Genomic DNA, 144,179 nt, shown 5'->3' with positions numbered 1-144,179 from the left:
TGTGCGTGTAGAGGCATGCAGCCACTAGTGAACCTCACATGATAGGGAAATCAGCGATGATACTTGCGGGCATACTAGCTTTCATGCTGTGGTTTTACTTACTAGGAATAATCTTTAAAGCTGAACACGGTCTTAGAAGCGGTTTCCTGTTGAATTGAGCGTGACGATGACGGAATGACGACAGTGGTATGACGGTGATGGCATGAGGAGAGCAAGATGTCGAAGTTACAGTGACGACGACGGACCGCGATGCCTTCCTGACGACGGTGAGACCATGAACGCTTGACTACCATTACATGACAACGACATGACACACACATATGTTGCATCGAGCGAATAAACCATCAGACGCACTGTGCTTCATCGTATTAATTAAGTATAGCTTGCAGAATAACATGAACCATGAACTATTGTCGCAGGTCACGAAAGTTAATTTTTTTTCTTGTTTGTTTGTTTTTCTGTTTCTTTCTGCTCTGTGCTATAGTGTCGCACATGCCGTTTGCACGCCACTGTTGGGTCCTTCTCTAATTCTTCCATTTAGCGCTGCTAGTTTTCAAAACATGAATTAGCACCAGCTCACCCAAGTTCAACTACTAGCTCAACTAGTTCAACTACTTCAACTTCAACCACTACATACCAACTCGCCCAAACTGCCACGCTTTTATCCTTCTAATACTTCAGATGCAAGTCAGCGTTACGTTTGTCTATCTTGTCCCATTCTATTCGCTTTTTTTGATTTAGAAATATGTACCAAGTAGCCCAACAGCAAATTCTCCTTTCGCAAGGCCGCTTTTCTTTCTTCCGCGCTTCTTTCCGCGGGAAGGAATTTGCACCTACTATGAAATTTCGTATAAGAAAATTAGTAAACATGCGAAAAAATAAAGCGGAAACAGACTTTGGGAAGCACCTAAGATTTTAATAAATCGTGCCGCATAGCCACTCTTACGCATCGCGATACGCTCCTTATGCCGAAAGTAATAAATGGCACCACCGCTCCGAATGACGTGTATTGTACAAGCGATACCGTTTAACAGCCGCCACATAAGATCATCCAGCAACTACCTTGCTGGTAAGTGGGCACGCATGGCTGCACGATGACGCGTTGCGGTATTTTTGCGATTCAATGGCAGCCAAATTATTTTAAACGATGGATTTGTCGGCGTGCATCAATGCACTTATAACGCGGTTCATTTGCGCCACTTGTAGACAGTCTCCAATTGGATGACTCCACAAATATAAAGAATGATCTTAGTTGTTAACAGCCTTCGCAATAGAACTAAAGAAATGTCCATATAATACATCTTGAAAAATATCAAAATAATAGGCGACTTGATTTCGTAGAAGATGCTATGACTGGTCAAATATTCTAATTATTCGAGCATGCCGTAGACGAAAGTAAATGTTCAGTTACGACCAATGCACTGTACGTGAGAAGGAATGCTAATCTGCCATTGCGTTTGACAGGCCCATATCGAGGGTTGAATTAGAGCTGATAGACAATGTGCCAATGCCTGTAGAATTTGGCGGACGTTGTTAACCAATACATAAAGGCGCACAACCAATGGCTTAATGCATTACATAATGACATAGACATACAGACATAATGCATTACAGTGTTCGCGTGATAGTGCTGGGGACCTCGCCAAAGAATGCTTATGCATTAAAAGGGAAAGTTTATTTAACTTCCTAAGGCCATGCCAACACTGTCGTTACGGTGGCCATAGCGGGCATTCATTAGCAGGCCAAGCCAGCGTCAGCTCAAAGTCCGAGCTGACCACTTATGATGCACTGCCTGCATTTTGTTCAGGGTTTACTACATATTTCATATTGTCTCCCCTGAAGAAAACAATTATACAGAAAGCAAGAAAACAATTACACAGAAACCATCCATGATGATTGCGTGTATAAGCGAATGGCGCGAAAGAATAGACGAATGAATTAGCCTGAAAGGTAGCTGCTGTACAACTTGCCCCTCTCCCCCATACATCAGTTTTAGGATATAACAGCTCTCCAAAGGCAAACGAAGAGTACTGTCAGCAGGTTAGAACACAAGTAGTGGCACAGGAAAGTTCTAACATTTTTGTGTTCAATACCAGTAAAAGTGTTTCTCAACAAATATTTTGGTTATTAGAGGTGCTCTCCATCGGATAATTGGAAGGTCATGATGAATTCAAAAATATTGCGCTAGAATATCTGCGTTGATTTTGCTCCAGAAGATACTGTAAATGGTGAGGGAATTTACCAGTGCTTTTTGGCGGCCTTGACGTGAAAAGTTGACGGCGAACTATTAACGCATGCCCTTTAAATTCAATAAAGTTAGCCATGAGCCAACGTCACTTCGAAGAGGTAAGCAGTAGTTTTTGGAGCATGGGTAGACTTGAAGTCCGCTTATCAGCACGTGGACGAAATTTTGCACCTTTTGTCTGTATTTCTCGCGGTTATCAACGTAATTACTAAGCGCGATGTCAAAAACGGCTGTCGTCTCGTGAAATACAATAAATATATAAAGCTAATAATTTCTCAGGCAAACTAGGAATTTTTTTAGGCGGGATCCCAGGGATATAAAGACACAGGAGGTTTGGCATAACAGGCGATAAGGCCACATACAAAACTCGGGTGCTATAACGTAAAGCTATTCCAAACTTTTCTATTTCAATTCTGCAATCAGTCCTCCATGCTTGGTCAAAAAATTTTCAGGCCGCCCCCACTTCGCCTGTCCCTCACGTGACGTCACTAAAACCGTCAAAACGCCCCGTCCACTATGATGAGTGCACACTCATTATGCAGGACCAGACCGAACGATAAAAAATAATTAATAGTGATTCGACGCCTTTCTCGCCATATTACTCTGCCATTGATCAAACGTTTTCGGGCTGCGCCCACTTCACCTGTTTGCTGCGCGGCATCAAAAAACCGCAAAAATTCACCGCGTCAAAGTGACATTTAGGCGTTAAAGACGCATTAATATGGCGAACAAAACTGCATTTTTTTAATAACCAGAGACTGCCCTATTCCGAAAGGAACCGAAGATGCCTGCCACCGATTGCTCTGGCACTAGCTACTCGGAGCGGCCGTGGAGCATGGATTTATTTGCGTACAGTAAGCATTTTTCCGTGGCAGTATGATCTTAGCAAGCCCTTTCCTATACAACATCCATCTGCCAACTCTTCTTTGCTGAGGATCCGTTTCGGCGGCATTCTCACCCTTCCGTTGCACGCCGCCGCGATTTTTGGCCAGCCACCGCAAGCTGAGCAAGGCGAAGCGGACCAATCGCAGACGCCAGTACCACCCTCCTCATCTGCTAATCTATTTTCACGGCGCTGGCTCGGCCCCATCGAAACCCTCTACACTTGAGGGTGCCCCTCACCTCATTTCAGAAAATTATATGAGAAAATCTGCTCAATGCAGGCAATGCTATTCGCCTTGAAAGAAAAAAAGAGTGACCTCCTATAAACGAGGAGCGTGTTTGACTGGGCTTTTCGAACAACGCTGTGGGTTACCGCCCGATGCTTGCTCCGGTGACTACGAATTCATGACAGGAGATTTTGAATAAGAACAGATTGGAATAGTTTTGCGTTATAGGGCCCCTGGTGGCGCGAATTCGAACCGACTACAACGGCTGCGTATTCTCGCGCTGGATGTTTATGTATTTCGATATGAACTCTATGTACACTCAAGGTGAAGTTACACCGTCAGCGTCGCCGCCAGCGTAGACGTCGCTTTCAGGCTTCGTATAAAGCGTAAGAGCGGTGGGATCGCGCTTATCACGCGTGTTCTCTTGTAGTCCAGCCGTAGCTGCACGTAGTTTCTTGCGCCGTGCCTTTGAGGTAAGCTGCGGTGGGTGAAAAATTAGGCGGCACAAGACCACTGATGACTTCATGTGTGCTCTGCTCTCCCGCCCCAATAGTTCACCTCGAAGCGAGAAGCAGCACGAAGGGCTATCGTCTCGCTGCTACTTCTTGAGCATGCTGTCACTTCCGCTTAGTCACGCCAGAGGTGACAGCGAGCGTTCGCGGTCATTGAGTAAAATTTGCTCATGCTTGTTCATGCGCGGGACACTATGCTCGTTAATTTATTGGTGGGCGAATGTTCACTGCGATTTATGAAGCCAATCAGACTGTAACTTTTGCTTTGTGTAGTTGTCTAATACTTTGCTATCATTATCAATGCTCCACCTATCAGGCAGAACTGCGATATTATATTTAAGAGCTCGTGTGTCATATGCAAAAATTACACGCGGAATCTTCTGTAGCAGTTATCTAAATGTTACGTAAGCATTTGTTGCTAATCACGTGCTTCTTCGTCTTCGTATGCTGATGTGTTTGGTATAATTGTGAGAAACACCGCGAAAGACTTCTGGTGGTTGCGATACCGAACTCTTATCTTACACCAGCATGAAACGACGAAGAAGAGGCGAGTAGCATCAACCTTCACTCATTCTAGATAACTAAGGATCTGCGATGAAATGACGAGAGAGGTTTTGTAAATGAAGCAAATCTATGCAACATCTATTATGTACTGTCTCTTGCTTGCTTCTTCTTGTTGCGTTTCTTCATGTTTTAATTGGATGATGGTGCGTTTGGATCATGTTGCTGCTACGAGGAAGATAAGCAACGGCCGATGGGGGCTGCAGTAATTGTCGTAATTGAATGGTGTCAAGTTTAACAGACCTCGCACTAGACGTAGTCGATGATGCTCCCTCTTCTCTGTGCGAACCGTCATCAACCATGATCAACTGTACCCCGGTGGCGGCTGCGTATAGCACGGCCACGCGAGCCCCATCCTAAAAGCAATCTGCGATGGGTACAGAGTTCCCCGAGTGTTGATAGCTTCGTGTGCGCTGTGTTCTCGTCACTTTGTTGGCGTTGAAGCGAGAGGCAGCACGAAGGTCAATAATCTTACCTAACGGACAGATAGGCGGACGGACGAGGTTTCTCGTTGGGTAGGCATAGAAATGCTCACCCATTTCGTACAGCGCGGCATTTACAATCACGTGTAGACGAGTGAAATAACACAGCATGGAGGTGGTTTGTAAGGGGAGTTTTTGTGAAAGAAAGCGAGCAAACATATTGAACTGGAATATTGAGTTTTACATACCAAACCCACGATTTGATTATGAGGCGCGCCAGTGTGGGGGACTCGGGATTAGTTTTGACCACCGGGGAATACTTAACGTGCCCCCAATGCACGCGCATGGCACACGGGCGTTTTTGCACGAGCAAAGGTATCGAACAAAGGGTGCGAAAGTAAATAAAGGGCACTCTCGTTTTTCTTATAGGTCAGAGGGGTATAAGCGTTAGCAGTTTATGTTTTAAGGGCTATGACTAAGGCTGCTGCTATCCATAATGCAGACTCATGCTTTCATTGCGGCGTGCTGCTCTAGCAACGTGTCTCAAAAGGGCATTGTTACCCTCGCAGATGTTCTCAACTTCTGGAGATGCTGCTACTTTAACATCTCACAGTTACTTCTTCTTGAAATAAAACTCATTGTTTAAAGTGTGATAAAAAATTATTTAGCTACAAGCCTGCCCGTAGCAGCTTACGTAACAGAGACAAGAACAGCAACCCAATCCTAAAGAACGTTATTTTTATGGGTCCATTGTCAGAAATTGAGCATAAATATCTGCGAAGCCAAGTTGTAGCAGTGAAGCTTCTCTTGCTGGAGACGGTGAAGATGGTTTGCAACCGGTTTTTTTTCGTCGCTTTAGCCATATTTTGTCTTTTGTCCCCTTTACAGCTGGGGGGTCCCACATGTGCTCATGCAGGTTTTGACTGGCGAGGTTACTATCCTTCAAACCAGTGGCAGAAACAAGTAACGCCTTACACTACTCGTCCGACTACTCCTCGGACTACTCGTCCGACTACATACCGGACATATACACGTAAGTATTTTAAACCAATTAGCATTCTTACGATACCTTACACAATTTCGTTGGGCTAGCCATCTTTGTTTCTTGCCGTTTTCTGGACTACTTGGGGTTTCTGCTTAGTCCATAGTGTAGTATGTAGCACATCGAGCTTCTGTTCTGAGGAAACAGGCTTGAAACCAAACCGTCAGGCAAACTTGAGAAACAGGATGTGAGGCACTGCCTATGTGCCACCACTTCAACAAAATTATTTCCCGCAAATTTGAGTCACTGCGTATCTGCCGCTCGTCAGTGAATCTCTTCGATACCAACTTGTATCGGTGGCCATGTGGCACTGATTACTGAACCGCTTTCACGACAACTTGGGTCATTGCGTGTGTGCAACTGGGTATGTGGCGGTATTCAATGAAAACTACCAAACATTAAAATTTATCCGATGCTGGGCAGAATCGAACCCGCGTCCTATGTATTCCGACATTCTTGGCTACATATGCAGTCACACTCGCGCCACGTGCGCACTTTGTAGTGACACCTGTGCATGGCAAAACGTGTCCGGTAAAACAGGACGACGGAGCTCCGTGGCTGCTTGCACTCTTCATGCACGATGCAATACGACGCTGTCAGTACCGTAGGTTCCTGCATGACATGCCAGTTGCGCGCAATATTGCCGTGCAACAGGCTCCTCGAGGCACTTTGAATCTAATCGCGTGCTTCGTTTACGCTCGTAAAAAAGCGTTCTTATGTAGCACGTATCGAGCAGCAGAAAGCTGCACCGGGCGTTTTCCACGTTGTTATACAATTTCCTCATTGACACTTTTCATATAGTTAGAATATTTTAGAATTCTTCAAATAATAAGACTAATTGTGTGATCAGACGGAACGAGAAAAATGTGTATCTCCAAGCGACGGCAAGTAATATTATCCTGGTTTTGTGCAGCTACGTGGCAAGTGTATATCTTTAAATCTTTGTGCACACTAGTTTGCACAGCCTCTGTAGCTTATGCATGTACCTTTTTATTTATGTAATCAATACCATCAAAATGAAAAAAACTGTTTCGTTATGGTAGAGTTCTGGGTTGACTGGCAGTCCTTGTTTTTGGTCTCGCAATTTTGTTTCCTTGGTATTAATATATTTTTGGTGCAATAAAATTCTCCCCGTCAATTTTGTCTAAAGAGACAATGACGATAGGTCAAAAACGCTTTTTTTTTGCTTTGGAGCTGCTTAGGGCACCGTACCTGACGCGTTGCAGTGCGTGACACCAGTCCAGTGCTGCAGTGTGACACTGGCCCAATATGCAGGTATGGCACTATATGCCGGGTCGCAGAAGCACTATATATTGAAATAGATAACGGACATCTTTCACACGCCGCACATCCGGACACGGGCGATGGTCGCGTGGACAGTCTGATTTGTTTCAACAGTGCATCAGTAGAGATCAGCCATGTTTCCCCCCATAGCCTTCTTTAAAGAGAATACTTGTTTGCGTCTTCCATCAAACTTCCTGTTGTTGTTGCTGCTGGCTTGTCCCGACTGCTGCGATGGTTCATACATATTATGCTACTTTCATTTGTCTACCCCTACATTTTGTCCTTACTGCGTTGCCATCTTGTCATGGTCGTTCTATCTACGTCGTTCTGTCTTAGTAATTCCACTGTCACCATTGCATTGTCATCATGCCTTTGACATGACTTTCTCGTCGTCATTCAATCGTCAGAGCGTCATCTTCCCTCTAGCTTCGTCATTCTACTGCCGTAGTGCAGTCATTATCAAGACGTCGTGGACCTTCAGGCGTCTTCATTCTAGTGTTGTCCTACCTTTATCGTCATGCCGCTGTCCCCTCCCACCTTCGTCGTACAGTTATCACTTCTGCTGGCTGCTGTCCAAAGTGTTGCGCAACTACCTGGTACCGGTATATTATAAACGCCGGGTGTACGACTCTAATCGACGCAGACCACGATGGCAGGTAATAAAGGTAAGAGAGGACGTGAGCTAATACTCTGTACACTTTCGCTTTCATTCGAGCGTAGTCTTCTCACCATCGTCATTTCATCACACTTATGGCACTTATGCCATTCTAATAATGCCTCCGTTGCAGCGTCATCCTCGTCCTCCTGCTGTGTTCACTATCTCACGATCGCTGTGTTCTGAAATCAGTCATCAATCGCATCGCCATATAAGAGCCGTTGTCTCCACACCGTCATCGCTATTTCGTCATCATCAGTCCATTGTGGTCATCGCGCCGTTGTCACGGATTAACCGTTGAACCCTCCGCGATCCCTTTAGAGTAAGTTTTTTAATTGAACATTCCACTATCGCCATCCTATTGGCGTCATGCCTTCCTCGTAAAGCCGTTTTGCGTCGCCGTCATTCCAACTTCGTAGATTCGTAATCTTACGTCATCGTCTACACGTCATCGTCTGGAAGCCATCTTCACCGCAAGGCCCTATTTATTCCAACTCATCCCACTATTGCCGTCGTACCGTCGACGTCACAGAAGTGAAAGTTTCACCCAATCTCATCCCCATTGCCGTCATCATCATTCCATTTCCGCCATCCCATCAACACACAACAATCGTCGCACCGTCGACGCCATTTCACGGTCCACAGCACGTTTTCTTCATCACATCGTCGGCATATCCTCCTCTTCATGACACTGTAGTTAGTGCAGTGTTATCATGCAGTCGTCGTCTATTGATTGTGCTTATTCCATTGTCGCCAAGTGGTCGTACGAACTCCTGTATCTTCATGCTTTTCGGATGAGGTCGTCATCTTCATTCCACCGTCCTCATCGCGCTGGCCTCCTACAGACATCGTCATGCCGTCCAGGCTGTTTCGTCGTCATATTTATTTATTTATTTATTTATTTATTTATTTATTTATTTATTTATTTATACATACATTCAAGACCTAGTTCGCATAATAGAACGGGGTGATGAAAATATACAATATTTTAAGTACAGGACGACAATAAAAAAACAAACTAGCGTTTACTTTGAACGACCATCTTCAAGTTAGTGGTGTCACAAATTGAGACTGTGGAGGTGGGAAGGCGGTTCCATTCATTGGCGGTTCTTGGCGAAACGGAAGAATGGCACCAATTATTTCGACAAGATGGCACTTAAATTTTGTGCTGATCGGTGCGAGACGAGATGCAACTTGGTGTGGCGAAAAGGTTTCCTCTTAGAGAACGCTTAATTAAATATTATGTTCAATGAAAAAGACAGAGACAGACAGAAGTTCTCGTCCGTCCATTGTAGTCATTCCATTCTCGTCGTTTAGAAGCGGGAACCTCATCGCACACGTCGCACAGATTATACAGTCATCATAGCTTCACGCGCATCTATTGTAAAACAGAAGCATTTAACTCGTCTGCAATCCCACGTGCCATTCGGCTCTGGAACAACCTCCCCGACAACATCGTTGCCGAAACTGACCATGAAGAATTCAAGCACTCACTGAACTCGCTTAACCCTTGTTATCCATTAATATCACACTCACTGTTCTGTGTTATTTTATTCTGCCTTTTTCTTGCACTGTTATGCGTTTCTTACAAACTTATATATTTCCTTTTTATTGTACTCACATGCAGCTTTATGTAGCTAATATGTTTTTCTGACTTTTGGGCGGTGCACTTGGCTGCTGTTTTCTTTTATTATTGCTGTTACTAGATTGTATGTACTTGATTGTATGCCCCCCTTACTCAATCCCCATGTAAGGGCCTTGTAAGGTATTTTACAAATAAATAAATAAATAAACTCTAGTACCGATTTGCGTCATGTCAACATAGTCATTCCGCCGTCTTCGTCACACTCGCGCCACACACTCATCTTCATGCCATACTGGTTGTTCCACCGTCCTTTACTTTAAACAATCTGGCTTCCAGTGAAAACGTGCCCACTTGCGTCGAGGGGTGCCTTCATGAACAAGATTTCGAAGCAGAAACAGTGTTCCTCCCCCCTCCCGCACCCAAGAAAAAAACTTTAGGGGCACATCAGCGCTTCTTGTGCTCTCCAAATGCAAGACTATTGCATGTTTTCGAGTGTGTAGATGATTTATATTGCTGAGTTTAGTGCTGCTACGTTACCCTTCCAAGTGTAATACTGCAGTGCACTTCCGAGATCGCAACAACCCAACACAACATACCGGCCATATTGCGATCTCCCAACTTAGTATTATTTGCTGAGTGCTCATAAAAGCAGTGCTTCACGCACATTCCGTGGAGGGTTCCTTTTCGGTGACATCTTTACAGCACGGTGACACCACTTTGCCTAGTAGCACAACGGTTTCGAAACTACATTTCCTCATGGAAATCCACTTCATAATATGGGGGACGTCGTAATCGTCGTCCGGCGGAAACCTCAAGCGGGTGGCATCTTATTTATTGTCGTCATTGTCGTCCATGGTACTCGGCGACGGCTACGGCAATGGTGGCTGCGCGTCCCCGAACACGCAAAAGATGTAGCGAGCGGCTACATTTCGCTGGGTTCGCCGGGTTGGTCCCGCAGTTACTGCACAGCCGCTCGCTCTTCTATCAAGTCCACCAGAAAGAGCCCAACCAGGTGCACAGGCTCGAAAATATTCATCATGGCAGCCTGATGCAACGGTGGTGCAAGTTAGGGGTAGCGCAGTGGTTAGCGGGCTCAGCTACGGAAGGGCAGCAGTGGCGGTAGCGCAGAGAATCCAAACCTCGCTGTGGCCGCTTTTCTTTAGCTTGAGGAATGGCGTTATTTGTGTTCTTTTTTTTTCATCCCCGGCTTTCTGAAGAAGGTGGGGTTGCACAATGAGCCAATAATTTTCTGCCATTATTAACCGAAAATAATCTGCTTTAGTTCGACTCCTACAGCGTGTAGGAGCCACAGATGTTAACCATGACAGCGTAACCGCCTATCAGCACGGAGCAACGGAGAGTGCAGCTCACCAAAGCCACTTTCAGATACTAGGATGTTATGACAATGACGGTGTCGTGCGCAATAGGCGAAAACACCAAAAATCATTGTGGGAAATACGTGCACGTGCACATTGCGACATAATTTCCGAGTGTGAATAAGAAACACGCTGAAAAGAGAAAGCGATCGAAGGTTACAAATTTAAAGAAAAAACCGGGGGAGTTCAGACGGACGCCCTTTCGACCTCTCATCTTTACACCATTCACGCATACCGCCTACTTGAAACCTCCTTCCCAAACGAGGCGTGCCTCTTTATTGGATGTAATTAGTGTTCTGCGTCATCGAATTTGCTTTGTCTTATTTTTTCGTAATGGCCAACTTGAGAAAGCTTGCTCAATATTCTTAATTTTGTTCTTTAAAATTTTTCATCACACGTCGCTAACTTAGGGAAAAAATTGCTACATAACTTGCCCCAGAAAGAAATGAGCTTTGGTTTGCTCATTCTTTTGGAGGTTTATTTTTCTCAGTGCGAAAATATTTAACGAAATGTGGGCACACACTTTTTTCAGCCTCAAGATCCGGAAGCGGTATGTGGGGATGAGATGACTCAAGTTCTTCAAGAGATTTACTACGGAATGCTGCGCAACGAGGTCAATATGCAAAAGAAGGACAATATCAAACATTGTCGTGGCGTTCATACCTTTATAAGTTGCATAATTTTTGCATTTAATATGCCACTGGTTAAGTGTTTGTACCCGATTTCTCAAAGTGTGGACAACGAATACACAGAATAATCATTCGATTGTTGTCTTAATGTACAGGCGTGTAAGTATTTTGTGGAGGCGATGGCGTCGCACGATCGTTCACTATTCTTTTCCGGAAGAATTTAATTCCTCCAGCCTGGGTTGCGTGTCGATTCAATACAACAATCTATTAGGCCAGAGAGGAATATTCTGGCAGGCAGGGAACAGCCGTGGGGAGATATTGCTGGCTAAAGTTACTAAGCTGGGAAGAACAGTTGCCAAGAGGATGCGCTCAGGGTGCTAATAATGGGCTAACGAACTTGAAGAAATCAAAATAGAACAGAACTTTGACTTGCGTATATTGGCTTCTCTCGTGCGTTGTGCCATACATATCCTACAACTCAAAGACTCAGCGCGAGTAAAAAAATGGATTGACGGCACTTTGGCGCACGTTTAATTTAAAGACATACAAGGACACCCAACCAGAACAGCGTATATGAAGTGGAAGCATAACGTAGCTGTAATGAGAGGTATAAACGAAAAGAAATGAAAGTTGGGCTTGCTGGTAACTCATGCATTTGAGTACAACACGAAGTAGACAGGTTAGACAATAACTTTGTTGAAACTACGTCGGTCTCTTCCAACCAGCTATAGACCATTGATGTTAAAGGGGACCGACAAATATGGCAACCATTATAGGTGCGAAAGCTCACGTAAGGGGGCGCTGTTCTTAGCTTAAAATCAAGTAACGTCAACCGGGACGAAGGGTTACCAAAGGGTTTCAGGATTACTGATGTTAGGTGAACAGCGTGTAACCACCAATGAGGCACTGCAGAGCGACGTGGGTTGGGCCTCTATCGAAGCCAGAGTAGCAAAGCTCACATGAAGGAAGTCTTGTGAAAAAGGAAAGCAGAAAGTTTGCAGCTGGAGCGAATAGTTCGTATCATAAATGCGCCAACGCGGAGTGGAGAAAGACTTCAAGAAAACTGACAACCTTTTCTAAGGTAAGTGGAAGCAAAAGTAGCCAAACCGTTGTCTTAAAGAATACTGACTCAGCCGCCCTTAATCAGTGGCTCTGTAAGCAGCTCCACTGCAATACACCAATTTGCATTACCTGGCAAAGGTCGTCATAGAACCTAACAAAATCTACCCACTCTATGTTCTAGATTGGTCTTCACTTTAACGCAACTGCGCACTGGTTAGTAAACGTTTTTTTTCTTGTGCGCCTGGAAGTTGTCAACTTCATGGTGTGAGTTTGCAGGAAAAATGGTGACGTGTAAAATTTATAGTTCTCCTTCCTGTCAGGTGATACAGTAAGGAAAACCTTCCACAAATATGTGTCTGCTTATTTCCCCGCCATCGTGAGGAGGGCAGAGCCCTTCTGAAGATGACTATGGACGGTAGTGCGATTAGCATACAAGCAACGTAGCGACACACTGTATTGCTAAAGTTACTTGCATTTAAAATTTGCAATGCTCATTATAAGTCTTGCATTGCTTCGGCTACAGGCAACATACATTTACTTTGGCATGTCTCATGTTGATATACTGTTTTTGGTACACTGTCTCGTTTGCCAACGTCACCCTTAAGCCTGACGGCATGTGGATGATTCTTCGATGGAATGACGAAGAAGGAATAGCGTCTATGGAACGACAAAGGCGGTATGACGACGGTGGCTTGATAACATTGACATGAGGATTCTGAAATGACTATGGCAACACGATAACAAAGTAACAACTACGGCATGAGGGCGGGGGGATGGCGTCGAGTGCATTACGACAACCTCAGGGCGAACCTGGAATGACGGCGACAATCAATGCAAGATAGCACGTGTCTGGCGATGGCGTAATGATCGCGACAGTATGACAGCCAGAGCATATTCACAACTGAATGACGAAAAAATTAATGCAATAAAACGACGAAAAAGAAATCACGTATGCGGAGCGACGAAGTCAGCATTAGGACAACTAGCAAGGCGGCAATGGGATAATGCTTCTGACAAGACTACGATGGTAGAGCAACAGCGTGACGATGGCAGCATGTATAATATAGTAAGATGACTCGGTTATGATGAAGACATGACTGGAGTGGGATGACGAAGTTAGACTGGTGATGAAACAACGACCACTCTTGCATCAAAACGACGGCGTCACAACAAATTTAATGTGACGGAGGTATTACGACGAAGGCATGACAACAGTATGAGGAATGCTATGGGGACGTATGCATAACGTTGATTGCCTCACGACTACGATACGACAACAATGGCATGGCGATAGTTGGATGACGAAGCTGGAGTGATGGCAATAGAACGACCAATACGACTTCACGATTACATGGCAATGAATGCCATACAACTGTATGATGGCAATAGGATCATGGCGGCTTCAGGACAGTGGTATGACGAAGGATACATGACAGCGACTTGCTGAAGACGACGCGATGAGGACAATGGCCTAACGTCAATAACATCACTATTGAATGTGGACAGAATAATTTGGTAAAATGACGAAGGAACAAATTCGATCGAACAAAGGAGGCAGTCCGATGACGATGGCATAGCGATGATGGTATGACCTTTCTGAAGTAATGATGATGGTAAAGCAAAATGACAGTGACGGAATGACGACAATGCCTTCACGGCAACTGTCTGATGATAATGGCATGATATTCAGGTCATGGCGAAAGGGGAGGCCAAACTTAGAACGGCTGTACATGAACAACCCCAATGACATCGCGACGAAAGTATTGCAGTAACAAGGGCGTAGCCGGTGGGGCTTATGAGGCTTCAGCCGCTGCCCCCCGAAATTTTTTCGTGCTGTCCGTGGACCGCCGACCAAAACAACGTCGGCGCCGGAAGGCATTCTGGATTTTGTTTAGAATCTCTTTTTCATGATTTAAAGACATTTCAGCGCGCACATTGCCAACTCGGGCTGGATTTCCCGGCAACGCACAGCGCAAGGAGCCCCATCATAGCACAGTTTCAAGGCCATTTTTATGGCGAGCGGGCTCGACACGGCATCCCGCGGAGGCCGCGGTATCTATGGACCGCATGGATTTCAATTCCGAAACTTTCTGGATATAAACTTCCCATAAACTTCTGACACGAAAAGCGCATTGACATTTCCGAAGTCCTGCTTTAGATTTTCAATTCCGCAACATTGTGTGTTTAATGTTGTTAAAACATTTGACGCTAAAGGTGCGTTGACTTTTCTAAAATAGTACATCGGAAAATACATTGAGACAAGCCTAATCGACACAGTATCAGACAAGTTTAGAAAACACGCAGCGAGGTCCGATGAGACGAAGCTTTCTGGTGGTTCATTTAAGCCGTCATGTCACAGAAGAAAATATAAACAATTTTTCACCTACGCCAAAGCATCCATGTCAGGAGACTAAAGCCAGGAAAGGTAACTACGTTCGTATTTATTTTTCTGCGTTGACTTTTATTCGCGAGGGCACATTGTGCCTCTTCAATTTTCCTGTTCTCGCTGCCTGCAGGCTGCCAGAGCCAGCCAGAGTGCATGCGTTTTTCACGTGTTGTCCCGACCACCGCGCGGCACACTTCGATGAGCGTTCGTTTTTCTCTGGCTGGCTGGATTTTCGCCTGGCAGAGTCTTAGACTCTTTCTGGCTTCCAGACGAGGAGGACGAGGAATAAACATTATTTTTGAAACAGTATCCCGGGGTAACCCACGATTCTACTCCTGGCGGGAGCTCTCGTCATTCCATGAACCCTCTGGCCTTCGCTGCCTCCTTGACCCTGGCGACGAGGCGTCGTTGTTGTTCCAGGTCCTCGGAGACGAGCTTGGCCTCCCACGTTTCTATGAGGCCTTCGCTTTCTTGTCTGGTGTTACAACACTCATTCGGTGAAAGCAATGCGTTTTTGTCTAGATGCCACGGATATTCGAGGATCAGGTGCGCCTAGTTGTCTGGTACGCCGCACATTGAGCAGTGGTATCCTTGTTGCTTTGGGTATATTCTGTGCATGAAGATTCCATGGGGATAAGTGTTACCCTGTAGTCTTCTGAGTGTGGTACTTTCTTCTTTGTTGAGCTTCGAGTGAGGTGGTGGGTACACCCTGCGTTGCAGCCTGGGATCTTGAAGAATCCCTGAGTAGGTGATGGGTACGGTCCCTGCCACCGCTGGCGCAGAGCGGGCGTCTCGAGAATAGGAAGGGTTAGCCCGGCAAGTGTGGCCTCGGGCCGTGGTGTGTGCCGCTCGATTACCCTCCAGACCCTCGTGCCCAGGAACCCACGTCACGTAGGTGTAGGGGATCGGAGTGCTGCGATGCTTCAATATCTTCAGGGCTTCTGTCGACACGCAACCCTTAGCGTACTTCCTGAGAGCTGCTTCAGAACAGGAAAAAACAGCTGCGTCCATGCACGTGGTACGTAGTTGCTAGGGCAATCGCCACCTTTTCTGCAGTCTCATTCTGCAGCTAGCGACTGTGGAAGACGCTAGCTCTCTGCCCTGAGAATCTACGGCGCTTAGGGCGTAAGCGTTTCTTTGTGGGTTTTCGGCTGCGTTAGTGTATCTGGCGTCCGGATCTTGCCCGTGTCTTCGGCGTAGGGCATCCACTCGGGCTTGTCTTCTTTCCCTGTGGTACGTGGAGTGCATGTTGCGTAGAATTGGTGCTATGCACAGGGATTCGTGGATGTTTGGTTGTATTCTTTCTTGGTCCGTGGGGGCTGTAAAGGTTTCACCGTAGCTCAGCCGTTGCAGTACTGATCTTCCGGTGGGCGTGAGCTTCAGTCGTTCTCATTCACTGGCTTTATGGGCTTCAGCTAGTTCTTGCGAGGTGTTGTGGACGCCCATCTTGAGAAGTCTCATAGTCGAAGCCGTATATGGTACACTCAGGGCGATTTTGAGGGCTTTGCGTTTTTGAATGTTAATTTTTTTTTTACCTCGGCATGACGACGACATCACCCTGTAGGTGGTTAAAGGTAGCGATGGAGATATAGAAACCACGCTACAACAAGCTGTAGACACGGTTGAAAAGTACGTGACCTACAAAGGGCTCGCCTGCTTCCCGCAAAAATCCAAACTCTTCCTACTCAGAGCCTCTACAAACCGCAAATCCGACATTGCACCACCCCCACAAATCACTGCGCGAGCCGTAGGAGGCGCGATCCCGGTGGTGACCACCATCCGTGTACTAGGCCTCTTCATGCAAGCTCACGGGCGCAATGGCAACACAATTCATAAACTGGAAGCATGCGTTCAGCAGACGATGCAACTCATTTCAATAATTTCCAGCCGACACTCTGGCATAAAAGACGCCAACCTCATAAGGTTGGTACAAGCCTTCGTTCTCAGCCGCATCACCTACATCACCCCGTACCTCTGCCTCAAAGCGGCTGAGAGAGAGAAAATAGAGGGAATTATCCGGAGGGCCTATAAACAGGCTCTTGTGCTACCTATAAGAACGGCCAACGCTAAATGTGTGCACACATTTCGATGGCCCTAGGTGTGCACAACATCCTCGATGAACTTGTGGAAACGCACCTTATATCTCAATACGAAAGGCTAGCTCAGAGTGCCGCCGGGCGAAACATTCTCCAGAATCTCGGCATCAACTACGAGTCGATGCAAAACAATAAAGTGGACTTTCCTCATGATCAAATGCGCCATTTCAAAATTAATCCACTCCTTAAAAACATGCACCCCGATTTCCACAAGGAACGGAGGGCCGAGCGGTCCAAAGCCCTACATAAGAAATTCCACGCCTTCAAAGACGTGTTCTATGTCGACGCAGCAGAATACATAGAACGCAACTGTATGTCCCTTGCAGTGGTGGACTCCACAGGTCAAATACGTGCTGGTGGTTCAATCCGTACCAGAAGCTCTGAAACAGCGGAAGAGGCGGCGGCTATCGCTCTGGCAATAGCCTCCACACATTGTCATTACATTATTAGCGATTCCAAACAAGCAGTACGCAATCTTGCGGAATGTCGGGTCTCGGCCCCCGTAAAACACATAGTAGACACCAACCAACACCCACGACCAATCCAGATCATTTGAGCACCAGCACACTCCTCCCTGCCCGTCAACGATGCCGCCCTCACCGCCGCTCGAGGACTCGCCAACCGAGCACCCGGACGGCTCACGCTAGGATCAGAGAGGGATCGCATGGTCAGTTACCAGGAAATAACACTATGGGTTAGCCAGGGCAGTGCACCCACCAGCACACAAATCGGTTAACAAGCGACAAGAAGTAACTTGGAGACGACTTCAGACAAGCACCTACCCCAACCCCGTAGCCTATCACTACTACTACTCGGACCAATACCCTAATACATGTAAGCATTGTAAGAAAAAAACGGATCTGTTCCATATTATGTGGTCGTGTCCAGCCGAAAATCCCACAAATCATGAAATAAGTAATACTGAGCAGTGGGAGGTCGTGTTTCTCAGCTCCGACCCTGACCTGCAGGCCAAGGTCGTCAAGAGAGCTGAAGAAGCCGCCCGGGCCCAGGGGCTCGTGGCTGCCTAACAACAAGGTCATCAGTCAATACCTTGTTTTCAAATAAAGTCGTTACTCACTCACTCACTAACTACCTCGGCATCCTTCAATGCGATTTAAGGCGTGCCGTATGTTATTCGACTGGTGAGGAGTGCTTGCATCACGCGTAGCGTGTGTTATTCTTTAAGTCAACTTCTATGGCTTGCAACTTTCCTGACGAGATGCGTGAGCTGTGATAGCGTTCGCTGTAGTCGCGGGGGGGTGGCCGCCCGAGACCCGTCTTTCTGTATGCGTAGCCCTAGAATTAGCAGGGTTTCCACTTTTGGAATGAGCGTTCCATTGAGGGTGCCGCTGGGATCAGGTTCATCGCAGTCCGGTGGTCTGCCTCGTTCTTGACTTGAGGAAGAGGTGTTCCGACTTCTCAGCAGCACAGCGGAGGCCTTATTTGTGCAAGTAGATCTCGATGGTATCTACTGCATCCTGTAGGCGTGTTTCTTGTGTTCCAGTGTTTGAGGCCCTTGTCCATAGCGTGATATCATCTGCATAAAGAGCGCGTCTTAGGTCTGGTGTCGCGTCGAGGAGGCTGGTTAGTTTGATTATTTTGATGTTGAAGAGCAACGGCGATATGACCGAACCTTGCGCGGTGCCTTTGCTCGGTAGTCGGAAGCTGTCGCTGCGCAGGTTGTATATTCCAACTGTGGCCGTGCAGCCCATGAGGAAATTCCTGACATAGTAGTGTGTCCGAGACCCGCAGCCCAGGTCTTCGAGGTTGCAGAGGATGGCTTCGAGACAGACGTTGTCAAACGCTCTCTTTACGTCGATGGCTAAACTTGATTATTTGCTTCTGGTGCTCGGGTGGTCGATGAGGTCTTGCTTGAGTAGAAGGAAGACATCTTTTACTGCCAGGTTCTGCCTCAAACCGAACAGCGTGTTTGGGACATATCCATTGTCTTCGAGGTATGAGGTTAGCTGGTTATGTATCATATGCTCCGAAAGTTTCCCTACGCACCAGGTAAGGAAAATTGCGCACAAGTTCTCGATGCTGCGCTGTTAATTTAGTTTGGGGATCATGGTGATCTACGAGTGCTTCCAGGCAGCTGGTAGCTCTACTTTCTCCCAGCACGCATTGAAGTACTGGAGTAGGGCTGTGGTAGTCTGCTGCGGAAACATCCGGAGATGCTTGTTGATGATCCAATCTTTGCCCGGGCTGGTGTTTCTTGTGCGCGTCGATAGTGCTGCAGAGAACGTAGCATGAGTAAAGGGTTGGTTAAGTTCGGGGTGTGGTCATGTGCCATCATGTGTTTGGTCACTTTGTCATGTGCCGTCGTATTAACGGGTGGGTCGCCGCACAGCTTCTCCTGAATTCCTCGGAGGAGGTTCTCTGCCGATCCGGCGTGGTTGTGCACGAGCCTACAGAGGTGATGTCGCTGCTGCGTCTTCGTAGGGCCATTGTCGAGAAGGGCGCGCAGGAGATGCCACGTCGTATTTGTGCTCAGGGTTTCCTGGAGTGTGTTGCAAGATGCGTGCCAGTTCTGTTTTCCTGCCCTCTCCGCGTATGGCTGTGCTTGCTCGGGAAACAGGGCAATTTGCTTATTTAATTTCTTGTTTAGCTTCTGATTCTGCATCTCTTGAGGAGAGCTCTTCTTGCTTCCCAGAGGTGGAGGAGGTGCGAGTCGACGGCTTGCGCTACTTCATTCGGCTGTATTGTCGGGGTGCGGCGTTCTGCCATGTCGAGGACTTTCATCAGCCAGTCACCTATGTTCTCGATGGTGGTATCGACATTTAGCACGTCTCTGAATGACTTCCACTCCGTTACCCAGGCCATTCCAACCCTAGTGGGTTTGCGAGTGGTGATCACTGCCCAGGGTTTCTGGGAATCGGCGCCATTCTGCCGAGGGCACCTATCGCGTGAAGGTGAGATCCGGGTTGGTGTGCCTGGAGACACTATTGCCTATCCTCGTTGTTTGGAGTGGATCATGCCACATGGTGAGTCTGTGGTGTTGTTTCGCGTCGTGTACTCGGGCTCCTTTCTTCGTGGTGGTCTGGTAACCCCCGGACGTGTGTGAGGCGTTGAATTCGTCTACCATAACGACTTGATGACCATCAGTGCGTTTCTTCATTAATTTCTCGGACAAGGTGGTCGAAGTCTGAAAGGTGATCTCTAGGAGGGCAGTACACATTCACTAAGAATACGTTCTCGAGCGGTTTTCTCTCCGGTATGATATATATTAAGGCGTGTTCGATCGGTGTATTGACGCGTTCCAATTCCTGTACAGTGAGATTCTTCTTAGGGAGAATTGGCGTACGTTTTACTTGTACGTGGGCGTTGTACCCTTGTAGCCGGACGTTTTGTGTGTTTGTTTGTTGCAGCGCTATGAGGTCGGGTGGGTCTTGTTTGAAAAATTCTTGTAAGGTAGCATGCCGTGGTCGATAGGAACGACAGTTCCACTGCCATATGCGGAGTGTCGAGAGCATATTTGTAGTCCTGTGATCAGGCACCGCCATCTTCGGTTGACTCTGTTCCCTGCCGGCGCTCGCGGGTAGGTGAAACTGAATAAGAGGCACTTCGTCCATTTGCTCGCGGCCGCTTTCTCTCGGGCTGAATGTCACTTATTGACGTGTTGAGGTGCTGTTTTGTTACGTAGCTCTTCTTGACGTGGGCTATGAAATTGTAGTGTTGAGCTGCAAGTCCATCGACCTTGGCGTCTAGCATACCAATCTTATTGGCTATACTTGTGGCAAAATTTGGTATTGCTGCCTGGACGATTTTCTCAATTGTGGTATGGATATTTTTCATGAGAGTTTCTTGGAGGATTTCAAATCTTGATTCAACTACGGATTCAACATCTGTGTCGGGAAGTGAGGGTCGCGGCTGTGCAATGTTCTCTTGGACTTTCGTACATCTCTGTTGCAGTTCATGAATGAGATCTCTTTGCTGCTCGCACTTCTGTAGAAGCCTTTTTATGTTGCCTTGCTGTTTCTGTTGACATTGGATCAGCTTGTCGATGAGGGTCTGTTGGTATTGTAGTTGACTGTTTTGATGATGCAACGTGTTTTGTGTAATTAGCGCCCTATTTTCGAGAGCCTTAAGGGCCGCAGTTTCGGCGGAAAAGAATCTGGAGCTGTTCGTGGTTCTCAATTCACTCGATCCACTTACCGCATCCGAGTAGCTCACGCGTTTAGGCGAGTGCGAGCGTGAGCGTGATCGGAAGGGCAATTGGAGGATAGATCAAGATCAACTTCGTTTTCGGGGTGCTGCCATCACTGCTCCTCAAGTTGGCGGTTGCGCTTCCTAATTGTGGGAATTCTGGAAATTGTGAAAGTGTAGGGGGGGGGGGGGGGAGGTGGCTTGGGTGAGCTGCCGATGGTAGCTCCGTCTTGCATGCACAAGGAAGAAAAGCGGGGAGGAAGCGCTCCGCCTTCCGTCGCGCGCGTTACACCGGGAGGAGTGGAGGAAGGGGGTGGATGGGCCTTAGGATTCTGTGGTCTGTGAATATGTGATTGGGCAACATGTTTATTTGCCTTCTTTTACGCATTGCACGCTGTGACTTTTTCTTAGATACGTTGATTTACTGGACAATTATACATATATTTAAATATGTTATTGCGAGGTTACTGTGTATAGACAAAGCCTCGCAGTCAACTTTGTTTCCAGTGACACTTTTTTGCCCTTTATCAGGCTGTATCTGCGCATTTGTACATTCCATTCTATCTTCACATTTCTAGTGCACGAGCGCGAGTGAAATGAAAGTGAGCCAACCCACCCCACGCAATATTGGTTCGGTTGACTATCGGCGAGACATGCGCGCAGCACACACGCATGTCTCATTTTTAAATGTGACACGCAGGTGAGAAGATAAATGTTCTATAATGCTCTCATACACTTGGTTGAACATGGCTGCGTGATATAATCGACTGGACACTCCAAAAGTTAAACAGCGTGGTGTCGTAAGGTTTTTGACAGCTGAAGGTGTTTCCCAAAAAGAATTTAGTCGCCGTATGGCTGCCAGTTCAAAGAAGGACGTGAACGTTGATTAGACGATACAGGTCCGGGCCAAAGCCACCGTGCTATCCCCCCCCCCTAGTCAACCGCAAATGTTAATGAGCTGATTAGGCAAGAACGGAAGATAAGCATCGATGAAATGGCAGAGCGTGTGAACGTCAGTCAGGGTTCGGTTCGCATAATAATTCATGAACATCTCGGCTATCGGCTCTTGTGTGCGCAATGGAAACCCAAGATTTTGAACCACCACCACAAGACGGAGAAATTCGGTGCTGCTTGACCCTTCCCCCCCCCCCTCCACACCCCAAACGAAATATCTGGCCAGGCCACTGGACAGCAATCGCAAGACAATGGCACGATGGGGATAACTCAATAACGACGCAAGAATAACCACCTTATGAAGCCAATGTCATGACAACGATGGTAAAAATACGATAGCATGACGACTGCTGTGCAACAAAGACTGCATGACGACGGTGGCATGAGGGCGGGGGCATAAGGGAGTCTGGTTATGAAATTGGATTGACGGCTATACAACTACCGCGACGGCATCACGGCGACAGTATGACAATGCCTGACGACTGTATGCCGACAACAGCTTGACGACGACGGCGTAACGAGATTCGGATGACAAAGCTGGAATGACGACGATACGACGACACGAAAGGCACGACATTAGGCACGACACCTACGTGGGAGCACCTAATGGCCGAAGCTGCCGCACAGACAGACAGCTGTGGACGGACGGACGGACGGACGGACGGACGGGCGGGCGGGCGGGCGGGCGGGCGGGCGGGCGGGCGGGCGGGCGGGCGGGCGGGCGGGCGGACGGACGGACGGATGGATGGATGGATGATAACGCCTAGAAAACTTGGGAGTCTTTATACGAGTTTACCAGCGCATGCCCATTACGTGTGCTTGCCACGCTAAGAAGCGACATGCAAATGGTCTTTTTTCTTCGGCAAGCTACTGTGGCTAAACATCAATAATTATACCGGGGATTTTTTTTCTTCATATTAGTGCCTAAATATTAAGGATAATAAAGGCAATTGTATAAAAAAATCAAGAAAGACCAAGACAGGTGCCTTTTACTGCTTATTTAACAAGGGAGGTACAGTACATCGAGACAATAAGTGTAAAAGAAGTAGTCCGGCGCACAGCATAATTCGCTCTCATGCTCCGTTCATTTGTTGATTTTAGTTGAATAATAAACCACTGTCTTCAACAACGAATACAAAGAAAGAAGTGGGAACCATTTGCAGGGCATCTCGTGGCAAAAGTTAACGTGGTAGATAACATCACTTATTCACAAAAAGTGGTCCATAATTGGGCCCATAATTGCGCGCAATTATGCCAATAATGCCAATTCGGCACCAAATTGGGCCTCATTAAGGGCCCATAAACGCAGGCCCATAATTGCCAGTAAGGTCGCATCGCTTAACGAACGAAGGTAATTCATCGGCAATAGCAGGCCCGTACAAAATGCCTGACGCGGCGGCACCGCCAAAGCTGGCGCTGTGGAAGCAACTGCGGGCCTACGTTGGCTCAACCACCGCCAACACTGAATCCATATTGGTTGTAGCTAGCCCCATATGACGCCTGGAAAGTGCTCGAGCGGCCAGTCACGCGGCAATGCTTTTTTTTCTATTTGCGGGCTTCTCTCATGCTTGGAAAAAACACTTTTATGTAGCACGTTCTGGGCGACTGAAAACTGTATCGGGAGTTTTTCGTGGTGCTCTACAATTTCCTTATTATCACTTTTCAGCTAATTACAATATATGAGAAGTTGAATAATTATTTAAGACTAATTTTGTAATTGGGCGGAACGAAAAAAAAATCTATGTATCTCCGAGCGACGGCAAGCATCCAGCTATATGGCATTGGCATTATTTTATGGTTCGGATCGTGTTACTTGGGACACTTGATATATACATAATGAAGGAAATCGTTCACTTCTCTCTCAAATGCTAGCTAGAACTTGCTAATCAGTATCTGATGATGATGCGTAGACCTTTGCAGCAGATAACAAATGTCAAGACTCGACGTGCAGCTGTCGCGAAACGTTTGATGTGTATGAGCACGCACACCGCCAGTGGCTTCGCACATGATATTCTCCAGACATTTATAGTCCAATTACTTTGTTACGCTATCGCCATCGCGTCACTTGCCTCCCTACTTCAGCACAAGTTGACAGCCAATGCCTACCTCACGCCTATTGTGCGCATGATACCCCGCAAGCTCCAAAAATCACTTATTTCTTCAAACTCATATATATTAGGGGCGTCGGTGAGTGGCGGGGGGGGATGTTTGTAACGACGAGGGAGAGAGAGAAGGCTTGCAGCTTGCCCCCCTCCCCCCCTCGAGTACTAGAGGTCACGCTACTGTCCGCTTAAAAGCATTTAGAAAGAGGCGGACAATTTCACCGACGATTGCAATACTCCTTAATGCGAAATTTGAGCGAACATGTTATCGAACATGTTGAGCGAACATGTTGAGAACACATGTTGTCATTTCGACATATATTGGCTGGCACGGACAATCTGTCTGCCGCAATCTGTCGTCGGCACGTTGCAACCGGGGCAAAGTGTGACGTGACTGCCTCGCCCAACGGGAGATCACGACAGGCATCACGTGGGTGACGTGTGGGCGCGATTCATCGCATCCACCGCAAACAGAGCTCCGCCCATGCAGCACGTTGTTTCCATATATGGCATCGTGCGACGTACTCGCCCCATGCCACCGGCGATCAGACGGCTGCGCTGTAGACGGCGTGCTCCTCTGGCGCCATCTCGTAGAGGTCGTCGCAAGTCCTGCGCGGCAGTGCGCCTTTCTTCTCCCGCTGCGTTCCGCCTTCGCTTTCGTCTTTCGTTGTGCTCGTTCGCTCGGCTACGCCGAGGAACAACGCCAACGCTCGCCGCAGGAACGGCCGCCTAGAAGCTGTGCTCTAAATTGCGTCAATGACAGCCATAATCATAATTTACAAATCCTACAATTAGTCACAGAAGGCGAACATTTAGGAATCGGTAAGTTATAACGCTCTATCTGCAACGGCCCTGCGGTCAACCGTGAGTTATACGGGTTGATGATCTTTTTAATTTTCTGGAATTTATAGAAACCACTCCTTCTACATACCATAATTCCAGCCCTTCGGCTGGATTATTCAGAGAGGCCGATGTTACTTGCACGAGAAATCGAAGCACATAATCAAATAATAAAAAAAAATAATATAAGAAATTACTAAGTAACGTTGTGAGTACGAGTTATTACTTAATTTGTGAAAGAATATTTACTTTGTCACACATATTGCAGATTACAGATTGTAGCCGGTGATATTACAAGGCGTATCCAGTTGGAATTAATTTTTAGAATGACACCAGTTTGGAGATATGCGCGAATTAACTCACCGTAAGAATGAACTGTCGTTCCAGTTACTCTTTAACCAAGCGCTCTTTTATGCGCTGAAGCACAAAAGTAACTGAAACTACCATTTCTATTATACACATCTTGTAAGTTCGCCGGCTACAGTACGAAAATTGCAATATGAACCGTAACGTATCAAATTAGGAAGGTTTTAGTAATTTTTCTACATTTTATGAGTACGTGTTTCCATTTCACGTGCTAGTAGATTCCTTCTCATCGAATAATCCACTTCAGGGATAGGAAATATGGAATCTGCCACAGCGGAATTTCGAAACTTCAGGAAAACCTAAAAACGGTTGCCCCGTATTACCAACAATGCTGATGTGTTTCCGAAAAAGCTCAGACCTCCTCAAGGCAGCCGCACTTTCATCAAATTGACAAAGGTGTCATTTGCTTCTTTTTTACATAAAACGAAATTGAAGCGTTGAACCACACTGAAAACTGGCCCGCGTAAGCGTGTATTGCCGTCACGTTCCATCACAGCTTTGTAGAAGCAGGGCATACATGAAAAGATATTGATTCCATCACTGATAATCAGAAACGAAACTTGGCAGCAGCTGTTTTGTTGGATTTTCCATCGAACAGCAGATACAGCCCACTTTGAAGAGTCCGGGGCAAATGGAACACTGCCCCACCCCACCCCCAGTTTTGTCAGTGGGCAGGGTGGGCAGAAGGCAACACGCCCAGCGGTATGGGCGACCAAGGAGCTTGGCTGTATACATGGCCTCAAACATGCCACGTCTCGGCAGTAGCAATACGATACATTGCTTCAATGCTAATCGCCTAAGCGTCGGCATTAATCGTGAGATGAGCTTGGCCGGCATTCTTTGGTTAAAAATTACCTTCCCAATATCCAGCTTCCTCTATTATTCAATACGTTAAAGGAAAAGACCAGCTGTGAAGTGTGCATAATATTATGTTAGAAGAGCAAACACAAGGTGGAGCAAAAGTATATGGCCAATTTAGCCGTATTCCCTCAATCAAAATGTAGCCCGCCTTCACTGCCGAGTGATGGTGAAGAACAAAGACAATCCCAAAATGGCGAGTCGCGAATCTAACTTCATATTTCTCACTTGTGCCCCCCAAAAAAGTAACGCTCTAAGCATAACGACTGTGGCGCGCACTGTCACCCGTCTTTGGAATCTGATCTGCAGGTCAAGCCGTTGGTTAATCAGGCATAAATCCTCGTAAATTCCACTTCAATAGCTGGCACTCGCGATCGGGATTGTATGCCAGTACTCGCTTCATGCGCGCATTCTGAATCGATAACGCTTCTTCGCTATAATATTGCCACAACATTCTGGAAATCTCGTGTACGTGCAGGCACGTCTTGCGCCAAAGACCATCGTCTTAACAGTGGTTAGACGCTGAAGAAAGGTGACCGAAAAAAGTTAACGAGAAGTGTAGTACAGTCACCTTAAATATTACCTCGAACATGGTCAAGACTGCACTGGAGCACCAACAGACCAAAAATTGAAGAGCTGAGCACTGTTCCGATTTCTAGTAAAAAGAAAAGATGACACCAGCATGTTACACTCCTGCAACATATGAAGGCGAAAGCCTGCTGCACACTTGGTAATGCATTATGTTCTTCGATCAGAGGGGTCAGACTTCTTGCAAGACATATCCAGCCGCAGTGTGAAGTAAACGTATTTCGCTGTAGGTCGGCCTACCCAACGACAGATCGGAGCACCCAATGCACTACCTAAAGGTTATTTGTTCTTTCTTTCGCTCTCTTTCTTTCGCTCTCTTTCTTACCGTCTTTCTTTCTTAACGTCTTTCTTACCGTCTTTCTTACCGTCTTTCTTTCTTTCTTACCGTCTTTCTTACATTCCTTCTTTTCTTCTTTCTTTCTTTCTTTCTTTCTTTCTTTCTTTCTTTTGTTTCTTGATTCATATACAGTCATTGCATCTTCGCTTGCTTACGGTGGTATGAGCCATTCCTGGCTGTTATTTTTTTCGGGTGTGAGCCACTGGAGCTGATAGTTTAGTACCACTCGTCTAACATTTTTGTATCACACTTCTACTCTTTTGTATCACACTTCTACTTTTTTGTATCACTGGACTAAACGCCGCTTTTTAGCATATGAGTCATTGCAGCGAGCCAATAAAACTCGCCTAACCAATATAATAAACCAATATTTCGTGTACCAATGTAGCCGTACGATTTGGGGCTGCTTCAATCACGGGCACTTTGTCGGAGCTCATATTACACTCAACTGTATCCGAATCTCTGCATTAATTACAACAAAACGACGATATTTTCTTCTTTATGCGTCAACAATGGAAAGCCAAAATACATGGCGCAAGGCACGCATCCCATTACTTCAGCACTTTTTGTTTCACATGTCAACACTGCTCCATCTGATACAAAGTACTGAATAAATTATCTGATGTTCATCCGCAGGCACTCGCTTTTATTTCTGACAACGCGAGGAGAACAAGCCTGATGGCTCCGACGCTCAGATATCTAATCGGGAGCGCACACAATGTTCTGGCACACCTTGTGTGATGCACCGTAGCGCTGAGATGCTTCTTGTATAATAAAGGACAGTCTATTGTAAATGCTGAAGTGCACGATTGGGCACATGCGTTTAAGTTCATGGTCTTTATTTGCTCCAAGAAAACCTATCCAAGCATTTGTAACTGCTTTGTCTGAAGCGCAATGCACTATGAATATCCCAGCAGTACTTTTTAACGGCACCAAATCTTAAAAAATAGGCGAACTGAAATCTTGCTGACATTATTCTTAACATTCGAGTGTTCAAATCGGCAACCTCTAGGTACGAAGTTGAGCACTTAATTGCGTAATAAACGAAGCTATGGTAATAAGCTTTTCAATAACTGATGTAAATGAGTAGTTTGGAGACCGTCCTCTAGATTATCTAGCCAAGCGAAGAAATTTTTTATTAAATATGCTTCCGTAAGAGCTATGTGAACAAATATTATGCAATTAAACGGTCTCTTTAAGCGTAAATGACGCAGAAAAAGAACGTCAGTAAGGTCGATCCGACCACACGTAGCCATTTGTTATATTGTCATCAACAGTGTTGCTCACTAAGCATGTTCCTTGCGGCCAGTCCATGCATGGTTCTTGTTCATGTTGTGTGGTTTTTCGAAAGCAAGCAGTTTTCGACAGCTTGCTTGGGCGCACAAATGATGCACGACACAATGATGGGAGTGTGTTCAGTTTATCAACCAGCACCTTCGAAGGCTAAGAAATAAGAAGAAATTGTTATACACGAATGCAAAGCACAATGGCTCGCCCACAGCTTGGGACAGATATAACCTTTGTTTGAAAGCTTACTGCTCAGTTGTAATCGAAGCTAAAGATAAATACTATTCTCACTATCTGCCTTCCCTTCTTAAGAACAACCCCCAAGAGTTTTGGGAGACAATATCACTTGATCACGGTTCGCACCATATATCGTGAGATGGTGAAAATAAAGTTCCGCTTAATCATAGTGAATTCCTCACTGCCTCTAACCCGTTTTTTTATCCATATTCACAAATGAAGACATTTCAGTCATTCCTGAAGTCACTGATTTTGACTTCCAGTACGTGCAACCCATGAATATTGCTCAAGATGGTATCGCATGTCTCATCAGTAACGTTAAAATATCTTGTTCTTCAGGCGTCGGTAATATTAACTGTGAAGTTTTAAAAAATAGAGCTTTCATATCTAGCAACCATTTTGTACCGTATTTTCCTCCAGTCATTGTCAACAGGTCAGGTGCGCTCTGATTGCAGAATTGTGTACAAAAGTGGCAGCAAATATTCCCTTAAAAACTACCGTCCAATTTCATGCCGAGCATATTATAGTATCTCATATACATGAAAATCGGGAAGAAAATAATTTTGTACTAAGCAGCACGGCTTAAGGAAAGATTTATCAGGCGAGACACAGTTACTAGAGTTCACTACTGATGTACATTCTGACATGGACCATAACCTTCATATAGCTTGCATCTTTCTCGATTTTTCTAAGGCTTTCGACCATGTAGCTCCTGTTGTTTAATTTACAAATTAACTGCTCTCAAATTAAACTGTTCAAGGCTATCTTGAATCTGTAACTTCCTAACAAATCGTCAGCAATTTAGCGCTGTCAACAATTTTACATCTACCCTCACCTACGTAACTTTCGGTGTACCGCAGGGCAATGTATTACGAGCATTGCTTCTTCTAATTAACATCAACGACCTGCTCAATAACATCTCCACTTTCACGCGAATTTTCGCTGATGATTGTATAATATACCAACCAATTACCAGGTTTGAGAACCACTTTATTCTTCAAGGTGACCTTTAAAACACTGGCAATTTTCGCAACACCTGGCAAATGACACTTAATTCATCTAAATGCAAATTAATGACTTTCACAGGCAAACAGTTACGAATCCCGTATTGGAAGCTTCCCTGTACAAATATCTAAGCGTTAATATTGCACCATATGTTTCCTAAGCCTCTCATGTACCAACCATAAGCGCTAATGCTTTAAGAACACTGGGATACCATTCATTACAACCTACGTAAATCCCCGGAAAACATACGCAGATTAGCCTTTCCTCACTTTTGTCCCTCTGCAGCCTCAATATGATCTCCTCATCATGAATATTTAGACTGCATGTCTGAAGCCATCCAAAGCCGAGCTATTCGATTCATTTCCCACAATTATAGGAAGCAGCCTAGCATACCTCAAATCAAAGTTGGCATTTCGCTTCATTCAATACGTAATCTTGACGTCGCATTCCTGTCCTTCCTACATAAATATTATAATACCGAGACCGATCAAGTTGTCCAGCGCTGTTTATTCCACCAAAGGCAATGCCCCCCAGCTCACGCGCGAAGAAGTCGAAGAACAGTGAAGATGATGATGGCTATGTACAAATGAAAACGACGAAGTACGTTAATAGTGCTTACACTAACTTCCCCCCGTCATGGAAGCGGCCAGCCTGGCCGCAGATTAGAGATTATCTAAACGGGGAGTGAAGGGCTTCATCCGCGAGACGTGAACAATTTCAGCATTCCGGCGGCGCCGGTCAGTGACGGAGTGTACTGGGCGAACGAGATAGTTCACTGCAGATGTTTGCTGCACAACGGTGTATGGGCCAATGTAGCGTGGAAGGAACTTCTCACAGAGGCCTGGGGTGCGGACTGGAGTCCAAAGCAGGACTTGGTCTCCAGGGTGAAAACGTAGGTCACGGCGTTTGTTGTCGCAGTAACGCTTGCGCTCAGCTTGGGTAGCTTCTGTGCTTTGCCGGGCGATTTGACGGCAATGTGCAACTCGGGCAGCGAAATCTTCCGGAAGCGACGCGTTAGGCGAAGAAGGTGCGAAAAATAGTTCTCTGTCGAATATGGTGGAAGGAGATCGTCCATACACAAGGAAGAAAGGGCTGTAGCCGGTAGTTCGTTGAATAGCAGTGTTATATGCGAATGTCACAAAAGGAAGAATTTTATCCCAGTCAGTGTGGTCAGGACGGATGTACATGGAAATCATGTCAGACAGCGTACGGTGGAAGCGCTCAGTAAGGCCATTGGTTTGCGGATGATAAGTGGACGTAGATTTGTGGACGGTATTAGTGGCTCGAAGAACTTCCTCGAGGACTTGTGAAATGAACGCCTTGCCACGGTCACTGAGAAGAACGCGAGGAGCCCCATGGCGCAAGACGATGGCGCGCAAGAAAAAGTCGGCGACCTCAGAAGCGGTGCCGGATCGCACAGGGGCAGTCTCGGCATATCTTGTTAAATGGTCGACCGAAGTGACAATCCAACGGTGACCGGAGGGTGTCAACGGCAAGGGACCATATAAATCAATGCCAACAAATTCAAAAGGTGCGTCCGGGCAAGGGAGAGGTTGTAGTAAACCGGCAGGAGGGGATGTCGAGCGTTTGCGGTGCTGACATGACGCACAAGAGGCAATGTATTTGGCCACCGTTGAGGATAGGCCAGGCCAGAAGCAGCGGGTCTTTATGCGGTCGTAAGTCTTGTGGAAGCCTAAGTGGCCAGCCGATACATCGTCGTGAAGTGCCTCTAATACCCGCAAACGAAGGCAGCGAGGTAGAACTGGGACCCACCGGTGACCTGTTGGGTGGTAAATGTAGCGGTGTAGCACGCCACCTTGAAGGCGGAATTGTCGAAGTTGGCGTCGCAAGCGGCTGTTGGGCGGTTCGGCGAACCCACTAAGGCGATCCATGAGAGCTCGACAGTAGGAGTCGGCCCGCTGAAGCGAGACGAAATCAGAGCGTGATGAAAGCGTAACTTGGTCCAGGGATGTTATCGAGAGTTGGTGAGAGGCAGGCGTAGCATCGGAACGACGTGGTTGGGAAGACGACGGCGCGTTACCTGGAGAGAGTGAGAGTGGGCAGCGAGACAATGCGTCTGCATCATGATGGTGTTTTCCAGACTTGTACGTTATAGTGAAGTCATATTCCTGCAAGCGGAGTATCCAGCGTCCTAAGCGTCCTGACATGTTTTTCATTGATGACAGCCAACACAGAGCATGACGGTCGGTGACGATGGTGAAGTGGCGGCCGTAAAGGTATGGGCGAAATTTCTGAATCGACCAAACGATAGCGAGGCACTCTTGCTCTGTAATGGTGTAGTTCCGCTCAGCTGGAGAAAGTGTTCGGCTGGCATATGCTATTACTTGCTCTTTAGATGCTGTATTACGTTGCAGAAGTACTGCGCCAATACCTTGTGCGCTTGCGTCAGTATGGAGTATGGTGGGGGCACGATTATCGAAGTGGCGAAGCACTGGTCCGGAAGTAAGATGCCGCTTAAGAGCGTGAAAAGCCGACTCGCAGTCGCTAGTCCACGTGAAAGAGGCACCGGTAACCAGTAGCTTGTGTAGAGGAGCTGCTATTGCTGCGAAGTTGCGTATAAACCTACGAAAATATGACGCCAAGCCGAGGAAACTACGTAGATCTTTCTGTTGCTGGGGGCGAGGAAACTGAAGAACGGCACTAATCTTGTCGGGGTCAGGCTGGATGCCATCTTTTGAGACGACGTGACCCAATACTTTTATTGTTTTGGTTGCAAATTTGCATTTTTTTGTATTGATCTGGAGACCAGCATTCGCAAGGCACTTGAGAACTTCGTCTAATCGTTGAAGATGTTGGCTGAAGTCAGACGAAAAGATGACAATATCGTCCAGATAACAGAGGCATGTCTTCCATTTTAGACCACGAAGTACGTTGTCTATCATGCGCTCAAATGTGGCAGGAGCATTGCAAAGGCCAAAAGGCATCACGTTAAATTCATAAAGGCCATCCGGTGTAGCGAATGCGGTCTTTTCTTTGTCAGTCTCGTTCATCGGAATTTGCCAATATCCTGATCGAAGATCAATGCTGGAGAAATACTCCGCCCCTTGTAGTGTGTCCAAAGCGTCGTCAATTCGAGGTATTGGATATACGTCCTTGCGTGTGATCTTATTGAGCGCTCGATAATCCACGCAAAAGCGAACTGAGCCATCTTTCTTCTTTACCAGGACCACGGGAGACGCCCATGGGCTAGATGAAGGTCGTATTATCTTCCGCGCAAGCATGTCAGCGACCTGTTGTTCAATGACCTTTCGTTCGGACGGCGATACACGATAGGGGCGTCGTCGTATTATAGCGGAACCTTCGGTTTCGATACGGTGTGTAGCCGCAGGAGTTTGGCTCAACACACAGGAACAGCTATCGAAACAGGCTTTGTGTTTTGCCAAGACCACCATTAAGGCTTCGGACTGCGCGGCTGTTAGGTCAGAACCAAGAACGGCTGGAGGAGGGAAAGAATCATCCAAACCTGAGGTTGGTGCTGGCGATGAAGAAGGGCAAAGCGTGACTAGAGAGATTGGTTGAGTGTCGGCGAGGGTTGCCACAGTCATCCCTTTGGGCAGCATCACAGGATCTGGGGTCGTGTTGCAAGCAGACAGAAGGGCGCGGCCGCGTGAAAACCGGACGAGACAGGTGGCAATGAGAATTCCGCGAGAAGTACAGCGGGAAGAAGGGGCGACTAGGGCGTCTCCGTCGGCGATCTGACTGGACGTTACGGCTACAACGTCTTCGTGACCAGGACGCAGGACGTAGTCTGAAGCGAGGACCAAGTTCACGCATGAAAGTAAAGAGTCCGCAACAGGTTCAAGCTCTGTATCTGTGATGTGGACAACTTCTTCTCTACATGAAATGACGGCTGAAGCAGAATGTAGGAAGTCCCAACCAAGTATAAGTTCATGGATACACGTTGGAAGGATGATAAACTCGATGTGGTGGCGTATGCCGTCGATGAGAACACGAGCAGTACACTGTCCGTCAGGGTGAATGAATGCATTATTAGCGCCACGCAAAATAGGTCCAAGATAAGGCGTTTTTACTTTACGGAGCCGGGAACACAGATCACTCCGAAGAACAGAAACCGCGGCACCGGTATCGATGAGAGCTGATGCGGGAACACCTTCGACAGTCACAGAAAGCATGTTGGCCGGGCGAACAGGAGGAATTTTTGAAGACCGATAAGAAGCAGTTTCCCCTCCAAAAACTGCAACAGTTAGTTTTCCGAGTGCTGGTCGACAAAATGGGAAGTGGGACGAAGTGGTGATGTAGAGCGCCGGTAAGGGGATGGAGAACGACGTCTGGCCGAACGGGAACTATGAGGCAGATTGGGAGCAGCTGGTGGAGACGGAGAACGCTGTTGAGGGAATGAGTGCGGTCCGGGATAGTAGTCGTCTGATCGGCGAGTGCGGTCTCTTTCGTGCTCAGCATAGCCTCGCCTTTCATCCTGCTGGCGCCGGCGGCAGAAGCGAGATATATGGCCGCGTATGCCACAGTAAAAACAAACCGGACGAGGTGGACGCCACTGAGGGTACGATGGCGCAGCAAGTGCTCTGGTTCCCATCGAAGCCAAATGGTCATAGGAAACGCCAGTAGGCACGGAAGTCACGGTAGGGGTGGGTAGCGAAACAACATCCGCGTAGGTAGGGGTGGAGCGCGCTACCGGAGCAAGATGCGTCGTGGGTGTAGTCATCGCTGTCAACTCCTGCTTTACGACCTCGCGCAAGTCGAAGGTGGGGGTTGGTGCGCAGGCAGCAGGGGGACGCTTTAGGTCTTGTAGTTGAAGCTCCTCGCGGATGATGGTGCGGATAAGAGCACGTAGATCTGGAGAATGAGCAACCTGAGGATCGCTGCTGTCATGTGGAAGACGAATAGACTGCAGCTCGTCGAGGCGTTGACACGTTGAAGTGATGTCTTGGACAGAAGCCGGATTTTGCACGATTAAGGCGTTGAACGCGACAGGCCCAATGCCTTTTAAGATGTGGCGAACGCGTTCGGCTTCCGTCATGCTAGGATTCGCACGGCGGCACAGAGCCAAGACATCCTCTATGTATGAGGTGTAAGACTCTTGGGGAAGTTGGCGGCGCGTTCCCAGCTTCTGTTTGGCGACTTCTGCACGGCCAGACGAGGAAGCGAAGATTTGCCGCAGCTTCGAGGTAAACGTGGACCAATCCGCGATGTCGGATTCGTGGTTGAAATACCACGTCTTTGCAACACCGGTCAAGTAGAAGGCGACGTGCCTCAATTTCTGGGTGTCGTTCCACTTGTTACAAGAACTCACGCGGTCGTAGTGGTCGATCCAATCGTCTACGTCATCACCGCGGAGTCCCGCAAAGACAGGGGGATCGCGCTGAGGGCTCGTCACAGTCCAAGAGGGCGCCGCAGGTGGGGTCGTCTGTGTGGTAGGGTTTGAGGCGCCGGAAGGGCCGGGGTCGGAAGTGTCCATTGTTGTAGGGGTAGCTGGGTGCAGGCGGCGACCGGAACGGAGCTCCAGGGAGGACGGGAACGCGAGAGGACGTCGGGATCTTGACGTACCTCCACCACTTTATAATACCGAGACCGATCAAGTTGTCCAGCGCTGTTTATTCCACCAAAGGCAATGCCCCCCAGCTCACGCGCGAAGAAGTCGAAGAACAGTGAAGATGATGATGGCTATGTACAAATGAAAACGACGAAGTACGTTAATAGTGCTTACAATATGTTCAACAAATGAAGTCATGTGTTTTTGCTGCTGGAACGTGCAAGTTGAATATCATGATAACTGAATGATGAGTGAAGTTTCAATCGCATCTAAGGAAACAAGGATGCGTTTAATTTGTCGGCTATGCCACGAGCCGTCTATTTCTGGAATTCCCTTACTGAAGCACCGTTAGGCAAACGGATGGAGATAAATTCAGGGAGCTCCTGAACGTGAAGTTTCTGTCCTAAATGTGACATACTGTATTCCATGCTCTGTATACCTATGCAACGTCCCGTATATTGTTCTCCCTCTTTCGTCCTTTAACAACTCTTTTTTTATTCTTTGCAAGAGCACTGTGCGTGATAAAGTTTATGCGATGTTTTCCACGCTACCGCGAAGTGCAATTTCGGTTTATATGACCATTGTTAGTACTGTATTTTTCTCATTTTCATGCTTCAAACTACTTTGGTTTCTTTTTTTTTTTACACGATGTTTCATAATGACCGCGACCAATGTGCGAGATAAAACTTAGCCGATGTTTCTTGCTACTGCATCGCCGCATTTGTAACCCTGTTTTGCAGTAATTATTTCTACTCATATTTACGGTATCTACGTGTGCAACTTTCTTGCAGTGATGCCCCCCTTACTCAACGCTACTCATAGGGCCTGTAGCGTATATTGGAACAAAACGAAAATAAAAGCTATTGCGCTATTATGCTTACGATAGCCCATTCCAAGTGATGATGTTGAAGTCCGCATGGTCACCACAATATTTCAATGAGTACCTTCCTTTGGGAAGCTAGAAGACTCGTTCTGCGTAAGAATAGTTGAGTGCCGAGCTGTTGAAGGCAACCCCAGTGCACAGATTTCTTTATTATCGGGTTCTGCCACAGGATAAGTGGGCAAGAAGCGATTCTTTTCTGTTGTTCTTTTTTAAATAAGCGCGGTCTTCTCTGCCACGGAATAAGTGCGCAAGTGCCGATTTTTTTTGTTTTGTCTCGTATGTCTTAAAAAAAACGGGCGCGGTTTTCTACAAAAGTGTTTCCCGCGCTGACATGCTTGGTTGCTGGGCGAAATTTACATTACGGCTAGTAGCTGTTATGCGAAAACTGACAGAGCCGCAAGAACATGGCAGACAATGTCGCCTAGTATGCTTGCTCAAGGGAAAATGAGACATCCACCCAGTTGTAGCGTACCGATTCCTACTCATTTTCTCTTTATTAATTATTTCTCTCCATCTTGCGGGTTTCCGCAGATCTATTGCGTTATTACGCTTAATATTGTTACGCGAAAGACGAGTCAGTAAGACGAGCAACTATTTACAGGTTATATTTACAACAGCGGCTGCTGCGCTGACCGGCTAGATCCACAGCGCGAGCCCAGTTTGTTCGTCCTCCTCTTTTTTCGAGTGATGGCGTCTACGCGCCTCGTTCAAACAAGCAAATATCACACGCATGTAGCAATATAGCACACTGCGTAAGCAGGCTTGGTGCGTTGCGACACCACGTACCCGAGCACACGAGGGTTCGAACCTCCTGCGTGTAGCCGTGCACGGCTTAGCCGTGTCTGGGGAAAGGGGGACCCTGCGGGTTGAGCCGATGTCGGGTGTTCAGACCGTTAAGGCCCCCCGGCGGAGGTAACACACCTCTTTTGCCTCTGCTTCGTGCAGACGGCACCTCCAGACTGACCCACCTGGAGGAAATCGGCAGTCGTCTTTTCCTGTCCCCATGTTCAATCTTTTTCTTTCCTGTCTTCTTTCTTTTCCTGCCCTATCATCTCTTCTCCAATGCCACTTCCTAATTTTCCGTGGGGGCTTGGGTTAACCTCCTGTATGTGCCCTCGCTTAGGTATAATATATTAATTAGGTTATAACGGCAATGTACGGTTGGCGCCTGCAGGCTTACGCGTTAAGTGCTGCAGCGACCCCAAGTTGGTCTCCATTGTGGGTGGCTGCCATTGCTGCCGAAAAGAAACCCAAGTACTATGAAACACCAGCATTTCCCCGCCTGCTTGATCGTCACCCTCAAAACAGGGGACGCACCACTGAACTAAACACATGTTTCAACCGACCAAAAGAAACGTATCCGAAGTACCATGTTGTGCACAGTGGTACTTCGTGTCTGAAAGACAGGCCAGATTCATTTCTCTATTCATAGTTGCAAAATCTCTGACCGAAGTCACAGGGTCAAGTTACAAAGTGATGAAAATGGCTAGCAGAGACCTTCTTCTTGAGATCCCTCAGAAACATCAGTACGAGAAGCTAGGCAGTATTGTGACATTTGGTAACATACCATTTTCTGTTGCACCACACCGATCAATGGATAGCTCACGGGGAGTCGTGTCAGAGGCAGACGTCCTTTGAATTGTCAAAATTTGAACTCCTGGAGGGGTGGCAAGATCAAAATGTCACCAATGTGAAACGTATTATCCTTAGACGGGACAACACAGAAAGGCATGGCATGGCAAGAACTTTATTTTAGTCCAGAGAAACTATGGTTCGAGGGCACAAGCCCCCAGGCTAAGTCGGTGGCTCCGCCCACGTAGGCATCGGTAGGCCAAAGGCTTTCCCGATGTCGTGAGCTCTCCGGACGGCCAGGAGTTGATCTCCACCACCAAATCACCACCAAAGATCTTACTCTAACACTTGCATCTAGCGTTGTGCCAGAAACCACTGAAACAGGATACATTAGGTTGAATGTCCGACCATATATCCCAAACCCTAGACGCTGCTTCCAATGCCAAAGATTCGGCCATGGTTCGCGGAGCTGTCGTGGTCAAACAACCTGCGCAATGTGTGGAGCCCAGGGCCACCCCTTCGACAACTGCAGTGCCGCACCTCACTGTGTGAACTGCAGTGGTGACCACCCTGCATACTCATGTTCCTGTCCGAACTGGAAGGAAGAAAAAGAAACAATCACCCTAAATGTCAGAGAAAATATTTCTTTAAAGGAAGCCCGCCAGAGGTGCTCACCTTTCCCCAGCACACCTCATGCTGATGCGGCGCGTTGGTGGGCAGCGTCGCAGTGAACACCGCCAAGTGTCCAGCCCGCTAGCAGCGAGCTGTCACTTGTGGCTCCTGTCCCCGGGCTGGAAGCAGTTAAGCCTACTCCATCCAACCAGCAGACATGCCAGGCTACCCTAGAGTTGCCGGCACCGCGAAAGGTCTTGGCGGCAACCTGCGCTACGCGTAGTGATCCCACAGGAACGCTATTAGCACCCAAGTTCGGCGCAGTCAAGGCTGCCTCACCCTCCCCGGCCCCTGCTGACGCTGGCAACAGCCGGCGCAACGTCCTTGGTAGCTGGGCGAACTTTGCATAGCGGCCAGTAGCTATTATGCAAGGACTGACCTAGCCGCAAAAATATGGCAAACAATGTCGCGTATTATGCTTACTCCACGGATAATGAGGCATCCACCCAATCACGGTGTAGCAATTCCTACTCATATTGCCTTTATTATTTCTTTATCTCTACCATGCGGCTTCCCGAACAATTGTTGCGCCATTATGCTTACAATAGCGCATTTGAAATTGTGGTGTTGAAGTCGGCCTGGTCGCCGCGCTGTTTCAGTGCGCACAATTATTCGGAAAGCTACTAGAATCGTTCTGCGTAATAATTTTTGAGTGCCGAGTCATCGGAGGTGTCCCCAATGCACAGCTTCATTGATTATCATTCTCTGCCATGGAATAGGTGTGCAAGCGCCAATTTTTACTTTTTTTAGAACAGGCGCGGTTTTCTCCAACAATGCTTCCCGTGCTGACGTGCTTTGTTGCTGGGGTAAATTTGCATAGAGGCCAGTGGGAATAATGAAAGAGCTGACAGAGCCGCACAAACAAGGCAGACAATATCGCTTATTGGGCTCAGTATAGCGTGTTAGAAATACTGGGGCTCGAAGTTGTAGCCCCGAGGCGTCTCTTGTTGCAGACTGCAGAGATGGTTTGCAAACGGTTTCTTTTTTTCGCTCTAGCCATGTTTTGTCTTTTGTACCCGTTACGGCTAGGGGGTCCCACATGTGCTCAAGCAGGTTATCACTGGAAGTATAGAGCTCCTACAACAACGCGCCAGACTACTCGTGGTACGACTACTCATACGACTATTCGTACGACTACTAGACGGCCACGTAAGTACATAGAATTCGGTAAGCATTCGTATGATACTTAACATCCTTTGAGCAGGCTAGCCATTTTTATCTATCATTTCCCAAACACGGGTCACTGCAGTGTCCATGGTATAATATGGTAACGGGATGTTGGGAGTATAGACAGACTGCATTTACAATATATATATATATATATATATATATATATATAGGCTGCTGAGCACGAGGTCGCGGGATCGAATCCCGGCCACGGCGGCCGCATTTCGATGGGGGCGAAATGCGAAAACACCCGTGTATTTAGATTTAGGTGCACGTTAAAGAACCCCAGGTGGTCGAAATTTCCGGAGTCCTCCACTACGGCGTGCCTCATAATCAGAAAGTGGTTTTGGCACGTAAAACCCCATAATTTAATTTTTTTAATATATATATATATATATATATATATATATATATATATATATATATACAAGCAGATTCAATGTGGTTAAGATGGCTGACCAGCAACAACACGCAATAGCCAGCGTCAAGTGATCTTCGTCGTTTCTCTTTTTTTATCCTTCCATAACAGTATTCACCCGTGTACTTGTTTGTCGTCATCAGCGACACGTTTCACCGCCTGACAAATCTTATCGCGCCGCGCAGGACGCGCCTGCATGTATCGGAAGTTTCTGGAATGTTATCGATGATTCCATCAGCTGTCTGTGAACGAACCTTTGTAATCTGATTGCATGTGTGCACGATGCGAATAATGTAGAACTTTGTGGAAGGCACGTGGGTCCCAGAGATTACTCTGGAACATTCGACGACTGATGTATAAGAGCCCACGCGCTTGACCCACTGATGAGATTTCGACGATCGCCGACTGTGTTCGCCGCTGTCGCCGTTCTTTGAGTGTCGCATGTTTTTGAGGGCACAAGTTGGCCCGATAAAACGCTAGTTCCGTCTTTCCCCGTTTTGCTGCTTTCTTCACCGTCACTACCACGTGGCATCTGGTTAAGGTGCTTATGCGTTCATGTACCGAATGCCCCCACAGAATAAAGAACCAACTTTAGAGAAGGGAAACTGTACCTTCCCCAGTGGTTCGAAAATAAGCAGCGGCAGCGCATGAACTTACTTAGGTGGGCGCCAGATGACGCTGCTCAATCCGGAAGCGGAAGTGTACATTTCTTTTAGGGCAAAATTCAATATGGCTGTTTTTTGCCGGTCGCGTACGCTGGTACGCGCCGTGCTTGCCCTGCAGGCTATGCGGCATGCCTCAATGCCTTGGCTGCCGCGTAGCTGGTGCGTTCTAATTGCCAGGAGACCTAAGAGCCTCTACAGACGCCCATACAAAAAAGCCACAAGCGAGTTAACAGAACGTGCGACTTTATTGGCAGAAGACAAGCAGTGTACATTCTCATGCAATAGCAGAAATAAAATTTGCATGCCAAGATACGCTGAAATCATTAACGCGAACTCGTAAACGGCTCACCATCATCATCGCACATGGCGGTCTGGTAACGAGCGACAACCAGCGACGCAAGCAGATTGGACAGAGTGTCGCACCTGTTTGCAGAGGCAGTCGCCATTAAAGATGAGCAACTTCCATTGAGAAGCAATCGGGTGACGCAGGCATCTGTTGCCGCAGCCTACACAGCGACATGGACTAGCCCGCATTTAACCCGTTCACGCCTTTCCAACCTGTACGTTTCTTTCGGTGGCCGCTAATGTGTGGCTCACACTTGGTGTCCCACTTCGTCTCGATATGGACAAGTCGCTTTTGTGGGCATCACCTTCGTCAACTACTCTTGCGGCCCTTTCCAATCATGTGGCTATCAACTTTATACGCATCGGACTATGTAAGCACGTATGCTGGTCTCCGTTCATGCCTAATCGCGGCCAAAAAAGGCCAGAGGCACAATTTGCCCATGGCTGCAGCAGGAAAGGGCGAACGGGAAGCACGAATCACGGTGCGTGTAAATTGGGAGTCTACGTCGCTGTGCAGACTGCAGGAGCAAGTGCTTCATTCGAGAGACTGCTTCCCAATGCAATTGACCAGACCGCCACATCCGAGGAGCATAACACGGCAACCATAACCAAGTGAGATAACAGTGAAATGAAACAGCAGTCAATCACCACATAAGGTTCAGACAATACATTATACATTGCCTATGAACCATATGGCAACAGTGAGCATTCACATACACGGGTCTCGTAGGGGAATCTCAGCCGCCTAGCTACAGGCGTAATGCTTGCCTTCGTTGCACGTGGTGGTGTGGTAACGTGCGACAACCCGCAGTACAAACAGATCGGACAGAGCGTCGCACCTGTTTGAACGGACAGTTGCCGTTGAAGATGAGCAACTTGCATTGCGAAGCAATCAGGTGATGCAGGCATCTGCTGCCGCAACCAACACAGCGACATAGACACCCGGTATTTTAGCATTAACTCCTTTCCAACCTGCACGTTTCCTTTCTTTCGGGGGCCACTAACGTGTAGCTCGCACATGGTGCCCCACTTTGTCTCAATACGGACAAATCGGTTCCGTGTGCATCAGCTTCGACAGCCACTTTTGCGGGCCTTTTCATCCATGTGGCTATCAACTTCATATACCTCGAACCATGTAAGCACATATGCTGGTCTCCGTTTTGAGCAAATCATGGCCGAGGTAGGCCACAAGCACAATTAGCTCATGACTGCAGCACGAAAGAACGAACGGGGAGCACCAGTTACGGTGTGCGTATACTGGGAGTCTAGGTCTCTGTGTGGACTGCAGGAGCAAATGCTTTGCTCGAGAGAGTGCTTACCAGTTAACTGACCAGGCCCCCAGATTTCAGAAACTAACATGGCTACCACAACCAAGAGGGGCAGCAAAACCAGATTCTGCAATCAATTACTTCAGTGTAGCTTGCGCAAAGGCCTAAGCTATCGAGGAAGAAGAACAATGAACAAAACTAGGAATATGGAAAATGAGAAAGCTTGCATTCAAGAGAGAAGCCACTCTGCTCTGCAAGCACTGAAGGCTAAAAACATCAAGAAAAGTAAAATGGTGCACATCACATGACGCGTAGGTTAATGCAAGACACATGCCGATGCTGCAGCAGCTATTTCAGAAGAGGAATTGTGCATGACAACATACACTAGAAGATACTGCTACAGATATGTTAGGCTACTAGACAGTGACTGGTATTAGGTATCAGCGAAGAATCGGTTGACCTTTATGTTTGGATGAGGATGAATTATCTCTAACAAGAACGGGCAATGAAAAATCTTGCATTTATAGAAAAAAATACACTTGGCACAAATGGAATTGACATGGCCAGGAAGCTGAGTAAGGGCAAACTGCCGGAACTCTTTTGGCCAGCGTCGTCGGTGCTTGGTAAGAATTTGCAGGTGCGTCTGAACACGAAGAATTTCTAGAAAGTCCTTGAGTTACCTGGATGACTCGGCTAAATGTCTGTGCTGATGGAATGGTGGCTGAAGCTCTTTTCAGTCTTGACACAGTCCTCTGCAGACTTGATATTCAAATTCTTCGGTTTGCGCTTCTTTGTTCATATTGTACAAACCTTGCAAATTCGGCTCCAGCCTCTTCCTGTTGGTGTAGATGGGAGCTCCTGTGATGATGTGCTTGGCATAGACTCAGTTGGGGCAGAACAGTGACTCATAAGATACAGCACAGATTAGCCAAACTCATGCAGCGTTTTCTTTTATGTTCGAACCAATTACACTGAACCATAAATTTGAAAAAAAACATTCATATCTGCTGCAAACAATCCACATGTATCTCAAGACTAGCAAGCCAATAGAGCATATGTCAAACATTATTTATTTCTGAACAAGGTGTTGTTTACCTTGTAGTAGCAGCCGCCAAAGTCCACACAGTGGCCTTGTTGTAGCAGGCAGCAGCTTCTGTTTAGTGCGTGGAGTATGTTGCTTTGTACCGGTGCCGTCCTCATTACTGCACGTCTGGAACAATTTTGACTGCATCACAAATTGAAGAAGCACAATTTTGCTATACGAAATGCAATAAGGTGTGACATATACATTGTAATGGTTTGCGACTACAAAACACATGCAAATGTACACTGTCTGTTCTAGGGTGCTTAAGCAGCATGTTAAAGATATTGCTATTGTCCATAAAATTGATGTCTGCCTAACTACAATGCACTTCAACAGCTGAAGTATTATTAAAATCACAAATGACAACATTTGTGCGCCCATTTATGCACTAGAAGCGATCACACTGCTGGTTCCACAAGCAAATGCATAAAAGTCATGAAGCTATTGCAACTGATGCATTATTTTTCTGCACGAACGTGATGTAGCACTTCACTACTGCAAAAATAAAGGCCCTGCGGTAAACCAAACTGAACAGCAAGAACATTTGGAACCAACAAGTACGAAATATGGGTGAATTATCATGCTTACCAACTGTTTAATACATTAAATTCTGTACTTTCACTTCATTTTACCAAAGGATTATTCGGTTTTGTGGACGAAAGAAGTTGCCGGCGGCCTCGAAAAACAGTTTTATATGTATATTGATAAGGCTACTCAGTCACCTATGGCCACGGCTACAATGAGATGAAAAATGCGACGCGCGCCGCGATATCGCTCTCTCTCTTTCTTTCCTGATTGTTTGTGTATAAAGACAGCCTCGCAAGTAAAGGTTTACTTAAGAAACAGCAACGGAGGATCCTGACTTCCCATATGTAATGCAGGATCTAGTTCGTTAACCTGTCACCGCCTGTAAGTTAATGAGACGAATATTATATAACGATTCAAGCAGCGGTGTTAAACGACTCACCGTTATTGCCGTTGTCAGCCGCAGCAGAATCCAGCTCCGGTTTTGATGCAGCCGTGTTCCGAAAGGCTCACGACCGAAACCTAGCTTTCGGGCTTACATGTCCGCTTGCAAACACGTCACTTCACCGAAAGTTAAATAAAGCCAGTCATCGAAGCGCAATGAACTAATTTTAGCAACAAAGAAGCAACCAGTCTAAGTGTACGAACGAATGAATGCGTGCAGCCGTGCACTCGAAAATACAGGTAAAAACTATAAATCCAGGCCAAAGTTCACGCTGAACGCAATTTGCGTTTATAGTGACAAAGAAACAATAAACTTACAAACAAATAGTGCAATATCTACATAGCAATGATAATTTTGCCCTGTTTTCTATGTAATAAAAATGCTTCGGTAATTGTAAGAGAAAGTTTGTAAAATAAAATTGCGCTCATTACGGCGCCTCTAGTGGGAAATATTGGAACTAACGTAAGCATCCCGAAGTGATTCTACTATGTTGATTTTATTAGCTGCGCCGCGCGGCCAATATTTTCACCCTCTGTGGCCACTTCTTGAACTTGAGAATGTGCTACCCCTAGCGCCCCCGCAAAGCCGCGATCCAAGCCCGATGCCCGAGGAGAAAACCATGTTAGCGGAGGGACTAGCGGCACCTGTTGGCAAGCGGGAGAAGGACTAGCGAGCGAGGCGGAAGAAGACATCACGGGTCACGTGAGGACGAGCGTTCGGAGCAGGAGGACGTGCTCGCCTATATCTGATAGTGCAAGCTGCAACCATCGCAAATAAATCCAGTCCTTTTTTGATCATCGGTCGTGCCACCGTATACATCAATCACTGACAACCAACATCGCCCAAGACCAGCTTGCTAGCCGCAGACTGCAAGGACTGCCCCCAGAGCACGGACTTCTACCTGAGACGACAAAGAAGATCGTGGCCAAGACAACCCCAATGGCTGCCCCAGCGTCCCCCGTTATCCTTCAACAACCTCGGGACCCACCGACCTTCCATGGAGCAGCGACTGAAGACCCGGAATCCTAGCTTGAGGCCTACGAACGAATTCCGACTTTCAACGATTGGGGCTCCGACGACAAGATCCGTCATGTATACTTCGCCTTAAATGACACCGCCAGGACATGGTTCGAGAACCGGGTGTCGACCTTCACAACATGGGACCTGTTCCGTAGCTGCTTCCTGCGCACCTTTACGAGCGTCGTGCGCAAGGAAAGGGCCGAAGCTATGCTGGACGCCCGAGTGCAGCTACCTAAGGAGAACATTGCCATCTTTACGGAAGAAATGAGCCGTCTGTTGCGTCACGCCGACCCGGATATTCCCGAGGAGAAGAAAGTCCGCCTACTCCTGCATAGTATAACTTTTTGGTGCAATGATACGAAGCCCACTGAAGACCGCAGAAGAGTTCCTTCGCGAGGCCACCGGCATCGAGAAAACACTCGAAATGCGGAACCGGCAATTCAACCACCGCATGAACTCTACAAACTACGCAGGAATTCAATCACTGGCCACCGATGATCTGCGCGAGACTGTCAGAGCGGTCGTGCGGGAAGAGCTGCAGAAGTTGTACCCGAGGTCGCAGCTTCAAGTGGCCTCGATCACCGAAATCGTCAAAGATAAAGTTCAGTGTTCCCTTGGAGTTCCTGAGGCGCAACCAGAATCATCGCAGCCCCAGCCGGAAGCGATGACCTACGCCGCCATCGCCCGCCGTCAAGGCCCCCGCTGCATGACCGCGCCAGGGGCCTTTAACGTCACAAGTTCGTCGTCCACCACCGCCATCGTCAGCACGCCCACCCGCCGCCCAGCACAGCTACGCGAGGAAGAGGACATTTGGCGCGCTGCTGACTCCCGCCCGCTCTGTTACCACTGCGGAGAAGCGGGTCACGTCTACCGACGATGCCCATACCGGGAGATGGGACTGCGAGGGTTCGCCGTTAACGTGCCGCGGCCAAAGCTTGGCGAACGACCTCGCGATATCACCGACTACGGCGCCGCCACTCAGTGGAGCCCTCGAAGACCGTCCCGTTCGCCGTCACCAGGCCGCTACCTGTCGCCGTAACAACGACCATACACTGGCCCAGCCCGTGGCCGGTCTGCGAGCCCATATCCGGAAAACTAAAAGCAGCAAACGATGGAGGTGCGGTTGCTGTTAGTCGACCTGACGAAGATCCTCCGCCACCGACGAAGACGCCGAAGAAACTACCTCGACGACATAACAACACGCCACCGTCCCGAAGAAATCTGGAAGCAAAGAATACGCCGACGAAAGACGACCTGACGACGCCACGTACAAGCCACAGGTCACGTGACGCAGCCGCGATCCGACACCAAGACTTAACTGCAATGCAAGACAAAGAACCACAGACCCCGACGTGCTTCTCGACGGCCGCGCAGTGACCGCCTTAGACAGGAGCTGATTACTCCGTCATGAGTGGACACATCGCATTCTACAGGCGCTTTGTCAAAGACTTTTCACGAATCGCTGAGCCGCTGACACATCTAATTAAATTTGATGTTGAGTTCAAATGGGAAACGCCGCAGGCCGACGCATTTCAAGAACACAAATGACGCATGCAGTCGCCATCGATACTTGCGGACTTCAACGAAAACGCCGATACCGTGATCCACACTGACCCCAGTAGCCTAGGCCTCGGTGTGGTCCTAGTCCAGAGAAAAGACGCACTTGAACGCGTAATAGCTTATGCTATCCGGTCGTTGTCAAAAGCAGAAGGCAATTATTCTACAACCGAAAAGGAATGCCTCGCCATCGTTGGGGCTACAGCGAAATTGCCCTTACCAATGGGAGGGAGTGCTCTCCAGCGATCGCCAGGTCGACCAAGAAGGTCTGATTCGGCGGGCACAACTGGCAGCAGCATCCAGCGGAGCCCTGGACTAAGCGCCATTGTGCTAAAAGATGGACGAAGCCATCTCAAGACCGCAGAAGACCAGCGAATCTAGAGCTGATAAAGTTTTTCACTCACCCACACACACTCGCCCTTACCTATATGGCAGACCGTTAAAAATTGTCAGCGGCCATCACGCCTTGTGTTGGCTAGCGAATTCATACGATCGTTCAGAACGGCAGGTAAGGGGGAGCCTAAGACTACAAGAATCCGAGATCACTGTAACCTACAAGTCCGGACAAAAACACTCGGATGCCGATTTCCTATCACGCGCCCCCACTGACGCAACCATTGACGCATTGACCCGCCACCGCAAGATGACGAGGATGACGACGCCTTCCTTGTAATAATAAGCACGGAAGACTTAGCTGAACAGCGACGAGCAGATCGGGAGCTGAAAGGCCCCGTCGAGTATTTGGAAGGCCACACCGGCGTTGTCCCTAGGGCATTTAAGCGAGTATTGTCTTCGCTCACGCAAAAAAAAAAACAACCTGTTCGTGGAGAACTTCTCACCAGTCCGCGCCAACTACCTTCTTGTTGTTACGTCAGGGCTGTGTCCAGATGTATTGCACGCCCTACATGACGATTCGTCGGGGAATTCTCCCGGACACTATCGAGGATACAGGAAAGGTACTATTGGCCACGCCTGACCGCCGACGTCGCCCGTTATGTCAGAACATGCTGAGACTGTCAGCGACGCAAGGCACCACCGACAAGGCCAGCGGGATTACTATAGCCAATCCAGCCTCCTTGCCGACCATTTCAGCAGATCGGGATGGACTTGTTCGGACCCTTTCCGACGTCAACAACAGTAAATAAGTGGATCGTCGTGGCGACTGACTACCTCACCCGCTTCGCTGAAATGAAAAGCACTGCCGAAAGGTAGCGCAGCCGAAGTGGCGAAATTCTTTGTCGAGAACATCATGCGGCGACCTGGCGCCCCAGAAATCCCAATCACAGACAGACAGAAGAACAGCCTTTACAGCAGAGCTCACCCAAGCCATTCTGCAGTACAGTCAGACAAGGTACAGGAGGACAACTGCCTACCACCCACAGACGAATGGTTTTGCGGACCACCTGAATAAGACCCTGGCCGACATCCTAGCAATGTACGTCGACGTCGAAGACAAGACCTGGGATGCCGTCCTGCCATACGTAGCGTTCGCTTACAACACGGCGGTGCAAGAAACAAGAAAGATCGCGCCGTTTAAGCTGGTTTACGGCATGAATCCGACGACGACGCTCGACGACATGCTGCCACATGTCATTGACGAAGAGAATCTTGACGTCGCTACCTATCTTCAGCGCGCCGAAAAAGCCTGACAGCTCGCCCGCCTACGGATAACGAAAGAGCACAAGACCGAGAGCTGACACTACAACCTCCGACGACGTTTCGTTGGGTACGAGCCCGGCGACAGTGTTTGGGTTTGGACCGCGATACGCTGACGAGGACTGTGTGAGAAACTATTGCTACGCTATTTCGAAGTCATCCGACGTATTGGCGCACTGGACATTGAGGTCGTGCCCTACGGCATTTCGCATTCACAGCGTAGCCGCGCACGATCTGAAGTGGTCCACGTGGTGCGTCTTAAACCCTTTTACGGAGGAAAATAAGAAAGTTCGTCAGCGTCCGTAAAAGGGTTTAAGACGCACCACGTGGACCAATTTCAGATCGTGCGTCTTAAACCCTTTTACGGACGCTGACGAACTTCCTTATTTCGTTTTCTTTGCTACGGGTGTTTTCCTTCATTAATTTCGTTTGTTTGCAGCATCGGGTCGATGCTTTTTAAGAGGCGGGTATTGACACGTGTACCTGTTTGCCTTCACCGGGCGATACGTTTCACCGCCTAACAAATGTTATCGCACTGTGCAGGACGCGCCTGCATGTATCGGAAGTTTCTGGAAGGTTATCGACCCTTCCATCCGCTGTCTGTGACCGAACCTTGTGTATTCTGATTGCATGTGTGCGCGATGCGAATAATGTAGAACTTTGTGGAAGGCACGCAGGTCCCAGCGGTTACTCTGGAACATTTGACGACTGATGCATAAAAGCCGACGTGCTTGACCCACTGATCAGATTACGGCGATCACCGCTGTCGCTATTCTTTGAGTGTAGCCTGTTTTTGAGGGCACAAGTTCGCTCAATAAAACGCTAGTCTCGTCTTTCCCAGTTTGGCTGCTTTCTTCACCGTCACTAACACGTGACAATATGTAGCGGATCGAGTTTCTGTGCTGAGGAAAAAGGGTTCAAACCCAACCGTCAGGCAAGCTTGGGCAACAGGGTACGAGGCACTGGCTATGTGGCACACTTCAACGAAATTCTGTCGCACAAGCTTGTCACTGCGCATATGCCGCACGTCGGCGAATCTCTTTGATGTCTGCTCGTGTCGGTGGGTTCGTGGCACTAATTACTGGACCACTTTCGCACCAACTTCGGTCACTGCATATGTGCCGCTGGGTATGTGGTGCTCCCTACCGTCATCCAGCGCTGCGCGGAATTGAACCCGCGTCCTATATGCTCAGACATTCTTGACTAAACATACACTCGCGCCACGTGCGGACTTCATGGTGGCACCGCTAGATCGCAGAGCGTGTCCGGTAAAAAGCACGAGAGCTGTGTGGCTGCTTGCAAACCTCATGTATGACACAATACGACGCTGACAGTACAGTGCGTTCCTACATTGCTTCAATGCTAATTACGTTAATGTCTAGATTCGCCGCGAGATTGGAACTGCGGGAGTTTACTCACTGTTTGAATCATTTGCTGCTGCTGTGTATTTGTAAGTGATTTCACTCATCACCTTCACAACTTATCGTGTGGTAATGATACGATCACCATCTTTAGATACTTCACGCACTTTCCGGTGGTTGCCTGACTTTGTCTCTCTGTATGTCGAATGGTTCTCCCGCAACCTGAGTCACCGAGTAGCCCGTGGCTTATTAAGTCGTAGAACAACGAGTGACTGCGCCGTGGGACGGACGGTCAGGAGGGCGATGAACAGTGGCCACGGAGGGAAAACCTATATCCATTACCGTGTCGGCTAACTGGGTCAGAGATTCCAATATCAAGAATGAAGACGCGGCCAGGATAATGCACACCCGTGGTGGAAGGTGCTGCAGGAAAAGTTCCTGGAGAAGTGCGCTGCTAGTCGAAGGAGCCAGGTCTCCAGCCAAGGCCTGCATACGATGGAATAAGTCGGTTGGTTTGCGGTCGCCGAGTTTCTCCCATGAAAGAAGTTGCTGTAATCGATGCTGGTTTGTTTAAGTGATGCGCTGGATGAGCATCGCCTTAAGGTGGTCATAGGCGCGATTGGCAGGCGGGGAGCGTAGAACATCGCGAACAATCGCAGCAATAGTAGGCGGAGGCGCCCCAATGACGTGGTCGAACGTGGTCAACTACGTATTGAGGCGGTGGCGACGGAACAAGGATTTCATGGTAATCAACCAGAGTTGGGAGTCCGACGACCAGAACTCCGGGAGCTTGAGAGCGGAAACCTCGGGATCGTGGGGTAGTGGCGCTGACGGCAGTACTTCATCGGGAGAATCCGAGGTCGTGACAGAGTGGATAGAAGGCGGACTACGAAAACAGCGGAGCTCGAGCTCCTTGCCCTGGTAGGCCCAGCGATGACGATAAGTCCGAAGTCACCAGTTTGTGGATGAAGAAAAAACATACAGACGCTTTCACCTGCTCTCCACAAGTTCTATTTTTACCTAAGCCCACCCTATCAGGCGTAAGCCTGATTCCGCCGATTCCACTGTTCGCCCACCGTCAGTATGCTGGTCGGATCGTCGTCATCCTTTGTCACAAGACCATTGTTGCACGTAGTATTGTGCTAGAACACTAAATTTTGCAATAGAGTAGGATAACTTTCACACGCCGCACATCCGGACACCGCCGATGGTCGTGCGGACAGTGTGATTTGATTCAACGACGCATCAGTAGTGACCAAGCAGGAAGTTTTCCCCATAGCTTCCTATAAGGGGAATACTTCTTTGCTTCTTCCATCAAATTTCTTGGCGCTGCTGCTGCTGCCGTGTCCCTACATGGCTAATGGCTCATAGATATTACCGTACTTCTATTTGTCTACCCCGACTCTTTGTCCCTTCCGCCTTGCCATGTCGTCATGCTCGTTGCCTCTGTGTCGTTCTGTTGTAGTAATTCACCTGTCGTCCTTGCATTGTCATCATGCTTTTGCCCTGAGTTGTCGTCGCCATTAAATTATCCTTGCGTCACCTTCACTCTAGCTTCGCGATGTCACTCTAGCTTATGATGTCGTCGTAGACCTGCAGGCGTCCTTATTGTAGTGTGGTCCTACGTATGTCGATATGCCATCATCGTCCTGCAGCTATTACCTCCGTTAGCTGCTGTCTAAAATGTTGGACGACTACCTGGAAGACATGCAGTACAAAGACCGGATATAGGGCTATAACCGACGCAGCCCACGGTTGCAGGTATTAAACCTAAGCGAAGACTTGAGCTAAATCTCTACATGCTTTCGTTTTCATGCCAGCGTCATCGTTCTGTCATCGTCATTTGATCGTATTTATTCCATTGTAATCATGCCTTCCTAGTAGTGTCATGCTCATCCTCTGGCTGGTTTCACTCTCTCATGGTCACTGCGTTCCTTAATTAGTCACTGCGTTCTGAAAAAGAGCCGTTGTCGCCACAATATCATCGCTATTTCTTGATCATCAATCTGTTGTCTTCCTCGCGTCGTCAGAGTTAAACCATAATACCACCGCGATCCCTTCCAAAGTAATTTTGTCGTTGACCATTCCAATTTCGCCATCCTACTGCGGTCATGCCTTCCTTATAAAGCCTCTGTCACCATCCCGTCATAGGCATTGCGCCGTCGTCCTTCCAACTTCATGGATGCGTAATCTAATTGCAATCTTGTCGCCGTCTACATGTCATCGTCGACACGCCATGGTCATCGCAAGGCCCTATTTATTCCAGCTCGCCCCACCATTGCTATCGCGCCGTCGACGTCACAGCATTGAAACTTTTACCCATCTCATCCCGTTGTTTACTTGCTGTCATCGTCATTAAGCTCTGCTATCCCATCGTCACACCATAGTCGGCATACCACCGACGCCATTGCACCGTCCACATCACGTTGTCGTCACGCCATCCTCGCAATGTTGTCTTCCTGCCATTGTAGTTACTGCAGCATTATCATGCAGTCCTCCTCCGTCCATTGTCGTCATTCCATTGTCGTCAATTGGTCGTAATTGGTCGTATATTCATGCTATTTGCGTCATGTCATTCCACCGTCCTCATCGCGCTTGCGTCATAGAGACTTCTTCATGCCGTCCTGGTTGTTTCGTTGTTATTTACTTTGACCGAGGTGGTTTCCTGTGAAATAGTGCCTATGTACATGGTGGGGTGCCTACAGGCAAATGATTTCTAAGCACTTCTTGTGGTGTGCAAAGGCGAGACAATTACATGTAGCCGAGTGTGTCACTGAGTTATGCCACTGACTTTGGTGCTGCTACACTACGTTTTCGAGTATAATATTGCAGCTTCTGGGATCGCAACAACCCAAGACAACAAACCGGCCATTTTGCGATCTCTCAGCTGAGTTTTACTTCGAGAGTACTCATTATAGAAGTGTCTTCTATAATGAGTACTTCTTTCTCAGTGGCACCACTTTTCAGCATGATGACACAACTTTGCTGAGTAGCATCATAGAGTTGACACTACTTTTTTTCCATCGAACTCCACTTCATGCTATGGAGGACGTCGTAATCGTCGTCCGAAGGGTACCTCACGTCGTCGTCGGTGGGACTTCGGCGACGGCGTCTGTGCGTCCCCGACATCGCAAAAGCCGCAGTGAATGGCTGCATCTCGCCCCACAGTTACTCCGCAGCCTCTGGCTCTTCTATCAAGTCCGCCAGGCAGAGCCCAACCACGTGCACAGGCTCGGAGATAACCGTCACTTTCGCCTGTTGCAACTATGGTGCAAGTCAACAATTCTGCAAGTTAGTGGTGGCGCCGTGATTAGCGTGCTCAGATACGGGGTGGTAGCAGTGGCAATGGGGCAGAGAACGGAATCCTCGGCGCTACCACTTTTTCTAGCCTGACGAAGATGACCTTATTTGTGTGCCGTTCTTCTGCCCCGGTTTCCTGAACAAGGCGGGGTCGCACAATAAGCCAATTAATGCTTTCCAATTACTAAGCGACAAAATTTTGCTTCATCTCGACTCCTACAGGGTGTGGGAGCCACAGATGTTCTTTTCCGATCACGATGGCGTAACGTTTATGAGTAGCGAGCAAGAGAGAGTGCCCCTGACCAGAGCCACATTCAGTTACTAGGTTGTCATGGTTGTATTCTCAAGAATGAATACTATGTATGAGCAACGTAAATGGCAGAAGAGTGGTTGGGTATGTGGGGTTCGAAATTTGGTTCAACATACTTTTTGTCCAGGCGACTCCCGACGCCTCACGCCGAACGCGAGACTCCGACGCCGGATTTCCTGCGACATGGGGCCCTTAACGCTGTCGCGTTAAAGCAGACAGTCAAGGTGACAAATTTGAACACAAAGCCGGGAAAGCTCAGAAGGACAACCTTTTGACCTCTTTCATCTTTGCATTATTGACGCATGTTGTTGACTTCAAACCCCAATCCCAAACAAGGAGTGCGTCTTTATTGCATACTTTTCCGTTTTGTGTCATTGAATATGTTCTGTCTTATATTTTGGTATTGGCCAGCTCGGGAAAGGTTTTTGAATATTCTTGCTTTCTTCTTCTAAAATTAGTTTATCAGACTTCGCTAACTGATGAACGAAATCGCTACATAACTTGCCCCAAAATGAAATGTGCTTTGGATTGCTCATTGTGTTCAAACATTACTATTCTTCTAACTACAGAGACATTGAACGAAACCTTGACAAACAGCTCATTTTTTTTTGCAGCCTCAGGATCTGGAAGAAATCCGTGGGGATGAGACAACCGACATTCTTCAATATATTTACTGCGGAACGCTGTGCAACAACGTTGAAGTGCCAAGCAAGGAAGATATCAAACATTGTCGTAGCGTTTTGGCACTCTCCGTCAAAAATATATACTTTTTAGGTTGCATAATTTTTGCATTTACTGTGCCACAGGTTAAGCGTTTGCACCCAATTTTTCAAAGTATGGAGAACGAATATCTGGAATATTAATTCCACTGCTGCACTTTGCGGAGGTGATGATGTCGCACTATTGTACACTACATTTTCGGAGAAATTTGATTCCTAAAGCCTGCGTTCTGTCTCCGTGTAACACATCAGTTAGAAACCTGGCAGTAACAGTTTTCAGCAAGATGCGCTCAAGGCGTTAATAATGGGATAATGAACTTGAAAAAATGCAAATAGAACAGCACTTCGACTTGCGTATTTTCGCGTCTCTCGTACCTTGTGCTATATACCTCCTAGAACTCAAAGCTGCAGCGCGAGTAAAAAATATATTAAGGGTACTTTGGCGCACGCCTAAACGAAAGGCCCACTAAAACACTGAACAACAACAGCTTGTATGAAGTGCAAGCATAACGTGGCATTATTGAAAGTTATGGACCAAAAGAATATCTATTTAGGCTAGCTGGTAACACACGAATATGGGCACATCACCAAGCAGACAGGTTAGACAGTAACTTTGTTGAAAGTCAGCGCTGTGCGCATTCACTTATTTTCGCTCTTTATGCTTCGGCCTGCTCGAACAGCCTATACACCAATAAATATGATTTCTGCCGAGGAATGTGGCAAAGAGTAATGGTGCGAGTGCGTACCTATGGGAACGCTGCTGCGTGCTTAAAATCAGTTATCTCGACGGGGATGGAAAGCCAGCAAAGGAAGAGAGGAATTTTAACAAAAGGTGAAGCGGGTAAAACCACAAATGAGGCTCAGCAGCGGTAGCGAGACCGGGCTAGATCTTATACATTCATGTTGTATATTCATGTTATATATTCATGCTTCTTTGTAATAAACGCCTGTTGGAAGTCATCACCTGTTCTTGTCGCTTCCTTCTTTTTGTTCCAGGCGTACTCTCGCACTGATTATATCATACTGCAGGGGGAGCTAGTTTGACCCCCTATTGAAGCCAGAGAAGCGCAGATCACTTGATGGAACTCGTAAGAACATGGAAGGTAAAGAGTTTGCATCTAGGCAGAAATGCCTAGATGCAGAAAAAACAGCAGTCAGACATAAAAAAGGGAGTAAAAATTACATGGGAAACTACAGACCCGTATCAATATTACCCGTTTTTTCAAAGGGACTCGAAAAAGTAATTCTTTGTACAATGGAAAATCTTGCCATAAATATAACGTACTGAAATCGGCACACTTTCGCTTTCGAAAAAACTGCTCTACGGAATTAGCTCTCCTAGAACAAATGAAATTCATACTAAAATCATTTGAGCACGAACAGGTGGCTATAGGAATATATATACATACATATATATATATATATATATATATATATATATATATATATATATATATATATATAGACTACACAAAGGCATTCGACCACCTAAACCACACGTCATTATTGATGAAATTAAAATTGTACGGCTTCCGTCGTCCTGGATTAAAATTTCTGAAGTGTCATCTAGAAAGCCGACGTCAATATGTCAGCCTGAAAGGCCCTTCATCGAAAGTAAAACCTTTGTTATCTGGCGTCCCACAAGGCACTATTCTTGTTCCACTATCCTTCAACTTATACATTAACGACATATACAAAACTACCACGTTTACTATATGTGCTGACGAAACCACATTACTATTTTTCTGATAAATCAACTTTTCGTCTCACTACAAAATCAAATAACGCCCTTTACGAACTAAGCAAATGGACGAAGTACAATGCCCTTAAAGTTAACGCTAGTAAGACTAAAGCTATTCTTTTTTGCCCAAAAAACTAAAATATATTTACTTTCGATACCATTAAGTACAACAATAAAGCAATAGAGATAGTTAAGATAGTTAATGCGTATGGAACACTTGGGGTTATCTTCACAATAAAATGACCTGGGACGATCATATCAACCATATCAAATCAAATTATCGAGAATAGTTCGATTAACCTTGATTTATAAGACCATTCTACCCACTGAAGTTAAAATAATTCTTCATAACTTGTTCTTTTAGTCGCATATTACCTATTGTCATCATGTGTGGGGAAATACCACTCTTTCAACTCTACACACAGTCCATGCTTTATAAAAAAAAAGTTTTAAGAAATATAGCTAATGTATTTTTGGATCACCCCTCCCCCGACCTCTTTCTGAAGCATAGCATAATGAAAATACATCACGTGTATTCGTATCGCTTAGCCGTGAGTTATAAAAAACTTAAACAACAAAGAAATTTTCTCTCCCAATTGCCGGCGCACGCGGGCGACTCGTCGGAACGCAATGAGAACCACAAGGAGACAGCACACGCAGCGGCGCGAGCGCTAGCCAACCGCACCCCGGCGACAGACCGTCCGACGTGGTTCGGGACCAAGCACGGCATGACGGACTAGAACGAAATCACGAAGGCCTATCGCCTGGCTTGCAGGGCTCTCCAACCCCCGCACCCGAGGCTGTGTCGAGCGGAGGCGGTACTACTGAGACAGCTCCAGAACGGATCGCTACCGTGCCCGGGGCTCATGCATCGCATCTACCCAGAGACATACGCGACCGATAAGTGCAGAGTCTGCCGGAGGGAGACGGCAGATTACACGCGCATCTTGTGGGACTACGTTAAAACTCCAGTAGAAGCAAAATCAAGAACGATCCCACCGCGGCTCGAGGCAGCCGCGAGGAGCAACGACCAAGACCAACAGCTCTGGGCTGTCCAGCAGGTCCTCGGGGCGCTCGAAAGGCAGGGACCCTGTGAGCCGGCAACGGCGAGCGGAGACCCGCGCCGAGTAACGGCGACTTCGTAGATGACGTAGGCCCTCGTCGGGGCGCGCGAGCGCCCAACTGCAGGCACAAATTAAGTTGTCTCCAATCCAATCCAATCTCTCCCAATTGTCCTCGCTAACCACAAAAATTAATCCACACCCCACACGAACTCACGAAGTTTGGAAAATTAACGTTTGCAGAGGAAATTATGGGACCCAAATGCTGAAACAAAAACTTCCAGAATTGCAAAACTTCCGACGCTTACTCATACCAGGCCCACCCGACATCGATTTTGGTCTGCCAGCTGTCGACGGCAGCGTCTTTTACCTTCGTGTCGGTGCCTCTGTCACGCAGTTGCAAAGCCTAGCTCTCCGTTGACGCTTACTCACACTAGGCCTACCCGACATCGATTTCGGTCTCCCGAATGTCGACGGCGGCGTCTTTTACCTTCGTGTGGGCGCCTCTATGGCACAATGCCGAGGCCGAGCTCTCCGCCGACACTTACTCGCACTCGGCCTATCCGGCTCTGATTTCCGTCTGCCGACTGTCGATGGGAGCGCCTTTTACCTTCGTGTCGGCTCTTCTGTCACACTGTACCCGTCCCGGGGGCACTTGAAAACATGAAAATTTTTATACGAATTTACTCTACAAGCGTATGCACATAAGGTTTGTTGGCAATACTAAGAATCGAGACGCACATTGTATTTTTCTTGGAGAGCCTACTGTGGCTAAACTATCGGTAGTACTGGCCATGATTATTTTAAATATTAGACCCTAAATACTAAGTATAGAGTGGGTAATTGTAAAAAAAAACTCAAAATGAGAGAAAATGTTTTTTTTTTTTTTATTGAAACTGTACATCGAGACAATGAGTGTGCGAGAAGTAGTCCTGCGGGCAGCATAGTTTGCTGTCATGCTTTATTCATTTTTTGCTTCTACTTGAATATTGCATCACTTTCTTCAAAAATAGATAGAAACAAAAAGTAGCAGCCATTTCTGAAAAAACCTCGCTGCTCAATTTACCGTCATGCATAAGGCGATGAGCAAAACGAGAACAAGGTGAAAGCAGGAGCCAACGTTTCGACAACTGGACTTGCCTGACAAGTGGAAAGCTTATGTCGCCTAGAATCAAATATGTCCACTTGTCGAAATGTTGGCTCCTGCTTTCACCTTGTTCCCCTTTTGCTCATCGTCTTGAATTTCCATCTCCCGCCTACCCCATGTTTTCGTCATGCATAACATAACTTATTCACACAAAGCGGCCACAGTCATCTCGTTCAAGTATAGATCGTATTGAAAGGCATTCCAAATAACGTTCTGGGGTAGAAAACAAGCAATGGCCGTTTAGATTATGCCGACTCTACAAAACATGGATGGGAAGGTAGGCCTCCTCGGTCCATGCTGCTGGCAGTTCTCTGGTTGAAGTTGTGCCAGGCAAGCATGTTTAAAGCCGTTCAAATGAAGAACCCCACTTCCTGCCATCAGCATACCACCTAGTTCTTTTTCGCTTCCTTCTGTGGCGAAAAAGTGCGTTTACGGTTTCATTTGGCCCTAAGAGATCATTTATCACGCAAAAGTAAACAGCAACACGGTGAGACAGAGGTCTCACGAGAGGCACTAATAAATCGGGTGCCAGACGCTATGCGGCACGATACGCTCCTTAGAGAGAGAGAGAGAACATTTATTTGGACCATCGAGGTCGTTGCTTTTGAGGTCGAGCGGGTGATGTCCGCATTCCAGCACAAGGCTGCTCGACGTACTTGCTGGACGAGAGCTTTTTGTCCCGCCAGGGTATCGCCGGTCCAGCTGTACCTCCCACCGCTCAACTGACGTGCTAGGCGTCTTTAAGTGTTGAGGTTTGCCCCTGCACCCCCACGAGATGTGAAATAGTGTAGGGCGTGTGTCGCTGCACCAGGGGCAGCTGCCGCGATATGTATGTGGGAACATTTTATTGTATCTTTGTAGGTTCGGAAATGTGTTGGTCTCAGTAAGTCTGAGAGCTAATGCATCTTCGGTGCTTAGCTTTCTGTGAGGGGGAGGATAAATCCTGCGGTTGAGTCACCGGATCTGGATTCGGTCGCAGTAGTTGGATGGCAGGGGCACGAAGGTAAAGGGTGGGGATTGATGATACGATTGGTCTTGCCCCGCTCGGTTGATTAGCGCTCGAGCTAGGGCGTTCGCCCTTTCGTTCCCCTCCAGACCCGCGTGGCCCGGCGTCCACGTGATTTGATGGGATTCTTGCAGCCTCGGGCCTCCTTAGAACAACGATAAAGGTCACCGGAATCCATAAAGGCTTCCAATGAACTAACAACGTAACTTACCGCCACTATAGAAATTCCGCCATCAAGGGTATTGCTGGTAATTGGCCCAGAAGGATGCACTCTAAACTCTTGCAGAATTTTTAAATCACAGCCAGCCACTTCAGCTTATACGATGCACTTGTTAGAGCACATCACTCCTGATTGTATACCTCCATGACCTTTACAATACACCGCTTGAGTCTGCAAATGGGCGACCCTGCATCAATGCGCTTACAATGCAGCGCATCAGGGCGTTTGCGCCACATGTCCCCGTTCTCCGGTTGAACGATTCCACACGGGTAAAAAAAATTCACGCCGTTATTGCGTTACAGCTTTCGCTACAAAACCAAGAACTGTACATAACAAACATAACAAACGAGAAGTAATGTAACAGCCAGTGATGTCACTGCAGTGTGCGTTATTGGCAAAAATTTTAAAGAAGTCTAGATTGGTGTATTTTTTATATAAACTTTGTAATGACTATAGGGTACGTTGTGTGAAAACCAATATATGCATGCCATTGTGTTTGGCAGACCGATATTAACGGCTGTACTAGTATTACTAGTGTGGCAGTGCTGTTCAAACTGAACGGACATTGTTGACCAATATTCACAGAACCGTAGCCAGCCCTAACGGCAACAGAGGTCCACGATTGCCAGTACGGTCGCCCAGCTTACCCAACAAAGGCAATTAATTCACTGGAAATAACAGGCGTTGGCACGGCGAACACTTCAGCTGTGGATGCAACTGCGGGTCAACGTTGGCCCAGCCGCTGCCGGCACTAAACCCATATTTGTTCAAGCTAGCGCCGTATGATGCCTGGAAAATGTATCGAGCGGCCAGTCACACGGCGATGTTGCGTGTATTTGCGGGCTTCTCTTATACCTGAAAAATAAACTTTTGTGTGTCCCATTTTGGGCAACTGAAAACTGCATAGGGAGTTCTTGATGTTGCTCTACAAGTTTCTTATCGACACTTCTCCTCTATTTGTAATATATGAGAACTTTATAAATTATTTCAGAGTAATTATGTATTTAGGCGGTATGTAAAAATATAATAGTATCTCCGAGCGATGGCGAGTAACCTTAATTTGCTTCTGTCGAGCTACATGGCCCTTGCACATTTTTTCGGCTTGGCTCAAGTTACTTCGGACACCCGCTACATAGATGGCGAAGGAGGTCGTTCACTTCTCTCCGAAACGCCGTTAACATTGACGTACTAGTTGCAGTGCTAAAACTTGCTAACCAGGTGCCGACGATAATGCAAAGAGGATTTTTGCAGCAGATATCAAAATGTCATGACTCGACGTGCTGCTGACTCGAAACGTTTTGTGCCGCTGAACGCGTACACCGCAATCGCTTTCGTGCATGATAGTCTCTAGGCATTCATAGCCGAGTTACTGCGTTAAGGCATTCTCAACACGTCACTTGCCTCCCTACTTCAGCAATAGTTGACAGCCAATGCCTTCCTCACGCCGATTGTACGCACGATTCCCTACAAATACAAGCTCGCAGATCATAGATATCGTCCGATATATATGTCAGTTCCCGTGTTCATTACTTTCTACATTGCAATTTCAGTCACAGCTAATTGCCCTATGCTCTCCCTGTCTGCTTTGCCTGGTCGCTTTATGTTGACGTGACTAACCGAAATCAAGCCCTTCGTTCTCCCTCCTCTTTCTTTCTCTCTCTCTCTCTCTCTCTCTATATATATATATATATATATATATATATATATATTGCAAGCACATGCTTAGCCCTCATCACGTCATTTGTCGCATGGGTCACGGCAAACGAATGTGCTATGATCAACGGCAAAGCATGGCGAGCGCTAGCACAGCAACAGTGTTCTTTTTCTTCTTTAGCTTGTGTCCGTAAACAGGGTGTCCCAAGTAACTTTATCCAGAGTTTAAAAATATGCGAATGCAACGTAGCTGGAAAGAACCATCGTAATGTTGTTTTACCTCGCTTGGAGATACTCGGAATATATATTTTTCATTCAGCCTAATTGCACAATTAGTCCTAAATAATTATTGAACTTCCCAAATATTATAATTAGATGAAAAGTGTCAATGAGAAAATTGTAGAGCAACATGAAAAATTCCCGATACAGCTTTCTGTTGTTCAATACGTTCTACGTAAAAAAGCTTTTCCGACATGTTCTGGAGGACAATCCACACGAGCCAAATGCAGTGATCACACTGTGGCAAGCAAGAATTCTGTTCCCACAGCAGTTAAAGATTCTGCAATGGAAGCCTCCGAAAACGTGGAAAATTTGTGCTTGATTTTCGAGACAAAAACGGCTCCTGTGATAAAACTACGGCGTCAATGGTAAAAGTCACTGCAGCGTATGTAGTCCGGAGACTCAGCTTTCGACTGATGCCTATCTCGACACTCTACACATGGCGTAACATTGCTCCCAGAAGCAATTTCTCACACAGTCGTGGAAGTTCACGTGGTATATATAAAAACCCGCGCGTATCACTTGCGGAAACGTTGGAAACCTTGGCTGAGTCGTTTATTCGCTCGCGCCTATCTTTCCGCATCATGCTGGCAGTTGGTTCGATGCGGTGATGTTTTTTTATTTATCGCCACGTAGGACTGAGATTGACAGTCTTCCACCGGATGGCCGAAACATAAAACTCAAGATTTGGCTTCAGTTTTGCTTTTTTCGGGCGGGCTCTTCAAATATTATGTTGAATTTTTGCTTCCTAAAACGGTGGAATGGCTTGCTTATTTGTTAAGTCATCGCTTTTATTATCATATTTTATTCCTTGGACAGCACAGCAACAAGCGTGCGCAAATCTTTGTGTAGCCTTAAGAAAGTACTATCGTGCCTCGTAGCATGGTGTTGGATCTGGAGGACAATCACAATTGCTGTCCACCAGATTTTGGGCCTTGCCGTTGGGTGCGGGAGTTGGCCGAGGTTGAGGAGGACTTTGCGATGAAAGCTGGAGGTTTAGTTACATTATTAACAGTGAGAGTACAAAGAAATTAACAGTCATAAAGTCATTACGGGCCGGCAGCAACTAGCACGCTGCGGCCCGTGGCAAGAAGCTCGAAAGAGATGAATGAAGGAATGCTCTCTTGCTGCTCCCGGTCTCTGGCTTTTAATCCCTTTGGTGTCTCGAAGTCACGTACCGTTCGGCCAAACGGCGAGCCCGCTCAGGTGGCGTCATTTTCGGCCAATCGGCGAGCCCACTCAGGTGTCGTCATTTTCGGCCAATGGTAGGCGCCCGTGCGAGTGTAAGTCACATTCGGCTCAGAGGGTCACTCCTTGGGCTCCACTTGTCCGAGGGATTACTTGTCGGCGGTATTGCCTTCCTGGTCTGCAACTGCCGGACAAAGGGCACGGGGGGATTGCTTCCAGGGCTTCACGGTGCATTACAGCCGTCTTGCCCCGCGGCTTGCAAGTGCCGTCACAATAGGCGGATATGGGGAGATGGGTTGTCATCGGAAACTTTCAGAGAACGAAACTATCAAGCTTACAACTCTGTCTTTCGGCAATGAAAAATGATATATTTCTGTGCATTGCATCGAACAGCTCATCTAAAGCGTACAAAATTGGTATATTACACATGAATTTCAAAAATTTTAGTAATGTGGAAATACAGTTTTTGCAAGGCCCTTGTTCACAACGCAATGAATTCACGTAAGATATAAATCGACAAATCAAATTTGTCCGCATGGAATGATCTAATGGATGCCGTTTACAGAACCACGATATCTATTCTTGATGCGGAAATATTAATTTGTAACCTTCGCGCCTCTATGCCTTTCGCACTTTGAAATTTTTCAAAATATTTAGAAATAATTTAGGACCTAAATAAAAATTCCGCTTCCAACAGTCACTAGAATTTGCCTTTCTCTCTTGAATCCAGCAAATTTCATTAAAAACGGTCCGGGGGTTATCTCAGAAAAGCGTTTCGGCGTTTTACATCCATTTGAATAGGCCGCATCGGAGTTGAGCCGAGTTAAAGCTTCCTCTTAATGGCTTCGCTGTAAAGAAAATAAGAATAATCAAAGAAAAAAAATGGCTGTGGCTTAGCTAAGGTTAAGCCCAGGATGCGAAGCATACTAGCCTTTATTTTAGTTGTTGAACCACTGTTTAGCCTGGTGAACTGCTGTTGCTTGGCTATATTTGGTTCGGCTAGTAGAAGAAACAACTCATGCGTTACTCTGCTTCGCCTTCAAGAGTGGAACGCGACAGCGTTCCCGTCGACCCGCCAAGGGGTGTAAGACAATGGGCTACGGCGCAGCGACTACGCGCCCCGCATTGGACGCGGTGAGCGTCGAGCAACGCAGCGTTCGGCGAGGCAACGAAATGTGCGCCTGAGCAAGCGACGCACGCCTGAGCCTTAGAAACAGCTCGTTTCTAAGGCAACACCGCATTCACTAGAGGCGCTTTTGTACCGCTTCGAAGCATCGTACTCGTGGCTCAGTGGTAGCGTCTCCGTCTCACACTCCGGAGACCCTGGTTCGATTCCCACCCAGCCCATCTTGCAAGAGTTGAGCCAAAGCCACCTAGAAAAAGCGCAGCTGCTTATATACCGCCGCGACGCCGCGAGCGACGGCGCGAGTTGGAGCCCCGTTTCTCCTCTGTCGTGACGTCACGGTGTCACGTGGTATTGAAGGCGACACCGCCGCGCCTGAAGACCTGGGTTGAGCTCTAGTAATTCGCATAACAACATGTCTCAGCCGTCCATAACGCTGCCCCAGATTTCTTCAGCACGGCTCCGTGACCAGCAACCAAGCTGGTCAGTTTCGTTATCTTCCTTCCCTCGGCGGTAGCGCATTGTCTTGATGTCAGCGACGCGCTAAATCTGCACCATCATCGCGTGATGCGTCGCTTCTGCCACCAAGTAAGCTTTCGGTGACACACGTTCACTGATGTATTGACAGTAAAACTTTAAACTGCTGGCCTTCCAAACAAACAGCATGAATAAAAATCGAAAGCAGGCTGTGGCCACAAGGAACATGCTCACGGGGCCATAGTATTGATAACAGCATCACAAAAGGCTAGGTGCAGTCAGGCTGACTTTACAGCTTTGCAATGGGCGAATGACGGGCTAGTTGCTTCATTATCAAAGAACAGCGCTTCAAGTTGTTAGCGGCGTTTGCGTGTGGTTCCTCCTTCGTGTCCCGTCTTGAAGTGTTGTTCTTTCTCTGACTTTACAAAAGTTCTCTTTCTGCGTCAGTTACGCCTTCCAAGAGCCTTTACTTAGAAAATTTTTGTTCCCATGGCTTTTACAAAATTGGCTTATTGGTCGGCTTTCACCTCATGGTAAGGAATTTTAATAAAGATATCCTTATGATAATTCAAAGCCTATCCGCTTGATAACTCTCATCTGAGTTACCCTTTGCAAGCTGATGCCGACTTGCAGGTGGTTCGGATCGGGAGCGCTTGACATATGTCCAACCGTCAAAGAAAGAATTATTCCGAATGTTTCATTTCAGGAAGGCGTCTTACCCTCCTGCCTTTCATTCCCGTTCGCGAACACGCATAAGACGAAAGTGCTGCGTCAAGAGCGTCGTTAGCCCAAACGAACGAGCTTCTGAAACTCACCTCGCCTACATCGCTGTCAGTTAGGCCTAGATAAGAAATATATATTTTAAATCGACGCATCACAAATCCGAAACGAGCTGCCCGCGACCAGCACAGCTAGGTTTCTTTCATTTCATGCTTCGTCCCAGCGGCTAATAGTAGCTAACAGAGCAGAGCGCTAAGTGTGGAAGTGGCAGAGAAGATGCTCCATACTGTCTCGTGACCCACCAAAAATTGCACGCCGCGCTGCTGGCCATTCCTAGAAAACTGTATAAGTGACACCCAGCCATTTGCAACACAGCAACATTGTTTTGCGATGGGAGAGTCCAGGTGAGAGACAGGGTGGTTATGGAGATAAAGACACTCTATCTTCTGCAGCAACTTAAGAATGAATGAATGCCTTCATTTATTGAGAAAAGGAAGAGCAAGCATCAGTGGAAGTACGTCTCAGAAAATTGGGAAAGAAGCGGGGGCCAAAGAGAGGAAAAGCTGGAGCCCGGGTGGCACGCAAAGTCGCAGTTTAGGGTCGAGAAAATATAAGCAAGAGTTGGTCGAACCAGATGAATTCCAGTGTCGATGTGTGATGTGGCGAGTAAATGATTGGAGTCACCGCCCAACATTCGTCTTTTGCTGTAGTATAAGCACCCGCCGTTCTTGGTAACAAACTTTTACTGAAAACCAATCTTGGCAATTACTTATTCATCAGCCATACCTCACCGTGTATTCCTTAGTTGCAGGGTATGTGGATTACTACTGCGCTGTCGCGACAAGTTGCTATCATAACGTGACGCTTGCGGTTGCGGTTGGCATACTCGTGACTCTTATCATTGCGGGAATACTATAAATATAGGTTTACTGCACAAGTCAGAGTAAAGACATTTTAGAACAGCGTTTCTCGCTTTACATACGCTCAACGCAAGCACCATTGCAGCATGTTACGGTACGCGTCCCTTCAAGACAGAGGCGCGAACGTAAACACAAGAATGTATTAGAAGACAGGGTGCCGTCTAGGGTCTCGTGCCAAATATATCCAAGCCAACAATATGTTAACAATCATGGTGTTGTTTCTATGCAAAGAGATTAAATATTTAAACTTCTGGAATGATAGTCCAATCCGCCGCCTACGGGAGCGCGTGAAGCCGCCGGCGGCCATATTGTTACAGGAAAAGGAGCGGGGCTACATTACGTGGCCGTGGTATGGGCGTAAAAACACGAAAATAAGCTTGCGAATAGAGGGATCATAAGATCGAGCACCACGGTGCTTGTTGATCTTGTTCAGGATGACGTCAGAGTTTCATTCAGTGCTTATTTCTGAGAAAATGAGTTGAAGTTAGGTTTATTTGCATCCCAATGGCGGGCGTAATCAGTCAAACATTGACAGCATTTCATTAGAGGGTGCCTGACTACTCTGTGGAGATTACGTACGACAATGAAAACAGACGACACAGAAAACGTTGCTTACATCGATTCGCACATACGTGGGATCCGGATAATTCTTAAGACAATCAATTGATATGTTTAAGAATGACGCTGATTAATGCAATATTTGCATTCACAGTGAGCAAAAGCGGCTGTCGTGTCCACGGTAGAATTGATTCAAACGGCTTTAATCCCATGGACATCATGTCGTTGCCAACTTCCGTGAGATTCTAGTCGTCAAAATGGGGTACAAGTGACAGGAAAATCAGAAGGTTGATGAACGGCAACAAGGCTGAACCTTGCACAAGACCTAAGGGAAATGAGATGACTTTTTGAGCAGCGTGGTCAGGAGGCCATGCGATGGTTTGAACGTCTATTAAAAATCCTCCAAAATATGAACAGAGGCCGACACAAACGCGGGCATTATGGGAAAAGTGAAACCGCTCGAAATCTTGGGAAAGCATTACCCTAAATATAAAAAATGACCTAAAGATAAGAAACCATAACGTTGACAGGGTGGCCAAATTTTGGCACAAATAAATTGGCTGTTGAAGCAGTTCAGCTGAAACGCGATGGTGCGAAATAGGGCGAGAATGTCGGCAAGTGTTGAAGAGAGGTCAAGTACGTAGATCCTGTGGCCGACGCCAGCGCCCCGCAGCTGTCAGGCGACTGCACGTATAAGTGAGTTGCTTGGTCATAAGTGGTTGCAGTGTTATTCGGGTCTGAAGTATTGGGCGTAGACTCCATCACATTAAACACAGTTCATTTTACCGTGTCATTCTTTGACGGCTGGTACTTATTCTCGCGAAATGAGGATAGGAACAAACTGTCTCATGTGCCGGCTGTCACCTTCCTCAAACTGCCAACATTCCTTCCCCTTCGATGTTGCTTAGCTTTTATTGGGTTGGGCTACTAATTGCGACGTCTCGGGATCGATTCCGAGCCACGGTCACCGTATTTCGATGGGTGTGAAATGCGAAAACAGCCGTGTACTTAAGGTTAGGCGCACGTTAAGCAACCCCAGTTATCTATATTATTCCCGAATCCCCCACTACGGCGTGCCTCATAATGAGATCTTGGTTTTCGCACGTAAAACCCCATAATGTGTTATGTAACATTCGTTAAGGACGTCCTTGGCAGCATACAACTCTTGAATACGAGTGTCAGGAGTTATACGCGAGGTCTTTGAGTATGTGGGTAGACTTTATGGCGTCCGATAGCTGATAGTTTACATTGCGGCTGTATTATAAAGGCGGAACGGCAACATGGTAGACAATATGGAGAACATACAAATGCCACATATATTACTGCACAATAATTTTAAATAGCGGTCTCCCTTCACGCACGTGGATAACCGTCATAGGAGATTACTTTGGAAACTAACTGCAAGTACTGCATATGTCATACCCAAGGGTGTACCAGGCCTGGTGGCCAGTAAATGTGATGCAAGATTACGAGCAGCTTCGGCCATAGGCTGCTAACAGACGACGAGACAGACTGAAGTGACTAGCGCAAGAATGGACACGGGAAACTAAAAAGGCGGCAGGGACAAGCGCAAACTTCCAACTGGAAGTTGGAAGTTTGCGCTTATCCTTGTGGCCTTTTTAGTGTCCCGTGTCCACCGTTGCGCAAGTCACTTCAGCATGGAATACCAACTAGCCCGGTCTCAAAACGTGCGACGACACAGAGACAGTTCGCTCAATTCTGGGGTCGTGACTTTTGCGTCAAAGTGCAAAACCAACATAACCATGTATATGTATTTATACTTAAGCACATCTCGAGTTGCAGCTGCGGCGGTAGCGCATGAGTGCGGAAAGCAAAGATGCTAGCGAAATAATTGGGGGCAGCTTAACGAAATCGATAGGTCAAAATCAAAAGCCGTCCACGACGGCGTCTCTTGTAGGCGCAGTGCGATGTTCGGACCTGTACGTCCAGACCTGCAGACGACATGAATGTCATAGTCTTGTAGACGTAGTGCGCACCGAGCCAGACGCCCAGATGGACATTGAAAGCCGGCACGGTCGCCGCGCTGTGCAATTATTTGGAAAGCTAGAAGAATCGTTCTGCGTAATAATGTTTCAGTGCCGAGCCAATGGAGGTGCCCCCATTGTACAGCTTCGTTGACAACCGGTATGTGCCACGGAATGAGTGCGCAAGTGTCTATTCTTTTTGTTTTGTCTTATTATTTTTGAACAAGCGTGGTTTTCTACAGTAATGTTTCTCGCGCAAACGTGCTTGGTTGCTGGGCGAAATTTGCATAGCGGCCAGTAGCTATTATGTAAGAACTGACCGAGCCGCAAGAATATGGCAAATAAGGTCGCTAATTATGCTTACTCAAAGGAAAATGAGACATCCACTCAAGCATGTTGCAGCGATTCCTACTCATTTCCCCTTATTAATTATTTGTCTCCATCTTGCGGATTTCCGCAGACCTATTGCCTCATTATGCTTAATATTGCACATTCGAAATAGCGCTGTTGAAGTCGGCACTGTCGCCGCGCTCTATCCCTGAGTACCTTTCTTCGGCAAGCTGGAAGAATCGTTCTGCGTAATAATGTTTGAGTGCCGAGCCATTGGAGGGGCCCCCATTGTACAGCTTCGTTGATTATCGGGCTGCCACGGAATAAGTGCGCAAGTGCCGATTCTTTTTGTTTTGTCTTGTTTATTTTAACAGGTGCCGCTTTCTACAACAGTGTTTCTCGCGCTGACGTGCTCGGTTGCTGGGCGAAATTTGCATAGCGCCCAGTAGCTTTTATGCAAGAACTGACCGAGCCGCAAGACGAAGGTAGACAACGTCGCTTATTATACTTACCACAGCGCATTCGAAACAATGGTGCTGAAAACCGGACAGTTGACGCGCCATGTTGTTGACTATTCTTTTGGAAAACTAAAAGAATTACTCTGCGGAAGAATGTGGGAGTGCCGATCTATTAAACGCATAACCAAAGACATAAACAATGACATATGACGCTCTATTCCGGAACGCAGATTGCAAATGTAACAAAGATATTGATACGTGTACTTATCTTTATCGGGCGACCACGTTTCGCCGCTTAACAAATGCAATCGCACAGCGCGGGACGCGCCTGCATGTATCCGACGTTTCTGGAAAGTTATCGATGCTTCTACCCGGCTGTCTGTTGTCGCCGAACCTTGTGTTATCTGATTTCATCGCGTAGCGCGAATGGTGTAGAACTTTGTGGAAAGCACGCGGGTCCAAATGATTAGTCTGGAACATTCGACGACTGCTCTATAAAAGCCGACGCGCTTGACCCGCTGAGCAGATTTTCGACGATCGCCGAGCGTGTTCGCCGCTATCGTTACGCTATAAGTGTAGCCTGTTTTGTGGGCACAGGTTCGCCCAATAAAAGTTAGTTTTCTTGTTCACAGTATTGCTACTGTGTTCTTTCTTCAACGTCACCACCACGTGACATCTGGTGGAGGTGCTGGGTAACGGGTGGGCGTGCTGGCGGCGGCGGTGGTCGACGGAATTGCGGCGTTACGGGGCCCTGGCGCGGTAGTGGAAAGGGACCTTGACGGCGGGCGACGGCGGCGTAGCTCATCGCTTGCGGCTGAGGCTGCGGTGGTTCTGGTTGCACCTCAGGGACTCCAAGCGATCGGTGCACCTCTTCTTTTACGATGTCGGCGATCGAAGCCACTTGAGGCTGCGACGAAGGCAAGACCTTGCGCAGTTCTTCGCGCACAATGGCCCTGATGGTCTCGCGCAGATCGTCCGTGGCCAGTGATTGAATTCCTGCGTAGGGGGTAGAGCTTGTACGGCGGTTGAATTGCCGGTTCCGCATTTCGAGTGTCTTCTCGATGTTCGTCGCCTCACGAAGAAACTCTTCGACGGTCTTCGGTGGGCTTCTTACCATCCCGGCGAAAAGTTCCTCCTTCACACCACGCATGAGTAGGCGAACTTTCTTTTCCTCGGCCATATCCGGGTCGGCGTGGCGGAACAGACGGGTCATTTCTTCCGTAAAGATGGCAACGTTCTCGTTTGGTAGCTGCACTCGGGCGTCCAGCATAGCTTCGGCCCTTTCCTTGCGCACGACACTTGTAAAGGTGCACAGGAAGCCGCTACGGAACAGGTCCCACGTAGTCAAGGTCGACTCCCTGTTCTCAAACCACGTTCTGGCGGCGTCTTCTAAGGCGAAGTAGACATGCCGCAGCTTGTCGTCGGAGTCCCAGTTGTTGAATGTCGCGATTCGCTCGTAGGTCTCCAGCCAAGATTCCGGGTCTTCAGTCGCGGCTCCATGGAAGGTCGGTGGGTCCCGGGGTTGTTGTAGGATAACGGGGGACGCTGGGGCAGCCATTGAGGTTGTCTTGACCACGATCTTCTTTGTCGCCTCAGGTAGAAGTCCGTGCTCTGGGGGCAGGCCTTGCAGTCTGCGGCTAGCACGCTCACCTTCGACGATCACCTTAGGCGGCTTGCCACAGTACTAGAGGCCATCAAGTCATCAGGGCTCACTCTGAAGCCAGAAAAATGCCGCTTCGCTTACGACGAGCTTCTGTTCCTAGGCCACGTCATCAGTAAATCCGGAGTACGCCCCGACCCCCAGAAAACAGCTGCCATCGCAAAGTTCCCGCAGCCCACCGACAAGAAGGCAGTGCGTAGATTCCTTGGCATGTGTGCCTACTACAGGCGCTTTGTCAAGGACTTTTCACGCATCGCCGAGCCGTTGACACGTCTAACTAAATGTGATGTTGAGTTCAAGTGGGAAACGCCGCAGGCCGACGCATTTGAAGAACTCAAACGACGCATGCAGTCGCCGCCGGTACTTGCGCACTTCGACGAGTACGCCGATACAGAAATCCATACTGACGCCAGTAGCCTAGGCCTCGGTGCCGTTCTAGTCCAGAGGAGAAACGGAGTCGAACAGGTGATAGCTTACGCTAGCCGGTCGCTGTCAAAAGCGGAAGGCAACTATTCTACAACCGAAAAGGAATGCCTCGCCATCGTTTGGGCTACAGCTAAATTTCGCCCTTATCTTTATGGCAGGCCATTCAAAGTCGTCAGTGACCATCACGCGTTGTGTTGGCTAGCGAGTATAAAGGATCCTTCAGGACGACTGGCACGGTGGAGCCTCAGACTACAAGAATACGACATCACTGTAACCTACAAGTCAGGACGAAAACACTCCGATGCCGATTGCCTATCACGCGCCCCCATTGACCCGCCGCCGCAAGATGACGAAGATGACGCCTTCCTTGGCATGATAAGCGTGGAAGACTTCGCTGAACAGCAACGGGCAGACCCGGAGCTAAAAGGCCTGGTGGAATATTTGGAAGGGCACACCGACGTTGTCCCCAGGGCATTTAAGCGCGGGTTATCTTCCTTCACGCTTCAAAACAATCTCCTCGTGAAGAACTTTTCACCAGTCCGCGCCAACTACCTTCTTGTTGTCCCGTCAGGACTTCGTCCAGAAGTATTGCACGCCCTACATGACGATCCGACCGCTGGACACCTCGGTTTTTCCCGGACACTATCGAGGATACAAGAAAAGTATTATTGGCCGCGCCTGACCGCCGACGTCGCCCGTTATGTCAGAACATGCCGAGACTGTCAGCGACGCAAGACACCGCCGACAAGGCCAGCCGGATTACTACAGCCAATCGAGCCTCCTTGCCGACCATTCCAGCAGATCGGGATGGACTTGCTGGGACCCTTTCCGACGTCAACAACCGGAAATAAGTGGATCGTCGTGGCGACAGACTACCTCACCCGCTTCGCTGAAACTAAAGCACTGCCGAAAGGTAGCGCAGCCGAAGTGGCGAAATTCTTTGTCGAAAACATCCTGCTTCGACATGGCGCCCCAGAAGTCCTCATCACCGACAGAGGAACGGCCTTTACAGCGGAGCTCACCCAAGCCATTCTGAAATACAGTCAGACAAGGCACAGGAGAACCACGGCCTACCACCCGCAGACGAATGGTCTTACGGAGCGGCTGAATAAGACCCTCGCCGACATGCTAGCGATGTACGTCGACGTCGAACACAAGACCTGGGATGCCGTCCTGCCGTACGTAACATTCGCTTACAACACGGCGGTGCAAGAAACAACACAGATCACGCCGTTTAAGCTGGTTTACGGCAGGAACCCGACGACGACGCTCGACGCCATGCTGCCCCACGTCACTGACGAAGAGAATGTTGACGTCGCTAGCTATCTCCAGCGAGCCGAAGAAGCCCGACAGCTCGCCCGCCTACGGATCAAGAACCAACAGAGGACCGACAGCCGACACTACAACCTCCGACGACGCTTTGTTGAGTACCAGCCCGGCGACCGTGTTTGGGTTTGGACCCCGATACGCCGACGAGGACTCAGTGAGAAACTACTCCGACGCTATTTCGGACCCTACAAGGTCATCCGACGTATTGGCGCTCTGGACTATGAGGTCGTGCCAGACGGCATTTCGCATTCACAGCGGCGCCGCGCACGATCTGAAGTGGTCCACGTGGTGCGCCTTAAACCCTTTTACGGACGCTGACGAACTTCGTCATTTTGTTCTTTTCTTTGCTACGAGTGCTTTTGTTTATTACCTTCGTTTGTTTGCAGCATCGGGTCGATGCTTTTTAAGAGGGGGGTATTGATACGTGTACTTATCTTTATCGGGCGACCACGTTTCGCCGCTTAACAAATGCAATCGCACAGCGCGGGACGCGCCTGCATGTATCCGACGTTTCTGGAAAGTTATCGATGCTTCTACCCGGCTGTCTGTTGTCGCCGAACCTTGTGTTATCTGATTTCATCGCGTAGCGCGAATGGTGTAGAACTTTGTGGAAAGCACGCGGGTCCAAATGATTAGTCTGGAACATTCGACGACTGCTCTATAAAAGCCGACGCGCTTGACCCGCTGAGCAGATTTTCGACGATCGCCGAGCGTGTTCGCCGCTATCGTTACGCTATAAGTGTAGCCTGTTTTGTGGGCACAGGTTCGCCCAATAAAAGTTAGTTTTCTTGTTCACAGTATTGCTACTGTGTTCTTTCTTCAACGTCACCACCACGTGACAATATAATGAAGAGTTGCATTGACGTCAGTTATCACGAAGCGTTCATGAACTAGCAAGATCTTCCAACTGCTAGGTAAAACGTTGCATCTACTTTACCGGCGTTTTCCCATCTGCTACACAAGCCCGCGGCCTCCCCGCCTCCCTGCACCAAGACCATGTCACAGAGAGCAACCAGCTCATTTGGCAATCATACGTTTATGGCTCATAAAATTAGCATCAAAAGCTGCATAAAAGACGTGAAATCTGATTCTTCTTGCAATGCGGATGGTATCTTTAAAGTAACTCGACAGTTTTCATTACTCTTCCTGAATGTTTTTACATGCTGCCTTTCATCCATCATAGTGATGCTCATTCCCTTCAATTTGAAATACTAAAACTTTCGAAGTAGACCTGTGAGGCTAAATTAAGGACAGGCTTTTGAGCCTATCTATTGAAGTTCTATGTTAGTGATTAGTGAGCCCAATTTCCAAAACCCGCCGTCGTTGCTCAGCGGCTATGGTGTTGCGCTGCTGAGCACGAGGTCGCGGGATCGAATCCCGGCCATGGCGGCCGCATATCGATGGAGGCGAAATGCGAAAACACCCGTGTACTTAGATTTAGGTGCACGTTAAAGAACCCCAGGTGGTCGAAATTTCCAGAGCCCTCCACTACGGCGTGCCTCATAATCAGAAAGTGGTTTTGTCACGTAAAACCCCATAATTTTTTTTTTAATTTCCAAAACCATAATGCTGTCAGAATTTCCAGTGTTAAATGTTGCTTACATACATGTGCTAAATTTATTCTGAGCCAATTGTCAATACAAAGTACCAGAGTGAATTATTCACAACCAAAGATTAATATTATAATGCCTTAAAAGCTTTTAATTACGTATTAAGTTTTCTAACCCGAAATAACCTGCAGGAATCCCTTATTAGTGTCAAATTCAGTGCGCAGGTACCACTGATCTGTTCAGAAAGTATATGACGATGTTATTGAGCTACGCCAACATCACAGAAGTATAGCGAGAGCTCGTTCTTTATTGTGGAACACAGTATTACGTAACTTTTGTGTCATGGAAATTTTCGAACCCTATGCTTACGTGCCCTTGGGAACAAAGAACCATGGGCTTTACTTACAACCCACATAGGGAGTCATTCGGGCGTTTCGAGATGCGTGGGAATCTCAGCTAACCAAATTTTAAGATCGATGTTGGTTTCGTTGGGAAATTTTTCCTAAATTTGATATTGACCTTTCACAGGCCGCTGTTGCTCGTAGAGGTACATAACAGGTCCGGACAAATTAACAGTACCACGATTACAGAATAAGGGTCACTCTGTGCTTCCCGCTCATTTCGTTTTCACAAGGGCCTTCTACATGCGTTTATCACTTGTCAGCGACAGCATGAGTGGAAAACTGGGCAGTTCAATTTGTCTCGAGCAAACACTATATGCGCAATTATGATCTTCGGAATCACTGAAACCTGGGTCATGCTTCGTTCAAACACAATGGCTAGTGGTACGAATCACGCCATGCTGGATACTGGCTAGGTTTGAAAACAGCTTGGCTGGCTACAGCGCAACAGCGTATGACACAATCGTGCTTGGACTTGCGCCGGAATAATGTGGACGTTGGAATGCTCTAGGCCCATTTTACGCGGATAACTTTAATAGATCTTTGCGATGCAGATGGTGTTGCGCGAGAATTTTGAGGTTTGTGTACTGTTAGGTGCCGTGATCGGCGGTAGCTGTTCTCCACGTTTCTCTGTTGCTTGCATCGCCGCGAAACGCGCTTCTTGCTGCGATGTGCCAAAACTTAATACTCGTCCATATATAGTGCATGTTTGAATTAAAAATGCATAAAACAAATTATTTTGCACATTCACTGCGCTAATCTCATTCTGCAGACTCGCTTTCTCATGCGGCCTAGCTTTCTTCAGATATCAAGTAGTGTTTTTTTTTTTTTTTTTAGCTTGTGATGTATATTTTACCCAGTTTACCCAGTATCCCAGTTTTTCCCCGAAAGTTAGCCGTTTGTAAAGCTTCAGCACTATTCTTGTGTGATATGGCACTTTTCATACCCATGTGTGCATAACGACAACAATGCAATCGCTGAGCTACCAGTATCTCATAATTAAACCGCAGAGAATGTCGCATTCCTAAGGAATTCTAGCACGAAGCGATCGGCTTGCATTTGCGCGTGTAGAAGCCAGCAGCCTCTAGTGAACCTCACACTATAGGGGAATCAGCAAAGATACTTGCGTGCATAGTAGCTTTCATACTCTTTTTTACTTACCAGAAATAGTCTGTAAACCTAAATACAGTTAAAAGCACCAATTAAGCGTGGCGAAGATGGCAGGACGACAGCGGTGTGACGGTGACGGCATGAGGAGAGCAGGATTTCGAAGTTACTGGGATGACGATCAACCGCGATGCCTTCCCGACGACGGTGATACAATGAACGCACGACTACGATTGCATGACAACGGCCTGAGGTACACTGCTCGTCAGTGTGCATATGTTGCGTCGAGCAGAATAAACCGTCGGACGCATTGTGCTTCATCGCGTTAGTTTAGTACAGCTTGTAGGATAGCATGCACTATTGTCGGAAAACGCGAAATCGCGTTCTTGTTTCTCTTTACTTGTTTTTTTCGTCTATTTGTGCTCTGTGCTGTAGTGTTTGACTTATGTTTACACGCCAGTGTCGCGTTTTTCTCTACCTAAGTCGCTGTTCGTTTAGCGCTGTTACTTTTCAAAACATGAATTAGCAGCAACTCGGCCAAGTGTCCCTTCTAGAGCTATTACCCTTCTATGCTTCAGATGTAAGTTAGCGTTAAGCTTGTCTCACTATATTGCCCCATTCTATTCGCTTTTTCTTCAATTTCAAAACATGTGCCAATTTGCCCAACAGCAAATTTTCCTGTAGCAAACCCGCTTTTCTTTCTTGCGCACTTCTTTCTGCGGGAAGGAATTTACACCTGCTATGTCATTTGTTATAAGAAGATAAATAAACATGCGATAAAATAAAGCGTGAGGACACTTTAAGAAACACCTAAGATTTTAATAAAGGGGGCCGCCCAGCCACTACTACGCAACGCAAGACGCTCCTTATGCCGAAAATAATTAATGGCACCACCGCTGCGAATGACGTGTATTGTACGAGTGATAAAACGTAACATATCATCGAGCAACACATTTGCCAATAAGTGGGCACGGATGATTGCACAATGAAGTATTGCAGTATATTTTATTCACTACCGGCCGAATTACTTAAAACAATGCACTTGTCCACGCGCACCGATGCGTTTATAACGTGGTGCATTTGCGCCACTTGAAGACAGTCTCCAATTAAACTACTCCAATATTGAAACACTGACATTATTTGTTAACAGCCTTCGCAATACAACCAAAAAATGTGCACACGATACATGTTAAAAAAACAGAAGTAAAATAGTAGCCAAACTTATTTCGTAGAATTTCCTATGACCGGTCCAAAATTCATAATACTAAAGCACGGTGCCTGTGTAAATAAATGTTCACTTATGCCCCATGCACAGTACATGAGAAAGAATGTTGATCTGCCATTGTGCTTGAGAGGCCGACATTAACAGTTGAATTGGAAGTGATGGACAGCGTGCCAATGCCTGTTGAACTTGGCGGACGTTGTTAGCCAATGCCTAAAGACGTGCAGCCAATGACGGCACCTGATGCCAAAGCAGGCCCAAGATAGACAGTAGTGCCACACGGCGTAGGCATCGAAGGGCATTCACCGGCACGGCAAGGCCAGTGCGTGATATCCAACGCAGTGGCCTCGCCTAGGAGGTTTATGAAACTACAGAATCTCTGAGAATTCTCTACTAATGAGTTATCAGAGTTGGGCACGGCTATGACTTTGTTTTGCTTAGTGTTGCTGACTTGATTTCCTAGATTATGCTCGTTTCCCCATGAGCTTTCCCGTTACAAAGGACGCCTAGGCTTTAGTCGGCAATTGTCAGATTTTCCCGCCGCATCCAGCCCCTTCAATGCGATCGCACAAAATTGAGGCAGGATGCCGGGCACGAGCTCACCTCGACGGAGCGGAGTGGTTAAAAGGGAACCGCAGTAACGCGTGAGGCGTTGCACGAGGGTAGAGTGCATCGCCGGATGTGACGTCACCCTCCCTATCGCAAGACTTTGTTATGCGCGCGTTGGAGTTCCACGCAAGCTCTCGCCTGAGTTTTTGCAGCGCCTCGGTAGGCCTTACTTTGGCTGGATCCACCCAAACATTTCAATTTCACCCGCTTGCAATATTCAAATTCGCCCCCCCCCCCATGTTAGATGGCCCACCTCCAAATTTCAAGTTGAACCAACCTCGCTTAGCAGCCTAATTACTATATCAAAATCCGCTGTCGTCTCCTGAAAACATACCATGAATATAAGAAGTTAGGGATCTTTCAGGAAACCTAGGAATCTTATAAAGGGGATTCTAGAGGTATGAGGGCCCAGGAGGTTTCGCATAACAGGCGATAAAAGCAGGCGCAAAACTGGTGTAGGGAATTCGGGGGCTCCTGCGCGGATTGCAGGCACGGCGCGGAAACCGAAGACAATGAGAACGATAGCCGCCTATTTCCGCGCAGGATCTTTATTGCGATATGAATTCTATGGACACTCAAGGCGCAGTTACACCATCAGCGTCGGCGTCAGCGTCGACGTCGTCGCTTGCAGGCTCCCTATAAAGCGTAAGAGCGGTGGGATCGCGGTTAGCGCTTTTGTCGTCTTGTAGCTCGGCCGTCGCGGCACATGGCTTCGCGCACCGTGTCTTTGAGGTAAGCTGCGGTGGGCGCCGAGGTTAGACGGTGAGTGAGATGATGAGGACCTGGGACGAAATGAAGAGAGAGATTTTGTAAATGATGCAAATATACAGATGTATTATTTACATGGTCTCTCGTTTGGTTATTATCGCGCTTCTCCCTTATCTTTAGCATGCATGATGGTGGGTTTGAATGATGCGGCTGCTTCGTGGAAGATGAACCCTGGCCGATGCGTGCTGCAGCAAGTGAAGTAATGAATAGTGTCACGTTTGACAGGCCTGGTACATAGATGTGTTCAATGATCATGGTAATCAACCATGATGAACTACACTCTGGCGACGGCTGCGTATAGCACGACCACGCCGACCCTATCCTAAAAGCAATCTGTGGTCGGGACAGAGTGCTCCGAGTGATGATAACTTCGTGTGTGCTACGTTCTGGTCCATTTGGTCGTGTTGAAGCGAGAGGCAGCGCGACGGTCGATTCGTTCGCTGCTGCGCGTCTTATCTTGAAAGCGATCCTCTCACGTGTGGGACAGACGGGCTTCCTTCTCGGGTAGGAATCGAAACGCTTGCTCATTTAGTACAGCGCGACATTTACCAACAAGTGTAAAGAAATTAAATCACAAAGCATGGAGGTGCCTGTAAGGGGAATTTCTGTGAGAGCAAGCGAGCAAAGATATTGAATTGAATTATCGGGTTTTACATGCGGAAACCACGGTTTGATTATGAGGCACGCCGGTGGGAGGGATTATGGAATAATTTTTAACACCAGGGACTCTTTAACGTGCCTTCGATGCACAGGACTAGGTCACCGGCGTTTTTGCACGAGCAAATGTTTCGAACAAAGGGTGGTACAATAAAGAAAATGCATACTCCCCTTTCATTTTTTATGTCACGAAGTTATAAGCATCGTCAGTTTATGTTTTCAAGGTTATACACATGGCTACTGCTAGCCATACGCTCTAGCATTGCGTCTCAGAAGGGCATTGTTACAGTCGCAGATACCCTCTTCTCCTGAAGATGCTGCTACTTCAAAATCGAAGGGCGAATTGTTCTTGATATAAAACAGATTGTTCAAAGTGCGATGAAAAATCATTTATCTGCACGCCTGCCCGTAGCAGATTGCCTAACACAGAGAACAGCAACTCAATTCTAAAGAAAATTTGTTTTTTAGGTTCATTGTCCAAAATGGAGCATAAATTTCCGCGAATTGAAGTTGCAGCCACGACGCGTCTCTTGCTGCAGACTGCGGAGATGGTTTGCAAACAGTTTCTTTTCGTCGCTCTAGCCATATTTTGTCTTTTGTCCCCGTTACGGTTAGGGGGTCCCACATGCGCTCAAGCAGGTTATCGCTGGAAGGTTAGCCCTGCTTCAACAACGCGCCAAACTCCTCCTACGACTACTAGACAGCCACGTAAGTATATATAAGTCGGTAAGCACTCGTATGATACTTAACACCCTCTCAGAAGGCTAGCCATCTTTGTCTCTTAGCATTTTCCAGACAACTTGGGTTACTGCAGGGTCCATGGTATGGTATCGTTAAGGGATGTTGGGAATATAGACAGACTGTATTTACAATATATGTACAACCAGAGTCAATGTGGTTAAGGTGGCTGACCAGCAACAACACGCTGCAGTCAGCGTCAAGCGATCTCCTTCGTTTCTCTTTTGTTATCCTTCCGTAACAATATTGACACTTGTACTTCCTTATCTTTATCGGGCGATCACTTCTCACCACCTAACAAATGTTATCGCACAGCGCAGGACGCGCCTGCATGTAAAAGAAGTTTCTGGAATGTTATCGATGGTTCCATCCGCTGTCTTTCCCCTAAACTTGTGTAATCTGATTGCATGTATGCGCGACGCGAACAGTGTAGAACTTTGTAGAAGACACGCGGGTCCCAGCGGTTACCCTGCAACATTCGACGACTGATCTATAAAAGCTGACGCGCTTGACCCGCTGATTCGATTATCGACGATCGCCGACTCTGTTCGCCGCTCTCATTGTGCTTAATTGTAGCCTGTCTTTGCGGGCACAAGTTCGGCCAATAAAACCTAGTTTTGTCTTTCACAGTACTGCTACTGTGTTCTTTAACGTCACTACCGCGTGACAACATGTAGCGCATCGAGCTTCTGTGCTGAGGAAACAGGGTTCAAACCCAACCATCCGGCAAGCTTGGGCAACAGGGTGCGAGGCACTGGCTTTGTGCCGCACATCAATGAAATTCTTTCGCACAAGCTTTTCAACTGCGCATATGCCGCACGTCGGTGAATCTCTTTGATGTCAATTGTTGTCGGTGGGTTCGTGGCACTAATTACTGGACCACTTTCACACCAACTTCGATCACGGCATATGTGCCGCTGGGTATGTGGTGCTCCTTATCCTCATTTAGTGGTGCGCGGAATTGAACCCGCGTCCTATATGCTCAGACATACTTGACTAAACAAACGTTCACACCCGCGCCACGTGCGGACTTCGTGGTGGCACCTCTAGATGGCAGAGCGTGTCCGGTAAAAAGCACGAGAGCTGCGTGGCTGCTTGCAAACCTCATGTATGACACAATACGACGCTGACAGCACAGTGCGCTCCTACATTGACTCAATGCTAATTACGTTAACGTCTACATTCGCGGCGAGATTGGAACTGCGGGAGTTTACTCACTCTTTGAATCATTTACTGCTGCTGTGTATTCGTAAGTTATTTCACTCATCACCTTCACAACTTATCACACGGTAATAATACGATCACCAGCTTCAGACACTTCACCAACTTCCCGGTGGTTGCCTGACTTTCTTTCTCTATATGTCGAATGGTTCTCCTGCAACTTGGGTCACCGAGTAGCCATGGCTTAATATGTAGTAGAAGACCAAGCGTCGGTATTAACCAATGCGACACTCGGTATTAGGCCGAGTGTCGCAGCAGATACTATTGATTGCTCTATATCCATGCTTCAGAAGCCCGCGAGAGAGCGTGGCGTCGGTGCTGTCCAGTTGCCGTCCAGCTAAGCACTGCTAGTCTGAGCCGCCGGCCAAATTCCGGCATTACCTGCGCAGGAAATATGAAAAGTTCATCTGACTGGAAGGTGGGCGTCTTTGGACGTGTTCTTAGCACACATTTGGACTCCCATCAGAGAGCTTCCCGCTGTTAGGACCAAAGCTTCGAGGAGCCCATGTCGATCCGTGCTCACACGTTGGCGCTCCGCCCAGCAGGAGACAAGGAGCGTTCTCCACCTTTGCGGATACCGCTCGCCACATGGCAGTCTGCTGAACTGATTTTCCCGCCGCCACTCGCCCAGCATAGAGGAAAGCACTGACCCGCACACACAGACACCACCGGCGTCTTGCGCGCCGAGGACAAGGAACGAATGAGCACACGAAGCTTAACCATCTCTCTCGCTGAAAGGATACACCTCTGGCGAGCCCACACAGATATTGACCGTCGGGGGGAAAGAGGCGAGATTGCGCCCCCAAAGGCTAATGACTTTTCGCTATTGCCGCCTCCTATGTGTTTTTCAACGATTGCGGGCGGCTAGCCTTCTGCAGAGGTCCAAGGTTTCGCCGTGGCATTGGCGGCGTGACACAAATTGGCCATTTCACAAGCCAGTCTTATAGCTGCACATGTGAAATATAGTTGTACAAGCAAACTCTTTGGGGAGTGTCCGCATCTCTCCTGTGTATTGGATATATATACACGGTGCCCCAGCTATCGTGCACCATCATTTAAAAATATGCAAATACCACGTAGCTTGGCATAACCAAGGCAAAGATTGCGGTCGCTTGAAGATAGATTATTTTTTGCATACCGCCTAATTACTTAATTTGTCCAATGTAATTAATCAACTTCTGAAATACATGATTAGATAAAATGTGTCAATGATAAAATTGTAAGGCAACATGAATAACTCCCGATACAGCTTTCTGGCGCTCAAAACGTGCTGCATAAAAGTGCTTTTCCGAGCGTTAAAGGAGCCCGCGAATACGCGAAAAATGGCCAAGTGACTGGCCGCTCGATGCAGTATGCGTCTATTCACGATCTTCTTTCACGTTCCAAAAGAAGTTGTTTTGTGTAGCATTTATCGAGTAGCAGAAAATTGTAAAGGGAGCTTGTCATGTTGCTCTAAAATTTCATCATTGCTTTTACATCAAATGAGAATATTTGAGAAATTCATTAATAAATTAAGACTAATGATGTGATCAGAGCGAATGCAAAAAAAAGAACCTGAGTATCTCCATGCGACGGCTAACAACAATACCTTGTATTCGTCCAGCTACGTGGAATTGTCATATTTTTAAATCCTGGTGTGCAATAGTTAGGACACTCAGTATAGCTTACGCACTTACCTTTTCGCATGTGTAATAAATACCATGAAGTTTAAAAAGTGTTTCATTACGTTTGAGTTCTGGGTCGTTGACTAGTCCATGTTTTTGGTCTTTGGAATTCGTTTGCTTGCTAAGAATATATTTTTGGTGCACTAAAATAAATGCTACCCCTCACTTTTGTTAAGACGTGCGGAAACTCGGCAAGGACGGCTGACGAAGGGTCGGGAGCAAGCCCTGTGCGCCTGGAGAAGCCGAAGCAGTGGAGCACGAAAGGCGTGGGCGGTTAAGCTCAACAGTCCTTGGATGGTTACGCTCGTCCCCGAGTCGATGACGCGGCTGTGCTGCACGTCGGCGACGTGCTTGTAGTGCCAAAGAAACACGGCTCCGATGATGGGCTGGCGTATGGCCGCGATAAAAAAGATCCAGCCAAAAGTACGTCTGAGGCCGATGTCAAGTCACCGACTTTTGTCCGTAGGTCCGGATGGTCGATCCGTAGACCACGGTGAGAGGAGGCGAGACGGAAGGATGGCGGCGCTTAGCCAATGTAGGAGGAAGGGCGCCCATCTCGGCCCCACTGTCGACGAGATGGCAGACATCGGTGACGTGGTCGATGATGTGGAAAAGCCAACTGGATATGGGGCTGGGAACAGTCGTCGCTGTAAGCCCAACCGTTTCCTGCGTAGGAGCAGGGCTGGCGGTACTGGCTTGCGCAAGAGCCCTAGCGACGGTGGTAGCAGCAAAGCGTAAGGGGAGGAGTAGAACGGCGTTCAGAGTGCCGGTGGCAGGGGCGGCGAGTTCGTGACTAAGAACGCAGCCGCCGCGTTCGAATGGCAGCGACCTCCGCTGTCAGTCAGGCTGCTTGCCGTATGAGCTCCTCGTGAGGATCAAGCAGACGACCATATCTGTCCCCAGCGGCTGCGTCGTGGGACGCAGGGTCAGAAGGGCGATGAACAGTGGCCGCGGAGGGAAAAGCTACATCCATTACCTTGACGGCTAACTGAGCCAGAGATTCCAACGTCCAGAACGAAGACGCGCCCAGGATAATGCACACCTGTGGTGGAGAAGGTGCTGCAGGAAAAGTTCAGTATTCTTTTCGAAATCTTGAACGCCGCACGCGGGACGCCGACGCCGGGTTTTCAGCGACGTGGGCCCCTTAACGCTGTCGCGTTAAAGCAGACAGTCAAGGTGACAAATTTGAACACAAAATAGGGAAAGCTCAGAAGCACAGCCCTTTCACCTCTTTCATCTTTGCATTATTGGCGCATGTTGTTTACTTCAAACCCCCGTCCCAAACGAGGAGTGCGTCTTTATTGCATATTTTTGCATTCCGTGCCAGTGAACTTGTTCTGTCTTATATTTTGTTATTACTCAACTTGGGAAATGTTTTTGAATATTCTTGCTTTTTTCTTTTAAAATTAGTTCATCAGTCTTAGCTAACTGATGAACCAAAGGGCTACATAAGTTGACCCAAAATGAAATGTGCTTTGGATTGCTGATTGTTTTCAAGCATTCTTATTCTTCTAACTACAGAGACACTTAACTAAATATTGACACACAGCTTATTTCTTTTTTGCAGCCTCAGGCTGTGGAAAAAGTACGTGGGGATGAAAGAACTCACGTTCTTCAAGATACTCACTGCGGAATGCTGTCCACCAGGGTTGAAGTGCCAAGCAAGGAAGATATCAAACATTGTTGTCGCGTTTGGGCACTCTCCGTTGAAAATATATAGTTTATAAAATGCATAATTTTTGCACTTACTGTGCCACAGCTTAAGTGTGTGTACCCGATTTCTTAAAGTATGGCGAATGAATATCTAGAATATTATTTCCATTGCTGTACTTTGCGCAGGCAATGATGTCGCACTATCCACTATATATTCGGAGAAATTTGATTCCTACAGCCTGCGTTCCGTCTCCGCTTAACACATCAATCTTTTAGAGCAGAGAAGGACGCGCTCCCAGGTAAAGAACGGCCATGGATGGATATACAGGGTAAAAGTAAGAAACCAGGGAATAACAGTTGTCCCCAAGGTGCGCTCCGGGTCATAATGATGGGATAATGAACATGAAAAGATGCAAATAGAACAGCACTTTGACTTGCGTATCTTGGCGTCTCTCGTACCTTGTACCATATGCCTCCGAGAACTCAAAGCTGCAGCGCGAGCAAAAAAAAATGCATTGAAAGTACTTTGGTGCAAGCTTAAACGAAGGATACACTAAAGCACTGAACAACAATAACAGCTTGTATGAAGTGCAAGCACAACATAACGTTAATGAAAGTTAAACACCAGAATAATATTAAGTTAGGCTTGCTGGTAATACAGGGACACAGCGTGTAGAAGACAGGTTAGGCAGTAATATTGTTGAAAGTCAGGGCTATGTGCATTCACTTCTGTTCGTTCTTTATACTTCGGTCTGTTCGAACAGCCTATACACCAATAAAGATTAATTCCGCCGAGGAATATGGCAAGGAGTAATGGTGCGAACGCTTATCTATGGGAACGCTGCTGCGTGCTTAAAATCAGTTATCTCGACGGGCATGGAAAGCTAGCAAAGGACGACAGGAATGTTAACATTAGGTGAACAGGGTAAAACCACAAATGAGGCACAGCAGGGGTTGCGAGACCGGGCTAGATGTTATACATTCATGTTGTATATTCACGTTATATATTCATACTCCTTTGTAATAAACGCCTGTTGGAAGTCATCACCTGTTCTTGTCGCTTCCTTCTTTTTGTTCCATGTGTACTCTCGCGCTCGCTATATCATACTGCAGGGGGAGCTAGTTTGGCCCTCTATTGAAGCCAGAGAAGCGCAGACCACTTGATGGAACTCGTAAGAACATGGAAGGTAAACAGTTCGCATCTAGACAGAAATGTTCGTATTTCAAATGCGCTTACGCGGAATGGAGCAAGAATCATACTGCAGCGAAAAGATGCACCGAGAGCTTACAATTTATTTGTGGACAATTTTTTGAAGCTATATAACGACTCGTTTTCATATAAGCGACTTCTGTCATGTAAGAAACTCCACAAGTCTTGGATTAGGCCTGAATTACTTAGTAAGATCAAAGTAAAGGAGAACTTGTAACAGAAATTTAAAAAAATGGGATCTCGAGCTATTAAAATTGTTTTAGTCTTTTCGAAACAAATTAACAAAAGAAAGAAGATCAGTGAGAAATCACTATTCACGTGAAGTGTTTTCCGCATGTTCCACAAGGACAGATCTAATGTGGAAAATGTTAAATAAAACACTCAATTGTAATGCCGACACAAATGTCATTGATAAAATTAATTTAAACAATGAAGAACTAGCAGGAAAGCGCTTAGCTGATGCATTTAACTATCATTTTGTCAAGATAACCACAGATGATAGCGCTTAGTTAAGTCGGTCATACAAGCAGCGACCCCTTTTTTCTGAATCCTGTATCTGATGAAGAAGTGGCAGCAGTTTCTTTAAGGATGAGCAATAGTTCCAGCCGCGATGCAGATGGGATAACTATCAAACCCATAAAATACGTTTTAGAACTAATAACGCCATTTCTAACACATAAATTACATATCATAACACATATAACACATAACACAAGTGGAAAGCTTATATCGCCTTGAACCAGACAAGTCCACTTGTCGAAATGTTGGCTCCTGCTTTCACCTTGTTCTCATTTTGCTCATCGTCTTGAATTTCCCTCTCCCACCTGCCCCGTGTTTTCATCATGCATAACATAGCTTGTCCCCACAAAGCGGCCACAGGCATCTCGTTCAAGTATAGATCATATTGAGAGCCATTCCAAATAAAGTTCCGAGGTAGAAAATGAGCAATGGCCTTTTTGCATCTGCCAACTCTACAAAACACGGATGACAAGGCAGGCCTGGTCGCACTATGCTGCTGGCGCTCCTGTGGTTGGAGTGGTGTCAGGCAAGCATGTTTAAAGCTGTTCTAATGAAGAGCCCCACTTCCTGCCTTCAGGATGCCGCCTATTTCTTTCACGCTTCGTTTCTGTGGCGAAAGAATTTGCGTTGAAGGTTTCATTTGGCCCTAAGATATTATTTATCGCGCAACATTTTAAAAAAACACGGCGAGACAGAGGTCTCACGAGCGGCACTAATAAATCGGGTGCCAGACGCTATGCGGCACGATACGCTCCTTAGAACAACAATAAAATCCACCGCCATCCAGAAAGACTTGCAATGAACGAACAATATAATTACAGCCGCAACAGAAATTCTGCCATCAAGGGTATTGCTGGTAATTGGCCCAGAAGCATGCGCTCTAAGCTCTTGCAGCATTTTTAAATCACAGCCAGCCACTTTAGCTTATAAGATGCTTTAGTTAGAGCACATCACTCCTGATTGTATACCACCATGACCTGAATAATACACCGCTTGAGTCTGCAAATGGGCAAGCCTGCATCAATGCGCTTACAATGAGGCGCATCAGTGCATTTGCGCCACATGTCACCGTTCTCCGGTTGAACGATTCCACACAGGTAAAAAAGAAATGCACGTTGTTATTAGTTTCCAGCGTTCGCAATAAAATCAAGAACTGTGCATACCAAGCATAACAAACGAGAAGTAATGTAATAGCCAGTGATGTCACTGCAGTGTGCGTTATTGGCAAAAATTTTAAAGAAGTCTAGATTGGTGTATTTGTATATAGAAACTTTGTAGGTACCACAGGGTATGCTGTGTGAAAACCAATATACGCATGCCATTGTGTTTGGCAGACCGATATTCACGGCTGTACCAGTACTGAGAGACAGTGCGGCAGTGCTTCTAAAATTGAACGGACGTTGTTGGCCAATATTTACAGAATCGTAGCCAGCCCTAACGGCAACAGAGGTCCACGATTGCCAGTACGGTCGCCCAGCTTAGCCAACAAAGGCTAATAATTCACTGGCAAAAACAGGCGTTGGCACGGCGAACACTTGCACTGCGGACGCAACTGCGGGTCTACGTTGGCCGAGCCGCTGCCGGCACTAAACCCATATTTGTTCAAGCTAGCGCCGTATGATGCCTGGAAAATGTATCGAGCGGTTAGTCACACGGCAATGTTGCGGGTATTCGTGGGCTTCTCTTATAGCTGAAAAAAACTTTTGTAGCACATTCTGGGCAACTGAAAACTGCATCGGCAGTATTTCATGTTGCTCTACAAATTTCTTATTGACACTTCTCCTCTGTTTATAATATATGTGAACTTTATTAATTATTCCGGACTAATTATGTAATTAGGCAGAATGCAAAAATTAATATTAGTACCTCCGAGCGACGGCGAGCAAGGTTAATTTGCTTCTGTCGCGCTACGTGGCCTTTGCGCATTTTTTGGGCTTGGCTCAAGTTACTTCGGACACCCGGTATATACATGACGAAGGAGGTCGTTCACTTTTCTCCGGAACGCCGTTAACATTGACGTACTAGTCGCAATGCTAGAACTCGTTAACCAGGTGCCGACGATAATGCGAAGGAGATTTTTGCAGCAGATATCAAAATGTCAAGGCTCGACATGCTGCTGACGCGAAGCGTTTTGTGCACCTGAACGCGTACACCACAATCGCCTTCGTACATGATAGTCTCTCGACATTTATAGTGGATTTACTGTGTTACGGCATCGTCATCACGTCACTTGCCTCCCTACGTCAGCTCTAGTTGGCAGCCGCTGCCTACCTCACGCCGATTGTACGCACGATTCTCTACAAATACAAGCTGCGCAGATCATACATTTCGTCCGATAAATAAATATATATATATATATATATATATATATATATATATACATATATATAAGCAAGTTGATAGAGTGGCGGCCGTAGCTGTAGTACAATTGGTAATACATAGCATGCGTAATGCGAAGGTTATGGGTTCGGTCCGCGTCACTGACAACATTGTTCGTCTCCTTTCATTTCCCGTGTTCATTATTTCCTACATTGCGATTTCATCACAGCTAATTGCCCTATGCTCTCCCTGGCAGTATTGCCTGGTCGCTTTATGCTGACGTGAATAACAGAAGTCAAGCCCCTCGTTTTCCCTCCTCTTTCTCTCTCTCTCGCTCTCTCTCTGTCTTTATACATATTCCAAGCACATGTTTAGACGTCGTCACGCGATTTTTCGCATGGATCAAGACAAACGAAAGCAGCGCTGCGATCAACGGCGAAGCATGGCGAGCGCATGCAGCAACAGGGTGCTTTTTCGTCGCTTACTTGTGTCCGTAAACAGGGTGGCCCAAGTAACTTTCATCATCATCATCCTCAGCCTGGTTACACCCACTGCAGGGCAAAGGCCTCTCCCATACTTCTCCAACTACACCGGTCATGTGCTAACTGTGGCCATGTCGTCCCTGCAAACTTCTTAATCTCATCCGCCCACCTAACATTCTGCCGCCCCATGCTACGCTTCGCTTCCCTTGCAATCCAGTCCGTAACCCTTAATGACCATCGGTTATCTTCCCTCCTCATTACATGTCCTGCCCATGCCCATTTCGTTTTTCTTGATTTCAACTAAGATGTAATTAACTCGCGTTTGTTCCTTCACCCAATCTGCTCTTGTCTTCTCCCTTAACGCTACAGCTATCATTCTTCTTTCCACAGCTTGTTGCGTTGGCCTCAATTTAAGTAGAACCCTTTTCGTAAGCCTCCAGGTTTGTGCCGCTTACGTGAGTACTGGTAAGACACAGCTGTCATACACTTTTCTCCTGAGGGTAATGGCAACCTGCTGTTCATGACCTGAGAATGCCTGCCAAACGCACCCCAGCCCATTCTTTAGCCAGGTAACTTTAGCCAGAGCTTGAAGATATGCGAATGCAACGTAGCTGGACAGAACCAACGGAATGTTGTCTGACGTCTCTTGAAGATACTCGGAATATATATTTTTGATTAAGCCTTATAACATAATTAGTCCTAAATAATGATTCAACTTCCCAAATATTATAGTTAGATAAAATGTGTCAATGAGAAAATTGTAGAGCAACATGAAAAACTCCTGATACAGCTTTCTGCTGTTCAATACGTGCTACATAAAAATGCTTTTCCGAAGGTGAGAGTAGCTCCCGAATACACGCAAAGTGCCTCGAACGACCAGTGAAGCGATGAGTTTGCGTGCATTTGCGGGCTTCTTTCACGCTCAGGAAAACACTTTTATGTAGCCCTTATTGAGCAACAGAAAGCTGCACCGGATTTTTCCACGGCCCTACACAATTTTCTTATTGGCACTTTTCATATAATTGTAACATTGGAGAAGTTGATTAATTAATTAAGACTAATTATCTAACTAGACGGAATGAAAAAATTCATCTATATATCTCCAAGTGATGGCAAGCAACGTTACTTTGGTTCTGTCCAGCTACAGGGCATTATCATATTTTTAAACTCGATAAAGTTAGCTGGGACACCCTCTATATCACTGCAATCACCCCCCACTGAAGAAGGAATGACCCTGGCCAGCTAAGGAAACGGCGGTACTGGCGGGTTGTAGGGCGGCTTCAGCCGTTGGACGTGAACCGTTTCGCGGTGCCGTTGGTCCGTTTGAATGGCGAGGCTCAATGACGTATTTGACAGGGGACGCGTGACGTAGAACCAGGTAAGAACCGTCACACTTAGGCAGGAGCTTTGTGGAAAGGCCGGGAGGGGCGAAGGGAACGCGAAGCCACACCAGTGTACCAGGCGAATATGACGGCAAGGAGGAGCTACCGTCGTCACAATCCTTCTGGCTAGCCTCGACCGCGAGGTAATTGAGCGCGCGAGCTGGCTGCATTCCTCGTCATAGGGAGGTACTTCGGACAGTTTAGTGGTTTCGGAGACATCAGCGCCATATGGGAGGACAGTGTCCACGAAGGAGGAAGGTTCACGGCCGTAAAGAAGGAAGAACGGGGAGAACCTTGTGGTAGACTGAGTGGCGCTGTTGTAAGCGCAGGTAACGAAGGGTGGTATCTGGTCCCAGTTAGTATGGTCAGCGGAAACATGCACTGCCAGCATGTCGCCTAGTGTTCGTATAAAGCATTCAGTCACGCCCTCGGTTTGGGGACCCTATGCGCAATGCTGCATTCACAAAGAAGGGCTTCTACGACTTCGGGGAGGAAGGAACGTCCGCGATCACTCCGTAACTCACGAGGCGCACCATACCGAAGAACGAGTTATGGAGTATGAACGTCACGACTTCACGTGATGTGGCAGACGAAAGCTTTGAAGTTACGGCGTAGCGCGCGAGGTGGTCCACAGCGACGAGGACGCGGCGGTTGCCGTTTCGAGTATTCGGAAGCTGCTCGTGCACATTGATTCCGATGTGGTTGAGAGACCGGGTGGATAGGGCCGGGGTTACAGTGGCCCTGTGGTAGCGTAAGGTGGGCTCTTGCGCCTTTGGCCCTCAGAGCACGAGCAGACGTACTGCCGGACGGAGTGGTACATTGCGCGCCGGTAGTACCGAACCCGCAGGCGTGCGCAGGTCCTTAATACTCGTGCATGGGCGCATTGTGAGTCCGTATGAAAGAGGCACAGGTTTCGGAACGTAGACGACGAGGAATCACCAGCAACCATTTACGACCATCAGATAAGTAATAAAAGCCCATCGCGGATTATAAAGTGTCGATCAGTGCGTCGAAGCGTGCGGTTGGTGGTTAGCGATGACCGGTCCAACAGGAACCCTAGGGGAGAGGCTATCCAATGATCCCTGCGCTGCTCGGATGACATAGGTGAGCGACAAAGCATCGTAGGTGACGACAGGCGCCACACCAATCTCATAGGGAAGAGGAGAACTGGAAAGAACGTCTGCAGTGGCATGTTTACGTCCGAACCTTTAGACGACATGAATGTTATAGTCTTGGAGACGTAGTGCCCACCGAGCCAGACGACCATATGGGCATTTGAATTCGGCACGCTCGCCACGCTGTACAATTATTCGGAAAGCTAGAAGAATCGTTCTGCGTAGTAATGTTTAAGTGCCGAGCCAATGGAGGTGACCCCATTGTACAGCTTCGTTGAATATCGGTCTCTGCCACGGAATAAGTGCGCAAGTGTCGATTCTTTTTGTTTTGTCTAGTTCTTCTTTAAAAAACAGGCGCGGTTTTCTACAACAATGTTTCTCGCTCTGACGTGCTTGGTTGCTGGGCGAAATTTCCATAGCGGCCAGTAGCTATTATGCGAGAACTAGCCGAGCTGCAAAAACAAGGCAGACAATGTCGGTTATTGTGCTTACTCAAAGGAAACTGAGACATCTACACAATTCTTTCTCTCCACCTTGCGGGTTTCCGCAGATCTATTGCGTCATTATGCTCATATATAGCACATTCGATATAGCGGTGTTGAAGGTGTGAAAGCCGCCGCGCTGTTTTCATGAGTACCTTTCTTCGGAAAGCTAGAAGAATCTTTCTGCATAATAATATTTGAGTGCCGAGCCATTGGAGGTGCCACCAGTGTACAGCTTCGTGCATTATCGGGCTGCCAGGGAATAAGTTCGCAAGTACCGATTCTTACTTTTTTTATATGCCAGCGCGGTTTTCTCCAACAATGGTTCCCGTGCTGACGTGCTTGGTTACTGGGTGAAATTTGCATAGAGGGCAGTGGCAATGATGCGAGAACTGACACAGTCGCAAACGCTTGGCAGACAATGTCGCTTATTATACTTAGCATAGAGTGTTCTAAATAATGGTGCTAAAAAGTGCACGGTCTACGCGCCCTTTTGTTGACTATTTCTTGGAGGGCTAAAAGAATTTTTCGGCGCGAAAGTATGGGAGTGCTGATCTATTAAACGCATAAGCAAAGACATGAACAATGAAATATGACGCTCTATTCTGGAACGGAGATTCCAAGTGTGAAAAAAGATATATTGAAGAGTTGCATTGACGTCAGTTTTCTGGAAGCGTACATGAACTAGCAGTATCTTCTAACTGTTGGGTAAAACTTTTGCATATTCTTTACCTGCGTTTTCTCATCTGGTAGACAAGCCCGTCGCCTCCCCGCCTCCTTGTACCAAGACCATGTCACAGAGAACCACCAGCTTATTTGGCAATACCTTTATGGCCTATGAAATCAACATTAAAATTTGTATAAAGAACGTCAAATCCAATCCTTCTTGCAATGTATATGGTATTTTTAGGGCAACACGACAGTTTTCATTTCTATTCCTGAATGTTTTCACATCCTACCTTTCATCCATCATAGGGATGCTCATTTCCTTAAATTTGAAAAACGAAAACTTTCGAAGTAGACCTGTGAGGGTAAATTAAGGACAGTCTTCTGAGCCTATCTACCGAAGCTCTAAGTTACTGATTATAGAGTCCAATTTCCAAAACCATAATGCTGTCCGAACCTCCATTGTTCAATGTTGCTTACATACATGCGGTAAAATTATTCTGAGCCAACTGTCAATAGAAAATGCAAAAGTGAATTATTCACAACCATGAAGTTGATATTATAATGCCTTAAAAGTTTCTTTATTACGCATTATGTTTTCTAACCCGAAGAATCCTGCGGGAAGCACTAATTAATGTCAAATTCAGTGCGCAGGAACCACTCACCTCTTCAGAAATTAGATGACGATGTTATTAAGCCACACCAACATCACGGAAGCATCACCGGAGCTCCTTCTTTGTTGTGGAACACAGTATTCCGTAACTTTTGTGTCATGTAGATCATCAAACCTTATGCTTACGAGCCCTAAGCAACAAAAAAGAGCAAGCTTTGCTTACAAAGCACATAGGGAGTCATTCGGGCGTTTCAGGGTACATGAGAATATCAACCAATTTTATCGACCAATGTTCCTTTCGTTAAGAACTTTTCACTAAGTTTGATATGGACCTTCCACGGGCCGCTGTTGCTCGTAGAGGTACATAACAGGTGCGGACAAACTAACAGTGCTACGATTACAGAATAAGGGTCACTCTGTGCTCCCCGATCATCTCGTTCTCATACTGGCATTCTGCATGCGTTTATCACTTCTCAGCGACAGCGTCACTGGAAAACTGGGCAGTCCAATCTGTCTCGAGCAAAGAGTATATACGCGATTATGATCTTCGGAATAACTGAATCCTGGTCGTGCTTCGTTCAAACACAATGGCTAGTGAAACGACTCAGGCCATGCTGGATACTGGCTAGGTTTGAAAACACCTGAGCTGGCTACAACGCAACAGCGTATGACACAATTATGCTTAGACTTGCGCCAGAAAAATGTGGACCTTGCACTGCTCTAAGACCATCTTACACGGATTATTTTAATAGATCTTTGTGATGCAGATGGTGTCGCGCGAAAATTTTGAGGTGTGTGTATTGTTAGGTGCCGTGATCGGCTGCAGCTGTTCTCCACGTTTCTCCGTTGCTTCCATTGTCGCGAGCAGCGTTTCTTGCTGCGGTGTGCCAAAATGAAACGCTCGTCCATATATAGTACATGTTTCAGTCAAAAATACATAAAACGAATTATTTTGCACATTCACTGCGCTAATCTCATTCTGCAGACTCGCTTTCTCATGCAGCCTAGTTTCCTTCAGAAATGAAGTGGTGTTATTTTTTTTTTTTTTACTCTTTTAGGGCAGGTCATCATTGAGTCATTGACGTTGATTATTCGATCACTCGTAATGAAGTCTTGCCACGCGAGCTTATCTATCAAATTGTGGCGTTAGTCGAATCACTGAAATAATAATGAATACACCCGGAATATCACACCTAACAAACAAAGTGAAGCCGTTAGGTCATTTCCCAAAGCGGCCATATTGTAAAGAAACTAGCAGTGATTGGTCATTTGGTACAAGAAAATTAATAAACATGCGAGAAAATACAGCGCGAGGAGACTTCCAGAAACACCTAAGATTTTAATAAATGGTGCCGCACAGATACCACTACGCTACGCAAGACGCTCCCTATGCCGAAAATCATCAATGGCACCACCGCTCCGAATCGCGTTTGTTGTACGACTGATAAAACTTAACAGCCGCCACGTAAGATCATCCAGCAACGGCTTTGCTGGTAATTGGGCATGGATGATTGCACGATGAAGCGTTGCAGTATTTTTCAACTCACTACCGGCCAAATTACTTTAGACGATGCACTTGTCCACGCGCATCGATGCATTTATGACGTGGTGCAGTTGCGCCACTTCTAGACTGTCTCCAATCAAACGACTACAAAATTCAAACACTGACGTTCTTTGTTAACAGCTGTTGACAATGTTGATCTACCATTGTGTTTGAGAGGCCGATATTAAAGGTTGAATTGGAAGTGATGGACAACGTACCATTGCCTATTGAACTCGGCGGACGTTGTTAGCCAATGCATAAAGACGTGCAGCCAATGACGGCACCTGAAGCCAAAGCAGGCCCAAGATAGACAGTAGTGCCACACGGCGTAGGCATCGAAGGGCATTCGCCGTCACGGCAAGGCCAGTGCATGATATCCATCGCAGTGGCCTTGCCAAGGAGGTTTATAAAACTGCAGAAACTCAGAGAATGCTCTACTAATGAGTTAGCACTGTTTGGCACGGCTGTGACTTCGTTTTGCTTAGTGTTGCTCACTTGTTTTCCTAGATTATGCACGTTTCCCTATGGGCTTTGCCGTTATAAAGAATACCTAGGCTTTAGTAGGCAATTGTCACATCTCGCCGCATTCGGCCCCTTCAATGCAATCGCGCGAAATTGAAACGGAATGCCGGGCACGAGCTCACCTCGAAGAAACAGTGGTCGAAAACGAACACCAGTTGCCGCAGTAGCGCGTGAGACGTTGCATGAGGGAAGAGTGCATCACCGGATGTCATGTCTCCCTCGCTCTCGCTCTCGCAAGACTTTGTTATGCGCGCGTTGGTTGTCCACGCAAGCTCTCGCCTTAGTTCTTGCAGCGCCTCGGTAAGGCCCAATGAAAACGTGCCAAGCACCTCAACGTGCTCGCTTGCCCTTAACTGTGTTCTTAGCTCGAAGGACACTCAGCGGCATTCAATTGGATATTAGGCCACCCCGAAATGCCAAGTTGCCCCACGTCCAAATTTCAAGCTGGTCCAAGAGCCCAGTCAAGTTTTGCCAACCCAAAATTTCAAGTAGGCCCACTCCGAAATTGATGTTGACATAACCCTAAATGTTAGTCGACCCAACCTCAAATTTTAGTTGGGCCAACACCAGCCTCAAGCTTCAAGTTGACCAAGCCCTAAATTTAAGTGGGCCCACATGCAAATTTCAAGTTGGCCGATCGCCGATTTTCAAGTTCGCCCACCCCAAAAGTAACTTGCCCCACCTATAAATTTTAAGTTGGCGCAATTCCAAATTTACGTTGGGCCATCCTCAAATATCAAGTTGCCCCACCCCCTAATTTAGGTTGGCCTAGCCCCTGGTTCAACATGGCCCTCCACAAAATTTTATTTCGTATGTTCGTATTTGAAGTTGGCGCAGCCGCAAATTTACTTTGGCCATGTCTAAACTTCTACTTGGCCCACTCCAAACTTTAAGTTGTCGCACTACCTGATTTATTTTGCCCAGCCCTACATCTCCAAGTTAGCCCACCCAAAGATTTCAAGTTCGCCCACTTGCAATTTTCAAGTTCGCCCCCCCCCCCCCACATTTTAGATGGCCCACCTCGAAATTTTAAGTTAACCCAACCTCATATTTCCACATGGCCCACCCCGAAATGTCGGTTCGTCCACCCCTAGTATAAGCTTCCCCATGCATACTAAGTAACACGACGTATCTCTCAGGGTATTCTTTTTTTTTTCTTTTGCTTTAAATTGTTGCTTCTCAAATAAAAGCATTCGATCATCTATATTTACACTATCATAATAATTAAACATATTAACTTTAAAAATACACATTTTTGTGCAAATACAAGGCATTGCACTTTTCGTGTGACAGGGCTGGGGAGCTCACGAAAGCATGCCTATGCATTAAAAGAGCAATTTTTTTAACTCATTGGGCCTCCCCAACGCTGTCACTATGGTGGCCATAGCAGGCATTCGCAGACCAAGCCAGTGCAGACGCCGAACAGATACTGGCCAGAGTTGAACCCTAAAGGCCCGCAAAAGTGGCTGATGAAGGTGATGCCCACGAAAGCGACTTGTCCATATTGAGACAATGTGGGACACCAAGTGCGAGCCACACATTAGCGGACCTCGAAAGAAAAGTAACGTGCAGGTTGGAAAGGAGGTAAAGCTAAAATGTCGGGTAGTCGATGTGGCTGTGTTGGCTGCGGTAGCAGATGCCTGGTTCACCCGATTGCTTCGCAATGCAAGTTCCTCATCTTTAACGGCGACTGCCGCTGCAAACAGGCGGGACACTCTGTCCAATCTGCTTGCGCCGCTGGTTGACGCCCGTTACTAGACCGCCATGTGCGACGACGACGGTGAGCCGCTTACGAGCTCGCGTAAAAGATTCCAGCGTATCTCGACATACAAGTTTTATTTCTGCTATTGCACGAGAATGTACACTGCTTGTCTTCTGCCAATAAAGTCTCACGTTCTGTTCACTCACGTGTGGCTTGTTTTTATGGGCGTCAGTAGAGGCTCTTTGGTCTCCTGGCAATTAGAACGCAACGGCTACGCGGCATCCGAGGCATCGAGGAGTGCCGCATAGCCCGCGGGGCGAGTACGTAGCGTACGAGCGGATACAAGCGTACACAACCAGCGAAAAGCGGCCATATTGGATAATGCTCTAAAAAAATGCGCATTTCCGCTTCCTGTTTTAGCAGCGCCACTTGGCGTCCACCTAGGTAAGTTCCATGAGCTGCCGCTGCTTATTTTCGAACCACTGCGGAGGGTAGAGTTCCGCTTCTCTAAAGTTGTTCTTTATTCTATGGCTGTGCCAGGGCGCGCGGTGTGTTCGGGCCAGCCCGCATTTGCAGAGTTTAGGCGGTGTAGGTAAATTTTAATTCTTAATGCTTAAGCAGTTGTATGCTTACCCAAAGAGAAAACCGTCCCTTCGTCCGTCCCGTAATAAGACGACCGCTTTGGAGATAGCGCCCGCAGCAGCGAACGAATTTGCCTTTGCGCTGCCTTCCGCTTCAACGGCAACGAAGCGGCGAAAACACAGGGCTGGCGTTGCTCTCAGTTAACGCCTCATTCTGCAACTTTCGCAGTTCGCTTTGAAGTTAAGCGGGCCTGCGCCTCTTCAAGGTTATGTAAGCGGCAAGAACACAGCGCACGAAGCTATGAGCTGTTGGCACTGTTTTGTGGGCATCGCAGGTCGCTTTCAAGCTGCGTCCCACGCAGCATTGACATAAGAAGCTGCCGCCTGGGTACGTTCATGGCTCAATAATAGAGAATTTTAGGGCGTCCACTATTCCGGCAAGCGCGGGCGGTTTGCCGGGTGAACGGGGGCGTAAACATCAGCGGCCAGATTGGTGACGCCAGCTGTTGGCGCAAAGCTCAACCACATAAACATAGAGCCAATTGCTATATTCTGCTTAGCTGCTGGTGTAAATTTTGGGCAGCGGCGTAATCGTTTGGACAATTATGCCACTGCCAAAAATTTGCACCAGCAGCGAAGCAGAATATAGTAGCTTACTGCAATTTTAGCTCTGTGTTTGTCTGGTTGAGCTCTACGCCACCAAGGCGGCTGCACCGCACCGGCCGCTCACGTTGCTCCCGCCCATCCGGCAATCGCCTAAACCACCCCCGTTTGCCGGAATACCGGACACACTAAATGTCTCCAATGGTTTCACGCGGATGAATAAGGCGCTGAAGAGCGATAACGGCTTATAATATGATCGGGACGGTCATCAGCGCACCTCGGGCCTCCACCTGCAGTACTTTGCTTGCGTCATCAATGCTCCTTGCGCCGCCGTCAACACCAGTTCGTGTCGCTACTGAGCTGTCGTTAGTAATAGCCTAATCAAGTTACATAACATTGGTGATGACACCGGGCTGCGCGGAGATGAGCTAGTGGCTCAATGCTTACGCTCCTTACGCATAGTCTAACTCCCAGAGGAGTTTCTGCGAGATTTTTTTTGTACCTGGACGTTTAGTATGCGTCGTGTATGGCACCAGCGCATTGCTAATGTTTCTGCTGGAAGAGAGATAGTGATGTCAATAAGGAAAGGAAGCTTGAGCACAGCGATGATGTGGCTCGTGGTGCGAGAAACCCTCCATGCCCCACGATTATCCCAGCTTTTATAGATCAAAGCGCCTCGCGCACCACGACCAACTTTTTATCACGTCCCTTTATCCCCTTATTCAAACTGAAAAATTTCGTCCAGTGTTGCGTCAGCTTCCGCACGCAACTCTTATTTCGAAGCAGCCTAGGCGGCTTGTTTTGAAAAACCTATTTTCTCTTAGCGACAGCTGGGTGAGCAGATTGTGCGCCCAGGCATAACATCTCCCTAGTCCCACCACGTACCTACAAGTATCTAGGGCGCTCGCCGTGGAGCTTTGGGGTAAAAGTACCTAGAAACGTGGTACACGCGAGCGGCGCATGGTGGCACAGCGGTCGAGCGCTGGGCTGGGGCGTAAATAGAAACACGCGGCCGGGATTTGATCCCGCGACCTCGTGCTTAGCAGCCTGATACCATAGCCACTAAGCGACCGCGGCGGGTAACAAGGCCTTTAAATGAGTGATTACTTACATCGTACGCTGCGTCTTGCTCATCAGGAAATTAAACTTCTAACACACAAAACCCTCATTCACCCCATCCTCGATTATGGCTGCGTTGTACGGAATCCATACAAACACTTTGACGTCGAAAAACGACAATCAGTGCGAAAAAAAGCAGTGCGTTTTGTTTGTAGGAGAAATAACGATGACTTTTCCCTGTCTTCGCCTGCTTAGTCCCACTCCTCTTGCCGAGCGTCCGCAAAATTGAATGCCTAAAATTGTTAATCGATTCCCCTCGTCTCTCTTCTCTAGACACCTATTTGGCTTTTTCCAAACCCTCACCTACGAGGATTTACCACGCTCTAAGTAACTCAACCTTTTTGCCCCGCACTGATTACTCTAAATGCAGCTTTTTCCATCAACAATTGAAATTTGGAATTCATTACCAGGCAACATCCGTGCGCTACCCCTGAAACAATTCACGCAAGCTTGTTTATAATTGTTTGCATGTTTACAAGAAAAGCAGGAAGATACCTATAAAGAAAGGGGCCAGACAGCGAGACACAATCCCTCCAATGCTATCCACTGCGTGCTTGGAAGAAGTATTGAAGCTATTAAACTGGGAAGGCTTAAAAGTAAGAATCGACGGTGAATATCTCAGCAACCTTCTGTTTGCCGATGACATTGTTCTATTCAGAAACAATGCAGATGAATTACAACTAATGATTGAGGACCTTAACATAGAGAGTGTGAGAGTGGGGTTGAAGATTATTATGCAGAAGACAAAGACAATGATGAATAGCCGGCCAAGAAAACAACAGTTCCAGATCGCCAGTCAGCCTCTAGAGTCTGTGAAAGAGTACCTTTACCTAGGTCAATTAATCACAGGGAACCCTGATCATGAGAAGGAAGTTCATAGAAGAATAAAAATGGGCTGGATCGCATACGGCAGGCATTGTCAGCACCTGACTGGAAGCTTACCATTATCATTGGTAAGGAAGGTGTACAGTCAGTGAATTTTACCAGTGCTGACATATGGAGGAGAGACTTGGAGACTGACAAAGAAGCCTGAGAACAAGTTAAGACCCGCGCAAAGAGCGATGCAACGAAGATTGCTAGGCATAACGTTAAGAGACAGAAAGAGAGCGGTTTGGATCAGAGAGCAAACAGGTATATCCGATATTCTAACTGACATTAACAGAAAAAAATGGAGCTCGGCAGGTCATGTAATGCGCAGTGATCCAGCAGTTCAGTAAGAGACGAAATTCAAGTTTCAGTGACTGGTCGCAGATCAGCACAACACCCTCATAAAGACACAGCCCTGCACTTTAAATCACTTCTAGAAAAATCTAGAGGACCCGCAAGTGAAAAACAGTGTGTACATTACTTTATGGTACAATTTAAACATATTAAAACACAGCTTTCTCGGCCTTTTTCCCGCCGCATTGGTGTCAGTTTCTAAGCGCTATCGGCTGCACAGCTGCACAGTGCCGTCTGAATGCAGCGCTCCCACAACACGGTGACAATCGTGCCAGGAGAGATAAAGCCTTCTATCAGTTTGTACAAAGGGGTATAAAAAATTTTGATGAATGCCTAGAAGTGTGAAAGCTAAGCTAATAACGTTTCTCCAATATCATTAAAGCCAACGTAAATATTAGTGCCGTTACGATGCTAATAATTCTTATGTTTTTGCGGGTGCTCGTAGAAATTTTAATCCAGGAAGACGGAGAAATTTGGGCCTCCCAGCTTGGCGAAGTTCCTACATTTGAAGTGCTACAGCGCCCAACAAATTCATGATGAAGTAAATTTTGTCCACTTTGAAGAATGTCGATCATATTTATTTGTTTATTTCACAATACTGCAGGCCCTCGTCGGGCCCATGCAGGAGTGGTTACAACATGGAATACAGTACAAAAAAGAGAAGAAAGTGAAACTACTGCATCCAAAACAAAGAGGATTAGCACGCACAAAAATGAACATACTCAATAACTGCACACACTCTGCTTAAATGAGCGGTTCATGAAGCAGGAGAAACAACGTTTACCGTGAGTATGCATCGACAAGAGGCTGCATATGAAAGACAGGTAACTTCAGTTACTTATCACCATTCGAATTCCAGATTCTCAATACTGTCAATAAATGCGTTGGCAGATGGGCAGTTTGCCGCTCTAGAGGGTAGCATGTTTCAATGGGAAATGGCGTGTGCGAATAAAGAGTACTTGCAGGTGTTATTATGGCTAAGATATGGCACAGTTGCGAGGAGGAAAATAAATTTCCCGACTGGTTCGATGTGTCTCACAGATAATACCACCATTGGCCGACCCTCTTTCAATTATAGTGCGGCCACATTGAAGAAAGTGGAAGATTTTATTTTTCAAGACCAAGCTGTTCCCATTAAAATAGTCACGCGTTAAGGAGGCTTCAGCTATGATAGCCTGTGGAACATAATTCCTAACAATGGGCAGATGTGTAAGTTGTCTGCACGTTGGCTACCATGACTCCTATCCACAGGCAAACACGATCTGACCAGTCAAGGCCCATGCTTTTGGCAACTACGGACGAATTGTGGGCTTACTTCGATGATCCAAATACTAAATAAATTGGCAAAAAAATTGACGCACTCTGATTCCCCTCCTCCCAAAAGGCCTAGGTGGGAAGGTCTGTAGGGAAGGTCATGCTTTCAGTATTTTGAGATTGTCGTGAAGTCATTCTCACCGACTACTCTAAATTGAGTGTTTATCCTAGTGACAGGGTTACAAGTCAACTTCAGTAGTAAAAATTTGAGTTAAACAGCACTTCAGTTTCTATCACTAAAATCAGTCCACATTTCCTCAATTTTTTTGGTTTAATTCAGTCTGCTAGCTGACGTAGCACTGTATTTTACGCATTGAAGCATTCTCAAAACAAAAAGAGTGGAGCAAACTCGTACTTGTAGATAGCATTTGCTGAGCCGACGCTGTTACTCGGCTTTTAAGAGAAGACAGCTGGATGTTTAGGAGCGAAAAGCTTTCATGAATGAAGACGAACCCATTGACCTAAACCAAATGTGCTGCTTCAACAACATATTTGAGGCCGTAGGAGAATAATATGCTCAACTTCGTGACATCGGTCCGGTATACCTTTCCAGTAAATGCAAGATCGAGTATTATGTTATCTATTGCACAAAAAATTTCAATGGGCTGCCGCTCAATTTTTTAGCAATTTTAAATCTGCAGGTGTCTTTGTAATTGACGCCAGTATATACTACAGCATACGCAAAATGAAACTGCAAAGACCTGTTTTCCGGAGTTGTTGGTGCAGAGGCCCACTCCTTTATCGTCCAAGATCAAGTGGTCCACCTGGATGCTAGCCTAGGTTGCGCATATGGCACATGCGGTCTGTACAGGCATCGTGTGTCGTAATCTTTATTCGCGTAGCTCTTGTGAAGAACTGAGGTTGAACAGCGCGAATAAAAGAAGGAGACGAAGAAACAAATACCACAGACAAGCGCTGTGGTGGTATACCGAGTGTACCACGGTACCATGCACAGGCGTTCAATTTGCGTTTTTCCTTATGGAATCACTTGATTCACAGCACAGCGCGATTACCTGTACAAAGACATTTCGTTTCTCTGCTTGACGTTGAGAAAGTTCGATAACATTTACAGCCTTCCCTAAGAATTCTCTAGAGTGAGTCAGTCATTCGGAGGACTGTCGAGTGCTGGCTAGATTCCGCAAGTGGTACGTCCGTACGAAAATGTCAAATCTCCTCTGTTATACTTTTCTGTCGCCGGATCAAAGAACCTTTGCTGAACAATGCTGTACATCGACATTCCCCATAGCGCAGTTCAGAATGACATTTCCTGCACATTTCTGTACTGCCCGGTTTTGACTTCGTTCAACCTTTCTGTAACAAGGCAAGCTGCTAGCTTGAATTCCATGAAGCCTTCCATACTTAATTAAAGCATTGACGTCGTCCTTATCGTGCAGGTGAGTGCTAGAAAAGATGTCTCCATGCGAGACACGAAGCAAAGGTTAAAAGGGGGGATGAAAGATGGTGATGACGAGGTTGAAACCTGACCTGTCATGACTTTACAGAAAGGACAACGTGAACCAGGGACAATGAAACACTGCTTTGCTTTGGCGCTATGCCTAATGTCCGTAAATTACAGGAAATTGACCATATACGTGATAGAAGAAGAAACTTTTATTAAACTGAATCATAATCATATGGCTCCTGACAGATCATTCTTCCGGCGATGAAATTCATCCCCGCAATGCCCCATTTCTCATCAACAAAACGCTGTCTTTTTGGAATTTTCGTTTAAAGTTCTTTTTAATTGACGTTGGGTCCCTGCTGCACAAAAGGCTTCAAAACACACATGGCAATAAAAATTAAAAGACAATTACTTTAGTCATACTATGTTCATTGCCAGGAACAAATTGAGCCCTTGGGTTTTGTTGATTGTTCTCGCTCATGACGCTTTTGCGCACTCGCACTTCATGATTGTCATCTACTTCAAGCAACAATCACAAAGGCAACTGTCAACACTATTTGTATCAGTTTCAGTTTCTCGACTAACTTCTCGGGCCAAGAAACAAACAGCTGGTGGTTCGAGGGTCAATTAGTCTTCAGCCCAAACCCATCGAAGCTGATGTATGCAGGCCTACCATTCTAGTTCGGCAGAAATCCACAAAGTACACATATGTTGGTGACCTGAAGATTACCCCATCCTGCTGGTGGAATTACAAGTAACCTTGAGCAGCTAGGAACATGAAATCAAACCACATCCTATAAATACTACAGATAGCCCAATATCGTTCGAAACGTTGTCTTACTTAGGCCTTATGATTGGTGCAGCCAAGCTTACGGGAAGAAAACCGCATTCGGAGAACGAATGCATACATTATCTGGTGAAAACAAAGCTTTCTGCTGAGAAATTGATTCACCCTTTCAAAAAGACAGATGCATGTTTAAGAGCGTTAAGCCTAAGTAATGTAGCCGTGTTAAGTTACATAAACCAAAAGTTTTGCACCAATAACATACTTGCGCCGGAGAAACAAATCCTACATAGTTCGTTGTCTGTCGGTTTTATAGACCCAATAAAAGCTTGATATGCTATGGCGTTGTCTTCTGCACAATATTCCGACTTTCTTTAAACTATGGAACAATATTTATTATACAGAATTTGAGTTTCACATTTCTGGCTTTCGTAGCTGTTGTGAAAATTTTGAATCCTTTCCTTAGAGGCGCATTTCATAGAGACCCGTTGTGCGCAAACAAGTTTCTTCCAATATTCAGCAGGAATATATTTTGCCATTGAGTTGTTGAAAAAAATGCCATTATAATATCAATGATTATTTCATAACTTCATAGTATTGTGCTGAGGGCGCTTCGCCGAAAATGTTCGTGTCAAGCCATTTGACTTTAACACCTACAAGTTTCTCGTTTGACGTCTGCTTTAACACTGACGTGTCATTCCTACAACAACAGACCAAAGAGATTTCGTTCTTGTGTTTGTCCGCCAGCACCCTAGATTAGCAGTATCTTTAGCAGAATTAGCAGAATTTTTTTCTTTGGCTGTTAGCGTGAGCACTGAATAATTTATCCCGTTGCACTGTCGAATGCGGTCTACATTTCACTGCTACGTAGCTGTTGAATATGCTAAATAAGCTGAGTGTTTGATTCCTTTCATAGAACGGAAACACGTCTGCTGAAGAATTCATTCTTTTATTTCGAGATATGCGTCCTTATGTTGGGCTACAACATATGCCGGTATTTTTTACTTACTAACAGCCTTCCTACAGTAGTAAAAAACTATCAACTCAATTATTCCTTGACTCCACACAAACAATGTTAACAGATAGCGAAATTCTGAGCCCCGTGCTACATGAGGGCGCCCATACGGGAACGATGTCACTACCGTTGACTTGTCCACCGATGTCAGGCCTTCATTAGAGGATCGAGAATACCACAGTTCAGACTCTCAGTTCCGTCCGTGTCTAACGCCTTTTCCTTGTGTGCGCGTCCTTTATGTTTTGCTGGTAGCTGCTTTTTCAAGTTTATCATGCACCAACTAGCCCAAGAGCTTGTGCTGATGCACTTCAGACTTCCATCTAAGCGTCCAAAATAACGAAATGAAAGACAGAATCAAGGAGTCCAGACTAAAATTGCTTAAGCGGTATAAGTGTATTGCGAACTATCTCTAGTTGGGACGGCTCAAAACAAGCAAAAATAAGCAAGAAAGCTAAAATACTCTACGGGCTTGAAGTGAAACGATCACCCAGCTCAATCCGCAACTAACTTTTACAACGCGCCAAACACACCCACTAAGCCACAAAACTGCAGAAGGCAGAAAAGAAATTAACTGCTTTCAATACTGAATGTTACGTAGATTACTAATGTAGCATGTATAAATTGGAATTAATACATTCTGCATAAGAAAAAATATAGAGCGGGAAGCGAATCACAGTAAAGCGACTGGTGTAAACCGAGCCTAGCGCGCTGTCGTCTATCAATAAACCTATGGTGACAGGTCTCCCTCATTTCATTCCAGTACTTCTGAAGTATGTATGACGCTCTCAAGGCTAGCATACGCATACACCTGAACTCCAGGAAAATGACCACAGAACATCTGCCAGCACTTCATATTTCATAACCCCTAATGGGACCATGACGTGGCCATCCGACCGTTCTCAGCTATCATTGCATCTGAGAGCAAAGGGCCCCGTACGGTTGTACATTTACAAAGAGCTTGAGATTTTCGCTCAAGTTATAACTTCAAATTCAATTTGGAATTGCTGCCTTTGAGTCCCTCGCTATTTGAACATGGCACTGTGACGTCACGAAATTAGGAGCCACCACTGTGTCGCCGGCTTTGAGATTGTTCATGACCACGTCGGACATTCTGCTCCACAAGCTCTGTTACTCAATAGCTGGTCAAAGAAGTCAAATCAAATCACATCAAATTTATTCATTACAAAAAAGGAAACGGTTACATATTTGTTTCACTGAGGAGGGTCCCAAAGTCGAAGACTGTAACCGGGACCCTCAGTGGGTAATTATAAGAAAAAAATTACATATGTGGCAGGACAGAAATAAAATTTACAAAATGTTCACTGATAGAAACAAAGAGGTGAATTGCAACAACAGAAACGGGATTAGGACTGCAATGTACAGTATTGCTATCAAAAATTAAAAACAATATCAGCGTACAACAGAACCCTTAAATAATGTAAAGAAGGAACAGAACGAAATAGAGAAAAATATAATCGGCAGACTCAAATGAACATAAAGTGAAAATATCAGTGTGTTAAAAATATACACATAAAAATTTCAACACACATAAAAAGCAAGAGAATGCATAAAAAGAAGCATTTATAAACAAAACAATTAAAGGCAACAGCAAACATTTGAATAGCAAGACATGGTAAAAACAGTGATAAGAATAAATAAATAAATAAAATATTTGGAACCATAATTGTGTCATTGCGCCAAAGGAAATCTTTAAAGGATTTTTTAAACGCATAGAACGAAGTGAGTGATCTTATGTTTGATGGTAAGCTATTTCATAAAGGTATACCAGCAAAAGATGATGGTAGTTTACCATAATTGGTACGAACACGAGGCAGTAAAAAATTTCTGTTAAAGGCAAACGTCGTTCTGTTGTGGTTATGTAAACCATTTAAGTCAACGAATTGGTAAAGCAATCGGTAGTTAAGTAACTTGTAAAATAAGATTGTTAAATTATATTGAAACAAGTTCACGGTCATTAAAATGAGGTTTTGACGGAGCAAGATGGATGCATTTGACTGGCGAGGACTGCTAGTAATGATACGAATGGCTTGATTTTGTAAATGCTGAACTGATGACAGTTGACAATTGTACGTGTTATCCCACGCAGCGATTCCATAGCTAATACGACTATGAATAAAAGCAAAGTAAAGTGGTAAAAGAGCCATGTGTGAAAAGAAGGCGCGTGCTTTTATTAAAGCGCGAATGCCAAATGCCGTTTTTTTTTCTTAATATTGTTAACGTGGGAGTCGAATTTGAGGTTAGCGTCCAGGAGAACACCGAGGAATAGAACCAAGTCACCGGCCGGAATCTGATGAGCACCAAGAGTTAACGCTATTGGAGAAGTTAGGACCCTGTGACCACTACTGAATATTATATATTTAGTTTTCTCGGGATTAATAATTAGGTAATTACCGCGACACCATTCTCTAGCGTCAGTTAGTGCAGCATTTAACCTTGATGTTAATGAGATTAACGACGTGTCTGATAATAATAAGGTGGTGTCGTCGGCGTATAAAACGCAATGAGATTAATGTAAAAGGTTGGGTAGGTCATTAATGTAAACAATAAATAGCAATGGACCGAGAATGGACCCCTGGGGTACACCTAAGTTAATTGTTTTAGTTTGAGAAGGGGCACCCACTGCAGAAACCACGTACTGCCTATCCAACAAATAGCTTTTTAATAGAGTTAAGGCGGGCCCAGTAATAGCGTATTGCTTCAAGTTTGGTGAAGAAAATGCTGTGATTTATCGTGTCAAAAGCTTTGGTGAAATCTAAAAAAGACAGAGCCAACGAATTTGCCACAATCTATAGATTTATTAATAAAATTGTTTAAAGGGAGCAATGCTAAGCAAATAGAACTTCCGGAGCGCAAACCGAACTGACAGGGATTAATTATATTAAATTTTTCAAGGTAGTTATTTAAACGTGTAACTTATAAATGTTCAATAACTTTACTTAAAAAGGAAAGAATAGCTATTGGTCTGTAGTTAGAAATGAGGTCTCCGGCACCCTTCTTAAATAGGGGAATAAGATTAGCCTTCTTTAGACATAAAGAAAAAGTGCCGGATTCGAAAATGCGATTAGTTATGATACATATTGGTTCAGAAATAATATTAGCAACTAACTTTAGATGGTGTGCGCAAATGTTATCTAACCCAGCGCTTATGTTTTTCAGGCTACAGATTGTTAAATACACCTCTCGAGCAGTAACAGGCGAAAAAAAATGATAAGGTGACCTAGACAAGATTGGCTGAGTGACTGTGTTGTTATTTATTTGTGACAGAGCAAAATAATCGCTAAAGGCATTGGCAACATGAGTGGGATCTTTGTATGATGTACCATTCAGGTTAACTTTAGAACATTGTTCAGGCGCAGAAGATTTATTCATGAATTCGTTCAGAAGCTTCCATTGCTTTTTTTATTATTATTGCTGTATTTATTAAATTCATTATCATATTAGCGCCTCAGCCTGTTTAAGTAGCGTGTTAAGAACATATTTTTTATAAAGCAAGGCCAAATTGGAGTTACAAGGTTGACGTTTAGTTTTTCTGTATAGATTATCTTTTTGCCTTAAGCTGGTCAGTAATCTGGACGTCATCCACGGGTTGCAGCCATACTTAGATTTATTCTTACACCTAACGGTTCGGGTGCTTATTGAAACGGCATGCAAATACAACGTAGATACTTTATCTACTGCTACCGCCGGATCTTCGAACAGATTGAACTGAGTCCAATTAGTATTGGTAATTGTATCAATAAATGTATCTTGGTTAAATACTGATGTACTGAAAGAAATGTTGGTCATTGACACTAGACTGTTAAAAGCAACGAAAATGGGGCAAATAATCGGTTATATCAGTACGCACTACTACCGACACAGGGGTCGGTGTTATGTTATATAAAGCATAATCGAGAAGTATTTGCGTTCCGTTATGGCTACATCTGGTATGACAGTTAATAAGCGACTCGTAGCCATATCCGAAAAAGCAGTCTGGGTAGGATGAATATGCGCTGGTATTTGTATCAAGTAAGTTCATGTTAATGTCGCCAACGCTTAAAACGTTCTTGTTCTCGAACGATAACTTGTTGAGTATGACGTCAAGAGCAAGTAGATGGAACCAAGAACAAGATTTTTTATGATTATGTGCAAAGAATGGTTGTTCAGCCTCGATCCCAACCGTCTCACAGAAACTAACATTTATTGAAAGGTCATGCCTGTGGCTGTAAGTGACGTCCGGAGCAGTGAAAATGGCAGCACCTCCGCGAATATCAGACGAACGATGACAGTATTCAGAATTGTAAGATGGAAAACCGTATAAACTAAAATCATCGTCAGGAAGCCAGGTCTCAGAAATACAAATAAGCGAGAAAGAGTGATCAAGATTGGTGATAAAGTTGCTAAGGTTATCATGATTCCTCCTAAGGTTTCGAGCACTAAAATGGATCAGTGAACGACTATTACTAGAAGGTTGATACTTAAATATTTCCGGGAACACCAAAGACATGACAGGTCAAGGTGCGCAGGCGCACGGAAAAGATGAATGAAAGATGGTTAGGTGAAAGTGCGCAGGTCAGACTCAGGTGAAATGCGGAATACTTCGCTGTCACTGGTCATACGAGCTTTCATGAGGCGATTATCTGTCCACAGGGACGGCCAGTTGTTGTCTTTCTTTAGGGCGAGTGCCTTGACGAAGAGCATCTTGTTGTCGGAAGTTAAACGGTCATTTACAAGGACTGGAGTTGAGGGTGGAGTGGAGCCTGAGAAACCAATCTGGTTCGTATGTAGGCGCGCCTTCCGCGCTTTGCGCAGGAAATCGTTTTTCTTTTCCCCGGCACCCGAAGCGGGCAACTATGTTTTCTTTTCGCCAGACTTCGTAGGCACGCGATGTACAGTGTCTAGGTCAGAGGGCGAAACAGGACGTTCAGTCACGTCGCCCATCAAATTGAGGATCGCGACACAGTCCTCCCCATCGGTGGAACGGGACACCCTTAATCTCGGCATTATTCGTTCGAGAATGCTGTTGGAAATGTGTGGCTTTTGCGCAGCTCATTATTGCGTGCTGTCGGGGCTTTGTTCGCTGCAAGCAGCTCGCCCTGTTCCTTCATCATTTCATCGAAGACGCCGCTCAGGTGCTCGACACTCGCACTGACAGTAATATGCCGGTTCAAGTCCTCGCCGGACAGTTGATCCTTGATTTTCGACGCTGGGTCGCTTACCAAGGCCTCCAACTTTGCATTGAACAATGATTCAAGCATATCCACTTTTTTCGCTAGTCCCGCGTTTGTCGGCATCCTTCAGCACAAGACAATAGAATTGGGCGACAAGAATGTATAACTGGGCAGCAGTTGCTGCTAGAATAAAACGTTACAGAGTCGTGTACAAAGATCGTGTAATCAACCTGGGAAGAGATTTTTCTCGCAAAAGATTCTTCTCCCAAAAGCTCGCGAAGCGAGAAGAGAGAAAAATTGGAAGTATGTTTGGGTATCACAGGCCAAAATTCTGATGCGGAAAACCAAGAACTCTCGTGTACTGCACATCATTTCTGAAGACGACCTGAAAAGGGTAGTTGAGAAGCCTCTCGAGTTAAGTCTAGTTTGCCACACCAATCCTGGCGTTTTCAATCCGTGAAGTTGAACGGGAACTCCACAAAACCCAGTGTATATCGATACTTCCCTGTAACATTCGAAGTTTTCGTAGAAACAAAGATATATTGTGTTCCTTTTTGGCACAGCATAATTTTACTGTTGATGTAATTGGCTTAGCGGAAACTTGGCTAAGAGAAGGTGAGTACATCTCCATTCCGGGATACAGTCTTGTAAGCAATCCAAGGAATGCAGTATCGCGTGGTGGCGGAGTGGCTCTACTAATCAAGCCGACGGTACCCTTTAGGATAATCACCGATACTGAAATTAGTAATAGTGCGGTTGAGTCTCTCTTTGCTCTTTTAGATTCACGTATAGTTGTCGGTACAATATACCGGCCACCAAGCTCGAGTCTGCCCATTTTTTATCAATCGTTGGAATCTATCCTTTCCATAAGAGCTATGGTATCATCACTGTTGTTGGCGACTTTAACATTGATATTAGCAAAGACATGAATTGTGAATACTCGCACCTACTGGAGTCATATAGTTTTAAGAATACAATCCATCAACCTACTAGATTGTCACCAAGTGCATCTACAACTATAGACCATGTGTTGTGCAGCAATAATAACACACATTCTGGCGTATACGATACGAGCCTCCCTGACCACTGCCCTATTTTCTCGTTTTTACACAGTGCAAATAATACCATTGTTAAAAAGACCATCCTGGCAAATCGCAGGAATAATTACAATAAACTGCGGCAGGAAATTAAGGAAAAAGGAATTTCAAGATGAATTTAGCAGTGACACTCATATCGAATGCGCAAACTATGCAAATGCATTAACACAATGATACCTCAGTGTACCACATATAAACAAAACAAATACGAGGAACCTTTGTATCCGTGGATGAATAATACCATACTTACAGCAATAAAAGAAAAGGACTGGTGGTACCAAAGATGGAAAACACAGCGAGATAACGCTTATTATTTGCAAAATTTTCGAATATCTCGTAACCACGTAGTAGCTCTTATCAGGAGGCGGAAAAAAGAATACAACGCTTTCTTAATACAACAAGCACAAGGCAATACCAAAAAATTGTGGGAAATTATAGGAGTAATTGATAACCCAAATAAAAAACCGATCACTCCTGAATATGTCGATTCCAAGTGCGCCGACACTTTTAATGCTTACTTTACTAGCATTGGTCCAAAGCTAGCTGAGCGTATTCCAGTTACTGAAAGCAATGCCGATTGCCCCAACATCCATGCATGTTTTTCCTTGTATCAAATGGACGAGCATACCATTACCTCAATTATATCAGGCACGCCTTGCTACAAAGCTATTCGCCACGATGGCATTACCGTGCATCGAAATACAATATGGATATTCTTGTGCCAGTACTCACCAAAATGCTTAACTGTATAAGTCGAGGCACATACCCTGACATCTTAAAGATCGCAATACTTATAAAAGTGGCGACGTCAGTGACCCTGGAAGCTATGGGTCTATCTCCGTGCTTAGCATATTAAATACTGTATTTGAAAAGGTCATCGCGGCTCAACTGAAGCACTACTTAAACCAAAACAACCTTCTAATAAATTCTCAACATAGATTCAGAGCCAATCGATCAACGTCATCAGCAATGTTGGAACTAACCAAGAGTATATACACAGCTCTACACAAAAACGAGTTTGTAGGACTGCATTTAGATTTAAAGAAAGCATTCGACACGGTCTGTCATTCCATACTTCTAAAAAAATATACGAACTTATGGTTTCAGCGAAATTACAATAGACGTCTTTTCAAGCTACCTAAACGGTCGAAAACATCATGGAAAATTTGGCTCCTTTGCATCCCAGTATACTACTATGGTTACAGGAGTTCCGCAAGGATCAGTTTTGGGGCCCATACTGTTCTCGCTATATGTCAATGAGCTCCCATCAATACTAAAGTCATCAAAAGCTGTTATGTAGGCTGGCAATACCACGCTATTGTTTTAAGGTAAATCCCTTGACGTACTGCAGAACAATGTTAACAGCGAGTTACTAAACATATCAACTTGGTTTGCATGTAATAAATTGACACTAAACAGAGATAAGACAAAATATGTAGCATTCAATTCCCGTTATTCCAAGTGTAACACAATAGGCATGCAAATTCCCCTTCTAGGTGGAACTGTAGAACAGCTCGGCCGCATAAAATATTTAGGGGTATTATTGGACTGCGACTTGAACTGGAGACCACATATATCTAGTATATACGCGAAATTAGCCTCGGCTTGCTATTTATTAATAAAATGCAGAGAATATCTTGACCTTAGCGCACTCAAAGTTGTGTACTTTTTCATCTTTCACTGTCACATCATATACTGTTCCGAATCATGGTCTGGTACATATAAAACATACATAGATCCCGTCTTTCGGTTACGGAAAAGGGCCTTGCGCACTATGACATACCCAAGCCCACACGATAATAGTGACATGCTGTTCGGTCACCTCGGTATATTACCATTATCTCTGGCATGCGAAATGAACTTTGCCATTTTGATTAACACTATTTTACGTGGGAATCATTCATTATCACCTAGCCCGTTTATTACACCTAATCGTAATACAAGGGGTGCAACAAATATAAATTTCAACCTACCAATTACTCGTAACACGTATGGCCTACAACTACTTGAGTTTCATGGTGCCAAAAATTGGAACGCAGTACCTCTTGAGGTAAAAATGGCCAACCATTTCGTGTCTGCTGTACAAAAGCTATACCTATCAAAAAGTACGAGATTTTCCGTCAGTCTGGTTCTCCACTTGTTTCATACTGTGCCAGATTTTTCCTTCTTGAGTCTACTCAGAAAGCCTAAACACTTGAGCACAGACCTTTGCAAATATGCTACTTCTAAGTATAATATGTTATTTCTGTTTTGTATTTTTGTGTGTGTATTCTCCTAACAGTTTCGTTTTATTACTAGTGGTTGATATGCACTGTTTTCCTTTTTATTATTCTTTTTATTTTATGTATCCACCTAACTGTATTAGATTGTATCACTAATAACTAGATATGCGCTTGACTTTGTTGCTGCTGCTACATATATGACTATGGGCCTACACTAGCCTTCGGCTACTGGCCCAACAGTTCTTTTGTACAAATTATTATCAATGAAAAATAGACTGAATTGAATTGAATTGAATTGCAGGAGAATTAGACGCTGTTCAGACCGCCGCCACTGCCACTGCCTAAAAAGTCGCTCATTTAATTGTGACCACAATTCCTTCACTCGCGCGATACCTAACCTAACCTGCAGCAAACTGTCTAAGCGCGCTGGGACGTACATGGAAAAAAAAGGCGCATAGCATCCATGACGTGTTCGTATAGTTCCTACAATCGCTTTTGGTGTTTGAAGTATACAACAGCGTGGCCTTCGAGATCCGCTTCTGCTACCAGAGGGAGCCGTTTCAGGTAGTGTCATTTCATTTCGTCACCCCTCGGTTCCACCATACTGCTTTATGGTTAAACTTCAACATAAAAAATTCAAACAAATTTACTACGGCACCAAATGCGCGCAAATGTTGTCATGCTTGCTGTGCGACGCGTGCGCTTTAACATGCAATGCACAATTCAGGCGCAAAAGTTTGATGTCATTCATCATCATCATCATCATCATCATCATCATCATCAGCCTGGTTACGCCCACTGCAGGGCAAAGGCCTCTCCCATACTTCTCCAACTACACCGGTCATGTACTAATGTGGCCATGTGGTCCCTGCAAACTTCTTAATCTCATCCGCCCACCTAACTTTCTGCCGCCCCTTGCTACGCTTCCCTTCCCTTGGTATCCAGTCCGTAACCCTTAATGACCATCGGTTATCTTCCCTCTTCCTTACTAGTCCTGCCCATGCCCATTTCTTTCATTCATGGCCCCTTTAAGTTCAAATTCGTCGAATTCCCTCAAGTGTCCGCAGATAAAGCTCGTCACTTTATTGATGGTAAAGGAGCGTTACGCGGCACGGAAAAAAAACGTAACGTGGAAGATTTGCCGCAGAGCGATGCATTTCACGAAGTGATGGAGCTCGATGTCGTTTAATAAAGCTCCGACAATAAAATTCCCATAGCAGCTATCCCAGCTGCACCGCATGTGTCCCATGACCTTTCTCTTGAAACGTCATTGAAGACAACGGGACACTAACCTTAAAAAGCGAGACGAGGAGGCACTAGTCACGTGATAGGACTGCCCACGGCCTGCAGAGAATTGTCTCTTATACGTGGTGTCTAGGAGACTAACGGCAGATTAGTCAGTGTCATCACGATTACCGTTTGGGAAAAGAAAGGTGCGTATCTTCTTTCGTTCATCAACAGTTAGGGTATGATCTAGAAGTAACGCTTTTCTGCGCCATGAATGGCAAGCAACGGAGCTCATCTGCTGCTAAATGTGCAGTGCATGTGTAATTAGATTTTATTACCGTTTTAGAGAAAACATCTTCCTTTTTTTTTTTGTCTTGAAGACCGTAAACGACAAGCCTAACGGAATGATTATGCCTTAGCGATTAACCTTTTTATCGCTGTTGTCCTTATGACTAAGAGAGCATACTTTTTTAAGTTTCACTGAGAAAGAGAAAAAGCCTGAACTGATGCACCAACGCGCTAAACTTGGGTCGCGCTGTTTCAAAACGTATGCGCAAGAGGTTTCACAGATACAGCAACAGCCAGCTGAGCGCGCGCCCAGGCTTTTGTTTTCGTTTACCCGCAAGATGGTAATGTGCACCCGAGTGCATTTCATTCACCTGAAGTAGTTAACATATCACAATAGCGGCGCTAGTAGTATTCATTGAGTTAATGCATATTACGGGTCACCTGCTTCATGGAAGCGACACCGCAACGGTTCACATGTATAGCTTGGGAACTTTTCCGCCCGCCACGGTTGCTTAGTGGCTATGGTGTTGGGCTGCTAGCACGAGGTCGCGGAGCCGAATCCCGGCCACGGTGGCGGCATTTTGATGGGGGCAAAATGCCAAAACACCCGTGTACTATCATTTAGCTGCACGTTAAAGAACGTTAAAGAAATTATTCCGGAGTCTCTCACTACGGCATGCCTCGTAATCAGATAGTGATTTTGGCACGTTAAACCCTACAATTAAATTTTGTAACTCTTCCATTGCAAAACAGTGACATCGATAAGTGTTCCTGAATCAAAGAGCGCGTCGGGTAGGATATCAATCCTGAAAATTTTCGTTTTGAATTGTTTCAGGCTACTCGAGTGTAATTTTACGTTTTGTTTACCTCTCAGTTAGGACTCGTTGGCTTTATACAAGCAGTCATAGTATTCACGTGACGCTGCAAGTCCGCCATATTTGTTAAAGCCTGTAGTCGGGAAGCTAAGCCTCACCTAGTCGTATGTCAGCTTCAGCAGTACTCGCAGTTCCTTTCGTGCGTGTGATTCGCTGTTAGAGACACATTCACGATGTGTTTGAAGTCTAATGATGGTTAGCATAACTATATTAATCCAGAATAATGGGGAATAATCTCACACGACAGTTACGAGTGCTTATTGCGAATATCTAATTTTTAGCTGCAGTGTTCCCAACTAGAAATAAAAACAACCGCTAGTCCATCCCGCACAAAACTCTGAAACCGCAATAAGAGCACTTATTATTCGCAAAAAAACCCATTAAATGCAGACAACAATCAGGATCACGTTCAAAACATGTTTTATCGTGTCTACGCAAAACACTGTTCAAATAAAAACTACGCCGGTCAGGAAAGTCTGTTTCTCAAATTCAGAAAGTGGTTTTGGCAAGTAAAACCCCGTAATTAATTAATTAGTCTTTTGAACGCCAGCGGTCCGTGAGTTCCGCGGTGCTAGTTTTGCGTCACCTCGAGAGATGGCGCCATGCTGCGTGACGCCTCCTTCAGGTGCTTTTCTTCAAGCTGGGCAGTGGGCTCTGTGTCCCTGGCGTCTGTCGCTGCTGTCGTGCCGCCTTCAGCCGGTTGTCTTTTAGCTTGGCAGCGTCCATATGAACCAATGCACAGCATGACGTGGTGCCGTGTGATGGAGTGTAACGTTGCGAACATGCACTCTACCCATTGTAAAATTGTGGCTATTCTCATCTCCTACCTGTCTGCTTCGCCGGCTGCCATTTCATGCTTACACCTAATTTCGATTACGGGAGAGCCAGCAATTTTTTGTTTGCGATTGTGAGAGTTCATGTTGCTTCTCTATTTCAGGCTTGCTGAAGGTCAGCGAAAATGCACCTTCATTTGTCCTCTCTTCTGCTTGTTGTCTTTTACTGGACGTACAGTCAAGGCCAGAGTGAGTGCATCTGTAACATACTCCCAAACGTTTATCAAGCAACTTATATATATCTATCATGCGGCTGTACCCTAAAAAACAAGCATTTATGGCTGACTCCGTGTCAAACATAGACATGCATATGCAGTGTATGCCAGCTAACAGTAGTTGAGATTTCTAACTATTTGTGGACGCTATACGACAACGTGACAAGTAGCATATCATAATTTTTCACCAACTAGCACAACACGATATACTCCTCAGAAGCATGTCGTTTGCCGTTTGATGGAGCCCATGGCAGTTTATGAGCAAGCGATTTATCGACATAAAAAGAAATATGAATAAACCAACTTAGAAATATTCAACTTACGGTAATGCTTTGAAAGACAACACTGTAGGGCGTTGGAGGAAACGTTAGATTCGGTAATACTGATCTTTCTGTCTATTATGCAAGGGTTGCTTCCATATCTAAAAGTGCGCTCGTACGATACGAGAGAATCCGAGGACATCAAAGCAATTCTTATCAGTTGTGAATGCAAAAGCACCGAATGTCCAAATGAACGACGCTGATTGGTCCTTCAAGCTTTGCGCTGCGAGTTGTGTATTATAGGGATGCGTGCCGCCCGAACCAGCAAGCAGCAGCAGCCTTCGGTGCCAACGCCGCATGCTATGAAGCGAAAAGTATTTCGATGCGTTCAGTAGAGGCCGGAGTTAATGCATTCAGAGATCGCCGTTTACCCCCTCCGAGATGTACCGCCTACAGCGGAGCGGGGCCCCGCCTACCGCAGAACGGAAACCGACCTGCAACGCTCCGCCCACTGAACGTCACGGTGACGTGCGATTTAAAGTTAAAGCTGGTTAAAGTTGGAAGTAGTGACGCACACGTCACCACTTCCTGTTTTAGCGCCTACCACACGCTACTATACTCAGGGGCTGCTACCTAATCAGAGGCTTACCGGAGCCGCTCGTTTCGCTGTAACCTGTTTGTTTTTACCGCTCTGCATTGGCCACGAGATTCTTAATATTAGACTAGATTCGGTAGGTGCAACAGGTCCTCCTTTACAACTTTTACAAAACTACCTACGCGTCAGATATCAGGTGTTAGTGTTCCGAATGCTTAGGCTACACCCAAAATTACTAATTTAGATATACCAGGACGATCCATTCTAGGCCCGTTAATTTTTTGACTTTGTATTAATGACCTATTTAAGTGCCTCACATCATCTGAGTGTATCCTATATGCCGATGACACAACAAATATTAATTCTGGTGAATGTCTGTCAATGTTAGTAAGCACGCCTAATAGTGATCTTCATAACTTGTTAGGATGTTGCAATATGAGATTTATCATGAATCCCAATAAAATTAGATTTATGTTATTCTCGTCCCGAAATTGATAATCACTATGCATCCCACCCATTTCCATTCGTAACAATTTATTATCAGCAAGAGAAGAATACATGCTTAGAAGAATACATCATTGACTGTAACTTAAATTTCAACGCCGCATAACTGATATCAAAAAGAAGTTATCACATGGAATACACATTCTCATTAGGGCGCGTTCATTCTTTTTACGACCTGTGTTGCTCGCCCTCTAATGCGCGTTTGTGCACTTTTGTGCCCATTTCGCGTTTGTGCACTGCATAACATCAAGGGCAACACGTACACTGCCCATCTAAAACCGCTACAAACTATCCAGAGCGGGGCAATTATGATAATCACGTCGAGTCCACACACCACCAATGCTAAACACTTACTACAGGCAAATAACATTCTGGACACTGCCGCCCTTGTAAAGTACAGCTTTGCCGCTTTTATTTTCAATCTAATAAACGACAAAACCTAATTCTCACTAATTCCTATATCGTCTCTAACGAACACAAAACCAACACGTTTTTCACTGCATAATAACTTCATTCTGCCAAAACAACGCGCTAATTATGGCAAACAGACCGTTTACTAGGCAGCCATATGATCACTAAATGCACTACCATTTGTCATAAAACTACAGAAAGCCCATAGATTTTGCCATGAATTGAATTTTTTTTTTTTTGTTATCTGACATGTGACACATTGTAGTGTATAACCCGATTTTCATTTTATACCTACCGTTCTTATATACTTCAACGTGTTACTTAACTTAGTTTTACCTTTCCTTCTTTTATTTTTTTTTCCTTTTGCTTCTGTTCTGTTTTAATTTTACCTAGTTTCACCATATGACTTACTGGCTATACATTCTTGTCTGTTAATATGTTCATTTACTTGTAACTGTCATGATTTCTAATCTTTTTGTAGTTGTACTGGTGCGCTATAACGTAAAACTATTCCAAACTTTTCTATTTCAATTCTGCAATCAACCCTACGTGATTAGTTAAACACTTTTTGGACCACCCCCACTACGCCTGGCTGTCACGGAACGTCACGAACACCGCGATAGCTCCCCATCTTATATGACGTGTGCACACTGATTATGCATGATTTGACCGAACAAAAGCAAAATAGTTATTTCTGATTGGACGCCTTTTCGCCATTAACCCTCGGCTATTGGTCAAAGGCTTTCGGGCTGCACCCAGTTCACCTGCCTGTCACGCGACGTCACAAAACCACAAAAACTCGCCGCATCAAAGTTAAGTGTATGCGTTAAAGATGCATTAATATGCCGAACAAAACTGAGCTGCCACACTCTGAGCGCAGTTTCGTTCTCGTTATTTCGCGTTCCCGAAACCCACGAGGCAGCAGTAGGATCACTGCAACACTCGCGACCAAGCGGTGACAAGAAAACTTTACGCGACGGTTCGTGCGTCGCATAGAGTCGGAAAATCGTTGCGTATGAGCATCAATTTCGGGGGGTGCAGCAGGCGTTGATGTAGCAGACGAAGGCCACGTTGTGTACATATGGCAAAGAAGAAATTGCTGCTGAGAAGATGGCGTTCTCGGCTCAGAGTTGGATGAATGAGCATACAGCTCAAGGAATCACTGTAGTCTGCTGACTTTTCACCTTGACCGTCGTCAAATGTAGATTCTCTTCCAGAAATTTCTGACAGTAAAGCTAAAGGTATCAAAGATGTATATGCCTAATATGCTGCATTGCACGCACTAGACACAACATGGAATAACGTTTGTAATAACGTGTTTTTTTTCTCTCTCTCTCTCTCTTATGGTAGCTGATCACTCAAAAATTCCCCTGGAACACCAGAAATATATGAACTGTGTAAGGGAGGTAAGTTGCATCGTAGTAAATAATATTTAAGACAATATCTTTTGTGGACATTGCCGTTTTTCACCGCATATCAGCGTCTTCTTCTTCTTCTTCTTCTTCTTGTTGTTGTTGTTGTTGTTGTTGTTGTTGTTGTTGTTGTTGTTGTTGTTGTTGTTGTTGTTGTTGTTGTTGTTGTTGTTGTTGTTGTTGTTGTTGTTGTTGTTGTTGTTGTTGTTGTTGTTGTTGTTGTTGTTGTTGTTGTTGTTGTTGTTGTTGTTGTTGTTGTTGTTGTTGTTGTTGTTGTTGTTGTTGTTGTTGTTGTTGTTGTTGTTGTTGTTGTTGTTGTTGTTGTTGTTGTTGTTGTTGTTGTTGTTGTTGTTGTTGTTGTTGTTGTTGTTGTTGTTGTTGTTGTTGTTGTTGTTGTTGTTGTTGTTGTTGTTGTAAATAATCAAAAGTCGAGCGATGACAGACGCGCTGTTGGAGAACTCTAAAATAACATACAGGCCACAGGGGGCTCCTAATGAGTTCGTAATTATGAAGATTTATCTTAGCTTCATAGGGTTCCCTCCCCTCACACTGGTCTGTCCTACAATTTGCACAAGGCTGCTTAGGGGGAACTCAAGTAAGCGGGCGCCCAACGTTCATGCCACCAATGACATGTATAATGTTTCCCTGGCTACGCCCGCCGGGGTTGCTTAGTGCTATGGTGTTGGGCTGCTAAGCACGAGGTCACCGGATCGAATCCCTGCCACGGCGGCCACATTTCGATAGGGGCCAAATGCGAAAACACCGGTGTACTTAGATTTAGGTGCATGGTAGAGAACACCAGGTGGTCCAAATTTCCGGAGTCCCCCACTACGGCGTGCCTCATAATCAGAAAGTGGTTTTGGCATGTAAAACACTATAATTAATTTAGGTTCGAATACGTAAATATAGAGCCTTAGATTCAGCGACACAGTCGTATCTATTCTGTGGCGATGGCAAATAACTTGGTAGTTCCAAATAGCATAAGAAATCTAAAAGTAACAAAACACTATTTCAGAATACGCGATTTTGAATCAAGAGTACGATTGGAAACAATGACTTTTTTTATAAAAATTGAAAGCTAAGTGACCATCATGAAATAAAACAAATTTAACTGAATTTGGTTGAAAGAAAGGAAAAGGTAAACATTTAGCCTAAATTTTAAATCTCATTCATTCTGCAGCAATATTCTGGATGGCAGCGCAAACGTTCTTCCTACAAAGTCGAGGAGTCGAGTCACCCAATGAAAGTACACTTAGAACAGTTGAACGTATCCCAAGAAGGTGGAGCTTTGTTCCTAGACTTCGTTTTCTTACGGCAATAAATCGTCGGCTAGAAATGACAAAAAATGTTCTGCGGTTTCATCTTCCCAAACAGAACTACAAATCCGTGCGGGTGCACAGACCAGTCCTGCGTATATAAAAATATAATGATGATATGCGACAGCGTAGCCTGCTATTCGCTACTCCGTCTCCTTGCTTGGCGCAGATTTCTTTTGCTGGAGCTCAATAGGTGCATTAATTCCAGAGAATGCGTCGTAGAGCGGGACAGAGGAGGAGGAGGAAAAACGTTTATTGAGCTCTAGAAGATTTCATGAATTTCGCGGAGTCAGATGGTGTCTTCCATCTTCTTGGCAATGGCCGTCTGCCCCTAGTCCAGGGATCCGCTGGATGCCGCTGCCAGCAGAGAGTTTTCGCCGCACCGTTCGCCTAAGAAATCTTCCTTCAATTATGCAAGTCGAAAGAAAGCCGATTAAGCGGATCGCGAGAGCGCGTTCATTTGACTTCATCGTTATACAGCCAAGTTTGCAGCGTGTCACTCGTCCAGAAAAGGCGCGCTACAAAGAAAAATATGAAATCAACGCAGTTCTCTGAAGCGCCGCTGGGAGTGGAATTTCAGCGGAGCGGAGCGTAAGCCAAGCTTTACTGAACGTTTGTCTATACCAAGTACACGAACCTTTTCTTAAGGCGAAAGCTTCAAGTGGCTCGTTGCAATGGCTCATACACAGAAAAAGCGGCGTGTAGTCGAGTGGTTCAAAAAAATATTGTCATCAAGAGTGGTTTAGAAAAAGTTGACAAGTGGTGCGAAGAATATCATCATCAGTAATGGCTCATAATGAAGGGGGGGGGGGGGGGGGAAACGTAATCTGGAATGGCTCATACCCCCATAAGCAAGCAAAGATGCAATGGCTCAATATGAATGAAGACGCGAAAGAAAAAAGAAGAGAACGAAGGAAACAAGGAAAGAAAACACGAACATCAGGAATGGCTCATACCCCGTAAGCAATCGAAGATGCAATGGCTGAATATGAAAAAAGAAACAAAAAAAGAAAGAACGAAAGAAGAAACAAAGACAGAAAGAAGAAAGAAAGAGTGCTACAAAGAAACAACGAAAGAAAGAACGAAATAACTCTTAGTGCATTATGTGCTCGCATGTGTGCTTGAGGAAAGCTACCTACAGAGCAATACGTTTACTTCGCACTGCGGCTCGTTATGTCTTGCAAGAAGTCTGATCTCTCCGATCGGATAACATAATGGATTACCAAGTGTACAGCGGGCTTACGCATTCACGTGTGACAGGAGTATAACATGCTGCCGATTTTTTCTTGTTCATCACGCCGCCCGTTGTAATTGGCCCACGACAGCCCGGAATCAAAGGTGTGATTTTGGACGCAGCAGTACTCTGAGACGAATGCAGTGTTTGCATGCTCCTAGTGGCTCCAAACGTAGTGATCCCGACATAAACATAGAGGTATAATGTAGCTATTTCCTAAATTATGATAACTTATTTGAAATGTAACGAACAATTTATGTTACCTTCCCTCAAATGAAGGTACTATTCAAAACGTCACTTAAAATATAGAAGCTGAACACTAAAAATATGCCAGACGAAGTCATACGCTTATTAACACCTAACACTAAACTTGCCTTAAGACTGCCTGAACACTTAACGAAAAAGTATACGTACACAACCTTAACTTTTAACACAATCCCTGTGGAAGTTAACCTTGGTTCTAACGGACATTCCCTTGTAATCTCATACTTTCTTCCACTTGACACACTACTTTAATTCTGGGACAATGCTGCCCTTTTTCTGCAGTTATGGCTGCCCTAAAAAGCCTTGCTTTCTGAACTTCAAGCTAAACATTTGCACTCAAGTGCTTTCCGCCTCTGCTCAAACGCACTGGAATTAAGCGGCACTTCTGAAACCGCTCCTTGTCACGGAGAGCTTTATTGAAATTCAGCATAATCTTCAATCTAGATGTAGTGTAGTGTTCCACTCGGTAACGTCGAAGGAGACCTACGCGCTGGAACGCGTTTGTGAATGCACTTCCTCACTTATTAAGCCGCTGCACTTTTCACACTCTTTCGAATGCAGATGCTCAACAACGAGACACAATTGTTCTTGAAGTGGGGCGTCGGTGGAACATTTCGCGACAATAGAACTATTTGCTGGACGTCCAACAAATCTACACCATTGGATTTGGGATATCAGCGTCGCGAACGATTCTACAACACGGTGAGTACATTACGAGGTTTAAATTCAACAGCGTAAAAAGATCGGAGGCACTGAAAAAAAAAAGCATTTGTGCAGATGCAGTGAGTAAATAAAAATGGTAACACAAAATGAGATATGGTGTCCTCGACAGAAAAATATAAATGGTCAAAATTTACCAACAACTCTGCAAAGTTATAGCGTGAATGTAAGCACTCAAAACTGACATGACATGTCTAGGAAAACGTTTTGCCGCGATGTTATTTACATTCTCTCCAATGTCTCTGCTTGAAATTAAATGAGTCTGTCAGAGCAAAGGGCCCAAGAAAATTTGTAGGACGCTGAAGCTTTGCCTTTAAGAGTGCAACGCGATAGCATTCAGAGACTGCTTCTCACGCTTCCCGGCAACTGCAGCTTATGTAACCACAATGTTTACGGGAAACGCTGGCGGTGAACGCTGTGTATGAAGAGGCCACTGTATACGCTTTCTGGTAGAAGCACGGCCTATTACGTGGGCTTATGTCGGAGGTAGTGCCCACAGCCGCGCCAATAAAATGACATCATTTTCGAGTTTCTGCTATTGTTTCGCACGTTTGATATTTAGGTCCGAGAAGATTTAACATAAAAGGCATGCGCTGTCGGTGTTTTCTTTCGTGATATTTGTTTGTGGGCTGTCATTCTCAACATTCCGAGGAATAACTTTGTCAAGAATGTAAGACAAGGTACGAGCAACTTTAGTGATAGAATGATGTGGCAATATAACCCTCGTATATCGCATGTCATTAGCAAGGCGTGACGTATACATATACCTAAATATAATTTCCTCTAACAGACAACGCCGGACGCCGACGCCAGATTTTCTGCGACGTGGAGCCCTTAATTCTATCGCGTTAATATGTATGCAGCATGCGATAGTTACAAAGGTGGCCCTCAATTCACGGTACCCGAGATATAAACTTTCAGGAACTGAGGCGTGCGCTGCATTCTGTGAAATGCACAATCCTTCCGTGCTTCCAATCTTGATGCCACTACAACATGGTACTGTCAACGCATGTGTGGCGCCAAGGAGGAACCTGCAAGAAGGAACTTCATTTTTTATTGTACCACAACAACATCGCCGCTTGCATATGCCAGGCCATGAAGACGATGATGAGGTGTTACTAGCAGACAATAACAAGAGGAAGACCAACGCACGCTTGCGATGTGGGAAGACTGTTTTAGAGCGCAGCTCTGAGGCGCCCGTTCCTGTGGTGACCCTTGGCGGCGTAATCAAGCGAACGAGCACAGCGAACGGTGAAAGAGCGATCGCGGAGAGCAGCGGGGGATGAAAGGCGGCGAGCGCGAAGAGAGTGCGAGGAGGAACGCGGAGGAGGAAGGTGCAGCGGAAGCATGAGGAGGAAAGCAGAGGAAGCCACCTTCAAGCACCACCAGATGGCGCTCACGTCCGCACATTCGCGGCAGCGGCGGGTTTGGCCGTTCGGGGGAAATAAAACAACCAGAAAGCTCGTCTTCGCGCATAGCATTCGCCGCAAGCGTCTCCCAGTGAAGATTACGGCTGCATGACCTGCAGTAGCCGGGAAGAGGCAACTCTGTGGTCGGTCTATATAATGTGCCGCGCGGTCTTGGCTCTGCCAGTCGATGTGGTGGTCGGTGTGATGCCTCAATATATCCCGAAATGAAAACACGTACACAGCTGCGCTCAAATTTCGCATTAGTGAGTATCGTAATCGTCGGTGATTTTTTGTTAGTAAATGCGAAGCATTTCTTTGAATAGTTGGAGCCAATATAAGAGCCAGGTCACGCGCAAGGACGCGCTAATGTATCTTCCGCAAAATGTGACCTGATCCCGCAGAGAGTGCAGCTCCAAAAAGGGCTTCGAGCGGCCTGTCGCGTGGCAATTTTGCGTGCATTTGCGGGCTTCTTTAACGCTCCGAAAAAACCCTTCTATATGGCACGCATTCACCAACAAAAAGCTGCATCGGGAGTTTTTCATGTCCCTCAGCAATTTTCTCAGACACTTTTCATCTGATTATAAATTTTGAGAAGTTGATTAATTAATTCAGACTAATTATCTAATTAGGCAGAATTTTAAAAATATTTGAGTATCTCCAAGCGACTGCAAACAATTTTACCTTTGTTCTCTCTAGCTACGTGGCATTTGCATATTTTTGAACTCTGGCTAAAGTAACACCCTGTATATAAACTCTGTATATCCATCCGTTTACATATTAAAAAGATTGTTTTTCCATATTAGAATAATGCTTTCCCGCTAATTGTCAAAGATTTATTGCAGAAAATGTGTTCAACGCTTTTTCCACGCTCTTACTATCCTGAATTTTTTTTTAATCGCAAGAAATATTATTACTGTCTGTCTTGGTTCATGGGCGCAATGTTGACACAGCTAGCAACACAAATGACAAATTCGAGTTTCTGATCCCGTGTCACTCTAATAAAAACATAACATGGATTGTGCGTGTTTTTTTTTATTGTTCTTCCAGGTGGAGACTCAAAATTGCTGGCAAGACAGGTGCGTTTTATAAATTTTATTTCTCTACATTTCATTTAAAGTATACTTCTATTTATCTGCCGACTTATATTTAATAATGCTCGCGATTCCTTACGATAACATAACACGGGAACGATAACGATAACAGGGAAAAAAAGTGGACTACTTCAACATCTTGGGCGTATTTAAGGTGCAACTGCGTGTAATTATTCTCGTTCAAGGACACGATAATATCAATCGCCACGACTACCAGAAAAACAAATGAAACGAGAAAATGTTATGTCTCCCTGATATATTGCAGGGACACTACTTACTACGTGGGACCAGTCAACTTCACCCCCTCAGTTGTTGTGCAAGCCAAAAGTAAGAATCTGACACACTTCTTGCTGCATTTCAATACAAGCATGTTGCAATGTCGGTTATGCTAAATAGCTAGTTACGTTCATTAATCTGAGGGACGGCAAATTTATATTTAACACCATTATGAAGCATGTTCACGTAAAATCACAATGAACGTTAAGCTTTCATTTTATTTAGCATTTAGTCACGACTGCTATTCAAACGAAACAATACGCACTGATAGTGAGTGGCGAGCTCTTATTGTCAACTTCATCGCATCGATCACTGGTTGTGGCACAACTCGGAAGCCCCATCTTCAATGGCCAGGGAAGCTTTAGTATACGCTCGGCCACGTAGCTGTCTCTCTCTCGCTCTCTCTCGCTCTCTCTCTCTCTCTCTCTGTGTGTGCGTGCGCGCGTGCGTGCGTGCGTGCGTGCGTGCGTGCGTGCGCGTGCGCGTGTGCGTGTGCGTGCGTGTGTGTGTGTGTGTGTGTGTGTGTGTGTGTGTGTGTGTGTGTGTGTGTGTGTGTGTGTGTGTGTGTGTGTGTGTGTGTGTGTGTGTGTGTGCGTGTTTGCTTGCTTGCTTGCTTGCTTGCTTGCTTGCTTGCTTGCTTGCTTGCTTGCTTGCCTGTGAGAGCCTAATGATCACATGTGCGTACGTTAACCTTACAGATAAGTGCAAGCAGGAGATGCATTATGCTTAAGTGCCTCCTGCCCATCTGCTAATGCTTTAAAAAAAGACTGGAACCCGCCTACACGTGTTTATAAAAAACATTGCCATTGCCATTCTCGGTGCTAGGTTCCCTCATGGAAGCCATCCGAGCGGTTTTAGTGGACAAGGGGACGTCTGCTCGAAGCGCACTTAAGGTGCTGGACGCCTTAAGCCCAGTGCTTGAATCCATCAACTAGAAAGATGGCTACCCATACACCATCCTTCCGAAAAGAAGTCAAGGTAGCGGCCGTCATCCAATGGAACGCCAGAGGGCTAAAATCACGTCTTTCCGATTTTTGTCAGTTTGTGTTCACCAATGTGTTTCCACTCATTGTCATTTGTGAGCCCAACTTGTCGAAACCTATCAGACTGTAAGGGTACGAAGTTATCATGTCTTCAACAAATGGTGCATGTAGCGAAATCATCCTTCTTGTTCGTCGTGAACTTACCTATCTTTTGCAACCAATTGCGCCCCACGACGACAATCAGTATATATGCATCATGGTTAAAAAGGAGAAACTCTTGTTTACTCTCAGAGGCGTGTATATATCGCCTTCGAGCAATTTTGATACTAAAAGATTAGCGGATATCTTGAGTGTTTGTCCCGCCCCATGGGTCATCACAGGAGCTTTCAATGCACACCATTCAGCATAGGGAAGTACAAGGACAAATGCAAGAGGACGAACATTAGCAAGCATCGCCTACAACTATGGCCTTACTCTCCTGAACGGTGGTAGCCCCACCTTTCTTCGTGCCGTGACATAAGGCAGCTGCCTCGACCTTGCTTTCGTCTCCAACTCACTCGCCAGATGTGTGAAGTGGTTTCCAGATACTGAGACACATGGGAGTGATCCCATTCCAATCTATCTGAACATCAAAGGCTTGTTGTCTAGATCTCGTCCACGGAATACCATTCGGACGATTCAATGGGCCAACTTCAAATCTGATATAGAAGATGCCTGCCGCGAGGGCCGGCCCTCTCGGTTAGAGCAAACAATTAAAAATACGATGCAAAACGCCACTCGCATGATGACGATCTCTTCCACGCGAAACGACTTCGACATAGAATTAGAGCGACTTCGAGCACTTCGTCGCCGGGCGGAACGTTGATATCGGCGTACGAATTCAATCCATGACCTTAGAGCAGCCAGCAGGATGCAAAAGAAGATTCAGCGTCGTATGGGTAGATTAGCGTCAGAACGTTGGACAACGTTTTACCAGACACTAGGCCCCCGCAAGCCAATGTGTCACATTTGGAAAACGGCGCAATGTGTGTGTTGCCTTCCGGAACAGCGTTTACCATTCAAGGCGCTCGCGTTTTTCCAAGGGCGGCAAAACATTGATGTCGCAGAAGACTTTTGAGCGCGGATCGCAGACCAAGCGACTCGTCCAGATCTTCCAGCCCGAGGTGACGTCCCCCATTCCCGTGATTACCGCATGGACCTTCCTTTTATAATGGAGGAGCTCGAGGCTGCACTAGCTCTCTGCAGGCGCTCTTCATCTCCAGGTCCAGATGGCATATCATACTGGGCGTTGGGCTATCTCGGCGAATCCGCACGGAGAGAATTGTTGAGTCTTTACAACTCCTCATGGCAGGAGGGACATGTTCCTGACGAATTGATAGTAAGCCGCCTGGTGCCACTCTTGAAGCAGGGCAAATCCCCACTAGAGCTCACCTCTTACCGCCCAATAGCGCTGGCCAGCTGTGTAAGAAAGATAATCGAACGGATGACACTTGGCCACCTGGAATGGTGCCTTGAACACTACGAAATCTATCTGAATTCCATGGCTGGTTTCCGACGTGACCGCTCTTCCATCGACCACGTAATTAATCTCGTTTCATATGTCCAGCACGAAAGGTTCTGTAAGCGTTTATCTGCAGCTTTATTCTTAGATGGGAAAAGCGCATACGATACCGTAAAACACGAAGCATTCTCGACGCTCTTGCGACGGTTGGCTTAGGTGGTCGAGTCTTTTTGTGCACTGCAAGTTACCTATCCGCAAGATCAGTTTTTGTGTTACCTGACGATGGCCCAACAACGCGACACTATACCAGCAGGGGCATTCCTCAAGGCGGTGCTCTCAGCTCGACGCTATTCAACCTCACTCTTGTTGGACTTGCTGAATACTTGCCAATAACAATCAAGATTTTAATATACGTAGACGACATCTGTGTCTGGACTTCGGCAGTTGCACGTCCTCAGATACGTGCGCGGCTTCAAAGAGCGACAACTTTCACAGCGAGCTACTTGTGTAAGCAAGGTCTCGGCATATCACCAGAAAAATGCGCACTAGTGGCATTTACTCGCAAACCAATGACGCCTTATGCCATCTCAATCAATGGGCGGACCATTTTCTATGTCAGAACCCACAGATTTCTTGGCGTAATTATTGACCGAGACCTCTGTTGGAGCCCGCACGTGGCCTACATGAAACGGCGCCTGACAGCAACTTCCCTGTTGTTTAAGTGTGTGACAAGAAAGACGCGGGAGATGTCAGTAGACGCAATGCTGAAACTCTACAGAGCTCTCTTTCTTGGTTTTTTAAGCTTTAGTCTACCTGTACTGAACAACACCTGCAAGACAAATATTCGTGTTCTGCAGGCAGCACAATCTCAAGCACTCAGTGTTTGCTTTGGTTTGCCCAGATGCACATCAACAGAGGCAACTATTGCGATTACTCGGAACCATCCAATGCAAACTCACATTACGGTGGAAGCCCTCAGAACGTACATCAGACATTTTGCATGTGCCCCCTGTCACCATCTTGCAACACTACCTTCAGACAGGCACCAAGCATCATTCTCTAAAACTATCATCAAGTAAAACGATAAATTTCCCTCGGGCTTCAACGCTGTATCTAAACCATCGATACCCCCCTCGGGTCTTATCAGCCCCACAGTACATCTCAGTGTACCAGGCATCGGGAAAAAGTCCGAGCTGTCGTCGCCTGTGCTGAAACAACTGTCTCTGCTTCTTCTGCAAGAGAGGTATGCGGACAGTGTACATATTTATACTGATGGTTCCACAAACATCCAGTGTACGTGCGGTGCTGTGGTTGTTCCAGCAAGAGCTATCACCATCAGCTTTAGGACTGACCACCCAACGACATCGACATCTGCGGAACTAGCTGCTTTTCGCGCTGCACTTTGTTACGTCAATCGGGAACCACCTCGACAATGGTCAATCTTCAGTGACTCAAAGGCAGCCCTACAAGCTTTGCTATCAGCTCTGTGTCGCGGGCCATACGAACAGCTAATATTCGATATTAGATGCCTACTCCATATATCACATGAGGATGGACACTACGTTACCTTTCAGTGGCTGCCAAGTTACTGCGGCGTCATAGGAAACGAATAAGCGGATAATGCCGCTCGGGCAGCTCTTGCAGACACAAAGGAAGAGGCCATACCACTTTCATGGTCCGACGCAGCCAGCAGACTTCGAGTGCTTGCACAGGAGATAACGCTCTCTCTATGGTGCACACTAAGCAGCCGGAGCAACCGGAGCAATCGTCAATACGATCTATACTCTTTGATGCATCTCTGCATGCCAACTGGACTCCGCCTAAGAGAGGCCACTCTGATTTATTGCTTGTGGCTAGGGGTTGCATTCACGAAATCTGCATGCGGAGAAGCCAACCCTGATGCTCAGAATAGGTGCGATCCCAAATGCAAGCTGTGCGGAGGCGACCACCTTACCGCCGCCAATGAGTGCAAGTGAAGATTTCAGATGCCGTATCTCGTCAGGCGCAGGCGGGGGGAAAGCTCCCGCGCCCTTAACGCCGAAAATTTCCCGCCCATGGAGGGCGCGAATCAAGCCCGGCAAGCATCGCCTCAACGCCAATACGGTCGCAGCCGCTCCCGGTCCAGGGGGAGATCCAGGTCTCGTGGCCGCTCCAGGGGTCGCACCAGGAGCCGCTCCATCTCCAGGGCCAGGTCGAGGTAAAGGTCCCAAGTCCGATCCAGATCCAGCTCCAGATCCGTTTCCAGGGGCCGCCCGGGTTCCACAACCCAGCCAGCATCCGGACCTCAGCCCACCTCCACACGTTGCGGGAAGCAGCCGACCCTCGTTTGGGCCTGTCTGTCACGTCCCAAGCTTGGTGGCAATACCGAGGCTGCTCTGGCACCTCGTAACGACCCGCCCCCAGAGCAAGCTAGGGACATGGAAGTCATTCGCTTACGCAAAGAAAACGACGACCTCAAGAACACGATCAAGAGGCTAGTTAACGATATGGCAGAGATCAGGAAACTCGTTTCGAATGTGCCGGGTAACGGTGTGTAAGGCAGGGCCACCGAAACTCCAATCCCACATCCGGTAGAGGGTACTGCGACGTCCTTCAAACGCAGGGCAGTAGTCAAACAAACAGGTGAATCGGGAGTGTTGTCCGTAGAAGTCAGCGAGATTCAGCAAACTCTCATTGGGCTGGCACACGGCCTCGAGCAGGTCACCACGTGCCTCAGTTGCCTCACCGATAACGTTCGCCAAATTCAGGTTGCACTCGAAAACCCCAGCAGGGGCCTCGGAGCTCTTGCAGATCGTATCGACTCCATTGAGGCGCGAATGGCTTCATCCTCCTCAGCCGTGCAACCGCTAACCGTTCCCGCCATACTAAAGGAAGCTAGACTTCATTATCCCACCAGCGCGGCGAAGAAGGTCCCAGTCCTTGCGCAGCCCTAACTGTCCCGGTAGGTGGTAGTCCGCCCGGTCCGCCATAATGGATAGATCCAAAGAGAGATTCCGCATTTGGCAATAGTACTACAGGGGGTATTCTAACAAAAAAGCCCCTCTGCAGCAGTTTTTCAGGTCCTTCGCTGTCCAACCTCCGGCCATTGCTCTCAAGAAACATTAGTCTCCGCCGCCTCGCTCCAGGGCTACAGGGCCGTGTCGGGTCAGCTCGCGGGGCAAGAGATTTGCACCTTGATCGATAAAAGGCCGACTCATCTCCCGCACGACCTCAAGCTGGCGAGTGGTAGAATCCAATGTGTCATGGTTGAGATCCTGCTCGACGTACCACAGCGGAATCAGCACAGAAACAGCGTGTTCGTCCACGATATCTACAGCAACGCCAGGGAATCACGCCAGCAGTTCAAGACAATCCTCAAGAAAGCGACCGACTTGGCCAGCCCACGACCCTTGGTCGTCATCGGTGACTTCAACGCACGGTACGGCATCTGGTGTTACGTCTACGACACTACCAAGGGGCGCAACCCGTGGCAAGACGCCAACGAGATGGACCTCACTCTGGTCACTGACAAGGATGTTCCTACACGCATCAGCAACTCCGTCGCCTGGGACTCGACCCCTGACCTCGCCTTCGTCAGGAACGTTGAGGACGTGAGCAGGGAGAACACCGCCATGGAGTTCGGCAGCGACCACTACATTCTCGAGACCAACTTCGAAGTGTCTCGGAGTAGGGTCAGGGAATTCACGTTCATCGATTGGGACCATTTTCACAAGATTCGCGAAGAACCCGGCAGAGCCAGGGCACCCGCCACTCTCGAAGAATGGTGCGAAGGCGTCTGGAATGACGCTACCGCGGCCACCAAGAAAGTGGAAACCGATGCCGACGTCGAGCGGATGGACAGCAGACTCGCCCACCTGATCGAGGCCAAAACCTCCCTGCTCCGCCGATGGAAGGGTCAAAGGCTCAATCGCAGACTCTGAAAGAAGATCTCAGAGCTCCACAAGGTCATCCATGACCACTGCAAGGCGCTATGCCAGCAGCAGTGGGACGAGCTCTGCGAATTCATTGACGGACAGATCTACAACAGCAAATCCCGGGGTATGCTGAAGCACCTTCTCGACGAAAGCGGCTCGAAGTCAAATCAGTCATACATTGGCCCGGGCCCTTCACGAAGCCTCCAGGTCTCACATGGTCCATGAACTCGTCTCAAAACTCATACAGAAGTACCTGCCGCTCCGTCGCGACGGAGATGCGGTGACCCGACTCCTGGACTACCGAGACCCTCCACGCCCCGAGCTGGAGGGAGACTTCTCCGTTGCCGAGGTCAAACAAGCCATCTTTGCACTCAACCGCAAGTCTGTGCCGGGTCCGGAATGAGTCACTAACAGAATGTTGAGAAACCTCTACGACACGTCGATCGTATTTCTCACCGACAAGATCAACGAGTCCTGGAAGAGTGGCGGTGTTCCTGCAGAATGGAAGATGGCCAGCACGGTGCTCATTCCCAAGCCCGGCAAGGCCCCGAATATCGACGGCAAGGTCATGGAGCGCGTCGGCCTCAACAGGCTCAACGGGTACCTCGAAGACAACGAGGTTTACACGTACAACATGATCGACTTCCGCGCCGGACTCTCGACGCAGGATGCCATGAAACTAATCAAGCATCAGATGGTGAATGGCCGTTCCAGAGACGTCAAGGCACTGCTCGGTCTGGACCTCGAGAAGGCTTTCGACAACGTGCTCCACACCTTCATCCTAAAGACCATTTCAGACCTGGGTCTCAGTTCCAGATTCGCCAGCTACGTCAGCTCTTTGCTAGCGGACAGGCAGACCAAGCTTCGCATTGGGGACTTCCGCTCCGACCATGTGCCTCTCCGAGGGCGGGACACTCCTCAGGGCGCCGTCATTTCCCCCACACTGTTTAACATCTGTATGATTGGTCTTTCCGAGAGGTTAGCACGCGTCGAGGACGTCAAGCACACCATCTACGCCGACGACATCACCATATGGTGCTCCGGCGGCTGCGAGAGCAGAGTCGAATAAGCCATGCAAGAGGCGATCGACGTGATCGAGGAGTATCTCCGCCAATCCGGACTTCGATGCTCCCCCGCCAAGTCGGAGCTTCTGCTTTACAGAAAAGAGAAGGGAGACAGACCCAAAGATGGAGGCCAGTCTCCGAAAGCAGCGTCAGTTTTCGCACTGGTGGGGGGGGAGTGACGCCCAGGGTCGACGTTATTCCGGTTCTGGGCATGTTTGTCGAATTCAACGGCGGGAACGGAACGGCTCTCCGCAAGATCATCGCAAAGACGGACAACGCTTTCCGCCTCGTTCGCAGAATTGCACACCAGCACCGAGGCACGAAGGAAAACAATCTCCTCAGGCTGGTCAATGCCTTCGTAATATTCCACTTCACGTACACAATTCCTATGCACGACTGGCTCCGAGCGGAGCGAGACAAGCTCAACGCTCTCATCCCTAAAGTAGTCAAGAGGGCTCTTGGGCTACCCATCAGGACCAATACCGAGGATCTCCTCTAGCGGGGGTGCATAACACCGCCGAGGAGACTGCCGAAGCCCAACAATGCGCACAACTCACTCGCCTGAGCACCACAGCGGCAGGTAAACGCATCCTAGAAGAGCTGGGTTACCACCCTGCGGGATTCCCGATGGTCACTACCCCGATTTCTAGGTGCATTCGAGATAAATTCGAAGTGGCCCCTCTGCCCCGAAACGTCCATCCCGTCCATAACGAGGGCAGACGCAGGGCCAGTGCAGCAGTCATCCTCAAACAGATCAAGCAACGAGACATTAAAACAAGCTTCGTCGACGCCGCGGAGTGCAGCGATAGGAAGACCTTTGCCGTCATAGTGGTCGACTCCAGCGGCAAGATTTCGAATGGCGCCTCTGTTCGCACTTCAGACCCCGGAGTCACCGATCAAGCCGCCATCGCCCTCGCCCTGCTAGACGGTCGTGGGTACAAGATCTATAGCGATTCCAAACGGCAGTTAGGGCTTTTCAGAAGGGTTGCATCGCCAAGCAAGCTGCTCGTCTTCTTAGCAGCTCGAGTCCATATGCTCTCACGCATCATTCTATCCACTGGTTTCCCGCTCACGTAGGGTCGGACGAGGGTGCTCCCCCGAACCTCAATGAGTCTACTCAAGAGGCTGCGCGTGACCTCACCGAGCGCGCTTCCTCTGTAAGGAGCGCCGACTCCCCTCCTCCCTACGACCACAGGGAAGCTCCCGCTGATCACAACGAGATTGTTAAATTCTTCTACATGTCTAGAAGGGTCTTTCTAACCCCTCACCCCAAGTTGAATAGGGCGCAAGCCGTTTCGCTTAGACTTCTACAGATCAGCACATACCCATGTCTGTCCGTTCTCCATGTGGCTTTCCCCGATGTGTATTACGACGACGCCAGGCCGTCCTGCGGGCAGACCTCCACTCTAGCGCAGGTGCTCTGGGAATGCGGTCAACATACCCCGAATTCATCAAGGATGAGTGGGACTCGCTCCTGCTTTTCTAGAGCCCCGCTCTAGAAAAGCAAATCCTGGCTGTCCGGCGTACCCGCGACCGGGCCGGTGGGCTAGACCTGCCGGTCCCGACGTGGGACTATAGCCGGGTGCGCGACGAGTTCGCGTCCTCGCCGTACCTGCAATAATGTTTCTTCACTCACTCACTCACCCAAGATCACGTGTGTCGCTGTCAAGTTAAATACATTTATCCATACAGAACTTAGTCAGACTGTAGCAGTGTCAAGAAGCGTCCCACTTCATGACAACAATGGAAAAAAAATCTGCAGTAACTGTTATTCTTGTATGCTATGTGCTGATACATCACTGCTGTGCTATCGCGCCTACTGCCACTTGCAGTGAAGCATGGAGGATACGAGGCCTTTTTTCCTTTTTTTCACTGTTTATATTACTCCGTATTTATAATTACGTAGCCCTTCACAATGGGATCCCTTGAATTTAATTCTGCACTTCAAAGTGCTATAGGCGCCAATTAATATTAATTTGGCCGTTGAGTCTAGTTAGTGCTGAGCCTAGAACGTGCGCTCGGACATTCCAGAACTCCAGATTTCGATAGTGTAAATATTGCTGTTTTGCCCAAACTGGGAATTTCTACTAATTAACAATTATGCCACCTTCAATCAGAGGACAGTGTACGTAATTTTATATGGTACGTTGACATGTCGAGCGTGGTTTCTGCATATCAATATACTTTTGCTTAGCGTATATAGCAGAAAGAAAGCACACCTGTCATCTTCTTCGAAAAAAAAAAGACGCGCAACCACTCCAATAATTGCGTGCCAAATTCTGAAAATTTATGTAAATGCGCACTATATTCTTGCAGAGAATGGAATACCAGACCCAGAAGTCAGCGGCACGTTCACGATATTCTTTGCAACACCTCAATGCTTCGTTATGGGTATATTAGAAGGTGAGATATCACGCATTTTTTCCTGAAAACATTAAAACATTTATTTCTTTCGTGTCAAATATTTCAATAAATAAATTTCTTTTCAAGGTAAAATTAAACTTTATTATTATTATTATTATTATTATTATTATTATTATTATTATTATTATTATTATTATTATTATTATTATTATTATTATTATTAACAGCCTACGATGGAAATGAATGCATGAAATATCATGAATGAATTCTGGGGTTTTTACGTGCTAAAACCATGATTTGATTATGAGGCAAGCCATAGTGGGGGACTCCGGAATAATCTTGACCACCGGGGATTTCTACCGTGCTCCCAAAGCACGCGACACGGGCGTTTGTGCATTTCGCCCGCATCGAAATGCGACCGCAGCGGCTGATGAGAGGTCATGACTCCGGCCAAAAACAAGTCTAGATTGCGTTAACGCTATGTTAAATTGTTCAGCACATATTGTCTGCTCATTATATTTCTGCTGCACATTTAGTGCTCACGTGTGGCAATAAAGGCTTTGAAACGTGTGGAGTATTCAGGAAAGCAAAGCACGTTATGGAGACAACAGTACTTACAAAGGAATTCTGGGAAGATTGTGTTAATGCACAAGGACACTAAAAACAGATAAGTAAGCCCAGCTAATTCTCGCAGACCCCTGGACAACTCCATTTACTATTTTTTGTTGAAAGAAATATCGGTTTATGCATAGAAACAAAGCAAATATATGGCTAGGATATGAACACTTCAACTGAGCAACAGTGGTAAGCAAAAAAAAGCCTCAGCCTGGAGCCAACGTTTCAACAAGCAAACACATTTGTGAGGGCCGTGAAGCAAACAACTCCCCCACGCTAAGGCTTCTCTTGCTCATCCACTGTTGACTGGCTAAATTTTAAGCTGAACTTACTATTCTGCTGGTATATTTGAAATACTTTTCTAGGAACACACTGTGCTCAGCGTTATCATGTGATGTTTAAAGAGAAAGAAAAGTTGTTTTTAGTGATTTGTCATGCTTGTGAAATGTTGAGTAGGCCGGTTGTGTGAGCTTGCCTTTTCTAGCTATCTCCTGTATTACAGTGCAGGGCTGGCCTAGTTATTCTTTTCACGCGAACTGTAAACGAACCATGTAAGAGGGACTGCCAGACATTCAGTCACCATGAAGTATTACTTCATCAAAATTGCAGTAAACGCTTTTGATGGCTTTAAAACTCCTTGCATTTTCATGTAACAAATTACCATTGTGAGGGACCATGTGATACTTGGTGGTAAAGCCCATCAAGCTAATTTGCAAAGAGAAGATGACAGAGTTTGTCGTCGGGATTGTATTGACAAGACAAGAAACAAGTCGGCACTCAATAAGCTACTTCTCCGTTTGTCATAAAAATGGCCTTAAAAGTAATAAGCTTGCATGTCAAATTTTAACATTCCCTCTCATTATGATACATAACTGTAGGTTGCTGCATTCCTGATAGGGTTCGGACCCCTCTAATCTGGTAAACTTGCAAACATTTCACTGTAAGGCACAAAGTTAAAGAGGACCTGTCGTCATTAGTGCCCGTTGAGCTTCTTATGGCGTGGCGCGAGCAGCTTGCAGACCAATAGTCTCTCTTTTAACCGTCTTCCAAAAAAGATACTAAATGATGAAGTCATGACAAATATGCGAGCAAAAAAAATGGTAAAAAAGTTAGCCCAATAAATGAACAAATCACGGTTCTATGTGGAGTGTTCACAAACTTACCTTGTGGGCATTCTACCCCTTATTGTTGCTTCCAGGGGTGATACATTCATTGTTGTACGTTCCGATACAACAGAGCGCAAAAAGCTGAACAGATATCAGCAGCGTCTTGGAGGATGCAGTCGAAAGAAAAAAAAGAACCTTGGTGGAATTACCTTGGTGGAAGCGTGGTTGAGATTGTGATTCATGTACGACTAGAAACAGTGCATAAAACACTCCATTAATTAACGGTGCCTTTTTTGGCATAATTAGCGGCATCGACGTGGCAGCGACATCAAAGAAGACGACTACGAACGCGTGAACAGTGACACGAGCGCTCCGCTTTTCTGTACCTCACAATGCAAACTTGAAACATAACAATCAAAGGCTTTCGCCTTAAAACGAACTTTTATTTACTTCAGAAACACAGAGAGAGCACAATAACAACAAAGGAACCAAGAGCCCACAAAACTCAATAGTAAAGGATATGTTATTTTTACAGACACTTAGAACAGCAGCAACCTCAGTAGGCACTACTTGTGTGATAGTAAAGGCTGGGGGCACAAAAAACAGGAAACGCTTGTAATGCCCTTGAAATTTTGCATAAATAATTTTATACGGAGGTTATAAGTCATCTGTAGAATTCGAACTTTCGGCCCACGTGAATATTACATGACCCCCATATCCTGGAAGCATGAAATCTCTATGGGCTTTGGCTTTCACAAAATAGGGCGGAAGCTTTGTAGGTTTTTGAAGGTGTCTGATATCACACTACAAAGCATACAGCACGTGAGAGTTTAACAATTTACAATGCACCCCTAATTAGCCCACATGCTTCAAATTTTCTTGTACGTCATACCTAATATGCGTTATACTCCTTCTAAATATAAGCTCTGTGAATAGCGTAGTTCTTTCAGAACGTTATGAAAGTACACATATACCGTTTTATAGTGATTTTAGCTGCACTTACAGTTTGGCTGCAAAAGATAGTTCCGTCACCATGAAATTGCTGTTTGTTGGTGCCATATGAGGTCATGCCACCGGACCACCTTTAGCATTGAGTATTTAAATCCATCATCTCATGTTTCAGTAAAGAAGCCTAATACCTGTTTAAGTGATACGCAGAATGACTTGATACTTACTTTTTCTACTGATGATTCAAGGTTTCGATTAATTCAAAGTACAGGGCCTACAAACTTCCTCAGAGCCACGATTAGGGCGCGAACGCGGGTTTAATATTTCTTGATATTATCTCCACACTGACAAGTAGGTCCGGCATTTATTTTTTATGTTTGATAACAGCTAAGATTATTCTACAAATGCTTTTACAGTGTATTAAGCCATCATTGAAGTAGGCTGATCTCAATCAGATTCATATATGGTGGTCCGTTTGCTCCAGCGTGGAAGATAACTGGGTTATTGAACTGATTACTCGTTAAAGGTTTTGTAAGTTACGCAACATTGTTTCTTTTTAAATTTCCTTGCAGATTCCGCCTCTCCACAGGCTGGGAATTCCACACGACCACTCACAGGTGAAGCACATAAGCAAATATTTATCGCCAGTTCCCCTCACATATCCTAATTTTACAACGACTCCCCGTTCAGTACTTCATTTTTTAGTCGTGATGTTGTCTATATGCGAAGCTTCCTGGTTCGTTATTTCATTATATATATATATATATATATATATATATATATATATATATATATATATATATATATATATATATATATATACACCTTTTCGAACATTTCTTCTGGTGAAACATTTTAAAAATATTTGAAATTTTCCACAACGTCTGTGGAGAAATACTACCAAGTGTATTTGATGGCGTGTTAAAACAGTTACTGCTGTAATTTTTACTGGGTTGCAGCTCACAGCCCCATAAGCAACTAGAGTGGAGGGGAGGGATTACAGAAAGATGAACTCCAAATGTATTTGCAGTTGGAAAATGAGGATAAGCATGAGGATAAATAATGTGTACAAAAATTGTTATGGTATCCATCAAACACAAAAGTTACTTGACAGAAGAAATACTCAAAGCAGTACAAAGCGCAAACAAAACAAAAAGTAGGAAATTTACAGACAATAATATGCTAAAAGGACACCGAAAACAAAACCAGACTGGCTTTGTTTGTGCAGGTGCAGGTGCAGGTGGGCACTTCATAAGCCGACGCCATCGTAGAATGTCTCGCGGCTTTGTGGTGACAGTTGTCCCAGCTATTTCCACGCTACCCTTGCAAAATCATGAAACCAAATTTCGGTTTCTTCTCGCGAGAACGACCACGGCAACATTTTAATCATTCAAACTACGTTTGTGCTAGCAGCCCTAATCGCTACACAGGATTTTCAGTCGTTTGGGTTTGGGCTCAAAGAAAACGAATCAGCGTTAAAAGTCATCTTGATTTCGTCCGACCTTCGACTAGTAGTACTAATTATATTCTCGTAAATATTCCGGGGGGAAAAAGTGTCTCAAACTTTCTTTCGAACATTCTCACAGGCGACGTGACCCGACACCAAACACGCGTAGAAGCAATTGAAGACGACTTCTTCACCAAGACAGAAAAAAAAGCGACAACTGCGCTGGCGGGAAAATTTTACTTTGAGTTACTAAGGCGATTGATGCAGAGGGTTCGAGAGAAACGCACGAAATTATCGAATGTAGGAGTTTAATTTCTTCATAAAGACAGCACCCCAGCTTACACAGATTTGTATTTTACGTAGTATTAAACCTTGCAGAAATGTATAAGCGTTCCCTATCCACAGTCTATCCACTTATCGTATCGATGTCCACGCAAGTTTTTTTTAGTTCAAAGAAAGAAATCCAATGAATGAGGAATAGTTGCCACTATGCACAGGTAAAGACAGCGCCACAGGCTTCACTGAACAGCATTAAAATCTTGAGGAGTTTCGAAGTTCCTTCGAAAAGTGGGAGAAAGGCTGGGAGAAGTGTATTGACTCCTTTTGAGGCTCTTTTGAATGAAATGAGTTTTTCTTTTCTTTTTCTTTTCCTTTTTTTTTTACAGCGAAGCTTTATATAGCTACCCTCCGACGTCGGTCGATGTTCGTCCATCTACGCGTCCCGTCCACACGAAATACTTTTCGGATCTAGTTTCTCGCGAATGCTCTGTAGATCTAAATCTAATGAAGGTATCTTGGAAAAAAATCAAGCCGAAATTGACCCCTAGGACGACTCGATCAGTACGCCGGGTTTCATTTACTTGTCATAATTAGTTAGTTCCCAGTGAAGTTGTACACATTAAGCCCAGACCGCTCGTACGCTTGCGGACGCGCGCAAGCTCGCGTTCACGCGCCCACGCATGCGCAGACGGTGCGGCATGGCTCGTACGCGCCGAAACGCGGCGTGATCTCGTGGAACAGCTCCACTCTGTTATTGCGCGCTTCGGTTGTCTCGCGTCGGCGCGCCCAGCTACGCAGCTACGGCGCGGAACGTTCATCTCTCAGTGAAGCAAATTTATATCATGCAGGAAAGTGGTTCTTCTTTCCTTTTTGTGCTGATCTAGCAGCTATAAAAAAGAACAATTACGTTTATAAATATCCAAGCATCTTGAAACACCGTCGATAACAAAGTACGAAGCGGCGCCTGCCAAGGCGTCTGTGAGAGAGCCCAGCGAGCGCGCGCTGTCGCACGTCTTTGTGGATGCAAACCGCCATTCCTCGCGAGGCGCGGCAGGCGCTAGGCGCGCGCACGCGAGCTTGCGCGCGTCCGCAAGCGTACGTGTGGCTTTACAGAATTCCCGCCTGCTATGAATACACAGCCGTCCACGGAGGAAATGCGGTTACAGAAAACAGCTGTAACTCTTGTTTTATTAAAACGATCACGAAAGAAATTATATTACGAGTAGCTGCTAACACGACTCTGCCATTACACCGAGTTTCCTCTGCTTTTCACAAATGCGTAGTTCACAGTGAAGCCGCTATATATATTGGGGAATTCCCGTCTGCCATGCGGCGGTACTTGCACACACCACTACTTCTTAAAAAAGTAAGAGTAAATCACTCCATAGTCAAAAGATGTATTTGTTATCTGTGTCCTTCAGTAATAATAGTTATTATTATTATTATTATTATTATTATTATTATTATTATTATTATTATTATTATTATTATATGATATATAATTAATAATATAATAATAATTATTATAACATAATATTATCAGTATAAGCTCCATTCTCCGCTAGTGCAGTTGCATATACGTTATTGTTTTCCTTTTTTTTTCAGATAACTCAACATGCCTACTCTGGGCACAAAGACATGGTAACGAAACGGTAAAGAAGCCGTGCGAGGATGCATTCGAATCAAACTGTAGTCGTATAGCAGGCACAAAGTACAAACGGGGACATGATCAGTGCAATTTAACCGACATTACGGAAGGCTAAGAACTTTCATAATATCCTGATTCTTTGGTGCTTGCTTAGTTGAAAGCATTGGATAATGTTCCCCAAGTGTTGCTGCGAGTCTGATCGCTGCCTTAGCTGCAATAAAAAGAATATTCTCTGCAAATTCGAACTGTTTTTATTGCGATTAGGACTATCAGCAAACTTAAAGCGCTTTCCGGGTTGTCTCTGTGTTTGTCACTAACCACTTTCTAGCTAAGTTGGGTGACTGGTTATAATGGGTAAAGTGTCGGGCTACTATGTTCGTTGAGCCAGGGATAGATACTATGCTGGAAGGCCCGAGCTTCGCTACGCCCTCTCATGAATGAACTAAATGAAGACATGTATGGAGACACGAAAGTTCTATTGGCTAATAACACTTCGACGTGCATTATGGGTGGTCTGCGAAGACAGACTCACCCGATGAAACCGTTGGTTGTTTCTTCTATTTGTTTATCGTTCCGTCGAGTGCATATGCCAGGCAAGAAGCATTCCCAAGAAAGCGAGGGAACAATTCTCAGCCTACGCCGGCACCGACGTCCCACTCGTCTCGGAGGCCACGCGCGGACTTCTCGGCAATGCCACTAGATGGCGCCGCGTGTTCAGAAGGAAGCGCGAAAGAGGAGCCCGGCTGCTGCGTGACGCGTTTCTCAGCGTTCGCACGCACCGGCGCGCCATGCATTTCGTAGGCTACGAACAGGTTTCGTGGCGGTGCCGCTAGATGGCGTCGAGTGTTCTTGGAGAAGCGCTTCAGAGGAATCCCGCTGCATTGCACGCCTCATGCATACATTGTTTCGACGGTGGCAACACGTTGTGTCATTATATTGATTCAATGCTAAACGCAGTACCGGCAACAGACATCGTGAGATGGGTTCTAGTAATTTTTGCGACTAACATTCACAGGATATTTGCAGACTTTCTGGGGCCTGTCTGTCTGGCTTTGTCTCTAGTCATTCTCCAACCAATTAGTATCAGTGAGTATTCCATGGTCCCATAGAGCATTGGGCTGCTGCGCTGAGGCAACCGAGTGCGTAACTAAACAACGCCACCACTTGGGTCTTGCGTAAGTGACATTGGGTATGCACCACTAGGTATGTGCTGCTCTTGAATGAATGTCTTTAGCCCCAACTTGTTGGGTATGTGCCAGACTTCAATGAATTTCTTGGACACCAACTTGGGACACTAAATATACGTATGCTACTGGGTTTGTGCCGCTTGACAATTAAGTTCTTTTGTGCCCAATTGGGTTACTGGGCATGCACGACTGGGTATACGTGACTCGGTATGTGAAGATCGTCAACTACGCTCTTCTACTCCAACTTGGGTCACCCGGTATGCGCTAGTGGGTAGGGGCCGCTCTTCAATAAACCTCTTGGACGTCCACTTATGTCACTGGCATGTGCCATGGCGTATGTCTCACTCGTCAATGAATTTATTTGACGCTAACTTGGGTTGCTGGGTATGTGCCACTAGGTATCAGCCAGTTTTAAATGACGAAAAAATAAGTTTATCCGTTGCTAGGCATAATCGCACTCGCGTCATATTACTGACGCAACCTTGTCTGGATATATAAACGCTCGCTCCACCGTTGCCTCCGCGATTAGTTCCGGCAGCGCGTGCCGCCGGAGATGATCGCGAAGGCCACGGCTCCACGCGCGGCCTTCGTTGAGGCACCGCTAGATGGCACAGCGCGTCAAGAAGCAAGTGTTAGACAGGAGTACGTCTCCATACCCCATGAATGACGTGCTCCGGCGGTGGAAGTGCGGTGTGTCGCTACACTGCTGCAATGCTAATCGCATTTCCGCCGACATGTATTGCAAGATGGGTTCTGCCGGAGTATTTTTCTCTGTCACTAACTTATGACCCTCCCCCCGTTTCTTCCTTCCTTTTTCACGTTGGTGCCAAACACGAGTAAACCACAAGGTGACAAAGCCGACTAATGTACAGGGGAAATAATATTGAATTCCCGTTGAATTAATTGTTCAGAAATGTTCAATTACAAGTAATAGCTGCGCTCTTTGTAGATTAGAGGGCAACTGAGTGAGTGAGTGTTTGATGTTTAATGGCGCACGGGGAGGGCAACTTAAGTGAAAGTCAAACAAACAATGTTTGCTGCCCGTGGAAGCCCCAAA

General features: G+C 46.4%; 1 protein-coding gene and 1 long non-coding RNA gene across 10 annotated transcripts; one reads left to right on the top strand and one right to left on the bottom strand.

The window, feature by feature from the left end:
* Positions 1-68,863: 68,863 nt before the first annotated feature.
* Positions 68,864-142,174, top strand: LOC129384322 (uncharacterized). 9 transcript variants are annotated; one of them, XM_055069628.1, is made up of 9 exons: positions 68,864-68,920; positions 116,464-116,548; positions 119,695-119,750; positions 123,132-123,272; positions 125,747-125,775; positions 126,056-126,117; positions 135,845-135,931; positions 139,134-139,178; positions 141,893-142,174. In XM_055069628.1, exons 2-9 carry the CDS (start codon positions 116,485-116,487, stop codon positions 142,048-142,050), a joined length of 642 nt encoding a protein of 213 aa, XP_054925603.1. In that variant the 5' UTR covers positions 68,864-68,920; positions 116,464-116,484; the 3' UTR covers positions 142,051-142,174. The 9 variants fall into 9 exon arrangements, 8 of the variants coding, with proteins under 8 accessions (XP_054925603.1, XP_054925607.1, XP_054925602.1 ...); XM_055069632.1 differs by having other exon boundaries at positions 68,895-68,916; XM_055069627.1 differs by lacking the exon at positions 68,864-68,920 and adding an exon at positions 91,360-91,385.
* Positions 77,876-94,723, bottom strand: LOC129384324 (uncharacterized). Its single transcript, XR_008612060.2, has 3 exons — positions 92,893-94,723; positions 92,294-92,396; positions 77,876-78,133 (listed from the first exon to the last, which is right to left on the bottom strand). It is a non-coding gene; the product is annotated as an uncharacterized lncRNA (long non-coding RNA).
* Positions 142,175-144,179: the final 2,005 nt, after the last annotated feature.

The sequence above is a fragment of the Dermacentor andersoni genome, chromosome 8, assembly GCF_023375885.2.
Source record: "Dermacentor andersoni chromosome 8, qqDerAnde1_hic_scaffold, whole genome shotgun sequence".
In the NCBI taxonomy this organism is placed as follows: domain Eukaryota; kingdom Metazoa; phylum Arthropoda; class Arachnida; order Ixodida; family Ixodidae; genus Dermacentor; species Dermacentor andersoni.
Note: the sequence above shows the minus strand (reverse complement) of the source record. Positions and strands in the feature narration are given on the sequence as shown.

Excerpts from the sequence above, each read along its gene's own strand:
- LOC129384322 (XM_072289867.1), top strand. The coding sequence starts at position 109,274 with ATGAGGCGATTATCTGTCCACAGGGACGGCCAGTTGTTGTCTTTCTTT. Across the intron at positions 109,423-116,463 it reads GAGCCTGAGAAACCAATCTG|GCTTGCTGAAGGTCAGCGAA; the intron begins GTTCGTATGTAG and ends TCTCTATTTCAG. Across the intron at positions 126,118-135,844 it reads AGTTGTTGTGCAAGCCAAAA|AGAATGGAATACCAGACCCA; the intron begins GTAAGAATCTGA and ends ATATTCTTGCAG.